Source organism: Aricia agestis, chromosome 2, assembly GCF_905147365.1.
Source record: "Aricia agestis chromosome 2, ilAriAges1.1, whole genome shotgun sequence".
NCBI lineage: Eukaryota > Metazoa > Arthropoda > Insecta > Lepidoptera > Lycaenidae > Aricia > Aricia agestis.
In genome coordinates this window covers 11,937,888-12,082,066 of record NC_056407.1, presented here as the reverse complement: position 1 = coordinate 12,082,066, position 144,179 = coordinate 11,937,888, and the positions used below count along the sequence as shown (strand labels likewise).

General features: G+C 35.1%; 2 protein-coding genes across 2 annotated transcripts; one reads left to right on the top strand and one right to left on the bottom strand.

Annotated features, from left to right (window-relative positions):
* Nucleotides 1–26,103: 26,103 nt before the first annotated feature.
* Nucleotides 26,104–90,088, bottom strand: LOC121739876 (zinc finger protein 177-like). Its single transcript, XM_042132469.1, has 7 exons — nt 89,633–90,088; nt 55,513–55,623; nt 54,615–54,786; nt 43,967–44,233; nt 43,502–43,671; nt 26,740–26,905; nt 26,104–26,496 (listed from the first exon to the last, which is right to left on the bottom strand). The coding sequence occupies exons 1-7, from the start codon at nt 89,819–89,821 to the stop codon at nt 26,459–26,461; spliced, it is 1,113 nt and encodes a 370-aa protein (XP_041988403.1). The 5' UTR covers nt 89,822–90,088; the 3' UTR covers nt 26,104–26,458.
* Nucleotides 90,089–105,018: 14,930 nt separating this feature from the next.
* On the top strand, nt 105,019–137,275 carry LOC121736862 (O-acyltransferase like protein-like). The gene is made up of 13 exons (XM_042128328.1): nt 105,019–105,136; nt 110,545–110,812; nt 111,141–111,329; nt 112,660–112,739; nt 115,319–115,512; nt 117,142–117,256; nt 117,499–117,713; nt 121,126–121,322; nt 123,586–123,721; nt 125,933–126,119; nt 127,108–127,250; nt 136,106–136,215; nt 136,995–137,275. The coding sequence occupies exons 1-13, from the start codon at nt 105,019–105,021 to the stop codon at nt 137,230–137,232; spliced, it is 2,190 nt and encodes a 729-aa protein (XP_041984262.1). The 3' UTR covers nt 137,233–137,275.
* Nucleotides 137,276–144,179: the final 6,904 nt, after the last annotated feature.

The following is a 144,179-nucleotide window of genomic DNA, read 5'->3' as shown; positions in this document are numbered from 1 at the left end:
AGGTATTCGATAAAACACGAATAAAATTACATTTTCTAAAAATGTTTCCTAGCTAGATCGATTTATCGCCCCCGTAATACTAATTTTCATGAAAATCGTTGGAACCGATTCCGAGATTACAATTATATATTATGTATATACCGTACAAGAATTGCTCGTTTAAGATATAAGATAAGATTACTAGCTTAATTATGAAATTCAAATAAAAAATAAACAACAACTTTTTTAAAGGCGGTAACAAAGAAACACGAAACAAAGTATTTAGGAGAATCAACTGAAATTGCGCATTTTTAGTAGTGCGACTTTGTTTTTGGAAATTCCGTTGCAATGAATAACGGAATTGACATTAACGATGATGACAATAATAATTAAGGTATTTCGATGATGTCCCTGACTTTAAGTGACATCTAAATAGTGGTTAATAGTTAATAATAATTAATGACACATCCTCTTTATTAATAATAACTAGAGATCGCCCAATGGTCGAAATTCGACCATAGTTTCTACGACTTTAGGACTACTACCTATATTTTGTAAAAAATATTGACTTTATCATATTTTTTTCAACTCTTGTCTCTGGGACTCAGCTGATCTCAGACTGGCCGTGTAAGCATTGTCTAATAGTATCTTAGATTCGACAAAAAAAAAGTATAATCCATTTTCAATTTGTCAACTTGTTGTCAACAGACTTCAACCATAAATAAAAGAGTATAATTCGTACGTACGTATAGGCTTGTCACTCAAAAATCACTCGCTCATGTGTGTGTGTCACTTCTCATGTGTGTGTGTTGTAGTGTGTGTAAAATATTATTTGTTAAAAAATGTATGATTAAAGCATAATTTCAAAATAATATTAGTTCGATGCACTCCTTCACCATATAAACTATAACTGTGTAAAATTTCATGCACCTACGTTTCCCCATTTTTCGTAAAAAGGGTTACAAAGTTTTTCGTTCGCGTATTAATATTATGATGATGATGATGGGTGTTTTAACAAAAGTCAAAATTTTATTTTAAGTAAAAACTTTAAATAAAATAAAATGAATGATGCAAATAGGCGAAATATGTCCATCACATAAATTTTAATTGTCCTGGGTCATGGCTTTTCTATTCCTAAACTCAATTATTTCCTAAAAAATACGCCAAGAAGAAAAATATTAATTAGATATTTTCCTCTTAAGCATGTTATATTCAATAAATATGGCAATTAGTAGCCCTGTATTTAAATAGGGGCCACATAATTTACTAATCTGATAATTCTCAGAGACTCAGTATCATTCTTCAAACCTGTCATCCGCAGAGCTTTTAAAGTATATCACTACGAGTATAATCCCGCACTACACACGCATCACTGCACAAGATACCGCAGTGTGCCTTATTCTATTCTCATTCCAATCTCGATCATGGTTAACAATCATTTTTTTCAGCCTATAACCGGCCTAATATACTACACTTCGATGAGCACGATCGCATTTCATATCGCTCACGGATACATTACGCGTTTGGGACGATTCGATGCAACTGCTGGAATAAAAAGCCAGCAATGTATATCGTAGTACGAGATGTATCCTCAAAGTATCTGGTTACATAATAAGAAATGGAAACCTGCACCCTAATGGTCACGGTGTCGCGTGGTCTGATTCACCGCGGTATGACGCACCTTGCGATGGTTTTTTTACAACCAGATTTATTCTGATGTGGGTACTGGGTTCTGTACTTTTCTAGCCTGCATATCAATTACTTTGTAATTACACGTATAAATGTATACCATAGTGGGCATAGTATTCACCACATTAGGTACTAGTATATTTTGTGATATTATTGTGTGTAGTCTCTACATTTTTATTGCTTAATTGGGATATTGGAAGTAGATATTATGGAGGCATATTATAAATAGAATTTGAGGCTAAGTAAAAGGTAAGTTGCAATTTGAAAAGTTCTTCTCTACAAATAAATGCCAATCGCCAATAAAGTATGAACAGTTCACTTATCTCAGTATAGGATCCATTATTCTATCAATATTATCGGATCTATTACGTCGGGCGATCTAAGAAATACTTTCAGCTTGACGATATATATCGTAGTAAAAATATTCAAGGCAATTAAAATTGCATCCGGATACTGGAGAATACTAATGCCATGTCTTAGAGAAAATTTTAGACGTGGGAGAGCCATGCTTCGGCACGAATGGGCTGGCTCGACCGGAGAAATACCACGTTCTCACAGAAAACCGGTGTGAAACAGCGCTTGGGCTGTGTTTCGCCGAGTGAGTGAGTTTACCAAAGGCCTAATCCCCTACCCTATTCCCTTCAATACCCTCCCCTATTCCCTTCCCTTACCATCCCTACCCTCCCCTATTACCCTATTCCCTCTTAAAAGGCCGGCAATGCACCTGCACAGCAGCTCTTCTGATGCTGCGAGTGTCCATGGGCGACGGAAGTTGCTTTCCATCAGGTGACCCGTTTGCTCGTTTGCCCCCTTATTTCATTAAAAAAAAAAAGAATCCTTTGCGACTTATTCTCTTTGTTCTAGAACTTATACTATGCATTTTCTCGATGAACCCAAAGTCATCAGCGGTGACGAAAGGAAATTTCGTGGTAGTAGCACGAGCGGCGTAATTGTGGCGGACAAAAACGCCCATCGCTCCAATACTGATCGTGGTCTCGCCTTAATTTGATTTTCTTTACATTCACAATCAACTGTGACGATACCATAAAGGTGCATTACGAAATCATGTGGGGATATTTGTTATTTTGTTAGCACCATAGAATAATAACTGTATTTTAAAAAGATAAAACCGACTTCAAAATTGTACGTATTCAGAATTAAAACTACCTATCTCCAAAACTACTGAACCGATTTCGATGAAACTTGAACTATTCCCTATGTTGAACAATACCTAGGATAACAGAAAAAGAATTACTGAAATCGGAATCGTGATTCCAGAGATATCCGAACACAAACATAAAAACATACATACGTACACTTTTGAAATCCCTGTTTATCTGGGAACTATTCTAACCTATAAAGGCAAGGTCAGAAATTATTAAATTATATGAATAGTTTAAAGATGCATAATGTTAGCGACGACTGGACTCAGTTAACATCTTACTGGGCTTGAGATTACGCGATCAAATTACGAACCTGCTTTTTATTTAAAAAAAAAAAACTGATAGTTCATGCCGGTAAATATAGTCGGACTATAAAGTCCTTGCTTTTGTATTTATATCAGACTTATCGGTTGTATTAACGGTTTCCGTTACAACTTCCTTACCTAACCTGCAATTTGGGTATTACTTGCCCCTTGCCTTGACATAATTATTTTTGAATCATCATTTTCTACGAAATAGGTATTCGTTGCGCAAATTTACCCTTTTCGCACATAACATGAGTACCTAACATAATAATTATAACACTATAAGATTAGCTATTCGTAAGTCTCACAAATCAATTTTTGTACCTACAAACCATGTGTTATCTAAAGCCTTAACAGTTTAAGCAGACAAACTTTTGCATAAAGAATCCATATAGATGAATTTTAGATACATAAATACTAGGTACTGTAATTATTATTTTTAACAAAAAATTAAAACCGACTTCCAAGGTAAAAACAATAATAATATGAACTAAAAAGTATTAAATAACTCTTACTCTATAATAGTGCCTTTTTCAGAATTCGTCTAAATCTCAACTATTTCTGTACATACTACAGTCTTCATTATTTGAAGTCGGTACCAGCTAATTTTATCGTGAGTTAATTCAATGTCAGAATATCTGAAGCTTTTGGGACTGGTACCGACTTCAAAGTAACTAAAAAGGCACTATTATAGAGTAAGAGTTATTTAATACTTTTTAGTTCATATTATTATTGTTTTTACCTTGGAAGTCGGTTTTAATTTTTTGTTAAAAATAATAATTTCACTCCTTTTAGTTATCTACAAGATTAGGCTTTATGCGTAAATAACCACTACAAATGTTAACTATTCACATTATGTTACTGTAAGCGAAATTCTGGTAAATGCTTGCAGTTATCTAAGCGATGCTGCAATTTAAAAACTTTTATCTTTAAAGGTTCAGGAGTTCTGTTCAGTGCCTTCGGACCAAGAGACACCTTCGTATGAACTTTCTCTTAGTCGTAACATAATATGTTTAAGTTACTAGAAACAACATTTTAACCACTATGAGTCTTTTGATAAATTTCAAGGATTTCCCTCGATTGCTGATAGATCCCATCATTAGCTTACCACTTTCGTAATTATTATACAAAATTAAGATTATATCCTATACAACAACAAAAGAAGTTTGAAAATCGGTCCACAAACAGCGAAATAATCATCAAAAATATCTGCTTCGATGCAAAATATCACGAAAAGCATCAATAATTGGGTCATAATGTGATGACCCATGGCATAATTATGATTTTGATGATGATGATCAAATAAATTGATGTGTTGGCTTATGATTTCAGTTGTTTAAACAACGCCGAAATCCCCGAACCTATAAGAATTCAAAAGTTATGTTGGGTACCTTCGGATCCAGGGTATAACCTGGTGCGAAATCTTATTTTTTGGTAGCATTTACCTCGAATGCTTCAGAAAAAATTAAAATCACTTTATGTTTCCATACAAATTTTAAGAAGTCCTTTCGATTCCTCCAGGATCCCATCATCAGATCACCACTTTTGTGAACATGGTACCAAACTTGAGTTAAACCCTATAGGGTTTTAAAAATCGGATCACAAACGGCTGAGCTGTCGTTGAACATACAAAAAAAAAAGATACATACAGATGAACGTATAACCTCCTCCTTTTTGGAAGTCGGTAAAAAGTATAAAAGCACAAACTACGTTGTCTATGAAAGGTGGAAGGTTTTTTATGTTAGTTGATAAAAAATAGCACAAAGGACCATTAGGGAAAGGTGTCCGGATAATTTTATTGCACCGTTTGTGGCTAAACACCCTCATTAGATTTTAGAAAAAAATGTCGTACGATCTATCGTATTTCAAAAATTTTAAATGATATACTGTTTCAAGATAATATGAAATGAAAGTTTATCTTTTACTTTAAGTATTTAATTTCTGTTTAATTATGTAATAAGAAAATTATTATAATATTATCTTTAGGTATCCCGATTCTGTTTAAATAAAACGTTAACTGACCTTCGTTTTTTCTGAGATCCAGTTTTATTTATTATGAAAAAATACACATTTTTTACCGTACGATTTAAATATCGGATGATTTAAAGTCGGCACGACATTTGGTTCCCTGGATAAAAAAGTTAAAAACGTATGGCTCTCAGAAGCAGGTGAAGCTGTCCCCTTGTCACTAATACAAAATCAATTTCTTATAGATAATATAATCTAATATCTTAGATTATATCGATCGTTTAGTATTGAATAACGATAAAGATATTTTAAAGGGTAAAATTTGATATCTCGGCTTTGAATTGCTATTTTCGCATCAAATATATTTTTTTTAAATTATAAAATAACGCTCAATACTTTATTTGTACTATCGTAGAAGAACTTATTTCGATCTACAATTTTCAGTAAAAAAAATGACACGTTATTTTTTTTACTTTAAAATTACTGAATACATAATTTAACCTTTGTGCCACTTAGTTTGTTCTTAAAATAATAACAGTGTGAGTAGAAACAAAATAATTCCACAATGATTTATAATGAAGCTTAAATGACTATTTAATACTACACACAGTTCTTTGTACACTTTGTATGAAACAGACTTAGACTGGTATAGATCCTCCATAATAATAGAGTTTGCTAAAGGGTTTTAGGAAACAAAATAATCCCACCAAAAACATTTCTTGTAAAATGTTGCCGAGACGACCCTGTGAAAAAGATATGAGATCTCAATATGTAGAGCCAAACTTCTTAATCGGCCTAACTCTACTGACCCTAACTTAAACAAATTCTACATACCAGCAAATATGTATGGCTCAGCTGTTTCGTTACTAACTTCAGATCAGAAACTTTATTCATTTAAATAATGTAATCCCGAACTATACTTACTTTAACTGATTTACAATAAAAAACAAGTGCAAAAAACAAACAAAATAATACTAAACAGTGCTAAGTTGAAAACGGATGAAGTTCCACCTGCCATATCTAAAATTCATAAGTCCTAGTCACTGTCTTTGATGACTACTTAATAATTTTTCTAAGACATTAACAACTGTTCTACATTCATATTGGCCAGACAAAAAACACGAGGCGTGCAGTTAAGTAGATAAAACAACAGCAGCCGTCAAATTTCCTCCGGACATTAATCACACTAGTATGTTCGGTAAGGTGTGAGGTGACCATGAGTTCAAACATACAATACCTGACTTGGTAACTTGACAAGTGTGGATGCCGAAGATTTTGAATAATATTTAAGTTACAACATAATATGTTATGAGTTATGACAATAACTGCTGAAATAATAATATTACCAATAAATAAATCCATTGATTTTCTATTTAACTGTATTCTTTGTCCCAAAAAAAAATCATGAACACCAAATTCATACCATATCAATCAGATCAAGCAGAATGTAATATTAATTAAATATTAATTCAGTAATTACTTTTCTTTCATTAACTTTAAAATAAAAATACTAAGTAGCTCATAACATCAGCCCCCTTAGACAAAGTATCTTTCGTTAAAAACGATGACGAAATTCGTTATCAAAATGAATGCGGTTTGACATAAGTCATCGCTAAATGACATTTCGCTTGCGAAGACTAATGTCAAATCCCATACATTTTGATAACGAATTTCGTCATCGTTTTTAACGAAAGGGACTTTCGCTACAGCCTCCATTATTTTTTTCTGTTACATAGTCAACTGTCCCAAAAGCTGCGCAACTGATGGACACTGCAGTCGCGTGCTTGCGCGGTCGCGCACTTTCTACCGCTAACGGTCGGCGCGTGCGCACCGCACCTGTCCGGGCGCGCGACCTCGTGTGGTTACCATTGTTGAATTGCACTAGCTTCATTATCTTCGTGGAAATTTATTGGCCCCGCCGATTAAAATTAATCGACTTTTAGTGTTCGGGGAGATTCATTAATTGGTATTCGAGATTAATAGATTTTCACTAACCACTTTCTTATATCCTCCTCCTCAACCTCTCAAGTCTTTACTTTGTAGTTACTTTGTTTGGTAGATACAATATTTTATACAATTTACCCTGCCCTACATTCTTACGTCTTTGAATATGAAAATCTTGTACAAAATTTATTTACTTTCTAACATACAAATACAATCGGTTACTCGGCAACAGCTAATTATTGCAATCTATTAACTTTTATTCTTTATTTGTTTTCTTGAACTTCATCATTTCAGATACTTCATATTTTTATAATGTACTATTAGAGACACGATCTCCACAATATAATTTTGACTATCGTGGGGAATAAAGCTCAAAAAAAGTCACATACGTGTATTAGAAAAGACATTTGAAGTATCCAAACATATAATGACGCTAATTGCTTTAATTCTCCCCTTTTCAATCAGAGCCACCCTCGTCACTAACGGTCGGGCAACAGGTGAAGTAGCACCTGCCAACGGTTTCCTACTGACAACGGACGATCCAAACGGTCATTCCTGCTAATAAATTCTACCATTCTACGTAAGTGTACTAGCTAGTAGAATGATATTGGGTGTTGTAAAGCAATACGCTTTACAACTAAAAATACTACCAATTTTAATGATGATTATCGTTTAAAATTTTTCTCGAAGCTGGATATATTTAATAATGATTTTCGTTTAAAATTTTCTCAAAGTTACATTCAATAATATTCGAAATAATTGAGACGTTACTGACGAGAAAAATAGCGTTCTATTAGACGAGATGTGCTTATGGTCGTGAAATTCAGAATGCTTAGCACAGGAGACAATAATAACAATATTTTTGTGTACAGAAATCATGTAATATTAAGTCGCCATACTAACTATAACTTTTACACTGAGTATATTATTATATCTGCTCATAACTCACAGTCATGTCAAGCTATTATGTCTAGACGCGCGCTTCGCGCTTATCTTACAAAAGCCTTCCTGCAAGGGCTCTTCTACAACTGACAAAATATTATAATGGGTGTTGCCCACTGACCTCCATTAAACAAGTACGCTGGACTTATGATACCCAATTACTTTTTTTTGTGCCTATTTGAAGCGGTATCAGCGCCTCCAATGTGGAGGAAGAGAACTAAATCTGAAGCAACTTGCAAATGGCCGCTTAATCGCTATTGGTCTTAGAAACTAGTATTAGTTCCAAGTACTCCCACTACTGCTATCAGCGCCAATATGGCGACTATCAAACGTCATTTTTACGTCAGATTTAGTTCTCTTCCCCCGCATTGCGGGCGCTGATTCCGCTTCAAATAAGCACCAAAAATAGCTGTCATTTCAAAGTGTATCATAAGTCCAGCGTACTTGTATAATGGAGGTCAGTGGCGTTGTCACACACGTGCGGACTGGTCTGCATGCGGGTGACGATCTGCTCTTCTATAATAGGAATAATAGAAAACTCACCATCGAATAGAAAAAAGAACATGCATATGGCATATGCACCATCTTTAAAAGTCCGGGTGCCATCGCAATTCTAATATGTACGAGAATATTTACCATATTTTGATTATACCAAAAAAATATGAACCATTACCATTTAGTATGTAAATATTGTAATCGTTCATATTTTTGGTATGTAAATATTTTGCAGTGAATCTTTGTACAGGAACCTAGGTAATAACTATCTTAAGCTGAATAATAACTCAACTATTATGGTGAATATTATCTTGATATTATGTTTGTATGAGAATTTTGATGGCACCCGGGTCTCAGGCTCCTTAACACGTCTGCTACTTGTTTTTCTGAAAAATGTATAGCAGTAAGCTTATGTTTTACTTGACCTTATGGGAAATAGGTAAGAGTGTACATTGTCAGTAATGATGTGTAGCTACCATCACTTAAACTGATGATAATGATTGATGATGAAAGAAAATTGCTAGGTATACCTACAATTCCCTTAACAGTGATTGACTTATAATAAAGTATCACTTTCTCCTGTGATTACTTTCATCGCATGGCACCTCTTCTTGAATTTTGAGCAACGCATATGCTGACGTTTGTTTTATAGAAAAAATAGAAACTTTCTTTTTAATGAAGTAAGAGGGCAAACGAGCAAACGGGTCACCTGTTGGAAAGTAACTTCCGTCGCCCATGGACACTCGCAGCATTAGAAAAGCTGCCGGTGCGTTGCCGGCCTTTTAAGAGGGAATAGGGTAATAGTTGAGGGTAGGGAAGGGAAGGAAATAGGGGATGGTAGGGAAGGGAATAGGGTAGAGGATTGGGCCTCCGGTAAATTCAATAACTCGGCGAAACACAGCGCAAGCGCTGTTTCACGTCGGTTTTCAGTGAGAACGTGATATTTCTCCGGTCGAGCCGGCCCATTCGTGCCGAAGCATGGCTCTCCCACGTTTTATAGTGATCGTACGCAATAACTTAAACTATAGTGATTAACATTTTATTAGTATCACAATACTTAATATAGTAGGTATTTAAGGCTAATGCCTAATACTGTTTGCTGATATGCCAGCGCCTATTAACCCAAGGTGTGGAGGTAACCTATTGTGTCAATTTTATGTATTTGTGTCTGAAATATAAGCACTATACCCGATATAAAACTAGCAACGTGCAGGAGTCGAAAATTTTAACAGGATAAAAATTATCCTATATTTTAAAGTAATAATAAAATGACATTTGGTATGCAGATGACTATATTTCATTAATTATGTTTAGAGGTTTTATTCGCTGTATAAGCGTAAAGAGGGATCGTACAAACAGATAGACACTTTTGTATTTATAGTATTAGTATGAAAACTTTACATTATAATATGTGCCGAGTGATGACCCTAGCAACAAGCACTTTCACGAGTCGACAGCCCTGCGCGAAGCGTGGCAATTTCAATCAGTACGGTTTTTGCGCACGCGTAACGTAATGGTACGGATATTTGTTTGTGGTTCCAATTTAACAGGTATCTAGATTATGAGCCATCATAGATCCGGAACAATCATTTCGTCGGTTTGTATGTTATTTACTTTTATGGAGCATCATTTGCATTGGTTTGCAGTACGGTATCTAAGGAACCACAAATGCTGTTATATTGTTCTACCTCTTTGCAAGACTTTCATGACGCAGCTCGGCCACATTTGAAATGTAAATATCTAGTTATATTATACGACCTACATAAAAAAACTTATCACAAACTAACACAAACAATTCTGTACTTTCCTGCTAATGTTGTTTTCCTGGTGTAAGCCATGCAAGGGTTTGATAAAAATCGAAGAAACATTAGAAAAAATGTAGTTAGGTATTGAATTTGCTATACGTTAGGCACTATATAATACAGCAGCTGTGCAATCGTCTGCTACTTTTTTTTATGAAATAAGGGGGCAAACGAGCAAACGGGTCACCTGATGGAAAGCAACTTCCGTCGCCCATGGACATTCGCAGCATCAGAAAAGCTGCAGGTGCGTTGCCGGCTTTTTAAGAGGGAATATAGTAATAGGAGAGGATATAGGGAAGGGAATAGGGGAAGGTAGGGAAGGAAATAGGGGAGGGTAGGGAAGGGAAAAGGGTAGGGGATTGGGCCTCCGGTAAACTCACTCAAGCGGCGAAACACAGCGCAAGGGCTGTTTCACGCCGGTTTTCTGTGAGCCCGTGGTATTTCTCCGGTCGAGTCGGCCCATTGGTGCCGAAGCATGGCTCTCCCACGTCAAGATATTTTGGTACTTACTGCTGAAAATTTTTACCCTTTCATTTGATGCGAATCTATGTGAATTTGAACTCTTCAATCCTATCTTTTTATACCGAAAACCCAATAAACCTCGCTTCTAAATGAGTTATAAAATTATTACCGCACTACCGGCCTACCGCCATAAACACAGATTGGCCGAAGTTATGTACAGCGAGCACGCCATGGGTATTATACCTCGACGATAAATTAGTCCTTCGCACCCCGGTCTCGCCTGCGAATCGAACACCGATGATTTATGTACAATTATCGATTAATTCAAGCAGCGGTATTGAATCGATTTTGGTGCCGATTTAAGGTTTTATGCGATTGCTTAATTTGTAACAAAAGATCGTTACTTGCAAAAACGCAGTGCATAAGAGCTTGCGAAGTTTTACAAATCTAAGGACATACCAGAGATAAGTTATAACAAAAAATGTGTCTTCTTTTATCATGATAAAAGCTTTCGGTGTTCCAATTATGTATCGAACTATTGCATTCATCTCCGAACACAACAAAAAGCTCGATTAAACCAACAATTTAGAACGCGAGCGCACAATACCATTTCTCACTACAGGAGCCGACGCAACAACTACTTACATTCCGAGAACAAAACCTGCTAGGGCTGCCAATTTTACAACTGAGAAAATTTAAAATTCGATATAAGCAGGGCATTTTTAAAATCTAATTTTTTATGCTCGACAACCCTGAAAATTCATCTTTCATCGGCCTCGGAGACCATCCTTCACTGGTCAATCGTTGGGTAGATAAAAACTCTAATAAAGCAAGAGCAAAATAGATGAGTTGTTTGGATCAATATGGAGTGTGGTAGTGTTGTGACGCAAACTGCATTGTCATTGGGAGTAATCGAGGTGGGTCGGTGGCGCCTTTGTGAGCGGCCATCGGCGGCTTTTTATATCGATATCTGATGAATATTGCTCCCATTTTGACAACAAAAAATCGATATCACGTTTGTGCTAGCACAATCATATACCTCGTTTATTGTGGACGTAGATCGATTATTTTGTAAAAGGGTTAAAATATATCAAAGTACTGTAGAGATTAATATTTTTTAACAAGGGGATTATTATCTATACATATTATTATTGATACGCGAGCGAAAAATTTTTTATCCCTTTCGACGAAAAATGCGGAAACGTAGGTGAATGAAATTTTGCACAGTTATAGTTTAATTATGGTAAAGGAGTGTTCATGTGCATGTAATGTGTGAATATGTTTTATTTGTTAAAAAAATGTATGATGAAAGCATTATTTTTATTTTAAATTGTGCTTTTATCATACACTTTTTTTTTAATAAAACATTATATTCACACATTACATGCACATGAACATGATCAACATGATGACATGAGCATGAGCAGGGTCATTAGAATTAGCATGAGCATAAGCATGAGTGTGAACAATATGAGCATGAGTGTGAACATTAGCATGATAATGAGCATGAGCATGAGCATGAGCATGAGCATGAGCATGAGCATGAGCATGAGCATGAGCATGAGCATGAGCATGAGCATGAGCATGAGCATGAGCATGAGCATGAGCATGAGCATGAGCATGAGCATGAGCATGAGCATGAGCATGAGCATGAGCATGAGCATGAGCATGAGCATGAGCATGAGCATGAGCATGAGCATGAGCATGAGCATGAGCATGAGCATGAGCATGAGCATGAGCATGAGCATGAGCATGAGCATGAGCATGAGCATGAGCATGAGCATGAGCATGAGCATGAGCATGAGCATGAGCATGAGCATGAGCATGAGCATGAGCATGAGCATGAGCATGAGCATGAGCATGAGCATGAGCATGAGCATGAGCATGAGCATGAGCATGAGCATGAGCATGAGCATGAGCATGAGCATGAGCATGAGCATGAGCATGAGCATGAGCATGAGCATGAGCATGAGCATGAGCATGAGCATGAGCATGAGCATGAGCATGATCATAAACATGAGCATGAGCATGAGCATGAGCATGAGCATGAGCATGAGCATGAGCATGAGCATGAGCATGAGCATGAGCATGAGCAAGAGCATGAGCATGAGCATGAGCATGAGCATGAACATGTGTGTGAACAATATGAGCATGAGTGTGAACATTAGCATGATAATGAGCATGAGCATGAGCATGAGCATGAGCATGAGCATGAGCATGAGCATGAGCATGAGCATGAGCATGAGCATGAGCATGAGCATGAGCATGAGCATGAGCATGAGCATGAGCATGAGCATGAGCATGAGCATGAGAATCAGCATGAGCATGAGCATGAGCACGAGCATGAGCATGAGCATGAGGAGCTATTCAGGTTAGAAAAAAAAATTAAAACCTGAGTATAATTTTGAAGACCAATCCATAGATACCCTAAAAAATATTATTTATTTATTTATTTATTTCTTTATTAGACTCGCTTTTAGACTTAAAACTTAAACTAAAACATGCACTTATGTGTAAGCCAATTATAGGCGTGTACGGCATTCATTAAGAACAGTAGATATATTATTTCTTAAATGTAGTAATGATTACTTGATATGAGTTTTAATTTTCGAAAGCAGAAGTTTGAGTATTATAATTGGTTAATTTGGTTTTTAAACTCTTACAGGAATCATTAAAAATATCTAAGTCTCTTACAGTATATATTGTTTCAGTTGTACCTTTTTTAATAATTTTTCCATTTTTGTATCAAAATCTTAATGCGGTTAACAGACTAAATCTACGTACCAAGTTTCAATAGTATAGCTCTTACAGTTTCGGAGAAAAGTGGCTGTGACATACGGACGGACAGACAGACATGAGTCATGACGAATCTATAAGGGTTCCGTTTTTTTCCATTTGGCTACGGAACCCTAAAAAAGAACTAGGTTCTTTATATTAGGGTTCCGTAATCATTAACTCGAAATTGGTCCACCCGTTTGGATGCTGCGATGTCAGTTGTCACAGACACAACATCTTTGTGACCTCTGTTTTCGTTGGGACTTTTAACACTAACGACCGGAGCGGTCAAATGACCGCATTTTCGTTTTTAATTTTCGATATTTTTGTTACCGTTGCATGAAATTCGTTTTCCTTTCGTGACATTTAATAATTTTTGATTGTTTAAATTGTGGCAAAATGTTTTAATGATAGCTCAATAATTATAAGTTTTATATTATAACCTACCTAGAAAGACCGCAGCGGTCAATTGACCGCTTGAATACAATTTCTAAAGAAAATTGGTTTTTCTTTCTTGTTTTATTTTTCTTTCATGTTTTATTATTATTTATGCTTTGTTTGTGTATTATATTTGAAATTGATTTAAAATTTATAAAAAACTCAACTGAAATAGACTTTTGAATGACTCATAGAACAAAAACTGGTATAAATACTTTTATTTATGTAAATGGTCTAAAATTTCCTATTTTGATATGTAAACATATTGGGAATATATTTGCAAATGTAATAAAATATTTTGCCTTGCCTAATTTGACATTGTAGCGTATTTCAAGTTTTTGCCTAGTGAAACCCTGTTTATTGAAAAGCATCAACGTTACTACAAATATCAGCGTAGATTTTCATAGTATTGTTGCCTGACATGGCCTAACACAGCCAGGGTTTATTAGTAGTTCGAATTGAAACAAAATATTTTTTGGTTTACCTACACAAACAAAACAAATAACAAACAAAAGGTTACGAATTGTAGTTCTATGAAAAAAAAAATATTATTTTTATGCTAATTTTAAATATATTTTATTTCTAGAGCATATTTTTATACTTTTTTATCTTTAGTGATAATAGATTTTTACGATGTGACCAAAAATATGATGCTAAAAAATAATATTTTTGACCTCCAATAGAGTATAATATACACCAATATGCTCATGGCTTTTTGGCATGATTTACTTTACATTCAAGTAATTTTACCGTTGTATGCCAAAATGAGAAAATATAAAATGTATAAAAACTGTGTTTTATGCTCAAAAACAGGAACAAAACCAATAAGTCTTGTGGAGTTATTATAATGTCAATTATATCAGTAGTAGATCTATAAAATGGTTTTTTAAATTATTTTCTTAAATATTTGTTATAAAATTTATTTAAGTTACATTTATAAATAATTACATGATCAATAAAATGCAAAAGTAAAATAATAAGACACACAAAAAACGTTAAAACATACGACGGGTCATTTGACCGCTCTTGGTCTTTCTAGGAAGTTCAGAATTTCGGTCTTTCTAGTGTTAAAAGCCATCGGATATGGCAAACAAATCTGACTAGAGATCGCCCAAAGGTCGAAATTCGACCTTAGTTTCAACGACATTAGGACTATAACTACCTATATTTTGAAAAAAATTGACTTTATCATATTTTTTTCAACTCTTGTCTCTTGGACTCATCACTCAGCTGATCTCAGACTGGCCGTATAATAATTGTCTAATAGTATCTAAGATTCAATAAAAAAACCATAATCAATTTTCAATTTATCACCTTGTCAACAGACTTCAACCATAAATAAAAGAGTATAATTCGTATGTATAGGCTTGTCACTCAAAAATCTGTCATTTTTCCTAGTGTATGTGTAAATGTATGATAAAAGCATAATTTCAAAATAATATTAGCTCGATGCACTCCTTCACCATCCTACTAATATCCTACTATTATTATAAAGGCGAAAGTTTGTTTGGATGTATAGATGTATGGATGTGTGGATATATGGATGTTTGTGACTCTTTCACGCAAAAACTACTGAACGGATTTTAATGAAACTTTACAATAATATAGCTTATACATTAGAATAACACAAAGGCTACAATTTTAACCGATTTTCAAAATGGGGGAGGTGTTATGTTCGTTTTCTTATGTTCAACGATTACTCCGCCGTTTGTTAACCGATTTTCAAAATTTTTCTTTTGGTATATTGGGTATCATCCCAATTTGGTATTATATTTACAAAAGTGGTGATCTGATGAAGGATCCATAAGTAATCGAGGGAACTCCTCAAAATTTATGGGGAAACATGTGGTGACTTCATATGCTACAAACAAGTAAGATTTTGCACCGAGGTATACCTGGTATACCGTGGTTCGGAAGGTGCTGAGAGAACTCCTGATTCTTTATAGATACAAGTTTGGGTGTTTCGGCGTTGTTTTAAGAACGGAAAGCATATGCTACTATGCAAATTACATTCATCATCATCTTCATCATCACTACCATATTATACCGTGCATCGTCCCATGGTTATGACTTATGAGCCTATAATGACCCTGTTATTGGTACTTTTCATAGTCTTTTAGATCGAGACTCGAGTTTGTCAAGCGATAATTAAAAAAAATCTATACCTACCTAATATTATAAACCTGAAGAGTATGTTTGCTTGAACGCGTTAATCTCAGGAACTACAGGTCCGATTTAAAAACTTATTTCAGTGTTAGATAGCTCATTTATCGAGTAAGACTATAGGCTAAATATTATCACGCTAAGACTAATACGACCGAAGAAACTCAGGAAAATGTGGGAAAAACGGAGGAAATATAAGAAATTACCAACTACTGGAGCAATTTTTATGGCAATATTAAGCACAGATATAGAGTAGACCAAGTGAAGGGAGTAGGGACATAAGCTATTTTTTATGGGACAATGTACGGTTTCTGTAAAACTCCTAATTTACGCGGGCGAAGCCGCGCGGGACATCTAGTATAAACTATAACTGTGTAAAATTTCATTCATCTACGTTTCCCCATTTTTCATCAAAAGGGATACAAAGTTTTTGGCTCACGTATTAATATTATATAGATTTCATATAAAAATCATAAACCCTTTGCCGGGCTTAGCCAAAGACTTAAATATACTAACATACCTGCGGCATGTATCTTAAGCAAACTAACGTTTAGATAATGGTTATTGTTAACATGATCAATTGGGTGTGTTATCGCAAGACAATCGTTTAGGTGGTCTACCGGACCACCAACACAGTAATTACCTAACGATTTATAATGTTCTAGATTGATGTCGGCGGTGAAGGCGGTTTCCCTAAATTATTGATTCATTATACAGGCTGATGTTAAAGTAAGCGAAGAAAGTTTTTTAGATTCACCAAATTAGTAGATCTCTTAAATTATTCAACATAATGTTATGTTTTCAGCTCAGATAAAAATAAGTATTAAGATAGTATTTATTATATGCAACGAAACTGTACATAAGTATCATACACAAATACACAAAACATTTGATTAAAATATGATTTCTACAGACTACAATGTTTTGTGATTCTTTGTGTAATGTAAAAGAACCGTAAAATTTTCTAAGCAAACATTTTGAACTACGAAAAAATATTTATTTCGATTGTTACCTAAGTTAATCGGTTTAGTGGCTTAAGCCTCAGAACAGACAAACTAACAAAATATATACCTACACTTTCGTATACATAATATTATTTGTAAGGATCAATTAATCTGGAACATCCTCTATACAAGACGTGATGCAAGTCGCTAAGTAAATTGCATTAATCATAACATCATGCTCGATATAATTATTGTATTGAGATGTTTAACTTACTTTTCGTTATGTACAATGTAAAATATATACAGCCTACGAATAATAAAAACTAAGGAAAAGCAACTCCGTCAAAAAACATGTTCTACAATAATGTTATTGTCAAAAATTTACCTTTTTTTTTTTTTAAGGTACACATTTCAATACATTTGCAATATTTAAGTCGCCTTGAGCGGTATCGGGCTGACGTTACATGACAGTTCGAAAGGAACTAAAAGAACCGTAAAATAGTATAGGAGTTACGTTTTCTTAATTTTTATAAATCGTATATCTTTATAATATAATATTGTTTACCCAGTGCGTATAATATTTTGCTTTCATTTAATTTGCTCAGTCTCTATTAAATATAAGCAAATGTGTTATGATTTGTCATTTTAGGTCCTAAGCAGGACTCCTTTCAGTTTTACCAGCGGTTTTTCAGGTTTTGTATATCAAACTACAGTTGTTTATTGTAAACATACAATAAACGCCTGTACAATGTAGTATCAGAGAAGTTAATTCCTAGTCAGATGGGGGACCTACGTAGTTTGGTCCCGTTACGTCAAACCCAGCCGACAGATCAGATTAACGTGAAATTGACATGATCCGACCAAATTACTTTGGTCGGATCATGTCAATTTCCGATCTCGGGCAAGTGCTCCCGCCAAAACTCAGACTGGCCCAGAGCCCCGAAGATCATATAATAAATGCCTTCCTCGAGTTCCAGGCGATAATAAGAGCAAATAAGACCATAAAGCTCTTGACCTGCAATAAGATCATGCAGGCCTATCAGCGGAAAAATCAAAAGCTGTTAGAAGTGAGACTCGAGGATGCAAAAGCTGCCATATACGACAATGTCACCTCCACAATAATTGCCGGGGCGATGACAGGGCAGTATATGGCGGCGTTAAGTGCCGACTGCGGATTCGTGGTTCTGGACGAGGATGAGACAAAACGCACGGGGACTCTCAAATTTATCACAAAATCTGAGGATCCAATAGTGGTAATAGCGGAATGTACCAGAATAATGCTGGAAGACAGGATACTAGAAATGGCAGAAGTCCTATCTGGGGACCCCGAATCCAGCATGGACTGGGATATATTCGCGAAACCTATCAACTACTCGTGGGTCAATGGGGTTCCTGGATGTGGGAAGACAACTTGGATCATTAATAACTTCAATGAGGAAACAGACGTTATAATAACAACGACAATCGAAGCAGCCGAGGATCTAAAGCAAAGGCTATCGCTACGAACTGGCAACAAAGTTAAAGATAAAGTTCGTACCATGGCCTCTTTGCTGGTAAATGGGACAAAGGAAACCTACAAAAGGTTGATAGTTGACGAGGCCCTCATGAACCATTTCGGCTCAATCGTCATGGCGAATCAGTTAACAGGCGCCAACGATGTTATCCTCATTGGAGATATTAACCAACTCCCGTTTATAGAGCGTGAAAACCTCTTTAAACTTAATTACACTCGTCCAAACCTGGTAACCAGCATCACCCAGGAGTTGTCTTGCACACACAGGAGCCCTATGGATGTGGCATACGCCTTAAGCATGGTCTATAATAACATCTATTCATCGAAGGAAATAGTGCGGTCCCTAAAGCTAATGAAGTATTCAGGAGCGAGAATACCTAAAACCAATCTAAATACCCTGTATCTTGTCCACACACAAGAGGAGAAAGCAGCCCTCACTAATACAGGCTATGGATCGGGAACGGACTCTCGCGTCCTCACAATCCATGAAGCTCAGGGATTAACGAGTCCCTCGGTGATCATCATACAGACCAAGTCCCGAAAGCTGGCAATCCATGACAGCGTTCCTCATGCAGTTGTAGCCATATCCCGGCACACTAACACCTGTGTCTATTACACTGACACTGATGGAGACGCTGTGGCAAGCTTCATAAAAAGAGCCACGGAGGTGTCAACCGAACACATAAGAGATTATAATATAAAAATGGCTATAAAAGACAGGAACGATAAAGTCCTAAGCCACATGGCGGGTAGATTCGACACAGAACGATGTCTTTTTAACAACCTAGAAACTCCACCCAGCTTGAGTGACCCCTCTCCACCAAGCCAATGTCACAACATCTAAAGGCAAAGGGTGGAGCAGCATAAAATCTAAGGAAATCGGAAAATGTCGGATCTACTGGCCGCCACACCGACTGGGACCTCACCGTTCAAAACATTAATATTATTATTATGCAATTTATAAAACAATAAATGTATATATTTATTTATTATATGTATAACATATTATACTCTATTCTATTAAATATACATATACACACATATATACTATATATAAAAAAAAAAAAAAAAGAAAAAAAAAAGTGTCCATGGCGTGATGGACCACAATTAATTAAAATTCATAATATTATTTCAATTATCCTTGGTGCGAAAAATCTAAATAATAAAATAACAAAAAAAGGATATGGACGAACAGTCTATAGACGGCCCCAATTTTATAATAATAAAAAAAAAAAAAAAAAAATTACTTTGGTCTGTCAACTGCCTAGGAATCAATTTCCGTATATAATAGCAGTAGTACGTATTTCTGACGCAGGTCACTGTGGCACGAAGCGCTAAATAAGATGCAAAATATAAAAATTTTGAGGCCGTTCAAAATATTTTTACTTCTAAAATAACCTTTATGCTAACGAATTATATAGTCAATTGTCATCACAGTCATGTTTTAATGTAGGAAAACTATAAAAAGAAAAAGAAATATAATGTGACTGTTTTGTTTGTTATCAGTTAGCTTATACACTAGTATCTATCGAATCAATATTAAGATACAAATCGGTAAGAGGACGTCCATTAATTGCGTGAGGCATTTTTCAGAAGTTTTTGACCCACTCCCCTCTTGGTGAGATTTCGTAAGAGTTCCCCCTCTCTTAATCTCACGTGAGATTTAGATATACATTATGTTTTGGCTTTAAACGTGTTGATAGTTGAAAAATACTTTTTTTTTATTCTATTTTATTTATATGACCTTTATAAAAAACACATGTCGGTCCTGTAAAAAAAAGACTTCAGTTGTTCTATGACTTTCATTTGGGACAATTTTATCAAGACTTTTAATGATTGATAATTTTTTACATAATTTTACACTACATAACATACTTTTTTGCTGAAAAAAAATTACGTGAGCGCCCCTAATTGAGACTTGAAATGATTTTCATCCCCTCCCCTCTAGGATACCTCACGTTTGCCTCCTAATTACATAAAACGCTAATCGGAACTATAATTACTGATAAAATATAATAATATTATAATTATCAATGTAAAAAAATATGATTTAAACACTTGTAGACAAGATCAATCGATAGCGAATAGTTACGTGACGTGTTATATTTTTCCCAGAAACATGATAAAACTAATCAGAATTACGTGCTTGTTTTCATAGATTTCAGTGAAACTATTTTGTCCTACTTACTACTAATATTATAAAGGCGAAAGTTTGTTTGGATGTATGGATGTATGGATGTGTGGATGTATGGATGTTTGTTATTCTTTCACGCAAAAACTACTGAACGGATTTTAATGAAACTTTACAATAATATAGCTTATAAATCAGAATAACACATAGGCTACAATTTTAACCGACTTTCAAAATGGGGGAGGTGTTATGTTTGTTTTCTTATATTCAACGATTACTCCGCCGTTTGTTAACCGATTTTTAAAAATTTTCTTTTGGTATATAGGGTATCATCCCAATTTGGTATTATATTCACAAAAGTGGTGATCTGATGAAGGATCCATAAGTAATCGAGGGAACTCCTCAAAACTTATAGGGAAACTTGTGGTGACTTCGGTTTCGTGAGAAGTATTCTAAGCATATGCTACCAACAAGTAAGATTTTGCACCGAGATATACCTGGTATACCGTGGTTCGGAAGGTGCTGAGAGAACTCCTGATTCTTTATAGATACAACTTACAAGTTTGGGAGTTTCGGCGTTGTTTTAAGAACAGAAAGCATATATGCTATTAGCAAATTACATTCATCATCATCATCATCATCACTACCATATTATACCATTTCATAGTCTTTTAGACCTAGACTCGAGTTTGTCAAGCGATAATTTAAAAAAAATCTATAACTACCTAATATTTTAAACCTGAAGAGTATGTTTGCTTGAATGCGTCAATCTCAGGAACTACAGATCCGATTTTAAAACTTATCTCAGTGTTAGATAGATCATTTATCGAGTAAGACTATTGGCTATATTATATTATCACGCTAAGACTAATACGACCGAAGAAACTCAGGAAAATGTGGGAAAAACGGGGGAAATATTTTTTATGGGGAATTGTACGGTTTCTGTAAAATTCCTAATTTACGCGGGCGAAGCCGCGCGGGACATCTAGTATCTTATAACGTCGCCTGTGACTTCGTTCTTGCATAATTTATTCTTCAGCAAAAAGTAGCCAATGTTCTTCCCTCTATACTTATCTGTACCCATCAGAACCGACAGTAGTTTCAAAACTGTTTAATATTTTCATTCAAACAAATCTTCCGTTTATTAGTAGGTAATAATATAATTGTTACGAAGAATTGAAAGCACTATTCATATAAATCAAGTAGATAAATTATATTGAGGATGTTAAAAGGGTGTTAGAACAACAGGGATTCTCAATCTAAGTCTATAGACTGACAGACGGCAACAAATCCCACGGTGTCAATTAGGTACCGTCCACTAAGACGGTTGTGTGTTTCCGTAAATATTAAGTTGAGTACAGGACGACGCTTAAGAGCTAGGCCATAATATTATAACTCAGTAGCATCGCGTCAACCCGCCGAAATAACGCACCGTATACGGTGCGTTATTTCGGCGATTATTTTTAAAGGGCTAAACCACAGTATGTCGCAGGCTGCGGAGGCACGTCGTAAATCTGAAGGCTAGACAGAACGATATTTGACCTTGATTTAACCTCGACACTTTTTATTAGTACCTGCATGTTAAGCAGAGGGCGTTGATAGTAAGTATTCCTATGCGTCAACTAGATGGCGTTTTTTTTAAATATTTTTTTGAGTGTATAATATATATTTTGTATACAGGTTTTTGAACATAAGAAATAACTTCGTTCCATTCGGGTGTCCCTTGACACCTCTCATTTTTTTTTCCTTTAAAACACCACAACACGATGTTGTCGCTAAACCCATATGTTATAACACACGAGGCCTAAGGTTTTCGACGAGAAATAATAATTAATCTGGAACCAACAATAGGAATTACGTCTCTGACTACAACAGCACCCTTTGGTTAATCTGGACACTTTATATCATGAGCTTTACTGAATCTTTAATGCCCGTCAATGCGTTACATTTTAAAACATACCATACGACGACGCAACGTATAAATATGGCACAATCCTACTAATATTATAAAGGCAAATGTTTGGAGGTATGTATGGATGTTTGTTACTCTTTCACGCAAAGACTGCTGAACGGATTTTAATGAATCTTTACAATAATATAGCCTATACATCAGAATAACACATAGGCTACAATTTTAACTGACTTTCAAAGTGGAGGAGGTGTTATATTCGTTTTATGTTCCAACATTACACCGCCGTTTGTGAACCGATTTTCAAAATTTTTCTTTTGGTGTATAAGTTATCATCCGAATTTGGTACCATATTCATAAAAGTGGTGACCCGATGAAGGGATCCATAAGTAATCGAGGGAACTCTTCGAAATTTATATAGAAACATGTGGTGACTTCGGTTTCGTGACCAGTATTCTAAGCATTTGCTACTAACAAGTAAGATTTTGCACCAATGTATACCATGATTCGGAAGGTGCTGAGAGAACTCCTGACTCTTCATAGATACAAGTTTGGGAGTGTCGACGTTGTTTTAAGAACGGAAAGCATAATATGCTACTATGCAAATTACATTCATCATCATCATCACTACCATAAACCATTTTGACCCTATTATTGGTACTTTTCATAGCCTTTTATTATATTTAATGTCACTTAAACCGCGGGCAATACCGCGGGGCACAGCTAGTATAAGATAAAAGTAAAACGCAGCGTTAACGCAACGCAACGCAACGCAATGGCTTCGCTCCAACTAGTAGTCCCCTGCGGTTCGCCTCGCGTGTTTCCAACAAATTAACTCCCGCTGTTCACCAGCAATATGTCCATTCTGCAGATATTCGATTACATAAATTAATGGTCAATTCATTAAAATTATAACGACATAAAAATATTGTAGCATAAATCGTGTTTAGATAAATCTCTTATCGCTACCTTATCCAGATCTTATCTTCGTAAATCTCTATAAATTAAAATGTATGTTTGTTTGTATTTTATGTGCTGTGAAACGGTTTACGGTTCAAAAGAACACTGACGATGAAAGTTTTAATATTTATTATGAACACTGCCTCGGAGGTTTTGTTAATTACTTACAAACTTGCACTTCATGCTGATCTGAAATAATATTATGTTTATAAGTCGCGACATTAAAAGGGTCCTGCATGTTAGGTCAATATTGATAACCATTATTATTGTCGCCATGATTGCAAAACTGTTAGCATACACAATCGATACCGATGGTCAATTATTACTGTCAATAATAGGCAAATAATATTAGGTATACTCTAAAAGTATACACGTTTGTAATTATACAAGGTATAACAAAAATAAGTGATAATACTTTAGGGTGTGTATGTGTTCCTTATAGAGAGTTCACTGTGAAAGTAGCAGCGCTGAAAGAGAATTTTTTTTTTCACTTTTGTATGAGGAAACTCGTGACGTTCGGACGCTTGCCCATACAAAAGTGAAAAAATGTTTGGTCTTGTATTATCACTTGTTTTTGTTACACCCTGTATAGTTTGGTTTGCAGTTTCGTTTGCTATCTTAGTTTTTGTTTCTCCTTTTAGACTAAATCAGACATTGTTACTCCTGCAGCTAAAATCGTTACTATCATAACTTTTGCCAGATAATAGTTCTTAATGAATCATTACTAAGCGTTCCCTAATTAATTGAGACTTAATGAATTTTAATTCAATTGCCATTTGAATCTTTAGCGTCAGCACACATAATAGATTCTTTAAAAATTCAACTGTAATTATTCTGTTTACTCGACTTATAATTTAAAATTACGATACAATTTAGGTGGAGACATTATCAGTCACTAGGCAACTCTCTTGCTTCTTTTTCATAGAAAACAAATTATAAATTATGTAAGATTATCATTTGAGATCTGTTAATACTATGAGCAATATCTATGGCCAATGGAATGAGAATATTTTTTTCAACAAAAAGGTATTTATGACTCACAACTTTTTATACTCTTCTTCTCCAAATATTTTTATTTATTTATTCTCCACTTTATTTAGATTTGTGCAATAATTTCAGATTTTATTTAGTATAATATAAGAAATATTAAATTAATATTAAGAATTAACTATTACAAAAAAAAATTTTTTTATGAAATAAGGGGGCAAACGAGCAAACGAGCCACCTGATGGAAAGCAACTTCCGTCGCCCATGGACACTCGCAGCATCAGAAGAGCTGCAGGTGCGTTGCCGGCCTTTTAAGAGGGAATAGGGTAATAGAGGAGGGAAGGGAATAGGGTAGGGGATTGGGCCTCCGGTAAACTCACTCACTCGACGAAACACAGCGCTAGCACTGTTTCACGCCGGTTTTCTGTGAGAACGTGGTATTTATCCGGTCGAGCCGGCCCATTCGTGCCGAAGCATGGCTCTCCCACGTATAAAATAAAGTGGAAGGGGTGTAAAAAAGATGCTTGTTATTAAAACAAACATTGCGACCAAGAACCAACAACCAATATTGTACTCAATTAATTATTCCTGCCAATAGTGTGCGTAGCGCCAAACAATCGTTTACTTATTCACACACCTTACAAGGATAAAATGTAGCAGTTATCTGAGCGTGTACGTCCCACAGTACTGCGCATGCGCCACGCCAGGACAATTAAGTCTTAATACTCCCAGTGAAGTTGTTTTATGCTAATGTATTGGACGCTCGCGTGTTGGGACGCCTACTTGCGAATGTCCCCATAAATATGGTGATGGGGTCTTTTTAGTTTCTAGGATAGGGTAAGCCTGAATAAAGAAGGCACTTTAGGGTTATTAGCGATCTCTACATGCTTACGTTTAGCGAGCTTAATGTTTTTAATAATGCCGATTTTTACGCAAGTTTAAGGCAGCCGTAGCATGCATTTATTAGGAGTTTCCTTTCTGATGAAGAACAAAGGGTCGATCAATTATAACTTCATTACATTGTTTGTAAGTCAATAATTTAGTATCTTGCTCTCAAATTAAAATAATGAACCCAGATGTTAATGGACTACAACATTTTTTCTTGGATTTTTATTTTCAGGACCCTGAAAAAGGTGTTGTTTGTACAGTTTTTATAGGTAGGGAAATAAAACCGCTGAATGTAATAATGAATTTTTATTAAAAGTTTCACGTCTTATAAAATAATATAAATATTTTTTATAAATTAATAATTCGATTTGAATTTTGGACGGAGAACAATCACTAGGAATGTACATCGTACAATATACATACGTAATGTAGGTATATTAAATTTTATTCTACATAAAACTATGTAGCGATGCCGTTGGTTTCTATGATACATTAATTTTGGTTAAACGTTTAAGAATATTTACAATCTTAAAACTAGATTTAAATAAATTTAATTAAATAATGCACTTACACTTCTAATTTTATACCAAATCGTAAGTATTTTTCTTTTCTATTTAGATAACTTCTTTTCTTAATTTGAGCACAAAATCAAGCATTCTACATGCTTGAGAAAAAAAAATCAGATCTTATAAAATCCTTACTCTATTTTTTTTCCGTAAGCGACAAGAGCTGTAATTGTTAAGATGTTTTGAAAAAAAGTATATAAAAATGATAAATCTATATTATCTTTCTATTTCTTTCTACTCTCTTACAGTTGTGGACGGAGTAATTTCTAATGGACGGAATAGATATACCAATTTTCGTACCTTTTTACCGCTATATACAATTTAAATACTACTTCGAATATATTACATGATTATAATTTTTATGATTAAATATTACTTTAAGTTTTTAATAACTAATATCACACTTTTGTTTTATCTGTACCTTTAGATGTTCTTTCACGTTGCATCCCTAGCGCTGTTCCTCTGGTGTTTAGCTGCAACAAAAAAAAAACATTGTAAAAAACATTCCCACTTGAAACTTACTATGAGGTTTATCTTACAACCTTAACTTGTTTGTTTTTACACTTTGGGTACAAAACAGTATTTTCTAGTGCGGTAAAAAATTTTTTAACACAAGGATCAAAAAAGATTAACTTATCATAATTTTTAACCAAATTTTTTTCGGTCATCATCTAATTAGGAATGTTTGTTTTCGAAGTTTCCGTAGTAAATCTTACCAGTATGTAGGAACAGGTGATTCTTCAGGTTGGTGTGTTTTGAGAACCCTCTCGAGCAAATGTGACACTTGTAGGGCCAGGAACCGCTGTGCACGTACATGTGGGACTTGAGGTCACCTGGCGTCGGGAACGACTTGGAGCAGAGGCTGCACTTGTGAGGTTTCTCCTGAAAAGAGAGATAGAGTTAGTCAGGTGCTCGCAACCGTTGCTAAAAAGAGAGTTGGAGGTGATTTGGCATTTAGAGAGACAGAACTAGGCCATTTCAGAAAGTATGCTTTGATCGGCTTGAGTTAAGTTGGTGATCGCCGCATTTCAGATTTTTTCGTAGCTAAACACCAAAAGTGATAGAACTCAAGTCGATCGCAATAATATAAATAATAATTTCACACACGATTGATACACAAAGGCAAATTATCTTTATCGATCTAGCCATTCTTGATAACATAGCATAAAAATCAATGTTGGAAGACAATAAAACGGCTAATAATTATCATCTCCAATGTAATCAAAGTCATGACTATGCACATCGGGTGAGGAACGTGCAAATGAATTTATAATGAAAGCTTCGGACGAACCTGCCCGCTTCGCAAGTCACTCGATATAGGGTTGTCGCCTATAAAATTTTTCTTCTACAACATAACACGTCTGTAACTAATGTAATGTTATGAAAGCTAAGGATGTCTCTAGTAAAAAGAGTTATTTTTTTTTTGCCAATAAAGTAAATGTTTTTTTTTATGAAATAAGGGGGCAAAACGAGCAAACGGGTCACCTGATGGAAAGCAACCACCGTCGCCCATGGACACTCGCAGCATCAGAAGAGCTGCAGGTGCGTTGCCGGCCTTTTAAGAGGGAATAGGATAATAGGGGAGGGTAGGGATGGGAAGGGAAGAGAATAGGGGAGGGTAAGGAAGGGAATAGGTTAGGGGATTGGGCCTCCGGTAAATTCACTCACTCGGCGAAACACAGCGCAAGCGCTGTTCACGCCGGTTTTCTGTGAGAACGTGGTATTTCTCCGGTCGAGCCGGCCCATTCGTGCCGAAGCATGGCTCTCCCATGTATAAATGCTATGTCCCACGTATAAATGTTGCTACATTTTCGAAATAATCTTGTTCATTTCTATCATAAAGACACTAACGTTGGTATACATTTCTTAAAATTCGTATTTTGCTAAAGTATGTAATATTCTTATCAGTTATCAGATTAAAATATAAGCTATAAGCAGGGATTAAAATTATTGATAACTTATATAAACGGGAATCGGTCCTTATCGGAAGTGAAATCTCCCGCCACTTTGAAGCAGCTGAAATAATTAATTATTTTCATCATTGTGGTAAATAATCTTAAGGCGGGGATTAATCTCAATCCAAAACGATAACCTTGCACACAACCAAAGATCAAGCGTATACGCATCGCAATAAGATTCATTTTAGCTTAGCATAAAACTGTAACTACTCGGGCGGATCTTCTCTATTTTTCATGTTTTTTTTTAAATATCTTTGGAAATAAATATTAAGAAACAAAATTGTTCGGTTAAAGAGATTTTAATATAGATTTACTAACAATTTATTCAAATAAAATGTATAATTATCCTAGTTAATACTTATATTTCGATGAAATAGATTTTTTCGGAGGTGAGTTTGTAAATTAATTACAGCCAAAGTATTACGTTTTATTAAAATGTTTATGGTTTAAGGTATTTTAAATATTGTGCTTTATATCTCATATTTTTTAACACTTCGTTATTATATTGGAACTAGGTAAACCGGGAGTCACGGAATAACAAATTGGGGTTTATCCTCGCCTTAAGCGCCTGTTTAATTTAAATGTTGATAAGCAGATTTTTTATGAATATCCATTATCCACTACTTAAAGTTAGAAAAAAAAACTCTTTAAATATCTGCCGCATGATACAACAACTCCTCTATTTCGATTGAAAATATATAGAAATCGAATCACATATCTCACACATAAAGTAAATATACCTAGCGGAATAGAGAACAATTGAACATGAAATCTATGAGATTAAATTGTCAACGTGCGGCACGTGCCGACTGGATGTCAAAAAAAGAGTGATGCTGTCATGTATCACACGTCTCTTTTTACCACGCAGTGTTACTGATACTGACATCTCGCTTGCTCAGGCCTTTGTTTCTCTATTCCGCTAGGTATATTAACTTTATGATCTCACACTACAGTAGCTATGCGTCTAATAAAAACTATAACTCAAAACATACATTACATTAATGACATTTGTAATCGAGTTATTTTGACTATCTAGGCGTGGTGCCTCCCATCCAATTTTTACTATCCCGCCCACCGTACGGCGTACGCGCCCAGATAACACGTCTAAATTAAAAAGGTGGTTATACCGTTGTTAATGATCACACGTATTCCGCGGCCCGAGCGGAGTAAAAAAGGTATAATTTTGACCTCACCCGCTACCGAATATTGCAATATATCAATAAACAAAGAGCCATTAGTTGTCTGACAATTTCCGTTGGATAAATCACGGGGAAAAAACCGGTCTCGAGTCTAATGAAGAGGCGGGCACTCGCTGCGTAACTTATTTTTAAGGATTTATTAATAAAAAAGTTTTTCATTTATTTTTTTAAATTTATAATGGACACGTGTAGATTGAGTCTGGGATAAAGTTAATTTGTGCGAGAGTTAGGTTTTTGATGATTTAGTTTGGAATTAGCTGCAGCTACTGGAGAGTCAAGTAAAAAATCCTAACAACACCACCTTAAGTACAATATTTTGTTTTGTAAGTAGGTATAATGTGACATATTATACTTCTGAAGTTTTTTAAATATACCAAAAAACTTTGAAAAAAAAATAAGAAACTGTATAGAGTTTCTTAAGATATAATCAACTAAAGCCTGAACTCTACAATTTTTATAACTGGTACTTCTCCAGAATATTTTACCATCCGCCATGTTTCAGTACTCATCAATTCCCCCGAGTTTGCAGTTCGATCACGATCCCATCTGCGGCCGTATCTCGAACAGTGACGTATGGCTCTGATACGTTGGCTTATGGAAATCGTATGCAAATACCGCTTAACTAAATACACGTGCGTGCGGAACGTAATAGAGCCTTAAAACATGCGATGTTGATAGACTTTTTTCTAATTAAGGCACAACACACGGTAGTAAAACTGCCAATGTTCTAAATACTACCCACATCTACCTACACATGAAGTTATAAAAAGGAAACGTTTTTATATCATTATTTTGGCGCGGATTTTATATGGTAAACGTTATATTGTCTTTAATTAGGTGTAATTAATAAAGTAATTAATCATTATAGCTTTCTTTACACTCATATTACTTACAGCATTTTATAATTTTTAGTAACATTTTTAAGAGTAGACAAACCTTAACTAGATGTAGAGAAGTAATTCTTTTATCAAACCGAACTGTCAACCGGCGCCACAGTCGTGTTAATTAAAATCAAAGTCTAATTCATAACAAAAACTAATTCGTAATCTATCCAACCAAATAAATTGTAATTAATAACCGTACACCAATTATCCGGAGTGTTCGATTCATCAATTTCGTAGCGTCGGCTAAAACTGAAGCCATGCATATTAATTGGTCATCATAATATATCTTTTGATAGCGCTTTGATTACTAGGCCTTAAGGAGTTGATGTATGGGTTTTCTAAATATGAACACAATGTCCAGTTAAATCTATATATATATATATATAAAACTCAAAGGTGACTGACTGACATGGTGATCTATCAACGCACAGCCCAAACCACTGGACCGATCAGGCTGAAATTTGGCATGCAGGTAGATGATATGACGTAAGCATCCGCTAAGAAAGGATTTTAATCAATTCTACCTCCAAGGGGTTAAAATAGGGGATGAAATTTTGTATGTAATAATACTGCTTAACGCGAGCGAAGCCGCGAGCAAAAGCTCGTTTAAAAATAATTGATATCCATTGCCCATTTCACAAACGAGTACATCATTCGTTTTTATAGTTTATATGAACACAATGTCCAGTTAAATCTATAATCTATATATATATAAAACTCAAAGGTGACTGACTGACATGGTGATCTATCAACGCACAGCCCAAACCACTGGACCGATCGGGCTGAAATTTGGCATGCAGGTAGATGATAATATGACGTAAGCATCCGCTAAGAAAGGATTTTAATCAATTCTACCTCCAAGGGGTTAAAATAGGGGATGAAATTTTGTATGTAATAATACTGCTTAACGCGAGCGAAGCCGCGAGCAAAAGCTCGTTTAAAAATAATTGATATCCATTGCCCATTTCACAAACGAGTACATCATTCGTTTTTATAGATAAGAGCAAAGCCAATTTTTTTGACGGTAGCTTTTTAAACAGCCTGTAAAACACCTATTTTAGTAAGATTAAATTGTCTTTTTTTAATCGTGGGGTTTTTTTCTTTAAAGAAAATTAACACCTTATAAATAAATGCGAAGTGTTAAATTTGAGATAAAAATATTCGTGCGTCGGAGCCAATCAGCACGTGATTGCGGGTACACAAGAAAACGATAAGAGACATTTAAATTGTACGGCACCGTACCGAGATAATACTGTTATGGTCGGACTTAAGTGAATCGTTAGCATATTGGAATTAACGGGTTTGCTAATGAAAAATAATGCCGCAAGAAGGAGCTTAAACATATCGCTGCTTACAATCGTAAAATATATTTTTAGTATTCTTCATAATGTTCCTGATTCATCTATCTAAATTATTACAGACGATTCATTGCGAATTGACTTAAAAGAAAAAAAATGAAAATAGATTCTTACACTAATGTTAAATAAACAATACACATCGACGCTAGTGTAAACACGGCTTAACGTTGTTTCATTAAGTCACATCACTCAAATAATTTAATCAGTATAGGATGCAGCAAAAAGACGATAAAATATGATTGATAGTGGTGCGCGAAGATGCGATCGCCCGTCGCGTCTGCGCTTTGTGCGACATTCTCATTGACGGCCGATCGTGTAACGACGTTTTTACATGCACAGGGTGTTGTTTTTGAGAAGAGTTCGTATAAATAAAAAACGATGTTTTAAAATTACGCGTGAGCATCTTTAGTTCATAGTATCAGCTATATAATAAAGCGGAAGAGTTTGTTTGTTTGTTTGTATGTTTGTTTGAACGCGCTAATCTCAGGAACTACTGGTCCGATTTAAAAATTCTTTCAGTGTTGAATAGCCCATTTATCGAGGAAGGCTATATGTTATATTTTATCACGCTAAGACTAATAGGAGCGAAGAAATAGGGGAAAATGTGGAAAAAACGGGGGAAATATTTGAAATTGCTTATTAACTTAAGAACTACGGTACTGGAGAAATTTTTATGTTATTTGGTACACATGAAAAATATAATATACCTAAGTATTCCGCGGCCTGTCCTATACTTAGATATTAAAAAGTAATCAACTGACTTTGATGCGGTTTTTTGAATACATAGAGTGTTTAAGGAGGAAGATTTGTGTGTAGAGAAATAGAAATAATTTCGGGGCGAGTCGCTAGACTATTATAAACGAGGTTGTTAAAGGTCGATTAATAAAACAAAAGATTTTAGAATAGGCAGTTTTATTGAGAAATTTTCAGGTTTTGCCTATTAATAATGATAATTTACTTGTTCTGCCAGTGGCGCTACCAATAAAAATAGTTTTGCAACTTTGTTATGCTCGATGCTATTAATATTATTATCGCTTTAACATCGTAAATAATCTTTTATTGGATAGAGGAAATTTTAATGGTCTTTTCCGTTTTGATGTCTCAGTTCCCACATCATGCTTTTTCTCACGATGAAGTGATTTCATTAAAATAAAAAAGAAATGAGAGGTGTCAAGGGACACCCGAATGGAACGAAGTTACTTCTTTTGTTACGTTGTTGCGTTATATAATATTATTTTTAAATGTTGCTATGATTTTTTTATGGAAATGGTACTTATGCATTGTGCTAGGAAGCAATTGTATGGAAGAGTATTATCTGCACGCGCTACTAAAGCTTAGAGCACACTAATGGCACCTCTTAAACTATTAGTAAATTGTGGCCTATTATCTTAGTTTAAAATGTTTTAGCTTACAAGTTAGTTTTCCAGAAGTTTCAGAGTTTATATCGGTTTCCAGGCTTCAAGTTTTGGACTATTTTTAGGGTGTTTAACTGTTTATAGTATAAAAAATATATATTGTGTTTTGTCTTGATTTTATTAATTTTGATATTAGTATAAATAAGAATATTTAACAGGCTCATAATTTATTTATAACAACATACATACATTTTTTTTCGTTATTATATATATTATTTTATTTTTAACCGACTTCCAAGAAACGAGGAGGTTATATATTCGGCTGTGGATATATTTTTTATTTTTTTTTATTTTTGTATGTTCGACCACTACTCCGCCGTTTGTGAACCGATTTTCAAAATTTTTGTTTTGTTATATTAGGTTTCACTCCAATTTGTTCCCATTTTCACAAAAGTGGTGATCTGATGATGAGATCCATGAGTAATCGAGGGAACTCTTCAAAATTTATATGGAAACATATGGTGATTTTGGTTTTATGAGAAGCATCCTAAGCATATGCTACCAAAACGCAAAATTTTGCACCAAGGTATACTATGGTTCCGAAGATACTAAGAGAACTCCGGATTCCTTATAGGTACAAGTTTGGGGGTTTAGGCGTTGTTTTAAGAACTAAAAGCATATGCTACTAAGCAAATTACATTCATCATCATCATCATCATCACTACTATGTCAGGGTCACCAATGTCACAACTCACATGGTTGTATATGGTTATGGATGAAATATACACACAACACCATAAAATATCATCAGTCATCTCGTTATGTCCTTATTTATTTGGTACATTTCAAAGCGATTTTAATACAAAAAAATATACTTAATGTTGTTTCAAAATAAATAATATTTCAAGTACCACAAACTTGAACTTATTAAGTAACAAATTCAACCTTTACTCCAGAGCGTAAGGCACACATTTGGGTTGGACTGAAGGAAACGGGGCACTATGGAAAAAATACTTATAAAAATTATATATATATATATATATATTATCTCCTTATAACCACCCGTTTTGAATATACTAATCGATAGGGGGCGCCAAGGGGAAAAAAGTTCAGTTAAACTTATCTCAAAAATCAACCCCTGTCGAAAGACAGGCCGAAATGTGACCCTCGTTAGCACGGAGAAAATACTTAAAAAAATTTGGACGAAAAAATTCAACCTCTTATAACCACCCCTTTTGAATACACCAATCGATAGGCGGCGCCAAGGGGAGTAAGAAAGCTCAAATAAACTTTTCTCAAAAATCAACCCCCGGCCAGATACAGGCCGATATACGAACCTCGTTAGTATGGCTAAAATACTTAAAAAATTTTGACGACAAAAATACAACCCCCTATGACCACCTCTTTTTATTATACCAATCGATAGGGGGCGCCAAGGGAAGCAAAAAAGCTCAGACAAACTTTTCTCAAAAATCAACCCCTGTCGAATGACAGGCCGAAATGTGACCCTTGTTAGTATGGCGAAAATACTTAGAAAAATTTGGCTAAGGTTTAGGAACCTACGTCAGTTAAATGTTGGTGACATGGGTTAAGAGGATTCCACACCGCCATTTTTTCCATACAAACGTTGTCCCCTGTTTCCTCCCTGGATAATGCTAGTAGAGTTATAATTTTTTTCCTGAATTTCTACGGCCACTAATACAATGTCCCTATGTTTTCTTTTTTTTCATAATTTAATTATTAAATAAGATATGAACGTTCAAAAACCCAAAAAAATGGCCAGATTTTCCACTGTGTTCAAACGTCCAGAAAACAGATTTGGATAGATTATACAAAAAAAGCAAAACATAGGAACACAGCTCAAGCCTTTTTTTAATCTTTAATGAAAAAAGTACTTAAATCGGTTAAGTTTTGGAGAAGGAATCAGGGGACAACGAATCGTTGATTTTCTGGATTTTCTGCAGTTGTCTCTATCGCGTTCTGCGGTATAGGCTTGAGGTAAGGGAGACAGCTATAGATATTACACGTACTTTTTTTTCATTTCTCTAGCCGCTGTGGTATCCTCTTAAGGAGGATTGTTTTGGGTGAGAAAAACTCCTACTTACCGTTTCCACCGCCAGTAAACTCTTCGTTTACAAGAAATTCGCATTTGAGATTTTCGTAATCTTCAGATAAGATCATCTGTTTTCTGATGTTTACGAAGTATTTTTAAGGCATCTCAAGGCTGTGATGAGTGGGTCTTACTTAATTACTCAGCTACGGATACCGAAGGGGGGGGGGGGGGGGGGGTTCGCAGCCCCCCGCCAAAACAAAAACAAACACAATCTAGAAAGTCCAAAAGTAGGTTAGGTTAGGTTGGAACTTAGACCACAACACCCAGATATAGGAGCCCCGCGTAGCGGGGCTCCGTCGACTTTCTTTTGTAGTAGTTTGTCAAATAAATTGGGGTAGGTTTGTAAACATTTACCAAGATTAAGGTAATATTAAGGGGTTGAAGTATTTTCTTACGCGATGGGCAGTAGGTAACTAAAAAGAGTGAAATTATTATTTGTAACAAAAAATTAAAACCGACTTCCAAGGTAAAAACAATAATAACATCCTTATAATATGAACTAAAAAGTATTAAATATTATTTCCTATCTAATAGTGCCTTTTTCTGAACTCGGCTAAACCTCAACTATTTCTGTACTCAATCTTCATAATTTTGAAGTCGGTGCCAGTTCCAAAAATTTCAAATATTCTGTCAGACAACTAAAGATTCAGCTATCTTGTACCGACTTCAAAATGATGAAGATTGAGTACAGAAATAGTTGAGGTTCAGCCGAATTCGGAAAAAGGCACTATTAGATAAGAAAAATTATTTAATACTTTTTAGTTCATATTATAAGGATGTTATTATTGTTTTCACCTTGGAAGTCGGTTTTAATTTTTTGTTAATAAAATTGTAATTTTCCATTTTTTTAGTAAAAAGTAATGGCCCCGTGCGAGTTTCTTACGCCGGTTCTTCTCGGCGGGGTAGTTCCCGAACCGGTGCGTGGTAGGCGACGCGTAGTTTCTTCGTTCTTCCTACGACTTTGAAAAAGTTTATCATGATAGGATTTTGAATAAAAAGATATTTTATTTATTTATTTATTTTTATCCTTCTTCTTTTTATTTTATATAATTGTCACTATGTTTAGAAATATTATTTTCAAATCGACAAATCTGATTTAATCTTTATGGGGATTTATGTAAAGGCACAAAAATATTATTGCGTTTCATAATCTTACTGTGTGTTCACAACGTTACATACTACAGTCTGTTTTAATCGGAGTGATGTTCGTTAGCGATACATCATTGGTCATTATTTGTAAATTAGTGCATTGTTGGGTTTATTACAAGGTGTGGTGGCACGCGATGGCATTGTGTAACTAAATTGGTAGCAAAAACACTATCAAAGGTTCATACAATACCTTTATTATAAGAAGTTCACACGTACAAATCAATCAAAGTTATTGTAGGTATCTTTAGCGGGCATTCAGTAAATTTCTCGAAATTTAAACAAAAGGATAGATCAGGGGTCACCAAATGGCGGACCGCGGTCCGCTTCCGGACCGCCGCGCCGACCCATTGTATGCGGACCGAGCATGTTCAGAGATGATCTTCGTTCATCTTAGGACTTCAACATCTCTAGCAATCTATAGCTTGCACCAATATTTCACTCCAAACTTCAGAAAGATAATTAGCAACAAAAAATGGTTACCTTTCTCATTGATACCTAAAAAATACCTTTGTAATTTCCGTAATTACCATTGCTTAGTAATTTTTTTTATATAAAATGCGTAGGTTATTTCATGTCTTAAAACGGACCCCGAACGAAACTTATTGGTGACCCCTGCGATAGATGAATTAATATGAAATAGGTATACAAATGATACGTTCATCATATAAAATATGACGTATTTGATGTACCATCGAGGTATCCGAGAAATTGATCCATAGGCAGAAGGCGGACCTACGTAATTTGATCGGGCTGTTTAAAATTAGTTTCTATAATGTGTCAGCTAGAATTGACATAGACCGAGCAAAATATCATGTAGATTCCGGTCTAAGAATCAATTTATCTGATGGTATAAATCCTAAAAATTTCAGAACTTCAGAAAAACAATTGTATTTTTTGAAATTCAGCATCGCATTCTTTACGACTTATTTATAGAAAGCAGTTTCTGATCGAATCGAAATAACTGATTCTTCTTTCATTCAGAGAATACTGTGACTCAAAACTGAATTGCTTAAAGTATGTTTAATGTATGAGTACAAGTTATGAATGATTCCGATCTGGTTCTGTGATTTATAGAAAAATATACTTTTAAATCACAGTAAAATTTATTATGGCAGCTTTTCGATAAACAATTTGGAAAACACAGATTGATGAAGATATTTTTAAGACATAAACACTTGGAACATAAATAATCTTCAGTAAAGGTTGTTAGGGACCTTTAACAAGTACTACGACAGTAGAGAGCTGGTAAAATTGAAAATATTTATCTTCAATAGTCTTGCAGACTATTTGAGTTAAAATTGAACAATAAAATTTTATAGTACGCCATAAAGCGAATCCACATTAAATGTCCAAGACTAAATACATACAGTGATATTCAATAATTCGTAGGAAATTAATCTTAATGTTACCATTGAAGCTTCCAATAAAATGTTTATTGGGAACTATAAATAAGGTCCTTTATTACCTAATCAGTAGTCTTTTACGATCTGAATGAAAATAGTTTCTAATCACATTGCTCGGGAGAATCGGTGCTTAAATGCTTTATTTACTAGGTACTACTACTGTTCCATTGAGTTACATCAAGTACAGTTAGTGCAGAATGCGGTATCTGACTTTGCTGGTATAATCCAACATTGATTTCGATTCAGTCCGGATCTTAAAGAAAAGCAAAATATTTTAAAGACTTATTTTTGTCCTTGTGGCCAATCAGAACGAGTTTGACGTTGGTTTGGAATTTTGAGAGTATATTCTAACATTTTGTAGATATTATGAGTATTTTTAGGTATTTACAGAGATGCCATAAACACTTTTTTTTTTACAAAATTCCTTTAACAAACAAACAAACGTGCAACGCTGTAGGCATACCTACCGCGTGGAAGTTTTAAAAATGTTTAATAAAAACCTCATTTCCTCTTCTTTATTATTATTTAATTTAAAGTAAAATTGACTTGTGACGTTGTTTTATGCCAGAATTTCGTACTTAAGGGCAATTAAATGTATCTTCCACGTAGCCGCGGCCGATTTAAAACCCTTATGGGGCAGGTGCAAGAGACGAGTGCCGTCGACTTAACAACACAAAACAATATGGCGCCGATGGTTAATTTTTTTTTATTCGACAATGATAAGTCACTCAAAGGTGGTTTTTAAGGCAAAGTATCGACCGATTCTAGTTTTTTCATAATACTGATCCCACGAAAATTATAATTTAGTATTTCAATGGCACATAATAATATTTTATCGATATGTTATTTAATACAAGACAACACTAACACGGCATAGGTTCTCAACATTTCGCAGTCGCATTTCTGCCTCGTTAACATTTACATGTATGTGGAAAATGTACGGAATCTCTTACCAATTGTAAGGACAATGGTTCTTATCTGTGATGGACATTGACGACCAACATACAGGGCTAACGAGAGAAGGGTGTCAAGTGATCACGACATGCAAACGTGTGATAAATTGCATTACATAAAGGGATATTTTTCCTCAATAGATAACGTATAAGGATGTTGAAAAAGTTTAAAATCCAAAAAACTGACACTACTGTTATACTATATTATATTATGTATTCGTTAAGAAAAGCGGTGTAGGGTTAACTTAAACAATAAATCAGTTGAATAAGTATAAGTTCTTTACTGATATAATATTATATTAAATATAATATATTTAATAGCTGACACAAAGCGTTTTAAATAATATAGTCCTTAATTTTGTGGTGTGAAAATATTTGAATGCTCTGTTTAGGCTCCTATGAAAGATGGAGTTTTATTCTGAATATATTATTTTTATATTAGTTGGAAACCACAATAAATATATCACACCCATTCATTCATCAAACGAAACAGTAGAAATGAACAAAAGGTAAATATATAATAGCCACAGCATTGTGCATCAGTCAGAACCGGGCTATTGTATGCAATGGTTTATTATTGTACTTGTCAATATGGAACTATCTTGATACTGTCCCCTGACAACCTCAACTCTCAAGATACAGCGTCCGGATCACTCAAATACATCACATAATTGACATGAATATACATTTACAAGAAATATAATGTCAACTATCAATGTGGTTTGGTTTTACTAGACAGTCAACTGCACCTCCTTGAGAATATTATTTAAAAATATTTTGTTTGATTAAGTCTTAAAAACGTTTATTTGAACCAATTTTTTATTTAATAATCGTATAATAATTAATATTATACCTACTAGGTGCTATTGATGAACAAGAACCTAAGAATTATAATTTTTATATCCTTATTTTGAATTTAGTTTATGACGCATGTATATTCTGATTCTTATTAATAATAAGCACACAAGAATACTTAAATATAAACCTCTATACAATACACTTTTCTTAGTATATACCAGTAATTAAAATGATTTGCGTATCTCTTTGTTTCCTATATAATATGACAATAATATTCACATTATTTCTTATATTTTATGAATAATCAAAACATGTTATGAATATAAAATTATATTTTGAATAACCATGAGAAAATCTTGTACATATTGTTTTGTTTCTTGTTAACCTAAAACGAGTTTATTGGAATACTAAATTATCTTTATATACCTTATAATTAACACGAAAAACAAAATGGTGTCTAAGAAAAAAATGTTTTGTTTAAAATTACGTTTTGCTGAACTAGTCGTTAACTAAAGTTGTTAATTATTGTTATGTAAAGGCGTAAACTGAAGATACAAAAGTTCTAACAGCCGCACTATTTATTACTTGAGTACCGTACTATATACATAGCACTAATTAATATAAAGGACTTTGACAGGAAATGTATGAGTTGAAGCACATACATTTCCTGTCAAAGTCCTTTTTAACTTACATCCCAGAATAATATTATTATTGTCAATAATAATATAATTAAACATCCCAGAATTAAATTCTCAATGCTGCTGTTAAAAATTAAGTCTAGTAACTAGCAACATTTCTTTCATTTATGAATTTAGATTAGAACTTTAAAACACGACAGCAAAAAATATATTTAAGAGTACAATTTGAAAACAGTTGAACATCCCTAACTAGACGCGTTTTATGGATACCGGCACTAGAATTTTCCAGATAGGTATCAAATTTCGATAAAAACCCATACAATACGCCATTAAATATGTATGTATGTATGTATGAATTTGTGACTTAGTGGTCATCTTGTTCGTTCTCATACGAGCGTGTGAAACTACGGTTCGCTGAGCGCGACGTCTTCAGTATCGTCTCAAGACACGGTTCCTTGACTACATGGGAACTCAGAATTTGGACTTATTTAATATTTGAAGACGTGAGGGGAAGAACACGATAACTAACATTTTGTAATATACGGACATTGACGCATTCTTTCACTTATAATTTGAACAAACCCTGTAACTTATTTACTTCATTACCTGGCTTATATATCTGGCTACACATAAAATGCGCAGTTTTATATTTAAAATCATTTTTCCGGCCCTAAAGCCTCCTAAAGAAACAGAAGTTCTTTACTGTTAGTTATTGTGTTCTTCCACTCACGTCTTCATTTATCATGTATCTAAAATAAAATGTTATGGAATAGCACGAGTAATGTAGGAATCAAAATAAATGTTCATACAAAACTTCAGCTCAATCGGTTAATTATATTATGAGTTCTAAAATTTCACCGTAACATACATACATACATACATACATACAGAGCAAGTTAAATAAAAGCTTTTAAAAATAAAATGGAATGATGAGGAGGTTGATATAGCGTGTAGCTTTTAATTTAAAAAATTAATCAAACTAGATAAATGTTTCCTCAAACAAAATTTCTGATTTTCATGTTTGTTTTTGGTGTGTATTTGAATTTCCAATAATAACATTATAATATAAGTACTTTCATACAATAATAAAGTCATAATAGACGATCCTTGCTCCTGTGCTTCTACACAACTACAAAAGTCTAGCAAAGGTAGCAGCTCTATACACAATATAGGTACAGTCATGTAAGTTTTATACGTGGGAGAGCCATGCTTCAGCACGAATGGGCCGGCTCGATCGGAGAAATACCACGTTCTCACAGAAAACCGGCGTGAAACAGCGCTAGCGCTGTGTTTCGTCGAGTGAGTGAGTTTACCGGAGGCCCAATCCCCTACCCTATTCACTTCCCTACCCTCCCCTATTCCCTTCCCAACCCTATTCTCCCCTATTACCCTATTCCCTCTTAAAAGGCCGGCAACCTGCAGCTCTTCTGATGTTGCGGGTGTCCATGGGCGACGGAAGTTGCTTTCCATCAGGTGACCCGTTTGCTCGTTTGCCCCCTTATTTCATTTTAAAAAAAAAGTCCATTGTTTTCAATAAGCTCCTTCACCCATAGCATCACTTCCCACATGCGCAATAAATCCAATAAGTTCAACGGTTTTTTTCCAACGTTTCCCACGATGACCTAACCTGGTAATTTATTAGCCCCTTAGCTTTTCTGGCCTGTGACCGCACCTGCGTCTTACAAATTAGGGCTGTCTTCTTCATATTTTTGAAGAATATTAGTCTGTATAATATTGCTAAGGAGTTAATTTTTAATTGGTTTATAGAAATATCTTGGTTTCAATGTTTTCAATGTTATTGAAACTATTTTTTTTATCAATTCTGTCATTAAATTGCAGTGATTAAATAACGAAGACACATATATAAACTAAAAATAAACTAAAAATATGAAATACAGATCGTTTAAAATATAAAATACTCATTATTTATTGCAAAAATTAACAAAATCAATCAAATATTTTTAAATAGCAACGAAAATACTAAACATAATTTTCGAATGTAGCAGCCCTACCGTGCGCACGGAGTGTGATTTTCTTAAGTCGCGGACATATGAGGTCATAGTTAAGTAAAAAGTTAAGGGGGCGTTATGGGAAACGAGCACGGTAACACTACCATGTAATGTTCCGACGTAATATGGCACTTTGAATAATTAAACATATGAAAAAGTTAATTGCGCACTAACTATACTCGGATTTTTAAATTTTACATCCATGGGAAAATTATAATGATGCAAAATTTTTAATTAAAATAATAGGAAGACGCTGTTTATGATTTGACTTTGAAAATTTTTGCAGCGATAGATTAAAAAAAATGTAAATAAAAAATAATATTCCTATCCGAAAAGTAGGTTATACATAGAACTACTACAATTTAATTATGGTACCTGCAATAAAATTTATTGTTCCTCTCGGATTTAGTAAAAAGCAAGGGTAGTGAAGAATGCAGCGGCATAAAAGCTCTGGTTGAAAAGATCTCAACGCGCGCGCGATCTATTCATATTGCACAGAGTTATCATTAATAGGCAAACAAAATGTTTCAATATAGTATGTCAATATTAAATTTAAAAAATGCAATTAACTTAATTTAAGTTTACTGTTGTAATATTCAAAATTTATGGACGTCATAATAAAATTAAAATCAAAACTCCATTCCATAAAATACCTTCTGAATTCACGATAACAATACAAGTACCTATAAAAAGGTAATTAAAAGTGGAATCATAGAAGGATATAGCCGCAAGTAATATGTGAATTATCAATAGAAAAACTTTAATAATCGTCCATTGTCTTGACAAGGATAACGAGTTTTTATGGAACAGCAGATCAATTGTTTTACCTTGTTTCCGTGATTGAGAAAAAATTGAAGTACGATTCGTCGCCATTTCTTTACCTGGATCACCGGCTTATGTCACGTATAATGTGGTGTGGTACTACGTAATGTAATCCTTCCTATTTCCAGCTAACTGTCGTAACATTGTATTTTGTATCTGTTGTATTACGAAAAAAAAAACATTCCATTTTTAAAACATTGTTGATCAGTATTGTTATGAATTCAACCTTATTATTTAATAAGGTTGAATTGATAACAATACTGATATTTAGTAGAACTGTATAAATTAAATAATATACAGAAATATTTAAATATTATATGAAGTGTAGTATATTTTCAGTATAATATACCTCGTTATTTCAGCATACAATGCGCGTTCCCACAGCGGTCAAAGGACCGTCTCGCACCGCTGAGCAACAATAAACAGGAGTTACAAAGAACAATTTAATGTAAATATATGAGATTTCTTTGTTCCCTCCCTAATGTTATATGTTTCGATACCTAAAGTTTGTTATTGTTCGTTTTGGTTGTATGTTATTGCTTTAAATCCTTTTTAATACGCTTCGAATTAAAGTTAATTTAATACTTTTAAAGTGGGTCATATTTTGATTATAAATGTTATGTACCTAAACAATGTAAGAAATCTTTGTTAAAATAAAGAACTTACGTGAAGATGGAAAACGAAGAAAACTTTACAGCCGTTTGCTTTTATTGATAGCAAATGAAAACTCTATAGATGATCATTGTGATGATGATGATGGTAGTAACGCTCACAACGATTACGACAATATAGAGGACGACAACAACGACAACGATGATGATAATAGAGTTTAAACGTACCTTTATATGCGTCATCCGATGGTAGTAAAGGTTGGAGCTGGCTGTGAACCTCTTCCCGCAGTGCTGACACTGGTGCGGCTTCTCTCCGGAGTGGATGCGCCTATGTGTGTTGAGGCTGCTGGATGTGCTGAACCCTTTGTTACACACCATACACACGTGGGGCTTTTCACCTATGAAAACAATTACATAAAATGCTAAGAATCTGAAGAAAGCGAGGGTCCCCACCCTCGGCTAATTGGGATCAGGCTAATTCGTAATCTAAAAATAGTAAATATAAAGTTATTACGAGTAGATTCGTATTTGTTGCAATATAATATACCTAGTTATGTTAATTAATAAAAAAAAACTGAGAAGCATGGAGATTTGCAGCCATTGTACATCAAATAGAGTTAATGTAATATTATGAATATTTTGAAAATTAAAAAGCAATTAAAAGTTTGAAACCTAATCATTGAATAGCATTACCTGTATGTGTTCTCATATGGCGCTTCAGCAAGGACGGCCTATCGAAAGCTTTCCCACAAACTTCACAAGGTAATAATGCTCTTTCTGACTTCGCTGGTCTTCTTTGGATTTTAGGGGTCATGTCTAATAGTTCGTTTGATGATCCCACTGAAGATGAAGTGAGGGAGTCTCCCGATACCGACTTGTGTTCATCTTCATTCCCAGATGGTGGTGAAATCGGAAGGAGAACTCTTGACAGAAGTGACGTAGAGAGATCTAAAGGTGAATCTGTAAAGAAAGAGATGATCTAAAATTCGTTAGACTTTAGTGGAGGTACGCTGGGTAAAAGTAATATAATAAGATATTATTTGCTACTCGGCGAATGTTTCTAAAGCCTGCGTAAAACATAGTAATTAAAATATAAACCGACGTACAAAGTGAAACTGATAAATAATAAATAATATTATTTTAGAAAATGTCATAAAAGTCCTCTTCTAATAGCTACATAAAAACCAATTTCAGAGTAATTAAAAGCAAACAATACAAAACACAAAGTGAATTAAAGAATTAAATGAACATTAAGAGTCAGTTTTGTATCATAAAAAAGCGTGGTAAAAAGAGACGTAATTTTTACTTGAAGTCTCAATTAGAGTTAATTACAATTCCGATACAATTTTAACCTCCGTAATTGGAATCTTTAACGCTTTTAAGATACATTAATTAGCACCGAGTTTTTTATCGAGATACTTCACTGCGGCTTAAACAGAAGTTATTTTGCGATTTCCTATATAACATTTTGAAACAATATATCGTAAATCAGGATTAACTAGTGTAAGAAATGTGATGATTGTTATTTGATTAAATTTTGTACTATATTATTCGTCAACAAGTAAATTTACTAATGTCATTTTGATTGTCATAAGATAATATTAGGCTCATAAAATTTTAGGTAATCTTAAAACACTGCATTTTTTACTTTTAGGTACAGCCTGCAAGGTAAGAAAGTTCAGTTCTCTCTCATATCAATAAACGTACAGTTCGCAAAATGCAGTAATTATCTATGATTTAGTCTATTTCTACATTGCTCCTGATTGTAGCTACGGAACATATCTGATGCTTGAGCAAACAGATAACATTTATTACACTGACAGACGGATCGGTAGATGAAACGAATTAATTATTTCTCTTTCGTTATCAGTAGTACATTCTTGTGGCGATTAGTGCCAAACGCTGTATATGGATCGACGAATGTCAGCACGATACCATCACGACTCAGGACTCAGGAGTTATGGTAAAACTTATTAATGTTTGTTGTTCTAAATCAGTTCCATCTGCAGTAATTTTGCTAAGCCGTATTCACATCGGTTTCTTCTCTTTTCAGTAAATGTAATTTAATTTTTAAAGGAGAATAAATTAAAGTTGTATTAATCAATCTACTGGTTTATCTAATGAAATCACACAATATTATACAGAATAGACATTAAAATAATATTATGTTGTCTGTGTAGATTTAAGAGCTTGCAGGACGTGACGATCAAAATATTATAGACTATTAATTATGAGCTATACTTATTTTAGCACACTTTCTATCACATAACATCAATAAGGTACATACGTGTAAAGCCACTTTAGCATTTACCATTAGTGATATTTTTATTCGCTTCCGTCGACAGCTGCGTATCGCGACGATCGGATCTACCTTTGCCGAGCCAAACGTGCCGCTATCGATAACTTACTGGTTAGTTAAGGCTGTACAGTTTACATTGAGGGATCATTTTCGCAAATCTATAAGTCCTTTATATCACCGCTTTTATGTATCAAGAAAAAAAGACTTGCATTCGTCTCTTTAATCTCATAATTACTGTATAGGTGAATTTGTGATTGCGACAAGAGTGAAAATTTATCGTATCAACGTTTATTGCCTTTTAGGCTTTTACAGCGGCAGCTTTTATGCTTTATCAGCAGTTTTACCTAATCTCAATATTAATTCAAAATGCCTCAAAATTAATTCAAAATGACCTGACCTTTTAATGTTTCAACACTAGACGTAAATCTACCGACAGCCGACATCACTAACGACTACCATTTACAGATGTCACATTGATCACCACTGCGAGATAAAAAAGTAATCACAAACACTCGACTACCGAACCGCTCTTTGAAATGCCGCGGTTCCGGACAGAAGAAGCCGCGTTGATATGAATGATATATTTTCGTTACGTTTACTTGGAGCGGTTGCTGGTTTATTGGACCTTTGTAATACGCAGATACTTAATTGTTTATCCGACATCGCCAATATACACATTAGGTTAGGTTTTATGAGCGTGTACTGTGTATTTTAGAATTTAGAAACTTTAGAGCCTAAGCGTTTCATATCTTTATAAATTAATCTAAGTATTTAACTTAGTATTAATGTAAATTAAAATAATAATAAAAAATATTAATTTATTTATTTAGGATCAAAATAATCAGTTACACTGTTAGTATTAATTAAATTAATTGGTTTTCATACTCATTTACCACAATAATTATTACCGATATTAGGATGTTTATTTTAAGGCTAGGTATATTCCGGTGAGAACTGTGTGACAAAATCCGGGATGTATTTGTGAATCGGATAGCATCATAATAAAACACTTTCCCATCGTTTGCCCGTTAGCGTCAATAAAATCATTAATACGCGTGTCATGTGTGAGTAAATACATTATTAATTACTTTCACTGGACTATTTAACTAACAAGTTGATGGTTATAATTTCCTTTATGTTTACTCAGATTATCTTATCTATTAAAATTCGGAAATATCCGTTTCAAAAAAGTTATCTTTATAAATTGTGCTATTGTTATTATCGTTCACACTCAGTACTTGAAATACTGAATGCTAGCATATTCTGCAGAATTTTTTTTTGGATTCTTAAAATTATGACATTTCCATTTTTATACATCGTATATTATATACTTAGCGCATTTTGCGCTAATTACGAATTCGGCAGCCTGGGCTTCCAAAAAAAACCAAAAATTATTTAAGAAATTTATTAAAACTAACTTATATTTAATTTACAATAATTGTTCCGCGATCGATCCTAGACCGGAATGGAATGACAATTTTTTGATATAATCTGAATAACTACGAAAACGCGGTTATGCTGAAACTGCTGATGTGTTTCCTCGAAGACGATGGCGTTGACCGGGCACGTGTGGCTGCATCAGCATTCCCCTTTAGGGGTCCGTGCGTAATTCCTCCACCCCCAGAGCAGCAACTATTTGAGGACTTTGAGCGAGAAAGTTGCTGGCAGAGATTCTTGATTCTTTACAGGAACTGCGTAGACTGGTTGATCAGCTTGGCTGGTTGGAGTGACACCCTCGTTTAGACCACTGTCCTTTTGTCGACGCAAGTGGCGACGTCGGATGATAAGAATAAGGGAAATTGTAACTATACCAATTACTAACGTGTATAAGGGCAACGTTGTATGGTACAGTGAAGAAGATACTTGATTTAGATGGACAGGGCTCTGTAGAATTACTTGGTCTTCCAGGTTATGTAGATTCTTCAGGTCGAAAGAATTGAGGGTCATATGGGGAATATCTTTGTCTGCGACTGCAAGGTTGTCTCGAACTTCGGCGATCTTCAGGGGTTGTCCTTTGATCTCGTCGTTATTGTTAATGATGTTGAACGAATTTGTCCGCAGGGAACATCCACGGGGTATCGTAGCCAGGAAGCTGCCGGATATCGTTTTATACTCCTTTCGTTCGCATTGTAGTTGAATCTTAGTCGGCCTTGGGAAAATTATGGTATAATGTTGATCATCAAGCTGCTCCATAGCTTCTCTCGTTAAGGTGACTTTCGTGGGGCTGCATGACTTGTCCAGAGACTGATTGATGATGATGTTCTGTATACAGTCAGGGCTCTCTCGGGGTTGATAGTTTACCATTTCTTCACAGAGAAGGTAATCATTTATCTTCGGACATTCTGCCTCTATGTACATGAAAAATTTCCCATCGGTTGCTATGTAAGGATGTGGAGGGATAAATGTTTGTTGGAGTTTATTCGGGACAATGGACAGACGGAAGAAATCATAGTCATTGAGAGCTACTACAGGAAATTTAAAAACTATAACTATTCGCTTATCCAGAAAATAACTACCAGGTTTAATAATATCATAATAGTCTCTTAAATCAGATTCTAAGATTTCATTATTGCTATAAATTTTCTTAAGTCTACCTATCATACTTTCTAAATTATCTATACTTAACATGCTATGATGAGTGCTCGATGCACGGATAAAACCTAAAATATTCTCTAATCTAATTAATTCTAAATATATGTCGTCGGTATTCTCAGTAATAATTGCTAGCAACTGTGCAAATTTTGCAAACTTTACTTCTGAACTGTATTTATCTAAAATCAACTCTAAAGTTTGATTAATTTTCTTCTGATTATCTACTAGGTTATCTATTATCATATCATACTGATTCATCCAGGCTTTATTGATACTAATTTGGTTATTATATTCTGAAACTAAGTTATTTTCGTTTTTCTCTAATAAATCTATTACGTTATTATACCTTTCGGCATCTGAATGATCCAAATTACCAGTTATACTTTTTATTATTGATCCTAAACCATTAATTATTCCTCTACGTACTCTATTAGGTTCGAAAGTTTTTAATTGCGAATTTACCTTTGTTAACTTAGAATATAAATAATCAATTTGAATTTCAAATATAGGTAAGGATATGTTATCTAGCTTAGTCTTAAAATAATCTAATTGACTATATACAGAGTCAATACGTTCTTCTAACTCAGTAAGTTCTACATATTGAATGAATGAATGATAATGGCTGATGAACTTTGCTCTACCGAGCCTGAATGGTAAGAGTCCAGGTCCGCTGTCAAGTTGTTCAAGTCTTATGTCTGCTGCCATGGTCAGGTGTAGTATCATCAACAGTCGAATCCTGTAACAAATTCTTAGTCTTAGGAGCACGCTTAAGGCGAGCTTTCGCAACAGGTCCTTTTTTCTTAGATGTGTAAATGTGAATGGGTAAGTCAGCTAAAACATTGTCATGTGTATATCGGGGTGCTAGTTTTTGTCGGTTGGCCATGGGGTTTTTGATGAAAACCTGCTGGTCTGGGACATATTCTATTTCTGGTTCACGATTTTTATTTCTGTTATTCATTAAATTAGTACGGTCACGGGTAGTAAAGTCATTAATCATTTCGTAAACTGTCTTCATTTGGTCTCGATGAGTCAAAACGTATTGCTGCATTAGATGTTCGGTCAGATTGATGTCTAGTGGATCCCTAGGATCAAAATGTCCTCTAATAATGTCATGGGGTCTACATTTTGTGAAACTATGAACAGAACTATTATATGCTAATATTGCGTAGGGCATCTGGTTAACGGTCGGTTCGTCTTTCTGCTTCAATTTTAATATTCGAAGATGTTCTAAAAGTGTGGAGTGGAAACGTTCTATGATGCCATTGTCATTGGGTGAGTGGGGTAGGGTTCTATGGTGAATAATTTTATGCAATCTTACAAATTCGGAAAATAATTGATTGGTGAATTCGGTCCCATTGTCAGTCACAATTGTCAAGGGAAGTCCATGGTGTGTACAGTATGTAAGTAGTCCCTGTAGTATACTGACTGCCGTTCCGTCACGTAAATGGTAAGCTTGTCCGTATTTAGAGAAAGAGTCAACAAACGTTAAGTATTTTTCATTCTGTGCTGTGAATAGGTCTAAGTGTACTATTTCAAATGGTTTCGTGGCTGGTGGTACGATGTTGAGCTGGGGTTTAACAGGATTTCTATCATATTTGCATTGTCCACAGATAGTACATTCGTTGATATACTTCGTTATTTCTTCGCGCATCTTTGGCCATTAGTATTTGCGAGATAAAGCCAAATAGCACTCATTTATACCTCTATGATTGGTCTTTCCTTCGTGATAGTGTCTTATGATATCCTGTTGTCGCAAATACTCTTTTACGTCTTCCAGCTCCGTTTTTGCTAAAACAAGATGCATGGAGGATGACTTAAACTTACTTTGTAGTATCGGTATGATAGAGTACATACCTAGGGGAGGTGTAATTTTAAGGGCTGTCTTAATCTTGGGGTTAACATACTCTTTTATAGCGTCTACTACATCCTGCTCTAAATTTGACTCGGATACTTGAATATGTGTACGTGTGTGTGTGTCGAATGGCTTAGTAACAGTCGGTCGTCGCTTTATGTCACCTACTATCGTGAGACAGACCTGCCTATGAAATTTATTAAGTGGTTCGTCAGTAATTGGGATCTCGAGTATAGGGTTTTCAGCTGATGTATGTGCTGTAACGGTGGTTGAACCTTCAGAGGGTTCAGGTCTTATAGAAAGGTCAATTCCGCATTCTGTGAGAAGGGACTCTATTTCCTCGTTATTAATTTGAACTCTAGATAGGGCGTCGGCATTGGTGTTACACTTGCCTTTCTTATATACTATAGTGTAGTCATATTCGCTGAGTTTGAGTCGCCATCTAGTTAGTCTCGAGTTGGGTTCTTTAATGTTCATGATCCATTGAAGGGGCTTATGGTCAGTAACTATTTTAAACTTTCGTCCGAATAGATAGGGTCTAAAGTACTTTGTAGCCCACACAATAGCTAAAAGCTCCTTCTCAATGGTACTATAGTTTGTCTCGCTAGTGCTTAAAGTTCTAGATGCAAAGCTGACGGGTTTGTCGGCTCCGATCGGGCCCTGAGAAAGTACGGCACCTATAGCAACGTTCGATGCGTCAGTGGTAAGTATAAAGTCTTTTGTAAAGTCAGGGTACTGTAGTATTGGGTCATTAGTCAATAAGGTCTTACATTTTTCGAAACATTCAACATATTCTGAATTTAAAACTATCTTATTTGTCTTTTTTAAGCATTTTGTCATGGGTTTAGTTACTCGTGCAAAGTCAGGTATAAATTTTCTATAATATCCTATTAGGCCTAAAAATTGTTTTATTTCCTTAGTCGTTTTTGGCAATGGATAATTTTCGATTGCTTTGATTTTATCGGGGTTAGGTTTTATTCCCTCGTTAGTAATTATATGACCTAAGTATGCAGTTTCTAATTTTAAAAATTCGGACTTGTCCATCTGTATTTTAAAATTTGAGTCGCGTAATCTACGAAAAACTTTTTCCAGGTTCACCATGTGCTCCTGAAGTGACGTACTAAACACTATTATGTCATCTAAGTAGACTAGGCAAATTACGTTTTGCAGACCTCTCAAAATATTATCCATGACACGTTGAAAAGTTGATGGGGAATTTTTTAATCCCATTGGCATACGCAGGAACTCATAGTGTCCATGCTCCACATTAAATGCTGTTTTAGCTATATCGTCAGGGTTCATTTCAACTTGATAAAACCCAGACGCCAAGTCCAAGGTGGTGAAATATTGGCATCTACCTAATTTATCCAAAACGTCAGTGATGTTGGGGATAGGGTATTTATCATCGATGGTCTTGTCGTTAAGTTTCCTAAAATCAACTACTAGTCTCCATTTTTTTCTACCTGAGGCATCGGCCTTTTTTGGAACTACCCAAATAGGTGAACTCCAGGCAGAGTCGGATGGTCGTATTATACCTTGTTCTAACATTTTCGCTATTTGATCCCTAACTTCTTGTCGATGTATAAATGGATAGCGATAGCTTTTAGTATATACTGGTATTTCGTCATGGGTCTTTATAGAATGTTTAATTTTATTAGTAAATGTCAAAGGTTCTCCTTCTATGTAAAATATGTCAGCGTAATTTTTACACAAAGTCTCTAAATTAGTTTTTTCTTCAGGGTTCAAATGGTCGGTTCTAAGTCGGTCTAAAACATTCTTAACTCGAGTCGGGTCCTGAACAGGTTCAGTACATTCAATATTACATACGTCAATTTGCGTCGGTGAATCAAACGAAATTACGGAGTCAGTGTCTGTCAAATTTTTTATCTCAACTATTGCTGTTTTGTCAGTAACTGTCGTGATACATTCGTGAATAATAAAATTACATAAAAATTGTTCTGGTATATAGACTTCACCGTCGTCGTGGTCAATTGGGATATTAACAAGTTTTGATGAATTTGCAGGGATATTTTCTTGTCTTATATTATCCCTCCTACATTGATATCTCAAAAGTGGTAATTTAGCGCTGTCCGTTATTAAAATATTATCTTTTAAATCAATTTTGCAATTTTCTAATAAATCTAATCCAATTAATCCATCAAAGTAATTATGAAATTTATATATAAAAAGTTTTAAATTTTTATCCTGATTAAATTCTGGAAAAGAAGGAATTTTAATAGAGTGTTCGTGTATGCTGGTAACGCGAGAATTTGTAACTTCAAAAGGATCGAATATTTTTGGCAAATGTGGGAAAAATTTATGAACAGCTTCGGGGCTTATAAATGATTGGTTAGCCCCGGTATCTATAAGAAATTTAAGAGGAGGATTGTGAATCTGTATATACGGCAATTCTTTTTTTGAATGTAAATTTAATTCTATTCGGGTGCGGTGCGACCCTTGTGTTTCTGAAAATCCTGTTTTTTGCTAGACTGGGCTGAATTATCTACGTGCTGAGTCGGGCTAGAATTTGTAGGTATGTTATGGTCTATATACGATATTGGTGAATTTTCAGAATACTGATAACTATATTGTTCAAGTGCAAGTTGTTCGTCATAGTCATTACAGTCATTATAGTCATTATAGTCATAGTCATATTCCTGTTGGTCATAGTAATTATAGTCAGGGTAGTAGTCAGAAAATTCATTGTAATTCATTTCCCTACTCTTAAAGTAGTTAGATGGTGGTGGATTCCCAAATTTTTGCCAATCATGGCCAGGGATTCTAGGTGGCATGGGCTTAGTGACAAAATGACTCACTCCACTCATAGGTTTAGGCCCAGAGTTATTATTAGGTGAAAAATTATTTTTATGAGGTATTCTAAATCCATGATTATAATTCGGTAAGGGAGCTCTAAACATTTGCTGCGTTCTACTCGGTTGGAACGGATGTCGCTGCGGCATATTATGATGATGCTGAAAAGCCGGTGTGAATGCAGGTTTCTGCCAACTAGGTCCTGGTAACGCTCGCGGTACATTATTAATATTAACTGGAGGTAATTTAATCTGTGCTTGTGAAGGTGGTAATGATGATGATGATGGACGAGGATTATTTCTTTGCTGCAAGTACATTACATTTAATTCGTCCTGGACAAATTCCAACGCCTTTTCTATCGTCTCGGGTCTCATACATCTTATGCGAGAGCCGAGAGGATCTTTCAACCCCCGGACGTACGCTTGTAATGTTAATTTTCTATATAATGTTCGCTTAGCCTCCACGGTGGTGGCTAAGGTTTCATGTAAGGACACGTACGTCATTATGGTACTGAAAAGGGTTTGGCACCTGTCGTAAAATTCCTGCGGGCTTTCGTTACCCTGTGTAGCAAGAGCCAAGTCGTTATAGAGGGCGGTTTCATCCCTCTGGTCGGCAAAATTATTAATTAAGGTGTTCCTTATGCCTAACCAATTTTCTGGTATCCCGTTTGAATTAATTGTCCGAGCCGCAGGGCCGGTAATCTTATTTAAAATACCGTTGATAACGCACAAATTAGATAACTCGTATTCTGGACCATCTTTTACACACTGAATAACTATCTGATCACAAATCCTGATGAATCTAGTAAGTATGTTCGGATTCCCGTCGAATTCGGGAACCGGGCGAAGAGCCTTATAAATCGTATCCGGATCCATTGTAATACCGTAGCCTAAAATGCTACTATTTAAATCTAAATTACTACTACTTGAATTTATTAATATTAAATCTTGATCAAAATTTTCTTGAAAGCGATTTGAGCTCTCGGAATAAAAAAATAAATCTAATTTTAAACTATCGTCGTCACTATAATCTAGTAGAGAGCGATTCGAGCTTTCTCCTAAATTACGATTTAAATCTAATATGCTATCCCTACGTACCTGCCTTGAGGAGGCGGTCCTATCACTATTTTTAGTGGGACGGAAAATTTTGGACGTGGAAAGCAACACTTATGAGAAAAAGATCAGTGTACTCACATACTCGTCGACTTCTCTGGCTTTTTCTGAAGCTGCACTGTAGTTTGAGTGCGCCCCGGCTGCTTACTCCTGAGGTTCGATGCTTCGGTGAATGCTGGACAGCAAGAGCTAGAACGACCGCGCGCGGTGTCGAATCTAGACCCCGGAAATCTTCTTAAATGCGATCGCGATAGCCCCGAAAGTATCCGTAGACTGCGCCAATTACGAATTCGGCAGCCTGGGCTTCCAAAAAAAACCAAAAATTATTTAAGAAATTTATTAAAACTAACTTATATTTAATTTACAATAATTGTTCCGCGATCGATCCTAGACCGGAATGGAATGACAATTTTTTGATATAATCTGAAAAACTACGAAAACGCGGTTATGCTGAAACTGCTGATGTGTTTCCTCGAAGACGATGGCGTTGACCGGGCACGTGTGGCTGCATCAGCATTCCCCTTTAGGGGTCCGTGCGTAATTCGCTTGCTTGAATTTCTTGTATACAAAGTAGAGCAAATACAGAAGCATACTTTTATTTCTTCAAATTATGGCACTGTGCGTTTTGGAAACTACAAAATATATTATGATGTTCAGATAGGCTAAAAAACTTACCCTCTAAAATCGAGTCCATAGTTTGTCTATAAAGGTTGTTCCTCATCCTCACGAAGAACAGTTCCTCTGGTCGTTCCGGAAGGTAATACACGACCAGCTCCGTATGTGGTGACACCGGCTTCACAGTTTCGTACACTGGCTCCCCTTTTACTTTCGTACAGACTAGGTTTACCTGGGAACAACAAGATGCTGTTTACAACAGAAATTAGTGACGTACTATAACGCATGTAATGATTGAAGTAAAAGGAAAGAATGACAACGTTTCAAAATTAAACCCTGTTTACTGGCCAGTGCTTAAGACCTCATATTGAAATCGACGCCATATTTTATTGGACGGCCGCAGACAAGTGTGACGTATTATAATGGCATGCCAACAAAGTCATGCACTGGCGTATATTTCGGAACGTTAGACGTCATAAGAACTGGTTAGTACACTAGGTTATATTTCGGAACGTACATTAAAATATTGTTTTTTTTAAATTATCTTATGGAATCGCAAATGAAGCATTTGATTCCACAGACTCAATTTTCATTCATGGTGAATCTTATGCTAAATTATACGGTTTTGCTCGATCGAGCAATCACGTAGAGTAAAAATCCGTTTAGCGGTTCTGGAGATACAAGGTAATAAAAAATATTACAAATGCGCCAAACACATAACCTGAAATCCTGGCAGTCGGGTAAAAACCGCGGGTCGGGCTTTCGTCCACACATTCAGCATTACTCGATAGTTTTACTCCAAATCGATATATTTAATTCCATCGAGCCGGCTCGATGCGAGCCTTCGAGCTGTGAGTGTTGCGGTCCACACAGTAATTATTATTACTCGATTTGGAGTACTTGGCATTAAAGTTTGTGTGATTCTTTAGGTTAAAGTGGTGTTATACTGAATACTGACTTGTGGTCCATAATTTTCCGACACCCGCAGAAACCGCACCCAGTTGCAATGTCGCACCTGCACTCCGCCGGACGTGCATACCTCGTCGAAAAGACCGAACCTGTGACGTATCTGTAACAATGACAGAATATTATACTTCCTACTAATATTATAAAGGCGAAAGTTTGTTTGGATGTATGGATGTATATGCATATGCTACTATGGCAATTACATTCATCATCATCATCATCACTACCATAATATTATACCATGCATCATCCCATGATTATCAGCCTTTTCATAGTCTTTTAGATCGAGGCTCGAGTTTGTCAAGCGATATTTTAAAAAAATCTATACCTAATATTATAAACCTGAAGAGTATGTTTGCTTGAATGCGCTAATCTCAGGAACTACAGGTTCGATTTTAAAACCTATTTCAGTATTAGATATCTCATTTACCGAGTAAGGCTATAGGCTATATTATATTATATTATCACGCTAAGACTACGACTGAAGAAACTGAGGAAAATGTGGTAAAAACGGGGAAAGTATTAGAAAGGGTTTATCTCACGAACTACTGGAGCAATTTTTATAGCAATATTTGGCACTTATATAGAGTAGCCCACGTGAAAGGAGTATTTATACCTTATTTTTTTCGAAAATGTACGGTTTCTGTGAAATTAATAATTTACGCGGGCGAAGCCGCGCGGGACATCTAGTATTATAATAAACCTTAAGAGTTTGTTTGAACGCGTTTATATCACGAATCACGGAACCGTTTTTAGGGTTCCGTAGTCAACAAGGAACGCTTATAGTTTCGGTGTGTCCATCCGTCTGTCTGTCCGTCTATCTGTCTGTCTGTCCACGGTTTTGCTCTGAGACTATAGGACCTACAAAGCTGTAATAATCCCACCAAAAAACCCTCTGAAAAAGATAAGAGATCTCATGTAGAGCCAAGCTTCTGAATCTACACGGCCTAACCCTACTGACCCTAATTTGAACAAATTCTTCATATCAGTAAAATATGTATGTATTGGCCGTTTCGCTACCGTTGTGGAGGTGATGCGAATATTTAGTTTCAGACCTTAAGTTAGTAATGAAACAGCAGAGCCATACATAATATTTACTGATATGAAGAATTTGTTCAAGTTAGTGTCAGTAGAGTTAGGCCGTGTAGATTCGGTGCTTGGCTCTACATGAGATCTCATATCTTTTCCAAAGGTTAAACCAACCTTATGTGGTCGTCTCGGCTACATTTTACAAGACATGTTTTTAGTGGGATTTCAGTTCTTTTTGTAAGTTGGTTCTGTACTTACTAGTACTTACTAGAATTTTAGTTACTGTCTACAGACCCTTGTAAACTATTATGTCCTAATTCATAAAATTGGTGAAAGTCTCATATAAATCTCCCCTCCTCCTCCCCCCCTCTTCCCCATTTTAGGAGATAGGGGGCGAGAGTTTTAAGTTTATGATTTTTTTGTTGGTTGTATACTAAACTTAGATTACATACCCAGCTTTCTAGCACTTCAGGAAGTAGCCAAACATTTTGATGATTATCAGTGTGGCAGTGACGAAATTGGTGTATTTTAGATATCAATAAAATCTAGTACAGGAGCTATTCAATTGAGACTTTGTATGTTTAATTAGTCTACTATTGACAACATATTATCCTGATTATATGAACTATCTGGTACATCGGAAACCAACTCTAAAGGGTTCAAAAAACGACGAAACCCTTGCGCTTCACTTGGCTCGTCTCGGCGGGTGCGCTACCGTGCACCCAGATAATACGTTTAGTAATTTCTGAATAGGTTAACAAATCATACACCAACGATTGCTATTTATAAACATATTATTAAAAACTGTTCGCCCATAATGAAACTATAAATTTAACTAGCACCGGTTAATCTGAATATAATTAAAGTTGAACTCGAACAGGAAGCTTAATATGAATTTCCATAAGACCGTAAATTAATAACTATCTAGAGCTTTATTGTGCATATTCAGATTCAATTAAATATAATAGCCGATGCGAAGTCTCCATGTAAATATCTAAAGTGCAATATGCATAACTGCCCTATCAAAGATGAAAATTGCTTGCATTTCTCTAATGGGTCCGCTCAAAGTTTATTTTCAACCGCTTAAAAGGCCTTAACGAGAGTTCACTATGACGCGTGATTGAAAAGCTTGATGTATCTGATTCTTGTTGACTCTTGATTTGATTCACGATAAAATGATTGATATGATGCAGATTCAGAATATACAAAGACTGCAGCTTTGTATATTCTGAACATTTTACGGTGATAAAAATGGATACTGTTTTTTTTTCTGTAATAATAATAATAGCTCCCACGCCGGTTTCGGTGACGGTGGCCGGTTTCATTGAAACCATGCTAGCTACGCAGGAGTAATTTTATAGTGCTCAAGTGTGTGCGCAGTACACAAGAGCACTCTCTATTCCTGTACTCTCATAACCCAGTGGGACGGAAAACTAACACGATCTCTCCTTTTCTATAAAAAAGGATAGGCACAGTTGTGCCTATCCTTTTATACAGGGTGTAACAAAAATAAGTGATAATACTTTAGGGTGTGTACGTGTTCCCTGTAGAGATTTCACTGTGAAAGTAGCAGCGCTGAAAGACCAACATTTTTTTTCACTTTTGTATGGGCAAGGGCCCGAGCGTCACGAGTTTCCCCATACAAAAGTGAAAAAATTTTTTGGTCTTTCAGCGCTGCTACTTTGACAGAGAACTCTCTACAGGGAACACATACACACCCTAAATTATTATCACTTGTTTTTGTTACACCCTGTATAAATGACAAAAACCTCTATTTGAAGTTTTGATCCATATTTTTTAAAATATTGTATAACTAATTCCAAGACTAGTTTTAGCAGTAAGAATATTCTTACATAATCAATTAAATGTGATATTAGAAAGCATCTGTTAAAGAGATTACTCTATGGCCCGTCTTTCAAGTGACCGCCAGATCTCGCTATGCATAATGACGTGAAAATTACAACAAATATGAGCGAACTGAACTCAAGCGGGCCGCAAAATTCAATTTGCGATGCCAATTAATGGATAAAATACGATATTCGTACCGTTAAGAGGAATTAAGTTGCATTAGTTAAGTGATATTAACATAATATTAATATTATATACTTTTAATTCAGGTTCTAGGGTTGCTTAGGTTGCTTAGTATACACAAAAATCATAATGAGTAAGAATATTTAACTTGGTACTTTGGTTTTTAAGTCAGTAGTAAAGATACACTATAAAAGTTGCTGTAAAGGTAGAAATATGTAAATAGATTTCACACGCACGGTATTATTATTGAACCCTAAGCTTATCCACGAGTTAAAGTTTATAAACACAAATAAAACCCAATCTAGCTATTACAGCTTCTTAGAATAAGTCATGCATGAGAAACTACATATTTAATAGTTTTCTAGAAATTCATTACAAGCGCAATCAGTGCCTATTATTGATGAATATTCAAAGAAACAGCCAAAGATGCTCAAGTTCTGGCAATCACAGCTTAATAATGCAGGAGCTAGCCAGAGGCGTCCAACCGTCGGAGTTCCGTGAAAAGACGGTAATAATCGGATGGGTACAACAGAAATCATTTAGTGATCATTACATGAGCATTACCAAGGTTTTATCGACTGCTAAGCAATTTGTGACTAGCGTGGACTGAGTTGTATGCTTACTTGATTTTGTATATTATTTCATCTAATAAGTATGTATAGGATGATAATGAAAGTGGCTAAATTATTTAAAGTCATCAGAACAAGAATATAAAGTTCCTAAATTTTTCTACAATGTTGATAGTTGAGTAGTTCTTCGAAGAAATCTCCGAACCCAAATCAATACTTTGGTGGTCTCTACAATTTTGTGCCATTACAATATTTATTAGCATAATATTAGTACTTTGATTACGATATAGTTTACAGACTGTAATACAATTTTATGGTCGCTTTCATAAACAGAAGCCAAAATTGACGTCCGCGCCTCGGGCCGCTATTACTGAGCACAACCTGTGTTGGTAAAACATAATAATTTCCATTGTTGCTAGGTTAGAAAAAAAGTTTGCGTTTTTTTAATAGTGCTAAATTTACTTATTAAAAAGAAAATTTCGTGGAGGCAGCGTAAAATGTTTGAGAATACTGAGATGTAGAGATTCGTTTCTTTTTGTGGCTGTTGACATAATATTTGTCGTCCTATTGCAATTCTACCGGATATTAAAACTGAAACAATTAAAAAAGGAGAATCTAGGTAATGTATTTTCATTACACTAAGCTATTAGAAAATATTCTCTAGAAGAGATCAAGTAGTTTTAAGTAGATTAAGAATAGGGCACACTAATGTAACATCCATCTCATCACCAGGGAAGTGAAGAAAAGATGCGCAAGGTGGGATAGTGAAGATTCCATTAAGCATAATATTTTCATAATAATTTATTGTCCAATGTACAATAGTGAACGTCTAAGAGTTAATCTCCCTTTATATTTTAATAAGTGTTTTGAAAGTACCGAAAATATTGTGACATTTCTAAAGTTAATTAACTAATACATTGTGAGCCTAAAGTGGTCGTTAATACCTTGTGGTTTGAGCGACCTAAAATAAATTAATCTATATATTAATACGTGAGCCAAAAACTTTGTATCCCTTTTGACGAAAAATAGGGAAACGTATGTGAATGAAATTTTGCACAGTTAAAGTTTATATAGTGAAGGAGTGCATCGAGCTAATACTATTTTGAAATTATGCTTTTATCATACATTTTTTAACAAATAAAACATTACACACATTACGAGTTACGAGAACACACACACTAGGAAAAATGTCAGATTGTTGAGTGACAAGCCTATACATACGAGTTATAGGTACTCTTTTATTTATGGTTAAATTCTGTTGACAACAAGGTGATAAATTGAAAATGGATTATAGTTTTTTTTATTGAATCTTAGATACTATTACGGCCGTTCCCAATATTTGATCTATCTCTGGTTTTGCCCTACTAGAGATAGGAATAGCTCACATTAGACATAAAATATTTTATGTCAATTGTGAGCTATTCCTATCTCCAGTAGGGCAAAACCAGAGATAGATCAAATATTGGGAACGGCCGTCAGACAATGCTTACACAGCCAGTCTGAGATCAGCCAAGTCCCAGAGACAGTAGTTGAAAAAAATATGATAAAGTCAATATTTTTTTACAAAATATTAGTAGTCCTAATATCGTTGAAACTAAGGCCGAATTTCGACCATTGGGCGATCTCTAGTAATAAAAAATATTTATCGATTATATTATTAATAAAATAGTTAATGACATACGCAACCATATGCCAAGTGTATGCCAGGTTGCGTGCCGGTGGCAACCCGGTGATTGCGGGCCGGCGGCGGTTATTTGCCGCACTTCCACCAAATTGCGCCCGCTTTGTGCGCACGCGCTGTTATTTTAAAAGAATGTTCATACGTCTCGTTAATTTTACGACTTAGAATTTGAATAATGATTTTTAGATTATTCAAGTGGTGAAGATTTCAATTTTGGAAAATTTCACGTGCTTTCGAGTAAATTGAGCTTAAAATTTAACATTTATATTAGGTAGTTTTGAAAGAAAACTATTGAATTTTGTAAGAATAAGAATAGAGGTACGATATTTTAAGCACTTTAGTATAATAGCAGTGATGCATTTTGATCTTTAAAACGTTTTTTTAACCACATACTGTAAAAATAATAATATCTAGTGGTTATTGTGAAACTATTACGAAACCTTTTCTGTAATCCAGCACGTGTCCGGCATCAAATGTGGAGAGAAATCCAAGTCGTGAAGGCCGGGGGTAAACAGTAATAATAGAACATTACTGCAACTGGACACATCGTCTGTAGTTTACTTGTGGTATAAGACATGAGATTTAATAATTGCTTCATTTTTCTTTGAATATACTTCTTACAACTTTTATAAACAAAGTTTTGTATAATGTGTATTGTGACTCTTTAAGTACCTAGTTCTTACATTTACTGTTCGGATTAATAGTTTAATTATATTGAACCACACCTGACTGAGAAGGCTAAATCCATACTAATTACTAATATTATAAATTCGAAAGTGTGTCTGTCTGTCTGTCTGTTACCTCTTCACTCCCAAACCGCAGAACCGATTTTGCTGCAATTTTGTATGGAGATACTTTGAGTCCCGGGAAAGGATATAGGATACTTTTTGTCCCGGAAAAATGTACGGTTCCTGCGCGATAAACGATTTTTGGCGCAACGGAGTTGCAGGCGTCATCTAGTCGACTATAAGGGCGGCTTCTTAAGGAACTAGTATAAACTGGTTTACTATATTCATTTTTAAAAACAAACAGTTACATCGCAACTTGCGACCCGCCTAAAAATCTAACCAATCCAATCGTATTGTTTCAAAAAACATACCAACAAAATACCTTTCTACAGTGATAATATTATTCGGCAACGTACTATTGTAGACTGTAATCACTTTGGTTTCTTGATCGCTAAAGCTTATGCCTCACCCCATCATGTCTGCAGGGCGTCCAAGTGGCGCAGTCATGCCTCAAATTGCAGCTCATTTCGCGAATCTACCGGTTGCAATGATTGTGTACCAATTGACAAGCGCTGCGGTCAAATGATAGTGTGTAAACATCGGCGGACGTGTTACATGTAGGACGACAGCGGGACGCCGACTGTTCCAATAATATGATTATAGGGGACTACTACATTATAAGTATTGTTACTATAAGGTATTATGATAATACAATTCGTTTTTGTATGAGTTGTCTTAGGCAATGTCACACATATTGGCCTAAGACATACAAAAACTTTTGGGTGTTTATGGGTTAAATTTTTTGAGTATTTTTTTTTATTGTGAGAGAAAAAACAATTGATACCCAATTTGTCGATAAAAAACATTGTATAGTGAGTTACACTTCCATGTAAATCACAATACAATGTTCCCGGGTCGCGGCGCCAGTTTAACTAGCTTTAATCAGTCGCTGAGTAACCATTCCTGGTTACTCAGCGACTGATTAAAGATTTGAGCTAATAGGAAGCACATTCAAAAATGTTTAATTAAAATACGGTTCATACGCGATTACTACGAGCTTTAGCAGATTTTCTCAAACATCATAAATTGCTGTGTCCTACTAAATTTTATTATAGTTGATGTTCACACCTGTAAGGGCGTTTGTGCACTACACGGAATTTTACCATCCGGCGCGGCGCGGCATCTCGATTTCGTACCTTATTTATATGGCAAACGTGAAAGTTATGAACGCCGGACGGTAAAATTCCATGTAGTGCACAAATGCCCTAAAAGGGGTGTTTTGTGTTAATAACACGATTTCGATGATAATGTGATTATCTGCTCTGGCGCGCACCCCACGGTATAGCACAGTGAGAGCACGTGGTATACCGGAGCGTGTCGAATGTAGTGAGGTGCCTACAAGTTATCGATACTAAAAAATAAAATATTGTATTACAAATTTAATTGTTACAAACCAAAAACAATTACATTAAAAAAATATATTATAATGTAGCTTTTTAAATTGCATGTTATTTGTATCACATTGCAAAAAACATAATGCTTTTTAATCTAATATATAAAATTCTCGTGTCACAGTTTTCGTTGCCATACTCCTCCGAAACGGCTTGACCGATTCTCATGAAATTTTGTGAACATGTTGAGTAGGTCTGAGAATTGGCCATCTATTTTTCATACAAAAAAAAATATATGGAAAAACAACGTTTGCCGGGACAGCTAGTATTATATTAAATTGTATTTTAGTCGTATTTGATGGGCAATATTTTCTTGAAAGTCTTTAATTTTAACTTTCCTAAGGCATCCCCAATAATTATAACCAAAGAGTAGCCTTGGACGAGTGTTTAAGGGTAGGAAATGGTAGATGAGTGAGACACAACTAGAAGTTGATATCTGATTTATTGTAACTAATTCTTACAATATATACTTCTTCACTTTTACGCACACAAATATTTACAAGTCTCCTAAACACAACACATATATGTTATTTTGCTATTCATCACTTTATTTAGAGTAGGTTGAGTTCAGTAGTTTAAGAATGTGATGAGTGTGCGACAACGCGAACTAGTTCACATGTTCAATGCTGAACAGGTATCTTAAATAAAAGTCTGTATTTATTTAACATGATATTTATGAGTAATAATATCTTAATGAAGAAAATTGTTCTATTTGACATTTTATCGATAAGTCATCCGTACTAACAAGAACTGCACACCCCTAGTCTGTAGTACAACAGTAACCGTCACGGTCGGTATTGCACGCAATTGCCGTATAAACGCGATAATGCCATGTTTTGTGTAAACGGCAATAAAAGTTTATTAGTCGAATTAGCATTGACACTGTTATTTATCATAATATATTAAGCGTAATTTTCCTTATTTTTATTTACCTGTGCCAGATTATATTGTTATCGATTTTTTTATGAAAATCATTGCAAAATAGTATGTTAATATTGACTGTCTTACTAAGAAAAGGTTTTATTAAGTGTATATATTTATAATCTAATATAATGCATTTATAATAATCATTTTAATTATCAAGTAGATATATTTAATTGGTATTTGATGTCTTTATCTGATGCAAAAAAATACTTGAGTCATTGGTGATTATCAATGCAAAGGAAATCCTCTTCGTAAATATTAAGTTTTAATTAGGTGCTCATAATAATGATACATCCTAAGTGTACACCAAATACCTAAATGCATACGCCCCAATGTTGTGTTAAGTTCATGTTTAAAACCTGTTTTTCATCAAACGTCATGTGCGTTACCCTTTTATAAAGGGTTACCTAACCTCATTACACCTGAGCTTTTATGTAGTGTAGACAAGTGCAGAATTTACAGGTGTAATAATCGAATTTCACGCCTCGACGCCCACCCTTCCACGTGGTATACTGGGCCGTAGAAACCTCCCACCGTGACCAGTAAAGCACACGCAAGGGTAGCATTAATAAAATGATTTCATTCATTAAACCGTACGGCGTTCTAAAGAGACAGTTGTAAAAAGTCGATAAAAAGTATCGATATTGAAAAAAATCACGGCACAACATTATTTATTCGAAATTCTAAATTTTTAATATTTTTTAGGTATGTACTACGTGTACGACTTAGACTCTAGAGGTAGGTCTAAAATATTATTATACTCGTAGCAAATGATTTTATCTAATATATAAAAATAAGTCGGGTTTTCTTTCTTGACGTTATAACTCCAGAAAGCACGAACCGATTTCCACGGTTTTGCAATCGTTGGAAAGGTCTCGGGCTCCGTGAGGTTTATAGAAAAAAAAAAGAAAAACTTCAAGAGAAATGCAGGAAAACAGAGAAAATCTTTTTACGGCAAAACAATGTTTGCCGGGACAGCTAGTCGCTTATAACAAACTGCTTAAGCTACGCACTATTGTGGTCTCTAATGAGTTTCTGTATTTAATTGCGTATCGAAAAATAATTTAATCCTCAGCATTTCCATATGGCTGATTAAAGAATGATTACTGATATTGGTATCTTGTACATTCGAATACAAAATGTATTTGTCTAATATACTGATTTTGATAACATCAAACTATAGTATTTTTTTTCGTTGAAAAGTCAATAATATAAAATTATTATCCTAATTATAATTAAAAATAAATAAAACTACAGAAAGTTTTAAACAATATGCTTTTATCTAACCCGTAAAAGACATGGAATGGTTTTAAAAGAGTTTTCTTATAGGCTTTTGTTTTTCACTGTACATTTCACATACATTATTAAGATTAATTCGACGTTTTCATATACACGTAGCTCAGTTTATGGCCTAATTGTCATTTCCTGTCTTATCACCTGCGTTCTGTCTTTTGATAAAGTAATAATGTCACCTGAATTGTTATGTTATTGATAATTTTGGCAACATATCAATTATCAAAGGAACGTATATAATATATTTTGACGACCTCTGTGGCTCAGTGGTGAGCGCGTTGGTAGCTCAAACCGGGGGTCGCGGGTTCGAATCCCCACGGAACAAAAAGTTTTCAATGTTCCCGGGTCTGGATGTGTATTAAATATTATGTGTATGATATAATAAAAATCTTAAATATATGTATCTAAGTATAAAAGTATTAAATATATTTCCGTTGTCTGGTACCTGTAACACAAGTCCCTTAGGTACTTAGCACGTTAGCACAGGGCCAGACTGACGTAGTGTGAAGCGTCCATAGACATTATTATTATTATAAAAACACACGTCTCTACGATTACGTTTTAAAACGGGCTCCGGGTGACATACACCAGGATCGAAAGAGGTATGCAACTACGAAACCCCTTTGATACGATCTTAGGGAGCCCGAGGGACACGCAACGAAATTAATCAATTTCTAAAATTAGGTTCTTAACGTTACCGTTTCTATGGTAAGCGTAGGAAGCTAAATATTAGCCTCAAGAACATTATATTTTACTCACAATTTACGTGACATCCATGACAAAACTTGATTATGACCCATCACTAATGGTGGTAGCAGTGGTGGTGGTGGTAGTTGCTCCTACCGACCACTAACGGCTTTGGGCGTTAAATTCATTGTTTTGTCCCCAAATTCCGTTCCGCTCGTGACTCGTGATCTACTCATGAGTTACTTTGGTAGATGTGTAATTTAATAATGCCTACACCGGTTTTGATGGCGGTAGTTTTAAAACTGAGCCAGCTGGTAATCTCTCTTCTAAATTCTCATATCTCAGTGGTACATCTGAGTCAAGAACTACGTTCTAGACTGAACTCTGGACACCTCCCCGTCACCACGAAGGCGTTAACATGACTGTTGTGCATTTGAACTATTTGAAGGGTTTGCATATAACTCTCTCTAAAATTCTAATAATGCACAATTAAATAATTATACACTTTCATTGCGCTTATTCCACTATATTTTAATAGATATAATATAATATATTACGCTGAAAATAATATATTATATTACACACACAAACACACACACACACACTCACACACCACACCACACACACACACACACACACTCACACACACACACGTCTCACAACCTGTGACTTACCTGATGTTAATCATGATAACTTTATGTATTACCTTCTGAGGGGGGGCTTGGTGACCCCTTAACACAGGGTAACCTAGTAAGGGCACCAGTCTCCTGCTATAATATTTTGTAACTTGATACATCAAAATAATTGTACATCTTGCTTTGTATTGTGGGAGAAATCAATAAAGATTTTTGATTTTTTTTGATTGATTTCAAAATTATTATATACTATACTATCAACGCCCTCTGTAGAAGCAGAGGACGTTGATCGTATTCCTGTAGGTATAATAAAAAGGTGTCGTTACAACTTTTTCGGTCTAGCCCCTGCAAGTCGCAACGCGCGATAAGGAACTACGTTCCAATAATTTTGTAATAAATATATTAAAATAAAGAGGAATAAGGGCAAGAAAAGTGTATATATTATTTAATTGAACATGAATCTCCACCAATAAGTGACAGTTGAAGTAAGAACTGACTCATAAAGTTTAAATCATAGCTGACAGTTTCACAGCGACATTTTTATTGGGATAATTACCCACAAAGTTTGAGAGCCTTTGGCACTCACAATTGGAACTCTGCGAAGGATATTTCACAATCAACGCGTCACAATTTTAATCAAGGGCTCGGGTCTATCGCTTTTTGATTCCAGATTCCTTCGCGACGTAATAATTGCGCCAAATAACAGGGCGGGGTCGGCCAGTTGCATTTCGGGAGGCAGTTTTATAAAAGCTTTCGAATAAACGGTTTAACCGACAACATGTAGAGTATTTTGTATTACTATTATTAAATCGTATTGCTTCTTAAGTTTTTAGGTGATTGCTTTAATATGAGTATAATATTTAAATTTATAGTGAAAGTAGAAATATTATTATACTTTACTATAACGTTGGTAATTTGTTTTGGAGGATTAAGAAAAAAAGGTAATATAATATGACCCCTATTATTTTGCACTAGTATTTTACAAATAATAAGAAATAACTATAATGAAAAATAACAGTTTAATAGACTAAGTAACAAAAATTGAACTACTGTTTGTAACAAAACTTCTGTATTTTAAAACCTCCTTTCACTTAGTATTCCATTATAGAAATAAATAAAACAGAATCGCTAGCAATTAAAAAGAAATTTGTAGTAACCATAGGGGCCCAGAACCATAAGCTTTGTAATTATTTCATAATTGGTAGTTGGGATGCGGTAGCCGATACATCACGCGGACCTGAGCCCTCGTTCGCACGCACGCTATTATGTATTATAAAACATACCACAATAAATAAAGAAAGTAATAACAATAAAGCAAGCATTTTAAATATCTATAGCTATATTTACGACATGAGATGGCTCAGGTAAATAAAGTTTAAGGCTGCCTTTCCACCAGAGCTGAGCGGAGCTGTTTTGCGAGGAATGTCTTTTTGAAAACCAATAGAATCGCTTCGTTGACATGACATTGCCATGACATCGCTCAGCGCGGCGATGCTATTGGTTCTCAAAAATTCATTCCTCGCAACACAGCTCCACTCAGCTCTGGTGGAAACGCAGCCTTAATCGGTTAATTTAATATTGTCTATTGAGCCTGCTTATGCTTTTTATTTTATAGAGTCTCATTACAGTAAGGGTCTTATCACACTGGCGATTAGCGAGCGATTTGAAAGCAACGCGACTGCGCTGCGCACACGACGCGATGACGCCACAATTGCGCGGCGTGCACGCAGCTTGCCTTCGGCGTTTTGGACATTCAGCAGCAAAATGGATTCTGACATCACTCCCGAGACGAGTCTACTATATATAATAATAATCTGTGTAGACGAGTGTACAAAATGGCGTCCACACCACGCTGCGACATCGCGGCGTGTGCGCTGCGCAGTCGCGTCGCTTTCAAATCGCTCGTTAATCACCAGTGTGATAAGGCACTTACTGCTATAGGGTAACTGCTGAACAAAGTAGGAAAATTATAAATTGCTGAGGAAAATACCGACGTTTATGCTTCAATACCAGGAAACACAGGAGCGTTATCCTTAATCCAAAGGTAAACCTTACAAGCTTCATAACGATTGGCAATGGAAATAAAAGCGATTAACTCTACAAACCCAACATTACAAAATAGAGTAAAGTTTACTCTATATTTTTTCTTTTTCTCTTGCAAAGAAAGTAATCAGATGAACGAAAAAATATTTTTATTAATTTATTAAAAAACTAAAAAAAGACATATGAACGAAAATTGAGCAGCTCTGATCTAGAAAACCAGAGTGAAATGGCTCAAGGAATTCAATTAAGAGTTTTATAGTGCAGTGTTAATGCCTACGCGAAGTGCGCATGTTGAGACAGATTATAAAAACGAGTAATTTACTCGCCACGTCTGATCAATTAAATGTCACGAGAGAATCAGCCACTTTGATATGCATTACAGGTTTTCAAGCGATGTCGCTAAAGAAATGGCTATCGAGGAGGCAGTGGATCGTGAACGCATCGATCTTACCGTTACAGCGATCGAAATATTCGCTGTCATATAAATCAATATCGAACGAGCCGTAGGTTAATTTACACATCGTGAGTCATCGTCATTAGCTAAATATCGTGATTGGTCACTTGTCAGTGAGTCTTAAATGTGCAATAAATAGCTTGGATTAATTACGCATTCTAAAAAAGTCTATATTTGTGTTTTATGAAATGAATCGCCCATAATTCTAATCTCTCGCAGCAGGTATATTTGTTTGTTGTATTTATTTCTCTATACCTGTGCCTGGGCCTGTAGACAAGTGGCAAAGCGCTAACGCTAACCAGTAAGTCAGTTTCCATTTGCTTATTGATCAATAATGATTAACGAAATTAATCAATAACTTAAACCCTGATAAGACCATTAAAGCAAGTATTGTTGTTTAACAGAAACAAATTTTGTTTTGTAACGTAAACGTTTTTGCAAGCGCTACAAAATGTATGCGATTTGACATAAGTCATCGCTTCGCTAGCGAATACTAATGTCAAATCCATACATTTTGTAGCGCTAGCGTTAGCGTTAGCGTTTTGCCCATAGACTTAATATATAATACTGTTTTGCCACTTGTCTACGGGGCTGATCACACTACTGGCGATAGTCGGACAACTACATTAACTTTAGCATCCGTGTACCGACTGCTTATTGAGTACTTACAATGTTTCTAATCTTCATTCAATGTAAAGTAACGCAATATCCATATATTACATTTTGACGTCTATATTAATCACTCGTAATGAATTTCAATTCAAATCAAACCAGTTATAATTAAGAGTACATAAAGATTATCTATCGAATTATAACTTGCGCCAGTTACTTGTGTTTTAAGATAAATAGGTATAAGTACAGACAGTATTAGCATTCCGGATTTCACCGTTAGACGATACAGATTCGTTGTCGAGCTTATTAATAAGCAAATCTACTAAACTTGTTCATACACCTTCGTACATTAAATTAATAAGTACGCCCGTTTATCTCGCCATTAGTGTTTATTATGTCTTTCACACTGCCAGTGGTAGCGGGAAGATCAAACTTGGCCTAAAATTCAATTTAACTCTGAATATCCATACTAATATTATAAATGTGAAAGTGTGTCTGTCTGTCTGTCCCTCTGTCTGTCTATCTGTCTGTTACCTCTTCATGGTCAAACCGCTGAACCAATTTTGCTGAAAGGGATGGAGATACTTTGAGTCCCGGGAAAGGACATAGGATACATTTTATCACGAAAAAGTACGGTTTCCGCGCGATAAACGAACATTGTCGCAACGGAGTTGCGGGCGTCATCTAGTAGATAATAATGTATGACGTTGTATAGCTTTGGTTAAACTGAGAGTCTGAGACTTAATCCTATTTTTCTTTCTGCTTTTGATTGAATTTGGTCAAGAAAGTGTTTTATGAATCACTTGATCTGCCATTATTTTATTCGAACTTTTTAATAGTCATAAAAGATGGCAAAACCTGGTAGGTAAATCGTTTTATTCGGCAGCACACAAACTGTGGCGTTTCTCACTAAAAGGGCCTCCTTACAAATGGCCTGATCGAGATGAAGCTATAAATTGTGGGAAGCGGCACGTTTTGGTCTCAGCATAACAAATTAACAGGTGATTAAGCTACTGATTTGGTCAAATACTTTAAATGTTACTTAAATGCAACATTAATGGGAACCAACAAATAATAATGATATGAAATCAATGAGATAACTCGACGGAAACCTAGTGATAACCTAAATAGTTATTTCCATTTACTTATTGATGAATAATTATTAATGAAATTAATCAATAACTTAAACCCCGATAAGACCGTTAAAGCAAGTATTGTTGCTGAACAGAAACGAATTTTGTTTTGTAAGGAAAATAAAGTAAACGTTTTTGATGCAATTTTCACACTAATTAGTAAGGACAAGTTAATTTAGGCCGGTATAAATAGTCTTAAGATGCGTCTCGGTCTCAAGACACGGTTAAGGCTCTATGATTGGTTGGCTGTCAAAATTTGGACCAACCATAGAGCCGAACCGCGTCTTGAGACAGGGTCGCATCTTAAGTACTGACTATTTATACCGGCCTAAGTCATTCGTATTTTGAGTCATAGATTCAAGTTTGATAAATCAAAGTACAATTTCAAGTCAGGTATATAATTTGAACTGATAGGTACCTTACTACCAGGTATTTCGATACAAAATTGGTATTATAAGGATCTTATATTGTAATCAATTAAGAATTATATTGTATTCAAAACATTGAAGTACAAAAATGCATTAAGCATGTTTTGTATAATTTATTATAATATCATACTTTATTGAAGTGATTAAATAAGTATGTCACCATGGCAACGTCCATCGCTATCCCGTCGCACAAACAATGGTCGCCGTCAGTCTTGAGTTGTAATAATTTACTATTATTTATTCAACAAATGCACTTATCAATATAAAAAGTACCCAGTAGCCGATTCTCAGACCCACTGAATATGCATATAAAATTTGGTTAAAGCCGTTTCGGAGGAGTACGCGGCCTGACATTGTGACACGAGAATTTTATATATAAGATAATGAAAAAGCAGATTCGTTTGATGACAATAGCTTATTATGATGATAATGCCGCTAGTTTAGTTTATGAAACTTGTAGTAAATCACGCTTTGCAACCGGCGAGTACCTTTTAAGTAACATAGCTTTCACACGCTCAAGAAAGAAGGTTCCATGTTAAAGCCTTAAATGGAAATACATTTCAATACAACACCGATGTCCTTTGGTAAGTATGGTTTGAATTAGTTTATGTCTATTTATCGAGAATTCACTATTCGTTTCTATAGGGGTTGGTTGTTAAAATGCTGTATAGAAACAAATAAGTAAGGATGTTTCCTGTAATGAATACTTACAAAAACTACGGACTTTAAAGAGAAATGATTTCGATTAATTTAAAACTATGACACAAAATGCAAACTGTTAGTTTGCATTTTGTGATTAGCTTTGACTACATTTAACGACGAAAATATTATCAAATAAAAATTGTGTAAAGTATGCATGATAATACAAAAAAAAAAATCGTTAAAGATTTTATGCAGGTGCAGCTAAACTTTACAGGTTTATCGTTTCCGTGTATAGCTCAACTTAGCTTTAATTAGTCGTGTGTAAAGCTATCGCGTAAACACCAAAATAAATGAAATAGCCATTCCTGCGCTTCAATTTATCTTAATAGTTATCATAAATTCAATGGAAGTTTTATCATGACTGTAAGTGAATTACTCCCGGTAGTTAGTGCGCGGGTTGGGTTACAGCGTCACGAACTGCAATTTATATAGAGCACCTTGTCTTTGGCACTTGCTATCGCTTTTTATACAAGTATATATGAAGATAAACTTGTAGTTTTTTAAATTGCGTAGAAGATACCTATATCGCCTTCTGCTTTTTGAGATTTTTTTAAGATTAAGAAGATGCAGACATTCTTAAGAAATCATCATAAAGGCGGAATGTTACGGACCCCCCCACACACTCCTAAAACTACAACATTACAAAATTCTCCCACTTATGACGAATGGGCCGGCTCGACCGGATAAATACCACGTTCTCAAAGAAAACCGCTTGCGCTGTGTTTCGCCGAGTGAGTGAGTTTACCGGGGGCCCAATCCCCTAACCCCTACCCTATTCCCTTCCCTACCCTCAACTATTCCCTTCCCTTCCCTACCCTCCCCTATTACCCTATTCCCTCTTAAAAGGCCGGCAACGCACTTGCAGCTCTTCTGATGCTGCGAGTGTCCATGGGCGACGGAAGTTGCTTTCCATCAGGTGACCCGTTTGCTCGTTTGCCCCCTTATTTCATAAAAAAAAAAATTGTAGTTGTAGGAATTGCCAAGATCTTGCCACTAACTAAATTAGAATACCCATATAATATACACCTGCCAGGATCGAGCTGATCGAAAGTTATTAAGTAATTTATTAAGTCCAAAATTTTAAAATACAACTAGACATCCTATTTTCATAATACCTCGTAAATTTCATTACAATTGAGTAAATGCGACCTAGACCATGGAAACATCCTTAGCCACGGTCGCGCGACCTCCACCACTTTACCGCAAACATTTCTCATATTTCACTCTTGTATTGTTTCATTATTGTATACATTTCAAGGCAAATTATGAAATAATGCTGCAAATTCTTTACCAATAGATACAAGTTTTAGTCTAAAGTCCTCATGCCTAAACCATAAATTATACTTTTTATTATACGATTGATCCCAAGCTTCTGATTATACACAATATAGCAAACGTATAATAAAAAGTTCCCAAGACTTAACAAGTCGTTAGGCCAGTTAAATTATTTTTGATTTGTAAAAGTGTATGGGCCCGCTAGGTGGCTAATGCATTTGACCCCACATGACCAGGTGTGACCATTTGAACCGTGCTCTTAATTCTAACAACAAATCACCATTCCGGCCTTTACTACTACTATCGAGCAGAAGTCACGACAATATTTATTAGATTTACCACTCATCCATCAATTGACGTGTGTTTAATGTGTTACCTTTCCATCGCTGCTGCTACATGGAATGATATGTGTAAATGATAAACATAAACAGCATTGGATTCGAAATATCACGATTACGTTGCAATTGTGATTGATCGAGTATGAAATTATAATGTTTGATGTATTGACTGCCGTCAAGTATCAGATGGTGATTACTTTAAACTCTCATTTCATAATTCTTAAATTCAAAATAGAACCTTAGATTCGATAATAATAAATTATTGTAACTATACATTAATAGATGAAGCAGAACGAACTAGTTTTAAGACTCATAAATATTTAAATTTTGAATTTATGGCAAAGATAAACAAATGTGAATACAATCACTTTCAAGTTCATAATTTCCCGTGTGAAATGATCCACTTTATTATATGTTAATATCTTTGACATTGTCCATATTAAAATTAAAAACTTATAGTATACGTATCTAGTTCAAGTCTGAATTAGCAACTGAAGTAACATAGAACCTGAGAAAAACATCAATTTGATTTACATTAAAAGATATAAATAGTCATTACGATCGTTTTAATATCATCTTTAAGAAAATCATTAATTTTATTTTGGGCAATCGATTTTTCTTCCTGTTTTACGAGCATCCTCTCCGTGTCTAAGACGTGAGATCGGTTGTGTTTTTTATTCTCATGTTTGGGAATCATTTCACTAGACATGCGAGCGGACATCCTCTGTATTTGCATAATGGTTGTAACTTCTGGACAGGTTTCGTGCGGCCAATATGAGCAATACGTTTGAATTAATGTGTGAACTATGTTAAGCCTTTGGCGGCGGACTTCCTCTTTCTCATGTGGTCGGGTAATTTTTTTCTCACGCGAATCGTGACGTTGCTCCTAAAGGTTGATGTTTTTTCCTGTACCCAATTAAATTCCCAATTTTGAAGAGAAATGTTTTGATGTATTATTCTCAGATTTAATTGCATGCTGTTTTGATAAGTTTTGAAAATTTTATCCTCCTTTTCCTAGAAACGTTTTATAATTAATTGCGGTAATAATACATTTAGTTCGCTGTATGGCGGATGCTCTTCCCAGTTCAGAGTAAGCGGATGTCAAAGTTTCCGTAAAAAGCATTTACAAATTTATGATAAACATTGTTTTTGAAGTTCCCACAGCAATAAGAATTAGAAATTTGAGATTTTTCGAAAATAATGGTCATGTCTCTCGCACTATGTAGACTCGCACTATGTGGTCTTGATGCAAGTGGTTCCGTGGTTACCTGGTAATAAGGCTGCCATTGTGACACCTAAATATTTTGTCTATTTTTGTATCTTTTTGTTGTGTGCACAAAAAATCATTCATATCATTTCATTCATGCAAACTACTGGTATTATAACACCTACCAAAATGGACATAATGAATAAATGTAAGGTACCATCAGAGATATTAGGTAGATAGAGGTCCTACTTATTTTAGTCGAGTTATATCAAACCCAGCCGACAAATCACGACTTACATTGAATTGACATAATCCGACCAAATGACGTATGTCCCTCAACTGCCCATAAACCAATTTCTTCGACGGTACATTGAAATATAGAGCCTTCATAAAATCGAAGTAGGTATGTGATGGGATACTCTTATAAAAGTAGATATTTGTCATCCGATATTCTCGAGATGGTAACTTAACTCTTCACGCTCAAGCGCCCTACGGCTTTCCATTCCCATGATATTAATTTATAGTTCTATGGATCATTATTCATATTATGGAGATTTTTTGCGTATCATGTTTAATACGTCCATACGGTGACGAGCTTAGTGTTATACTTGGAACAAAGTAGCTTATCAAAAAAGTTTCTACTTGTGCTTCCAGTGTGAGTATCATCACCTTAGCTTACGTATATCTAAGAGACCTATTGCAACAATAAACAATCCATCTGCTTTAATATATCCATACCAATCCATACTATACTAATATACTAATTTACTTTAACTAATAATATTATAATATATCTAAATATATAAAACTCAAAGGTGACTGACTGACATGGTGATCTATCAACGCACAGCCCAAACCACTGGACGGATCGGGCTGAAATTTGGCGTGCAGGTAGCTGTTATGACGTAGGCATCTGCTGAGAAAGGATTTTGATCAATTCTACTCCCAACGGGTTAAATAGGGGATGAAAGTTTGTATATAATAATACTTCTTAACGCGAGCGAAGCCGCGGGCAAAAGCTCGTAATATTATAAATACGAAAGTGTGTCTATCTGTATGTCCGTCTGTCTGTCCGTATGTCTGTCTGTTACCTCTTCATGCCCAAACCGCTGAACCGATTTTGCTAAAATTTGGCATGGAGATACTTTGAGTCCCGGGAAAGGACATAGGATACTTTTTATCCCAAAAAAAATGTAAGGTTCCAGCACGATAAACAATATTGAGCGCAACGGAGTTGCAGGCGTCATTAAGTAAAGAAAAGTACAGAAAATGGATTTACAATATTATATTTTCTATATATTTCAGCGATTGATGCGATGACTTCATTGATGATTTCATTAAAATTATTTTTTAATGTCTTATCGTTTCAGTATTGTACTTTGCACTTTGTCTAAGAACTCGCAGTTTTATTACGGCAGAGAGATAAAAAATGAACAACGGACCTACCTGCCCAAAAAAATACCCATTCACACGTCCTTAAATTATATCGAATTAGCGAATCTTCCCCTATAAACCACATGTCAATTCATAGTTTTTATTCGTCCTTTTTAATTTTCTCCCCGATTTTTTGTTTATCTAATATTATCTTTTTCGAATTTGAACCGGTTTGATGGTTGTTTTTATGGTTTAATGCAATTTCGCTAATGATGTAACGTATTAGTTTGACCTTTTTTGGTTTCCTGTTTAACCGCCTTTTGTAAGAATTATAGTTTGTTTGTTTTAGCAGTTTTGTATTGTAATGTCAAATATATATTTTTTTTCATAATATGTAACTTAAGATATTATGTATATTTGAAATTCTATAAAATGAACCAATAATATTATTGTGTTTTTTGCATTAAATAACCTCCGAAACTATATACGGCCAATAGGCCCAACTATTAACAATAGGCCAAATATATAATGAAAAGTAAATGTCTTTAAAATTATTGTGAATAATGTCGTAGTTTTTATAATTTTACCTTCTAGCCTGTTTAAAAAAGCAGACCTATATAATATTATTGGTTCATTTTATATATAATATCGCTTTTTAAAATGGGGTGGAAAGTAAAATTATAATACGACATTATTCACAATAATTTAAAAGACATATTTACTTTTCATTTCATATATAATTAAGTTTCATATTAAGAGCTTTTTTGATAAGCTACTTAGTACAAGATTGAAGATCCAAGAGTCAAACACTTTATTAGCATCCAAGTAATTCCAAGTACTAGAGATTGCCCAATGGTCGAAATTCGACCTTAGTTTCAACGACATTAGGACTACTACGTTTAATTTGTAAAAACATATTGACTTTATTATATTTTTTTTAACTCTCGTCTCTGGGACTCAGCTGATCTCAGACTGGCCGTGTTTATGTCACCGTAAGATTGTAAAAACCGCGAGATTGTAATATGACTAAGTGATGGATTGTAAACAACCAGTTTTCCGGTGGCTTTAAATTAATTATTTCTTATTTAAAATAACTTCAATGCCCAATGGTATGAGATGTATAACAAAAAATAAAATTTAGATATATTTAAAGAGCTGTTTGAATGTTCGGTTAGTAAAATTAACTTATTTATAATTCAAACTGCACTTTAAATATATCTAAATTTTATTCAATGTTATACATCAAATTTACAGGCAATTGAAGTTATTTTAAATACGAAATAATTAATTTAAAACCACCGGAAAACTGGTTGTTTACAATCCATCACTTAGTCATATTACAATCTCGCGGTTTTTACTATCTTACGGTGACATATACATTGTTTAATAGTATCTAAGATTCAATAAAAAAAGACTTTAATCAATTTTCAATTTGTCAACTTGTTGTCAACAGACTTCAACCATAAATAAAAGAGTATAATTCGTATGTATAGGCTTGTCACTCAAAAATCTGTCATCTTCTTGAGTGTGCATATTGTAGTGTGTGTAATGTTTTATTTGTTAAAAAAATGTATGATAAAAGCATAATTTCAAAATAATATTAGCTCGATGCACTCCTTCACCATATAAACTATTACTGTGAAAAATTTCTTTCACCTACGTTTCCGCATTTTTCGTCAAAAGGGATACCAAGCTTTTAGCTCACGTAGATACATTGCAAAATGTCTTGAAATAGAAATCTAGAAATCGTTGCAAAACTATAACAAATCACAGCACACAAAACGGATTGGTTTCCTGTAAATAATTATATTTTATTGCGCCCTTACCGCTTGTTTCGATAAGGCTTCGAACATAATTCCGAGTAACTAACTAGTCCGACCACAGATCCACAGCTGTATGATACATCTGTCTTTGTTTGTTCATAAATTTCAAATTGAAACTTTATCGCGATCTCGCGTATATGGGGTGTTGCGAATTGTTACTTAAAGATATTTTGTTCACAATGTACTCGACTTCACAATGTACTCAAGTTTTACGAACTAGGTATGTAAATTACAATAATATATATATAAACATATATATATATATATATATATATATATATATATATATATATATATATATATATATATATATATATATATATATATATATACATATACATATACATATAAAATTCAAAGGTAACTGACTGTAATGGTGATCTATCAACGCACAGCCCAAACCACTGGACCGATCGTGCTGAAATTTGGCATGCAGGTAGATGATATGACGTAGGCATCCGCTAAGAAAGGATTTTGATCAATTCTACCTCCAAGGGGTTAAAACAGGGGACGAAAGTTTGTATATAATAATTCTTCTTAACGCGAGCGAAGCCGCGGGCAAAAGCTCGTTTGAGGATAAAAATAATCAAAATCATATAAGTTTTGGCAAAGTTTTGTAAAAAAGCAAATGTAGACGGAAAGAAATTATTTTTACATCTTTTTAAGATATAAATACGTTTCAATAATCTTTAAATTACAACAATATTATGTAAGTGAAGTTGTAAATACGAATGTATGAAACTTATATAGGTCGTTTATAGTAGTGCAAAAATAACTGCGCATAAAATCTAGGCTCGGTATCGGTAAATACTCTTATAAATATTATAATTTTATAGTCATAGATAAGAATACATGTACCTATACTTAGGGAACAGTTTGAATTTTTTATTAAACTTTGAATATCATAATATCTAAACAGTAGCATAAACACATCAAATATTTTTGAATATTTTTATGACAAGGATTAGGGGATTTAAATGTATCTTATCTATAGTATTAAGTAGTATCTATAGACCTTGCTGGAAACACTACAAAGTCCAGAAGATAACTCTGTATCATGTCATAGGCTAGGAGCTATCGAAAAAATGTGCAAAACGCTTTGGTGTTCACCGACCACAATTAATTGCCCATTTTTGTAGCATTATGAACAATAGGTGATTATGTTACCTTTATAGAACCACGGCCCGGCGGGGAGGACATTGTGTTTGGTCCAGCAATTATCGATTATCGATGTATCGCATTATCGATATCAATTAAACATCGATTCAACTAACAAGGGGCCATCTGTTCTCGATTAATTGAATTTCTTTCGGAAATTATTCCTTTGTTAAGCCATTAACGTAATCCTATAACCGTTTTATGTACCCAAGTTCTAAGTCACAAGATGTTATTCATATCTAAAGCGATAGTACATAATATTATTGTATGTGATGGATTTTGATTTTCTCTTAAATTGCAGGTTTTATATATAAATGTCCCCCATCAAAACATTAAGACGAAAGTAAACAAACAAAATAAATCAAATATTCATAATATCTTGCGTGTACTAAATATTCATGATTATTATCTACGGCATAATGTCATCCATGAATAGTAAAAAGCGGACACTTGCATCGCTCCTGGGTGTTTCGCATAACACCATCCAGTTCGAAAGCTTGATCTATAAACTTTACGCTGAGTGAGTCCCGGTTTCGCTTCGGGATTACGAAGGCGAAGAAATATGAATAAGTTTTTGATTTTTGTGACAAATGTAAATTGAAAAGTAATTTCAGCTAGTAGATATTAATCTTTCAGCATATTTTTTTGTACAAAAAATAATTGCATGACTTTTACCATGAGCAGCGTTATTTGAGTGCAGTTTCAGAATTTGGTCGTGTCCTTGCAAATTTTTTGAGTCTCTAACGGAAGCTACACACTGATAGCATGACTATGATGTTATATTCATAATAATAATAATACTAATAATGTAAACAAAACACCAGCTGAGTAGCACGAATCACGCGTATTCTAATCAATGCACAATCCATGTGAGCTTCCGACACATCACAATATGGCGACAAAAACCGTCTCCATTGGGTTCAGTGTCCACAAAACTGTGGAAAAACTGACTGTGACGCAACAGGTGAAACTAATTATCTCAACGACTGAATGAACTTTCGCTTTTGTGAACAATGCACGTTATCGCACTTTTTACTAGGCATTGTTTAGCGTTTGCACTTGTTTGGTCATTTTGTGCATGTCATAACATTATGTCATGGGTGCATAATATATCGCTGATGATAATATTTTATGTGGAATTTGGCTGTTACAGAGCGGTACATAATAGGAATCATGAATTCCCTTAGGCTGTGCTGAAGAAACGTTTTTGCTTCACATATTTAGTTCAACATTTTGAAATTAGATTAAGAACGAGAAACGAACTTTTAATAGATTCATTTATAATATTACTAGCTGTCCCGGCGAACGTTTATTTGCCATATAAAGTATTTCGCCCGTATTATTTTTTTGAAGTGATTAAATAAGTATGTCACCATGGCAACGTCCATCGCTATCCCGTCGCACAAACAATGGTCGCCGTTAGTCTCGAGTTGTAATAATTTACTATTATTTATTCAACAAATGCACTTATCAATATAAAAAGTACCCAGTAGCCGATTCTCAGACCCACCGAATATACATATAAAATTTGGTTAAAATCAGTAAAGCCGTTTCGGAGGAGTACGCGGTCTAACATTGTGACACGAGAATTTTATATATATAAGATGTTCCTATATGGTACAACTTCCCCTTAGCCCCATCACAGAGGTCATGTCACGCATGTAAACATTATGATATTACTTCCTACGACGGACAGTAATTACTCAACTTTTTAATTGATTGATCAGGAGTTCATAACTGATTCCATCGATCTCCGATACGTTCGAATGAGACTAAATAGAAAGCCTCTAGCCAAGGGACATTGGACCTTATGTTTACTGAATCAATGACCATTTTGGACCACCTGTTAAATATGTTAAGATAAAGTGAGAAGTTCTAAATCGGCGTGAAGATCATTGAGGTTAACTGACAGTGTTTTAAGCATATAGCATCGGACGATCGATCAATGAAAAGTTTTTTTGTTGCGTTTGCATATTAAAGAGCTTGTCAATTAATGTGTCCGAATTAAAACTCGTTACAATATTATGCCCATAGAAATTTCCATGGGCTTCGATCATGCACACTGTGTATACAATTTCTTTTTAATTGCTAGATAAATTAAATAATAAACATGCTCGGATATTATGCCTATGCTCATTTAGAATTCGAAATAAAAAAATGACCGGAATTTCTATTAAGCCGGCGCGGCCCCTAGACGAGCAATTTTTTTGTCAATAATACGTATCGCGTAATATTATTGACCGTCTAGGGTTGATATTGAACTTCGCGCGCCTTCAATCTAAGTGTCAAATAAACTGTTCAGTAAAATTGAAGTGTGATATTAACAATACAATTATTATTGCTCGTCTAGGGGCGCCGGCTAAGGCAGCGCAGAGAGCAAGTCTTCATTTAAATTTTTCATTGCTACTTGAGTAACTATGTCATTGTTTATTAAGATTGTATCATTGCTCGCTAGTCGCTGTAAATGTCTTGATTATGAATCATTACACACCTCAATGTGTCCGAATCATAATAATAACATAATATGCTGGAATTCACACGTTTTCATAACTTTGTCTCCGTTGTAACAAAGCGTAATAATTTCTTAGAAATTTGGATTATTTAATTTTTAATAATGACATTTTTACTACAACACCTTTCTCTCGTACAATTTAAATTGTTAGCTCAAAAGATGTAACATTAGCTAATGATGTACTGTTTTCAAACAATTACGTATTTTTATAACAAGGTGGAAAGTATTTACTGTGTTATAAAATAATATTATACAAGTGTTTATGTATTATTTTTGTCATATTATTCAAGCAGTTATAAAAGTCTGAATCAATGAATGTACGTCTACACGACAATTCAGGTATTATTTGGTATTAAATATACATTGAATTTTGGGAAAGGAAGAATTGTTTATTATTCCCGCGACAAACAAATGTCATTATGAATGAAGTCGCTAGCTCTGTCGAATATCATACACGTTCTATTCAAATTATTAGATACTAGCGACCCGCCCCGGTGTCGCACGGGTATAAAATATATAGCCACTGAAAAAATTATTAAAATCGATAGCCTATGATCCTTCACGTGGCCTACTTCTTATCTGTGCCAAATAACATAAAAATTGTTTCAGTAGTTCGCGAGATAAGGCCCTATTAATCTTAGCGTGATAAAAAATAAGCCTATAGCCTTCCGCAATAAATGGGCTATCTAATACTGAAATAATTTTTCAAATCGGACCTGTAGTTCCTAAAATTAGCGTGTTCAAGTTAGCCCTTTTAAATAATTTTCCCTGTTTTTTCCACATTTTCCTCTATTTCTTCGCCCCTATTAGTCTTAGCGTGATAAAATATAGCCTATAGCCTTCCACGATAAATGGGCTATCTAACACTGAGAGAATCATCCGTTGCGTTATGCGTAGTTTTAAAGATTAAAGGGAACAAAGGTCCCTTGAAGGGGATGAGGGGAAAAAAAGCGACTTTATTTTATAATATTATATTGTATAGATTGGATGGTGCTTGCTTAAAGTCTTTTAGCAGAAGTAAAATCTACAGGTACCTACTACAATCAGGTGCATACAGGTGCAGTAAAAAGCGCCTTAAAAGCCAATAAATCATTCACGGATTCATGGCACCGATGATTCGAAGTGATGGTGTTTGTAAAGAAGTTTTATTATAATAAATGGCTGTTGTCGAAATATTTCGGACAATCGTAATTAGGGTCTTATACGAACAATGCGGCGGCGGTAAGAAGCAAGGCGCGTGCGATGAAAGCCACAAAAAGCTACTAGATCGTGTGGCGCAAGGGACAGGAGGAGCGATCCTAGCTTTTATTTTGTTTACGTTATTACAATTTTCGAAAAAGAATTTCACGTTATTTTAAGTTATTAGTTAATGTAAGAAATTAATGAGGGAGCGCATATTTTAGCACATTTGTAAGTAGAAAGTACAAGATTTTCTGTCTGAAACTTAACACGTAATTTCTTAAAACTAATCGTTCAGCTTTATGGACTAAACATAAGTTTGTTTTAATAGTATTTTTTGTTCAATTTTGAGTTGTTCTTGTGAGAATTTCAAATATAAAACTGGGCCTAGGAATATATTCAAAGTCGCTTTCGCTTACATTTTAAAGCAAACTTATAGGAATAACTCAATGAAAGGTCAACTAAGTAAAATTAATAGCATATTCAAGTAGTACATAATAATATTGTCTAACTTTTATGAGCCAGCTTAGGATGCTTTATCCATATTTTATGTGCGAAAGTATGTCTATCTGTCTGTCTAAACCTTTAAATCTCTATACCGATTTTGAGGTGTATGCAGATACTTTGTGTCCCGAGAAAAGACATGAGATAGTTTTTTGGTGCGAAAAATGTAAGGACCGAAAACGAATTTTGGCGCAACGAAGATGCGAGCGTCATTTAATACAAAATAATAGTATCTTTTCAATTAATAATAATTATAGGTCTACCAGGATCTGATATCAAATTTGGATGGCAAATTAAAAAAAAAAATTAAAGAATAAGAAAAGTTTATTTTGCACATCACACAACACAATATTTACAAAGGACGAGAGAACCAGGACACAGTACAATACTTAATTTACATTATATTGTGTGATCTCACAAAAATGGACCCCAGCTCAGCATAAGCAGCAAGTTGCTGCACTGATTTTCTGCTGGGACCAATGAGTGACCTCACAATAAAAATATCCTTGATCATTGGATAAATTGTTATATTTGCATATTTCACACACAAAATTAGCCGCTTTAAGGAAAAAAGGATCAAAATGTTTTATTCCAATCACCCCGGTATTGCTAGAGTCAATTTCGTTTCTCACTTTTTGCCATCAGATCCTGGTAGAGCTATAATTACTTTGGTTTCTGTATTAATCAATATTATAGTACGACACATACTCAAGTAATATAAATTATCAGGTATACGTAACTACGTTTGCAGTCGGTTTAGTAATTTCCTTTGTATTTGAATATTTTGAGGCTTTCTAGCAATATTTTGATTTGCCTAGAACTATTTTAAGGCATAATTGATATTTTGTGGTGCAAAAGCAATTTTTTAAAGCTGATCAAGTAGAAATTTTGATACTGCACCTACAGAAGGCCAGCTTGTATGTTAGCGTTACGGTGAAAGCTAACATTTCATTACATTTTTAACTGAACTAATTTGTGCCTCGCTTCCGGTCGGTCGGTGCTTGAGGCTATTTTCGTCAATGATTATTTAAAATATGGTTCAAATTATAGATAAGAAAAATTTGATTACTGTTTAAATTTTTGGAGTAGAAAAAATACGAAATCACTCCCCCATAAGTAGAGATAGATGAGTAAAGTGTAGTACCGAGTACATAAAATTCTCATTTCTCTAAAACTATTTTACATACCTTTCAAAAATATCTTATAATAATATGGCGAACACGTTTGGCAGAGCGATCAGTTCATAATAATATAATTAAAACTTTAATACAAAATGCTATGTTCTTGCCATGTTGAAGATTATCAGCACAAAAATGACATTACTCTTAGATATTTGTCAGCCTGTTCACGCTATAAATGATGCACACAGCCTTGGTGCACCCGATCCCCAAAAAAGGTGACCGCTCAAATCCTTCCAACTACAGACCAATCGCTATAACCTCTCTCTTCTCGAAGACAATGGAATCCATTATCAATAGCCAGCTTCTTCGATACTTGGACGGTCAGGGATTGCTAAGTGACAAACAGTACAGGTTCTGTAAGGGTCGCTCAGCTGGTGATCTCTTGGTGTACCTTACTCATCTTTAGGCTCAGGTGATTGAAACGAAGGGAGGGGCTTTAGCTGTTAGTTTGGATATTGCGAAGGCCTTTTATCGGGTTTGGCACAAAGCGCTGCTACCAAAGCTTCCATCATAATTGACGACCTCTGTGGCTCAGTGGTGAGTGCGTTGGTAGCTCAAGCCGGGGGTCGCGGGTTCGAATCCCGCCGACGGAACAAAAAGTTTTCAATGTTCCCGGGTCTGGATGTGTATTAAATGTGTATGATATAATAAAAATCTTAAATATATGTATAGTATAAAAGTATTAAATATATTTCCGTTGTCTGGTACCTGTAACATAAGCCCTTTAGGTACTTAGCACGGGGCCAGACTGACGTGGTGTGAAGCGTCCATAGAAAAAAATAATAATATGAGTTCTCCGAGATATTATGCAAATGGGTCACAAGTTTCTTAGCAAACAGAACAGAAGGTCGTAGTTGACGGTGAATGCTCTGAAACTCAGTATTTTAATGCTGGTGTCCCTCAAAGCTGTGTGCTATCACCTACTCTATTCATACTGCACATCAATGACATGTTACAGACCAACGGCATTCATTGCTATGCAGATGATAGTACAGGTGAATATGTTCTATATACCGGCTCCCCCCCCGTATTTCTCGGCTAAATGTCGACTGTCACCAGCTGCAGTAATTCCGCACCTATACAACCTGCAAACCTTCAAGAAGACCTTCCCATCAGGTGACCCGTTTGCTCGTTTGCCCTCTTATTTTATACAGGGTGTAACAAAAATAAGTGATAATACTTAAGGGTGTGTACGTGTTCCTTGTACAGAGTTCACTGTGAAAGTAGCAGCGCTGAAAGACCAAATTTTTTTTTTCACTTTTGTATGAGAAAACTCGTGACGCTCTTGCCCGTACAAAAGTGAAAAAATGTTTGGTCTTTCAGCGCTGCTACTTTCACAGCGAACTCTCTACAAGGAACACGTACACACCCTAAAGTATTATCACTTATTTTTGTTACACACTGTAGAATCAGTTTTAATGAAATTAAACGCATGGTAACGTTTCAGGTCACGTCTAGTTTACAAGAAAATAAAGAAGCGATTGGGTGAAAACTTATTCAACGGTATACACTTAAATGGAAAACCAAACATAATCATGTGGTTACACATCGATAGGTCTGTAACCAAAACGTTACGTGAGAGAGCCGTAACTGCACTGATTGTGGTTCCAGATGATTATTTGTTTATGAACAACGAGAGAAAATAAGAGATAAAGTACGTGCTTCTTGTTTAGTACTGTAAAGTTTTGTTTTTATTTTACTGAATGCTTTTGGTCTTTTTAATCAATATGGATTCAGAGTTTTCAAAAATTCAAAGACGTTTTGTAGACCAACATTGAGAGTTATATCTTATATCTTTAAACGAGTAATTCTTATATATATATATATATATATATACATACGTGGGAGAGCCATGCTTCGGCACGAATGGGCCGGCTCGACCGGATAAATACCACGTTCTCACAGAAAACCGGCGTGAAACAGCGCTTGCGCTGTGTTTCGCCGAGTGAGTGAGTTTACCGGAGGCCCAATCCCCTAACCCCTACCCTATTCCCTTCCCTACCCTCAACTATTCCCTTCCCTTCCCTACCCTCCCCTATTACCCTATTCCCCCTTAAAAGGTCGGCAACGCACTTGCAGCTCTTCTGATGCTGCGAGTGTCCATGGGCGACGGAAGTTGCTTTCCATCAGGTCACCCGTTTGCTCGTTTGCCCCCTTATTTCATAAAAAAAAAAAAAAAAATATATATAATTGGAATCTCGGAATCGGTTCCAACGATTTTCATGAAATTTTGTATATAGGGGGTTTCGGGGGCGATAAATCGATATAGCTAGGAATATCATTTTTAGAAAATGTCATTTTATTTGTGTTTTATCGAATACCGAGCAAAGCTCGGTCAAATAGCTAGTAATGTTTAAAGTCCGTTAACGTCACGAAAAATAAAATAACTTATTATAATGTAGATGTAAATGTATAATGTAAATTATCTATTTATTAATACGCGAGCGTAAAACTTTGGACCCCTTTTTTCGTAGGAGCATGAAATTGTGCACAGTTGTAGTTTATATGTTGAAGGAATGCATCCAGACAAAATTATTTTATTTTAAAACTATGCTTTTATCATACATAATTTTAATAAATTAAATATTACACACACTACAATACTGTGCACACTACGATATTTTGAATGATAAACCTAGGCACACGAATTATATAATCTTTTATTTATGGTTGAAGTATGTTGTCAAATTAAAAATGAATTGTTGTTTTTATTAATAAATCTGAAACAGTCAACACTTTAAACGCGGAGCCAAAAGAAGAAGAAGAAAGTGAATATTTTGGTAATAGCATTGATAATTTAATTTAGGGTCGAATTTCAACCATTCAGCGATCTCTAGCAACTTTCAAATATGCCTGAAAATACAAACAAATACCTGACAGAGACCAAGCCTATTAGACAAAGTGTATTCCTATGTTTTACTTTGTATAGGAAGCAAGTTGCTTATGTATCCGGTCAGGGCACTTATGTAGAGTTAACCTTACCTGTTTACTACCTACATTACTAATTTAAGACGTAAAATAAAATAAATTAATAATTAGTATAATAGAATATTATTTTCTTTATATTATTGTTAAGAATGTAAGCTAGTTTTATACAAGTTTATAATATAATTATTACAGAAGTATTGTAATTATTTTTATGAACTGAACTACATCCGCAAAAAGTGCAAAATGGCTCACATTTATAGGTTTGCTCTTTGTTTTATTTTTTATCAATACTATAACTTTAACTTTAACTATAAAAACAAAATGTCAAATGAAATAAAATATAATTAATTTATTATTCATGTTATCTTTAACAATATTTTTTGGCATAAGTCATCCTCGGAAGGCTTTGCGGGTAGTAAAACATTTATATATTTAATATTAATAACAAGATGGCTACCGTTACTACGTGGCTCCAAACTTCGTTAATCGCGCGTCCTTTCCTGGGACTCAAAATATCTCCATACTAACTTTCAGCAAAATCGGTTCAGCTATATTTTATGCGTGAATAAGTAACATAAATATATAGATAAACACATTTTATATAAATTAGTATGGAGGGCAATATTATGGAATAATAATATGTCTACCTATCCCTATCTTATGGGGATATGGATATATATTTATGAACCGTTACGTGGCATTTAGGTGGAAAAAATGACATTTGCAGTAACCTTTACCTCTTGCTAGTGTATGCGCACATGGCACGCATTGTCTTATAATTATCTAACTGTATGCGACCTGACATTCAGCAAGGCTATTTTATGTCAATTTTTCATCGACTTTATGAAAATTTTCTTTAAACAAATAGGTGAAACCGTAGAAGCCTATATTGTCCATTGTTTTATTAATTAAAAAATGGATTTTGGATCCGGATACGGAACTTATAATAAATCTATTTTTTTTTTCGCTATTTTTATAAATGTCATGTTTCAGGATTGCCTATTGACTATATTATCTAGGACGATGTAGCAAATACCACATTATTTTCTAAAGTTTTTAAAAATATTATAAATCATTTTGAGAGCTTTATCTTATCTTATATATAAAAATGGATTTTCAAATGTGTTAGTCGCGCTAAAACACGAAAACGGCTGAACGGATTGGGCTGATTTTAATCTTAAAATATTCGGAGAAGTCCAGGGAAGGTTTTAAAGTGACACGAAGTTCACCGGGACAGCTAGTACATGTATAATTATACATGTATAATGCTCTCAAAATGATTTATTTCTTTAGGCTAAGCTTCTCACCTACATCAAGTGTCTATAATAATATGATAATTATTCATAATTAGTTAACCTACTAATTGACATCTAAACAAACATTATATCAAATAAAAAAAAACAATGCAAAATGTCATAATGCCACAACTTAGTCACATCCTGGGCAGCAAAATCCTGGCAATTAAAGTCGTTAGTTTCCTTCGATTTTGTACAAAAATCCGATTGATATTTAAATATTTACATATGCTTATAATAAATCTGACTAAATCGTCCATAAAAGCTATGAGGCATCATCAGCTATTTAATATTCATTAATACGTAATATTATGTCACATGAATAAATTAATTATTTTTGCATATTTTTCTGCTTATAAAGAAAGTAATTTAAATATATTGTTATACTTTATTTTTATGAATAAGACTTTAATTCAATAAATTAAGGATAAATACAGATATTAAATTTGAGCCTTCGGAGACCTAAGGTCTCAAAATGTCTATCAATATGTGCTTTAATATTTATTTCATTACTATTAGAAATATTCGTAAAAACCTGTTACGATTTTTAATACTCATGGCAATTTCAATTAAGTACATTGTGTTAATAATAATTTATTATACAGACTATTTTTTAAGTCCGAAACTTTTACTGTATACTTACTTATTTTAATGTCATCTTATCATTAATTTGACATTATCTGAATTAACCTATAAATAACATATAAAATAATGAATTAAATAAAACCTTGAATTAAAAAATATTTTGAGATTTGAGAGCTTTTCAAGTAAACTTACTTAACAAATAAACTTTTGCAAACTTTTTGGCTTACATCTATACCTAGATTAGTAAAGGTTCTAAGAAAGTTTAGGCATGTGTCAAAAGAGAAAGAACAATATTAAAATTATATTTTTATAAAAAATATATATGACTACAATGTCATGAAGAAAATACTCACGTCATGGTCTGGAACATAGGAATAAACGTGAAGCTTGTCAATCCGTATTGTCCCTTGGAACGGGTAGAGCAGGGTTCCCCTCTGAATTTCGGCGGAGCTCCACACGCTGATCGAGGCCTCTCTTCCCCTGGCACCCCCCGGTCGTAGCGCCAAGCACAGGTCTTGGGGGATCAGAACTAATGTCTCCATTTTAATGTTCCTCACCAGCACATCAAATCAAAATAAATATGAAAATTAGATTCCTAGGCAGGTAATTAATTTTTATGATAAGTCTCTTCCATCACTGAAAAGCTGAAGTTTATGAATTTCGGTAATCGATCGAAGCCACAATTTACCACGGTTAAATAGTTCACGTAAAACACTATAAGTACCGAGTTCGTTCAACCCGGCCTAATATTGTTCTGCGACAATATCAGCGCAGTACCACTCGGGGTGCTATACGCAGGATGCGCTCGCGTTCTTCTCTAAACGAGCACTGAAGGAAGCGCTAACATTGACCTTAGCCACGGCCGTGATCGCGTTTACAGTTCATTTTTTGTTCGATAAAAAGGAGAGGAGTAAGCCCTAAAGCTTAGGCGAGACGTGGTTATTGGAAATTCGTCTCTGCGTGCAAGGGATAGGAGCTAGTGGATGCGCACGAGCATGTTTGTAAGACGTCGAGTAAGGTGCTCCCCTCCAAAGGCGGCACCTGCTCGCTCGCGCGCCGCCCGTCGGAGCTCTATAGAGCCTCCGCGCCGCACCTGATTCAAACGTATCGTCAGTTGTACCTGTTATTTTTTATTTTGACATCTGCTACTAACTTTTTTCACCTGACGTTTTAATTGGTATGCTACGAGGTGTATTTGTTAACAATAGTTTTTTGTTGGGTTCAAAGTGGAATAGGGATTAGGTAAAAAATGTGGCTCTACATTCTGAAAATTCTGGTTTTTGACAATTGCTACATTTTTTCTGATTCAAAAATTTATTTCATAAGTGATTTTTCAACAAAAATAGTTTATTATGAAACTCTATATGTGTATTCAATAATTTATAAATTGCTATAGTACGGGAGCCCTAGAATATTTTTTTTATTACTATCAAGTTAATTTTTTGTGAGTAGCTTCATTTTGATAAGACGAACAACATTTTTATTTGCAAAAAATCTTGAAAGTGGTAGCTAACAGAGATAGAAAGGATTTCATACTTTGACTTGATGAATGGTTGTCCTAAAATATTGATTATTCTATTTGTAGAACAATGGTAATATTAAATTATATAACTACTAGCTGTCCGGGCAAACGTTGCTTTGGCATAATATGAATCAAGTATTTCACCCATATTATTTTATTGAAGTGACTAAATAAGTATGTTACCATGACAACGTCCATCGCTATCCCGTCACACAAACAATGGTCGCCGTCAGTTGTAACAGTACAGAGTTGTAATCATTTACTATTATTTATTTAAAAAAATGCACTTATCAATATAAAAAGTACCCAGTAGCCAGTTCTCCGACCCACTGAATTTGCATATAAAATTTGGTTAAAATCAGTAAAGCCGTTTAGGAGAAGTACGCGGCCTAACATTGTGGCACGAGAATTTTATATATAAGATTAACCTATCAAAATACAAAAAATCAGCTTGTTAGGGATACATTTTAGGGTTCTGTAATCAACAAAACTTGGTTGACTACTGAACCCTAAAACGGAACCCTAACAAGCTGATTTTTTGTATATTGATATATTATATAGATTAATAGTCATATAATTTAAGAGTAGCATTGTCCTACAAATAAAACAGTCCATATTTTAGGACCATCAATTCAAAGTTTGAAATCCTTTCTATCTCTGTTAGCTAGCACTTTCGAGATTTTGCGCAAATAAAAATGTTGTTCGTCTTATCAAAATGAAGCTACTTACAAAAAATTAGCTTGATAGTAATAAAAAAAATGTTCTAGGGCTCCCGTACTATTAATTTATTTCTCTAGAAAAATGATATTAATATGTAGATTTTGTTATGTAATTAGCTACTAGATGCATCAACATCGTACTACAAATAATTAAGTGCCCATTGTTAGAAGTTATTTTGCACGCGTATAAACTTCTCTACAGACAACACTCAATTATAATTTTATGAAATTTTTATGCAAACACTTTTTAAGAATTTTGTTTATGCAATATTTTTTTGGGTTGAGTTGGTTGGAGTTTGTTTTTGGGTTGAGTTTTGGGAGTTTTCACTCTTCAAAGGTCTCAAAAGAATGTTTTATACGTATTTTACTATTTTTAGTATGTTGATTGTTGGTCCATCAATTTCTGACATTGTAACAGCCATTGTTGTTGCTGCGATAAAACATAATATTATTTTTCCAATATTTTCACGTTAGAGGGAGCACCAGCATAGTAAATAAAAAGTTCAGCGGGGCTAAAATGGCGACTCCCTAAAGTAGATCGATATCCAAATAGGTTTACCTGCCAGCTCAGGATTTATTTATCCATAAATAAAAGAGTATAATTCGTGTCAGTCAAAATATGGTAGAGTGCGCGTTGTAGTGTGTAATGTTTTATTAGATAGTATATCCCTGAACCTGTGTGCCGAGTGTGAATTTTTGTTTCACATTCGATCGTGAACGCGTTTGGCGTTTACTAATATTTTGTATGAGATTTGTACAGAGCCACCTAGCGATGCTCACGGGAGTGAGCCCAGCTCCCATACAAAATATTAGTAAACGCCAAACTCGTTCACGATAGAATGTGAAACAAAGAACTCATACTCGGGCCTCGGCACACTGAGCACTTTTGTGGTACATTTTACGGAAGAACTATAACGCCTATTGATTTGTGCTTTAACAGAGTAATTTTCATTTATATGTTATAGATGTGTTATCATTGGTCAGTCAAGATCTTTTAAATGTAGATAGGTCAGTCAAGGTTTGGGTACTATAAAAATATTTAAAAAACGCCGCTTTAAAGATTTAACTACCACGCAGCCTTCACAAAGCTCAGCTTTTAGCTAGTGTATAATCTAAGATACTCCACCCGTGTCAGTGAATTATCTAATATAATATTATATACTAGATGATCTGGTGAAATATCACTTTCATCATAATATTATAAAGCTTACCTGGACTTTTACGAATGTTTCAAGACTAAAATTATCCAAATTGATTTAATCGTCGAGACAAACAAGATTTATAAATATATTTTTTTAAATTAATATGTAAACAATATTATATATAAGACTGAATTAAAAAGTTAAATCAGAGCTCTAAATAATTTTTATATAAGTATGCGAATTCAATAAAAAAACATTGCAAGTTTCATCGGCCACAGTACGTAGCAAATACGTAGATAAGTACTCTACCAATTTTACGAAAAAGGAAAATGAAGTGAAAAAAATTAATATTGTAGTGATAGAGATAATAAAGTAAAGTTATAGGTAGCCACTCTGGTATTCCTTATCAGGTAGAAATAATAAAATGAAAATAAATTAAAAATAGTTTTATTTCTCAATTTTGAAGCAAATGTTTTCAGAATGTTGTACTACGTCATGTTCAATAGAAAGCAATCCTAATCTGATGCCTAATAATTAATTTTACAAAAACGTCTATCTATTAAGTATTTAGCTGTTACATCCTCATACAAAATCTTTGAATCTGAAGGCACGAAAAACTATACGCCTCCCACGCAATAATTATCAAATTTCCGCACGAACGAATTTGCGGGCAACACCGTGATTTTGATAAAGAAATAAAATCCTCACCAAGCCTTCTCTATCAAATTTAAAAACTGTAAATTTGGAAAAAATATTTAATTATTTTTAACAAAAAATTAAAACCGACTTCCAAGGTAAAAACAATAATAACATCCTTATAATATGAACTAAAAAGTATTAAATAATTTTTCCTATCTAATAGTGCCTTTTTCTGTATTCGGCTAAAACTCAACTAGGTATTTCTGTACTCAATCTTCATCATTTTGAAGTCGGTACCAGATATAGCTGAATCTTCAGTCTGCCAGAATATTTGAAACTTTTGTAACTGGCACCGCACCCCTTTCGGGGCGCGGGGGCTGCGCCCCCCCGTCCCCCCGCTACGGTATCCGTGGTTAAGTAGGCCTTCTGTTAAGTCGTTGCTTCGATAATACAAGACGTAACATTAATTAAATAATTAATGTTACTTGTATCTCCCAATTAAATATTTATACACTTTCCTTGCACTTATTCCACTTTATTTTAAGATGTTTATTACATAATTGTTAAATACACGACCGGTTTCAAAAAAATCATCATCAGGTGTGTATTTTTTAAAATAAAGTGGAATAAGTGCAAGGAAAGTGTATAATTATTTAATTAAAAGATACACGTAACATTAATTATTTAATTAATGTTACTTGTATTATCGAAGTAGCTTACTTCTCCGAAGTAATGTCAAATGTGTGCCTTACGCTCTGGAGTTAAGGTTGAATTTGTTATGTTCAATTTTGGTGACATTGGTGACTCTGACGTGGTAATGATGATGATGATGATGATGAATGTAATTTGCATAGTAGCATATGCTTTCAGTTCTTAAAACAGTTTTGAAACCCCCAAACTTGTATCTATAAGGAATCCGGAGTTCTCTTAGTATCTTCGGAACAGTTGTATACCTCGTTGCAAAATCTTGCGTTTTGGTAGCATATGCTTAGGATGCTTCTCATAAAACAAAAATCACCATATGTTTCCATATAAATTTCGAAGAGCTCCCTCGATTACTCATGGTTCTCATCATCAGGTCACCATTTTTGTGAAAATTGGACCAAATTGGAGTGAAACCTAATACAACAAAACAAAAATTTCGAAAATCTGTTCACAAACGGCGGAGCAATCGTTAAACATACAAAAATAAAAAAATAAAAAAATATCCACAGCCGAATATATAACCTCCTCGTTTTTTGGAAGTCAGTTAAAAAGTGTAACGAATTTCAGCCGCACTGAGACAAATTAATGAATAATTAATTTGATTAAATTTACCTTACATCTATACATATAAATAATATTGGAGTGTCTGATTGTAATATTGAAAGAACCGTTTTTTACTACATGCATATGAATACGCTACATACACCAAAACAACCGTTTTTTACAATTTTTGTCTGTATGTCTGTCTGTCTGTCTGTCTGTTTGTTCCGGCTAATCTCTGAAATGGCTGGAGCGATTTTGACGGGACTTTTTTTGGCACATAGCTGATGTAGTAAGGTATGCCTTACTACATCGGTCGCGGTCAGTCGGTTAAAAAGTAGCCTAAGTTATGACTTAGGCTACTTTTTAACCGACTTCCGAAAAGGAGGAGGATATATTTTACTTTTTTGTATTTGTTCTCGGACAACTACGCCATTTGTGGACCGATTTTCAAAATTTAACTAGTGTTCACGCGGACGAAGTCGCGGGCAACAGCTAGTATAAAATAAAGGTTAAGTAATCACTCAATTTCTGAGAGTGCGGCAGCAAGAGACCAACCATCTTCATTCACTAAGCACATCACACGCCTCAATTTTGTATGAATGGGTGAAGTAAAAAAGTCTAAAAAACCTTTTGTATGATTAAATTTTATACAATCCATACATCGATACATCACCGACGTGGGATTGCGGTTGCCACCAGGTGCGTGGCGGTCAACGACATTCTGTATCATATGCCTTCGTAAACCTGCAAGGGAATTTCAACTCTAGTGATATTGTACGTAAGTTCACTTTGCTTGTATTGTGACAATAGTGATGTCCTCTTCAACATATTGTTTCCCGTAGGTATTTATGACAAAACAGTCCAGGGAATTAAGCATGGAAATACTACAGAAGCCTGGGAGCCTTTAGACGTGGGAGAGCCAAGCTTCGGCACGAATGGGCCGGTTCGACCGGAGAAATACCACGTTCTCACAGAAAACCGGCGTGAAACAGCACTTGCCCTATGTTTCGCCGAGTGAGTGAGTTTACCGGAGGCCCAATCCCCTAACCTATTCCTTTCTCTACCTTCCCCTATACCCTCCCTTCCCATCCCTACCCTCCCCTATTACCCTATTCCCTTTTAAATGGCCGGCAACGCATCTGCAGCTCTTCTGATGCTGCGAGTGTCCATGGGCGACGGAAGTTGCTTTCCATCAAGTGACCCGTTTGCTCGCTTGCCCCCTTATTTCATAAAAAAATATTGGGATTTCTGGGATGGGGCATAGACATTTTTTTTTCGACACTTAGTTTCAGTGGTACGAGTAGTACAAGTACATAGTCAGAATAGTACCCGTTTAAAAAATCACAGGCCGTAATTATTTTTTAATAAAAAAAAAAATATTTCTAATTTTTTAAATAGTTGTTTCATCAGAATAGAATATGTCCTAAAACCTTAAAACTCAACGATTACTCTTTCATTTTCACACTTTTGAAGATGGTATCAGCGAACTTAAAATAAATACTTAAAATAAATAATTTCTATGTCAAAGATTTCAGCAATTTTTGGGGCTTAATACTATACTCGTAATCAATAAATTCTACAGATTTTTTCGAATTTTTTTTGTTTTTACTACATCGTTTTGCCGCAGCCCTCGCACCCTCTGATTATGTTGACTGACGTTTCTAGAGCGTCTGATAACTACAGAGTAATAAGAGTGAAAGAGGAGAGTCGCATGTGAAGGTAGTTTATTATGAGCATTGTTTGAGATTGTCATAAATCACGCTAGCCTGAGCTTATGGGCGGGGCGCGGGGCGTGGCCTCGCCGGAACCGCCCCGCCGTGCGTTACCGGCTGTATATTGTTTCGTTTTTACCGCTATTGGTCCATGCATTGCATTGTTTACTCAAAACCAACTAAATCTTGCTTTATTTTGAGCTGTTGAACGTTTATCTGAATTATTATCCTCGTATCTTGAGCAGGTAACGCGCAAACATTTGATTGAGGCCGGCAACGCTTGTTGTGTCATGTGTGGATAATGTTTCGTATGTCTTTTAGATAATGTATCAGTAAGCAAGTTTGAGAAATGAAATTTTGTATTTCTGATGCATTTTCTACCCTACATGAAGAAATAAATACCGGCAAATCTCTTTGAAGTGTAAGGTCAAAATGCTTAAAGTATAACTCCAAAACTTTATTGATTTCTCATACAAACCAAAAAAAACAAATACTTAATTTGACACTAATATCTAAATTAAGCAGGGTCCAGTTCCGCTCGTGCTTTACGCAGACGTGTGATCGGGCTTAGGGGGATTATCAGCGCTTACTGTCTGTTCCTTGTAGGATCACACCATATGGAACGAACCATTGCCCTCGTGTCCAAGTAAAGCGTACAAAATACAGGCTTGCCGCCAGTATTTTTAATACGCCTTGCGTTCCAAGCTATCAAAATGTCAATTTAAAGATGTTTGAGGAGCAATGTTAGGAGTTGTGTAAAATCGATTTCTTGACATAACATTAAAACATTTGATTCGAAGATTGAAATTTGATGACCAAAACGAAAACGGCATTCTTGAGGTCAAGCCATTTTGATCAAATACCTACCTCAATTTCATCCGATACTTTGATACCGACGTCATTCTCGAAAGTGAAATAGATCAAATAAAGAAATAGAAACCAGATATCAGGTATTACAAACACCTACGCACTCGCAGACCTCTGTAGCGGCTCTATTTCAAAGCTAGTAATTCCACATATATTTTCCCTGACCAATGGCTCCACTTACTCTGACAATAACTCGAGCTCCTGTGATTACGCGTCGTTTCGCGTGCGTCCGTAATTCGGTCGTCTTCCGGCCCCGCGGCGACACTGGCATTCCTACACGCATCTGAAATTATGCTCTCGACTGTACAACAGTAGCACAATGAATAAAACTTAATTATGTCTTTCGCGCTTGATGATACACCTGGAGCGGTCGAAGATTCTGTTGCTCCGAGTGTTGAATGTAAGTAAATCGGTTTAGTTGACAATTGACATGGCTTTGAAGACATTTTGTACAGGGGCAGGTTTCGTCGTTGTAAGAGTAAATTGTACATAATAATTATTATTGCACCTACAGTGTACCAAAAATACAGCCAGCTGCATTTTATTTCGTGTCAACTGTCATCTCCTCAAATGCAATTTCTTTTTCCGCAATAAAACACCGAATTACCGCAATAAAACACTAAGCGCTCTTACAACCTCGAAAGAAAATCTTACGGACGGCATGTGTCGGCGGCACGTGTCGGCGGCAGTCGACGGCAATTGGCGGCACGTGTCAGCGGCAGTCGACGGCAGTTGACGGCACGTGTCGGCGGCAGTTGACGGCAGTCGACGGCAGTCGACGGCAGCCGACGGCAGCCGTTGACAGTTTATGACGCTTGCAGTTGTGACGTAGCGCATAAAGGTAAAGGTCCACAGGTCAGTATCGTACGCAACGGACGTCTCGCATCAAACGGATATATTTTTTTACGGTACGTCCACTGTATCGGCAGCGTACGGATTACCGACTAGACAGTACCTATGTTTATCTTCAAATTAGTCCAAACAAAGTTTCTAAGTCAACTGCCGCCGACACGTGCCGCCGACTGTCGTCGACTGCCGCCAACATGTGCCGTCGAATGCCGTCGACTGCCGCCGACGCGTGCCGCCGACACGTGCCGTTCGTCTGTAAGCGCTCTAAGGTAAAATTTGTTACACTTTGAAATATTCACCCGAAAACGTCAATGCTATAAACAACAGCCTTCAGGTATCATTTAACGATCTTATAATTTGCAGTTCAATTAGATAGCTCGTCTGTTGCCTCAGGAGGGCACTTAAATGTTCTTTTGGCAGGAGCAGCCCACCGTGCTATGGTAACGTTTTGGCACCATCTAAATTGTGTTCATCTTTGAATTGGTTTGAGGAGGAGGAAAGAATTATGAAGCAATAATTTTAAATATCGTTATAATAGGTATTTTTGTGTTTTTGATTAATTAGAGGTTGGTTACTTATTAACCCATGCTTAATTTACTTGCCATAACGACTGCTTGGTGTCAAACACTCTTGCTATCTGCTTAAGTTTAAAGCATTCATGATAGATGCATAGAAGAAGAAAAGAACATTTAAAGGATAAGCTAAACAGGTTTTATTTAGAAGATCAAAAAGTAAGCCATCAATTTGCTAATCCTTTCAAAATATGAATCATTCGATTCTATCGACAGTGTAACATTAAGTTACCATTTCGAAAAGTATTTAGACGGCAACCCGAAATTATCTAAACTGAATATTGGACTAACTGTATTTGGACTCGCGTGATACTAAACGGCGTTCGTAATTTGAAACAGATCGCCTCCGGAAACGGAATGGTTGCTTTGGCTCCTGATGACTACTGTTGGGGCGAAATTCAAATTGGCAATCAAAGTTTTGTTAAAAGAATGATTCCAGACGGATAAACGTTCGTTTTGGATATGGCGGTACAAATTGATACCTTCGAACTGGAATGGCATGTCTGCTCTGTTTTGAATGCTATGCTATAATACTACCTTTAGTAAGGCTTCGCCCGTGAATATCAACTGGAAAATAATTCAAATTTTAACGGAATTATAAAGTTGCGATATTGCATAGTCTAGCATGAAATTATGTGCTTATTATAAATATTTTAATACATAAGTATAATACAAAAAATTTAATTCAAAGTTTTTAGGGATGTGAAATGACATAAACATGCACAGTTTACAAATAATTAATAAAATGTAAAATTTCAGACTTCATATTATAAGTAAGGACTAATTTCCTACCTATATTATATTATATGAGGTATTAATATACTATGAGGCATGCCCCCATGACTTTCAATCTGTAAACTGGATAGAGTTTCGTTACTTAAATTGTAATGACTTCCTTCACAAATTTTATAACATATTATGGGATAAAATTGAATTATACACCCCTAAGAGTAAGCCCAAAAAACAATGCTACCCATGTTGGTTCTCACTTTCACTTATAAAAATTTCAAAAGAAAAACACAAGTATATAATTAGATTTAAAAAGTACAATAATCCCCGTGACTACGACACATTTGTTTCCTTAAGAACTAAAGCAAAGAATGCTGTGGATATCTGTTTTAGACAGTACGTACACAGGATAGAAAAATTTGAATTCTAATATTAAATCTTTCTGGCGATATACGAAATCAATACAGGCTCGTATTAACGTCCCAAATCAAGTTTGTTACGGTGACCGTGTGGGAGTAGCGGGTAAGGATGTTGTTGATCTATTCGCTAAATATTTTGCGTCTGTTTATCATGACCCTCAAAAACAAAATTCATATTCTTGCTCGATAAAATCTAACTACTCTATTACTCACATAGAAATTACTGAGGACGAAATTCGGAAAAGTATAAAGAAATTAGAATTAAAAAAGGGCGCAGGACCGGATGGAATACCACTCATCTTCATTCGACTCTGTGTAGATGCTCTCGTAAAGCCACTTCACATTATAATATATAATTAGTTAATTAAAGAGGGATTATTCCCAGGTTTATGGAAAATTGCACATATTGTCCCGATTCACAAGGCTGGTTGTTTGAATGATATCACAAACTATAGACCAATATCCATTTTGTCACAATTTGCAAAGATATTTGAAGGACACGTTTATAATGTTGTTTACTCCCATTTGCGTCATATTATTAATCCCAATCAACATGGCTTTGTATCTAACCGATCAACCGGGACAAACTTATTACTTTACACAAATTTTATATCAATCTACACAGATTTTGCCAAAGCTTTTGATCGTGTCGATCATTCAATTCTATTTACATTATTATTTTTTAACAAAAAATTAAAACCGACTTCCAAGGTGTACAAAAGTAATATTCTTAAACATAATCTAAAAATAATCAAATAATTCTTATTCCTTATTATAGTGCCGTCTTCAGACTTCGCCTAAACCTCAACTATTTCTGTACTCAATCTTCATGCTTTTGAAGTCGCTACCAGCCCGGAAAAGTTCTGAGATCCTTGACATAGAACTTACGCTAAGGTAAGCTGGTACCGACTTCAAAAGCATGAAGATTGAGTACAGAAATAGTTGAGGTTTAGGCCTATGTTCAGCAGAAATAATGTAGAATCCATAAGCTTTTGCTTGGAGTAGTTTAAATAAAGCCAAAATCCTCGAACTTGTATCTATAAGGATTCAAAAGTTCTGTTGGGTACCTTTGGAACCAAGGTACATCCTGGTGCAAAATCTTACTTTTTGGTAGTATATGCCTGAAACACTTCAGAAAAAATCGAAATCACTATACATTTGCATATAAATTTTGAGGAGTTCCCTCGATTACTCATGGATCCCATCATCAGGTCACCATTTTTATGAACATGGTACCAAATTCGAGTCAAACCCTATACAACACAAAAATAATTTTGTAAATCGGATCACAAACGGCTGAGTAATCGTTGAACATACATAAAAAAAAATACATACAGCCGAACGTATTACCTCCTCCTTTTTGGAAGTCGGTCAAAAATTGGAGCATGCCGGTATTCATGGCAGTCTTTTACGTTGGTTTGAAAACTATTTACCCAATCGATCACAGTTGGTTACACTCGCGGGATATGAGTCGATACCAATTTTTCCACTTTATGGTGTATTTAATACTCTAAAACAAAATAAAATAATTCTATAGGTATCCATCAAAATCAGAACTTACGGATCCAAAAGAACTTTCCTATATTATATTAGTATAGATTACGGCTATCAATACAATGATACATATTCCGTAGAGCAATAAGCCGCTCTATCTCCTTACCTTTTATAACAGGGATATTCCTGAGATATTTCCCTAGCAAACATTATCGAGTGCTAATTGCAGCTAACTAAGGCGATAAGGCATTCTACACACTGTGCGGAAAGGCCGGTGTGATATGTGATTTTGTTTTTTTTTGTGTGCAACTTGTAGGGTTGGAATTGTAAAAATAAGTCGTCGGAAAAAATGAGTCGTCGTGAATTGTGACTCTCTGAAAGAAATTAATTATCTGTATCATAATGACAATATGTAGATTAACATACGCCTAACCAGGTGTAGGTTAATCTACATATTCTTTTATTACATATTCTTTATCTACAGCCCAGCCGATTAAAAAATAATCATGACATAGGACGTGTGCGTCAGAAAACTTTGTATTTAAAAAGCCAACATGAAATATTTACAGTGACGATATAACCATTTACACCATTTAATACGTCGGAAGGTTATATTTATTAAGTACTAGATGTCCCATGCTTTCCGCCCGCGTTTATTAGGAATTTTACGGAAACCGCAAAAAATAGCTTATGTCCCCCTTCACGTGGTCTACTTTATACCTGTGCTAAATAACATAAAAATTGCACTAGTAATTTGCGAGATAAACATTTTCTTATAGTTTACCCCGTTTTTTCCACATTTTCTGTTTCTTCGGTTCTATTAGTCTTAGCATGATATTATAATATAGCCTTCCTCGATAAATGAGCTATCTAACACTGAAATAATTTTTAAATAGGACCAGTAATTCCTGAGATTAGCGTGTTCAAGCAAACAAACAAACATTTCTTCGATTATATTTAAATCGCTTGACAAACTTGAGGAGGTCCCTACATACCTCATTTGGATTTCTTTTGGATTTTCACAACAAACGACAGAATAATGATCAAAGGTCTCTATCTCTATCTAAAATACTATAAAAGTACTAATAATATAGGTTGTAGGTAGGTAATACTGTGATGATGCATGGTGTATGCAGTATGAGTAAGGTTGATGATGACGAATAAAATAATTTATTTAGTAGCATATGCTTTCCGTTTCTAAAACAACGCCAAAACTCCCAAACTCGTATCTATAAAGAATCAGGATTTCTTTCTGCACCTTTCGAACCATGGTATACCTCGGTGCAAAATCTTACTTATTGGTACCACACGTTTCCATATAAATTTTGAGGAGTTCCCTCGATTACTTATGGATCCCTTCATCAGGTCACCACTTTTGTGAATATAGTACCGAATTGGGATGCGACGCCGCAACGCACTGTTGTGGCCTGGTCCTGGTAAGGATATTTCTTTGAAAGCTCCAAAGGCCTAAGCGACTTGAAGAATTTGAGCTTGAGAGGCGAGAGCTCGTCACTTGTTTAAAGAGGTATACTCTATGTCTATTGTGGTAAGAGTACAGTCTGAGATTTTCATTTCTATGTTGCGATTGTCCATAAATGTCCGGAAATACTGCTGGTGACAGTTCGTTCCAGAGTTTTATAGTGTGTGGCAGAAAGTTGCGCACGATGGAAGACTGACACTCATCAAGGTGATGAGGATAATATATTTTTCGCGTTTTTTTTTTTTCTTTTTATGAAATAAGGGGGCAAACGAGCAAACGGGTCACCTGATGGAAAGCGAATTCCGTCGCTCATGGACACTCGCAGCATCAGAAGAGCTGCAAGTGCGTTGCCGGCCTTTTAAGAGGGAATAGGGTAATAGGGGAGGGTAGGGAAGGGAAGGGAATAGTTGAGGGTAGGGAAGGGAATAGGGTAGGGGTTAGGGGATTGGGCCTCCGGTAAACTCACTCACTCGGCGAAACACAGCGCAAGCGCTGTTTCACGCCGGTTTTCTGTGAGAACGTGGTATTTATCCGGTCGAGCCGGCCCATTCGTGCCGAAGCATGGCTCTCCCACGTATGAAGCGTCACTTTTCGCCATCGCTCCACGCCACGCGTGGAGCGATGGCGAAAAGTTGCAAGAGGTATGATTCCGAACAATTCTTCAGAGCACTGCCCGTGACACAACCGATAGAGGATGCATAGCTTTCCATCAGGTGGCCCGTTTGCTCGTTTAATTTCATTAAAATTTTAAAAGGTTGGGTTGTTATATACAGCAAAATCATCACAAGTCGCACGCTGAACAACCAGCCTAACCATACCGGCGTCCGGAGGCTCTGTAAGATAAGGCGGACAGGAGCAAAGAGATCCGCCCGCGATATGCCCTAACAATTAACAATGAGACATTATACTTACCATACTGATAATTACCGAGTTAACTTATATCCCTGTTTGTTTTAATTGGTATATATGGGATATAACGACCTTATTCATAATATGGTTGATACAAAAAGTCGAGGCTGTAAAATCAGTTGCGCCCAATCTTTCATATTATTGTCTAGACGACACCCGCAACCATAGATTAAGTATTATAGTATAGATGTAGTCTTAGCCCGTCATCGTGTGGCCATTTTGTGCTTATTTTCATACAAGTAGTGTGCGTTTATTTTTTTGAATATTTCTATTTGTAGATTATTTCGAAGCACATTATGATACAGGAAAGAAAGTCAATTAGTTCATGATATCGATTAACTATAGTTCAAGTGATGAGAATCCGTAAACACACGTAAAAAGCTATGCAATTTTTATAGCAAAATTATTAATTGATGTGACATTTTTAGCACTAATGACTTATATAGCACGAATAAGGGATTAATAAACTTATAAATTATCTTTTTAGCTTACAAAAATACCGATTAAAAAGCCCAAAAAACGTTATTCAAAACTTACGTATTTAATGTTAAATCCACGTGTTTGAGGCATTCTTTGGCCATTTTTATGGTTTATTATTTAGCGGAACCACAAAACTCAACAATATCTAGCAATAAATGTTTACTAAAAACCTTTCTTAACACTTTTATTCCATGAAATATGCCGACCAACTCCTTTGTTATGTCCTAGTAAGTAGGACATAACATTACACGCTTTTGACGCTTATACACCGATATAAGGCTCTCTCCAGTCTATAGTACCTCAATGCCCGCAACTCTGTTGCGCCAAAATTTGTTTATCGAGATCAATTTTTCCCGGATAAAAAGTACAAGTCCTTTCCTAGGACTTAAAGTCATAGGTATCTCCTTAACAAACAGCAAAATCGCTTCAGTGGTTTGGGACTGAAGAGGTAACTGACATACAGACACATTTTTACATTTAGTAGGAATTAAAAAAAAAATCTTTAAAAAAGGGTCTTAATTTTTGATCTATTAATAATAAATACAAGGCCTTACCTAATTAAAATAATAAGTAATAATAGTAAAAGATCACACTGCAAAACATTTATTTTCCCCCAATTATGATCGGTATTATCAAAAGATAATGAACTCATATTGTATAGAAAACCAGAAACCTACGGAAGCATATTTCAACGCAAAGATAAAATATGCGGAATTTATTTACAAAATTAAAATAATTTATCAACAAAATTGTTTTGATAAGATACAAGCCGATTACTGTAATAAGTGTTATTGTATTATTAGGATATCGTTCTGGCGAAAATCATTTTTCAGTAAGTTCGTCACTGAAACGGATTTGTAATATGCAATTAATTTAATAAATTAAAAAAATGGAGCCGCGATCAATTTTGGTTTTGTTAAGTGTTTTGAGTTTCGGAAATGTTTACGCTCGGCTTACTATGGAAGGGAGACCACGGACTGCGTTTGACTATGAACTTTACGAAAGTGTTTTGGATAGCAGCCAGTGTCAAATGGAGATGAGGGTTTTGGCCTCGAATCCTGTAGTTTTCGCAAGATGTAAGTTCCGAAAATCAATTACTTTTACTTTTAAAGAACGCGGTGTACAAGTACGTACAAGTAGTAAGTAACATGGTAATTAAATATTTAGGACAGTTATTTGAAAGAGATCAGAGAATAAAATAATAAAAGACGAATCTGAAATTTTGAAGTTTTATGTCAAACATATTATGAGACGTGAATCTAATATAGCCTTCCTCGATAAATGCGCTATCTAACACTGAAAGTTTTTTTTTTAATCGGACCAGTAGTTTCTGAGATTAGCGCGTTCAAACAAACAAACAAGCTAACAAACTCTTCCGCTTTATAATATTAAAAGTATAGATTTGAGCTTATATTATTATGATGAAGACGTTCGCTTTAATAGGATTTTTGGTAAATTCAACCCCTATGGAGATAGAATATGGGATGACGGAGAACCTAATTGTATTATGTTGAACCTATTGGAACGAATAAATTAAGACGAATTCGCCCTCGGACCGTTCTTGCGAGGGCTGCGACCCTAAATCCCCCTTCCCCCCTTTCTGGAAATGCTTACGCGTCGTTACGGTTGACTTTTACTTCTCCTTTTTAACCGACTTCATTTAGGAACAAATTAAGTTATGAAACAAAAGTAAATTTATTGTAACCTATAAAACTAAACATACAGTTTTCGAGTGTCATTTGATAATATGCGGGGGGCGTCCCAGCCCTCTATTTGGGTAGGCTGCGTCTCCCAAATCCCCGCCCCCCTCCTGGAAATGTTGCTTATAACAAACTGGTGTCGTGTCGTTAGTGTTGACTTTTAATTCTCCTTTTTAGGAACAAAGTTATTAATCAAAAGTGAATTTATTATAACATGAACTAAACATACAGTTTTCGAGTGTCACTTGATTACTATGCGGGCTCCTTCGAGCCTCCTTCAAATATTAACTTTATTTTGTTTCTACTATTTAGTATAATATACGAGTATATAGCCTAAAGCGGCAACAGAAATACATAATCTGTGAAAATGTCAACTGTCAAGCGCGGCTCTTGAGGTACACCCTGGATGTGGACAGACGGACAGGCTGATATTTTATCTTTGTGATCGGGTCCCGTTTTTACCCTTTGAGTAAGGGACATTAAAAAGTAGAAAATTATCCATCTCCGTAATTATTATACTATTCTAACGCAGACGAAGTCGCGGGCAACAGCTAGTTATATATATACACAGATAAACACGTATAGCGATGCCGGTTTAAGTTTTGACATGTGTGTTGACTTGATATTATGTTTTTAACCGACTTCAAAAAAGGAGGTTATCAATTCGACGCGTATAATGTATGTCATATCTCTAGAACTGCCCAGTTTTTGTATATTATGTTAGTCTAGATCAGTGTCTGAACAAATGTGCCAAATTTCAGAAGTGTATGTATGTTGTATGTATGTATGTATGTCTGTATGTATGTATGTATGTACGTATGTATGTATGTATGTATGTATGTATACATGTATGTATGTCATGTATGTATGTATGTATGTATGTATGACGTATGTATGTATGTATGTATGTATGTATGTATGTTCGGCGGCACAAACAGCGAAGTGATCGTTGAACATACAAAAAAATAATCCATACTAATATTATAAATGCGAAAGTATCTCTGTCTGTCTGTCTGTCTGTCTGTCTTGCTTTCACGCCAAAACTACTGAACTGATTGCAATGAAATTTTGTACACAGTTATTCTAGAGTCTGAGAAAGGACATAGGCTACATTTTGATGTGGGAAAATATCTTATTTCCATGAAAATATCGATGAAAATGAATTCGCATTGCGCGTGGCCAGCGCTCATCCCGGGGGTCCTGGGTTCGAGTCCCGCAGGCGGAACAAAAAGTTTTCAATGTTCCTGGGTCTTGGATGTGTATTAAAATAAAATTTCAAAAATCTTAAACATAATATTTTATGTATAATATTATAAAAAATCCAGAAATATATCGACGCAATGAACATTTTAGTTCTAATACGATTCAACAGATGGCGTTTTATTTTTTACTTTGTTGTAACATAGAACTAATCATACATAATAGTTAGTATGTTTTTGTTTATAGTTTTTAATACGTTAGAATATTATGTTTAATAATATAATCACTTGGTATAATAATAATCAATCTATCTTATCTTATAGAACTCCTACTGCATTTCTAATCCATACTATCCATATCCATACTAATATTATAAATGCGAAAGTATCTCTGTCTGTCTGTCTGTCTGTCTGTCTTGCTTTCACGCCAAAACTACTGAACCGATTGCAATGAAATTTTGTACACAGTTATTCTAGAGTCTGAGAAAGGACATAGGCTACATTTTGATGTGGGAAAATATCTTATTTCCATGAAAATATCGATGAAAATGAATTCGCATTGCGCGTGGCCAGCGCTCATCCCGGGGGTCCTGGGTTCGAGTCCCGCAGGCGGAACAAAAAGTTTTCAATGTTCCTGGGTCTTGGATGTGTATTAAAATAAAATTTCAAAAATCTTAAACATATTTTATGTATAATATTATAAAAAATCCAGAAATATATCGACGCAATGAACATTTTAGTTCTAATACGATTCAACAGATGGCGTTTTATTTTTTACTTTATTGTAACATAGAACTAATCATACATAATAGTTAGTATGTTTTTGTTTATAGTTTTTAATACGTTAGAATATTATGTTTAATAATATAATCACTTGGTATAATAATAATCAATCTATCTTATCTTATAGAACTCCTACTGCATTTCTAATCCATACTATCCATATCCATACTAATATTATAAATGCGAAAGTATCTCTGTCTGTCTGTCTGTCTGTCTGTCTTGCTTTCACGCCAAAACTGCTGAACCGATTGCAATGAAATTTTGTACACAGTTATTCTAGAGTCTGAGAAAGGACATATGCTACATTTTGATGTGGGAAAATATCTTATTTCCATGAAAATATCGATGAAAATGAATTCGCATTGCGCGTGGCCAGCGCTCATCCCGGGGGTCCTGGGTTCGAGTCCCGCAGGCGGAACAAAAAGTTTTCAATGTTCCTGGGTCTTGGATGTGTATTAAAATAAAATTTCAAAAATCTAAAACATATTTTATGTATAATATTATAAAAAATCCAGAAATATATCGACGCAATGAACATTTTAGTTCTAATACGATTCAACAGATGGCGTTTTATTTTTTACTTTATTGTAACATAGAACTAATCATACATAATAGTTAGTATGTTTTTGTTTATAGTTTTTAATACGTTAGAATATTATGTTTAATAATATAATCACTTGGTATAATAATAATCAATCTATCTTATCTTATAGAACTCCTACTGCATTTCTAATCCATACTATCCATACTATAATATTATAAATGCGAAAGTATCTCTGTCTGTCTGTCTGTCTTGCTTTCACGCCAAAACTACTGAACCGATTGCAATGAAATTTTGTACACAGTTATTCTAGAGTCTGAGAAAGGACATAGGCTACATTTTGATGTGGGAAAATATCTTATTTCCATGAAAATATCGATGAAAATGAATTCGCATTGCGCGTGGCCAGCGCTCATCCCGGGGGTCCTGGGTTCGAGTCCCGCAGGCGGAACAAAAAGTTTTCAATGTTCCTGGGTCTTGGATGTGTATTAAAATAAAATTTCAAAAATCTTAAACATAATATTTTATGTATAATATTATAAAAAATCCAGAAATATATCGACGCAATGAACATTTTAGTTCTAATACGATTCAACAGATGGCGTTTTATTTTTTACTTTATTGTAACATAGAACTAATCATACATAATAGTTAGTATGTTTTTGTTTATAGTTTTTAATACGTTAGAATATTATGTTTAATAATATAATCACTTGGTATAATAATAATCAATCTATCTTATCTTATAGAACTCCTACTGCATTTCTAATATATGTGACAAGTTGACAACAGAAGGCGCTCTAAAATAAAGGAGTTCGAGTGTACCGTGTTGGCCTTTATTCCATCCAGAAAATATATCAATGCAATCAACATTTTAATTCTAATATATGAAAACAGATGGCGTTTTATTTTTTTACTTTATTATTGTAACAGAACTAATCATACCTACTTTACTATATAATATTGTTTTTATTCATAACTAGCTTTTGCCCGCGACTTCGTCTGCGTGGACTTTAGTTTATAGCGCGCGGTGTCAACAAAATTTGTGTCAAATTTAAAAACTTTTTAAAACCCTGGTAAGTGGTACCCCTCTTAGGGCCGCGCTACACCGGAATGGCAGCGCTGAAAGTGCTCGCCTCGCCGCTGCCATTCCGGTGTAGCGCGGCCCTTAATTAATCAAAATACCCAAAAACAGCAGTGCAGTGTGCACATAATCTATACTAATATTATAAATGCGAAAGTATCTCTGTCTGTCTGTCTGTCTGTCAGTCTCGCTTTCACGCCAAACGCCAAAAGTCTGTCTGTCTGTCTGTCAGTCTCACTTTCACGCCAAACGCCAAAACTTCCGAACCGATTGTAATGAAATTTTGTATACAGATAGTCTAAAGCCTGAGAAAGGACATAGGCTACTTTTTTACTGGAAAAAAGGGTTGTAAGGGGGTGAAAATGCGTAAATAAGTTCAAATTAAGTTAGTTCCAACAATTTATAATAGATGGCGCCGTGCGTCTTCTACATCGCGCTGACGCTTGCTCAAAAGTCTTTCTATAAGACGTGGTATCATCTTATATTTAAGTTTCGATTTTTTTCGATTGTTATATCTGTTCTACGGTATTAAATAACTCAGTACTTTATCTGTGCAGTGACGTAACCTTAAATCTATCAATGATAAATAGTTTATGGGTAAAGTTGTGTAATTGGAGGGCTAAATAAGCTTTAAAATTTGGCATAAAATATAAAGTTTAATATAAAAAAATGAAATACTTATTGTGTGCACACTGCACAGCTGTATTGATTTAAGGGGTACCAGGGTTTTTTTATAAAAGCTTTTGACACCAATTTTGTTGACATCGCGCGCTATAAACTGAAGTCCACGCGGACGAAGTCGCGGGCAACAGCTAGTTATATATAAACAGACGAATATAATATAACCTCCTACTTTTAGGAAGTCGGTTTAAAAGTAGCTAAAAACCTATTTTCAGGCCGAACGAACGTACATACAAAATTTCATTAAAATTAGTTGAGCCGTTTTGGAGGAGTTCGCGCACAAACACTGTGACACGAGAATTTTACATATTACTAGCTGTCCCGGTGAACTTCGTGTCACTTTAAAACCTTCCCTGGACTTCTACGAATATTTTAAGACTAAAATCAGCCCAACCCGTTCAGCCGTTTTCGAGTTTTAGCGCGACTAACACATTTGAAATTCCATTTTTATATATAAGATTAGATATTTATAACAATAATTTCATTTTATTTGTAGTTTTGGACGCGGGTCTTCGTATTCCACGGGACATATTCAGTGGATCGACAACTGACTATGGGAACTACTGGAACTGTCTCGCAATTAATGAATTAGTTGAAGAAACTCCGATTGAGGGGAAATACTGTTTTGTAAGAATACCTGTTGAACAAGAACTGTATTTACCGTTTAATTTGTCTTCGAGCGACGTAGTGAGATATACGCCTTCTTCGTTTGACAGTTTTGTATCTGGACCACAATCTTTCGCAGTCAATCGAGGTGCTGCCAGGTAAGATGCATTGATACTTTACTTAGAAAATGATAACTTTGTTTAGCCTGATTTGCGCCAGGGAACTGATGAATGTATATCTCTCAGTTAACGTATAAGCCTGTGTATTCTACTGATTTTGATAATAAGACCCGTGCATGAGGTACTTTGGATTGTTTTTACCCCGGAAAAATACGATTTATGCACAATTATTGTTTTCACACAGTTGACTTTGTCTTACTTGTGAAAATAACACATTATTTACTGCTAAAGTTTTTGTTTCATATCTATTACAGCCTTATTACAGCATTAGTATTTGTACGTGTATTTAAACATTTCGTGTTTTTAGGTCTGGTTCAAATAGTCCAATTGCATCTTTGGAGTATCGTTTCGGTGTGTGTATACCAAAGCCCTGTACAACGCACGATTGGATTAGCAACATTCTTTTCAACGTTAGCATATTTGGATTTGAATTCCAAGAAGAGTTTTGTCGACTGCCAAACGACAAGCCGTTTGTTGCTGCCGATTATGTGGCTATGTATGTTCTGTTCTATATAATAATATTGATAAATATACAAGTAAATTTTACACATTTCACCGTTATATGACAATGCTTTAGGGTTTTTGAGATACCAAGTTTATTGACTGCGTATGTATTTGCATAATAACTAATAATAACTAGCTATTTGACCGAGCTTTGCTCGGTATTCGATAAAACACGGATAAAATGACATTTTCTAAAAATGATTCCTAGCTAGATCGATTTATCGCTCCCGAAACCCTCTTTATACCTACTCATGAAAATCGTTAGAGCCAATTCCGAGATTCCAATTATATATAATACAATAATTGCTCGTTTAAAGATTTAAGATAAGATATTGTTTTTTTTAACAAAAGACAATTATTATTCTGGGAAAGGGGAAATTTTCCCAATATTCAAAATTAATCCATACTAATATTAAAAATGCAAAATTGTGTCTGTCTGTTACCTCTTCACGCCCAAACCGTTGAACCGATTTTGCTGAAATTTGGTATGGAGATACTGAGTGACTTAGGATACTTTTAATATCGAAAGATTAAACGGTTCCCGCGCGATAAACAATATTATGGTTCAACGGAGTTGCAAAAATCCACAAGATAATCCGATAAGACAATTATCTACTCCGGAAAGCCGGCTTTTTTTACATCCAATATCCTAAGTGAAATTGTGTTACTTTATCACAAATTTTTGGGGTTCCGTACTCAAAGGGTAAAAACGGGACTCTATTCTGTCTATCTGTCTCCAGGCTGTATCTCAAGAACAGCTATAGCTAGACTTCTGAAATTTTCACAGTTTGAGTACTTATGTCTGTTGCCGCTATAACAACATATACTAAAAACAAAATTAATTAGATATTTAAGGGGGGCTGGCATACAACAAACGTGATTTTAATGCTATTTTATGCTCTATATCAACAGATAGGCTCTTGAAATGTTCACAAAATACTCAGTTATACTATAATAATTGATAGTAAACTTAAAATAAACCAAATAATTAAGTGGGGCTCCCATACAAATAACACAATTTTTTGGCTATTTTTGTTCTAATATAATGGCACATAACTCTTCGTTTTTAAATTATTTATCACTATTTAAGAAGATATTTAAATAGTTTTCGATAACCAATATTTTTAACACTGTACTCTTTTGCTGTTGTGTTCATTACATTAACGTTATAAAAAAGTTACAATTGATATTAATTTCTATGTAGTTTGTTATAGACCTTTTCTATTATTACAAACTACATAGAAATAAATATTAATAAAATGTGTGTGAACGACTTATGAAAGAAGGAAGTCTTAACTTAAAATGTTTTTTTTCTGTTTCAGCACTATATTTTCCTTCATTGGCCTCATCACAATACTCAGCACTGGCTACGACCTACATCATACACATATTCTCAAAAGAGGTATTTATCATACAGGAGCTATATGAATAAAAATAATATTAGAGTTAAGTAAATAATATTTTTTACTGTAATAAAAGTGTTAGGTCTGTTATCCTCATGATTGGTAGCCTGCGAAGTAGACTACTTTAAGAGCTCTCTCTACTGACTCTAAAAATCAAACATCGTCCTTCTCTCTTCACACTCACGCCCGTCTTTCATATGCCAGGTGAAAAAGGACGGCGCGGAATCATCGCCGAGTGAGTTTTACTTGAATAAAAGACGAACTATAATGATTATGAAAAAAGTGTTTTGAGCAAATTTAGGTTTTATCAATACCTTTTTAGATATTAAAAAATGTTAAAGAAAAGACAGCAAACTTCGAAGATCCAAGCAAAAATGTGTCTAAAACAAAGTTTTTTGTAAAAAAGAAACTATCGAGCATTTTTTGAGTAAACGTGTTTTCGTCTTGAGCATTTAATATTTATGAACTGAAGTTACTTGTATCAAAAAATCAGTTTTCTAGACCTTACTGATTTTGAGATCTAGGTTAAAGTATGTAGTCAAGTTAGGGTCATATGCGCTCTTAATCTCACAATAATTATAAAAATTGAAATTATTGTAGAGTTGATACAGAGAAAAGTCTCTATAATCACTCAAGGATAGTAATGTATATTATGAATATTATATTGTGAGTATATTATGGTCGTAAAGCAACAAAAGATAACGATTTTATTATGTTATTATTTATAACACAGGTAGTAATATTTTGATAGACTGTATCAAATGTAGATAGGGGCTAATCCATTTATAATTATTATAATAAAAGCAAATACTTACCTCCTGGTTATAATGTAAATGAAATTTATTGTAATGTGGTCAAAATTGCTTCTTGTATAAAAAGACAACTCTTTCCGAAAATATTAATCCCATCAAAAACATCCTGTAAAAAAACCAGTCTCGCAACTCAGTTTTTACACCGTAAAAATTTATGAGATCCATGCAATACCAAGTCGGTTAATTTATTCAGTCCCTACCTAGGGGACCTTCTGTCTCAAGTTATTACGTAAGTTATTATCATATCAATATTAAAAATCTTTTACGTTTTAAATAAATAGATCGACTTGGACATCTTTTCCTTGATTAAGACACTAAACACTAATTATGTTCTAAATTTGAAGGTTCTATGTCTTCGGTCAGTCAGTCAGTCAGTGGCAAAATTAAGAAACTTTAACAAATTACAGTTCTTAAACTACTAGTTCAAATTGAATGAAATTTTAAATAAGTATACCGTGTTTATGCAATGCTTGCTTAGCAACTGAAAATTCAGGCTTGTTGGTTTATCCACAATGAAGTTATAGGGGGTCAAAAAGAGCCTGAATTGGTTCGAGAAAAGGATGGTACGGCCGTGCCGCTTTTTTGCTCGACTTGACGGGGGCACTCCCGTGCCCCCAGATAAAAATATTAGCTGGTTAGAGTTCCATTTTAGGGTTCCGTAGTCGTTTTGTTGATTACAGAACCCTAAAACGGATCCCTAACAAGCTGATTTTTGTATATTCATAAGTTTATAGGTATATTATAATTTAAGAGTAATATTGTCCTACAAATAGGACAATCCATTTGTAGGATAATATCACTCTTAAATTATATAACTATAAACCAATTTTAGGACCATCAAATCAAAATATTAATTCCTTTCTATCTCTGTTAACTGCTCTACCACTTTTAAAAATTTAGGCGCAGAGGGAAAATGTTGTTCGTCTTATCAAAATGAAGCTACTCAAGAAAAATATATAATAACCTGTGGGGCTAAAATGGTCACATTTAGCAATTCCTCTCAATCAATTCAGAAAATGAATTGTCAAAACTGTCAAACTGACAAATGTCAAATCAATACAAAAATACAGAAATGAATTGCAAGCAGAGTTGCATTTTGCGATTTTAGAAAAATGAATCATATTATGATTCATATCACGATTCTTCAAAGCGACCATTTTAGCCCCGCAGGACTAGTACGCCTAACGTTATGTTCAAAGATGTTTATCATAATATTTGGTGCACAGGTATTAAATGGATTTGCACGTTCAATACCAGAATTAAATTTGTTGATAAAATATTATGTTGTTAATGTAATAATTATATGTAAATATATGTATTATGTACATATAAATATATGTTATTCATAATCAAAGAAGTTGATTTTATGCAGATGGGGGACCTACGTAATTTGGACAAGATCACAATAATTAACATTGAATTGACACGATCCGACTAAATGACGTTGGTCTGTCAACTGCCTAGGAATTGATTTCCTCGATGGTACATACCTTACTACATATATACGTAGATGATTTAGAACAAGACTGTATTCAAAATTTAACAACAAAAAAAAATGTGGGTTAGGACACTAATGCTTAACAGCGACCATATTTAACCTTATTTTCTTTAATCCTTGGAATGAAGTCAAAATTTTTTACAGCTGTCTATTATATATAGAAAGGTAAGTTTATTTAAATACAACTATTGGTACAAGGTCCCAAACCAATTGTTTTTTTTTTATTTTTCATTTTTAGTATAATAATTACTCTCAACGTTATTTACAGATCCACGTCAAGCGAACATATTTCTGCGAATGTTCTCCGTGTACACAAACTCCCGTCGTCTCCTCACCTTCTCGAAGAATCCCAATGCACTGGACTGTATGGACGGCATCAGGACAATATCCATGATGTGGGTCGTCATCGGCCACACATATTCAGCTTTCAACTTCCAACAAAACCTCATCGAGTCTTTAAGGGTGTGTATTGCGACGATATAATATTATTAAGGTAGTTTACCTATAGGATAATGTTAGCCAAGTTAAAAAGACCTAGCTAAAACATTCACAGTGATGTCCTATATTAGTTAAAAATTAGTACTTACCTATAAAATGTTAAAATTCAATACAGTTGTAGCTAGTTAGTTTATTCTACTTGGATCAGTTGGACTCCTATCGCAAAAGCTAGCGAAACTTTGAAAGCTTAAATATTTTAATACCACGTACAGCCGGTAAGCAGGTTAACGCAGATATTATATAGCTTATTAGACTTTTTTTTATGAAATAAGGGGGCAAACGAGCAAACGGGTCACCTGATGGAAAGCAACTTCCGTCGCCCATGGACATTCGCAGCATCAAAAGAGCTGCAGGTGCGTTGCCGGCCTTTTAAGAGGGAATAGGGTAATAGGGGAGGGTAGGGATGGGAAGGGAAGGGAAGGGAATAGGAGGGTAGGGGATTGGGCCTCCGGTAAACTCACTCACTCGGCGAAACACAGCGCAAGCGCTGTTTCACGCCGGTTTTCTGTGAGAACGTGGTATTTCTCCGGTCGAGCTAGCTCCATTCATGCCAAAGCATGGCTCTCCCACGTTAATACTTTAAAACAATTACAATAAGCACATCACAAATCACAGACAACCAGTCCTAATTCCTAGGTATACCTACTTAAACTTAAGCCTGATCATGTCCTACAAATAATATTATGTTGTAATACAAGCTAAACCTTGCGAAACATTAGTTTTGCTTCAAAGGTTGAAACCTTAAGTACCACAAGTAAGTAGTATTTTTCCAACAAGATTATTGTAATCTGTGATAATGTTAGATTGTTATTCATTCATGTTTATTCTCATAATCTAACAGATTAGCACGACGTCCGCTCTGTGTTTGGACTTCTGCAAAAACAAATGCGTAAAGCCATGCTTGATTTACAACCTGGTTGAAGTCTAATACCCCATGTATTACTCGTAAGATATCAAATTGAGCAGTTAAACATGCTTAAAGCCACCCCCTGAGCAAACGACCTTGACCATACATTTGCCGCGTTGCTGAGATCGCGTCAAAATCCAATTAAAATAAATCGCCATTACTTGGAAGCTGATAATATCATGAGTATAAAAAACAAACATAGGAAATTAATAGCTATGAAAGGAACGTTCATATACTTACTGAAGATTATTGCTGTATTTTTATTATAATTTTGTAGCTTTCAAATTATGATATAATAAGGCTCTAAGAACGGTAAATTACGGCATCTCCAAAGGTGGGAAATAATTATAAGTTTAAAAAATAACTGTGGCACTCGGGGACAGCCGCGGTAAAGCTATTGCATAGCATTTTTTTATCAACTCTCTACGTCTGGCAACTCAACAAATTGCGAAGTCTGGCAACACCGCACCAACCGGCACAGCGGTGCAGTGTTGCCAATCGAAGTGTGGTGTGTTAGATTTTTTCGTTACGGAATTTCTCGATGCAGTCGCCACGCTCAAGGCGCGCGGTGAAAGCTATGCAATAGTTTTGCGAGGCAAAAAAATTTGGTTTTCCTATAAAAGAAACGTAATCAAACTAGTGTATTTCGTTTGTTCATTGCATAATTCGTACTATGAACATTTCAGTGGCTCACGTCTGCAAAGGCGATATGGATTTCGACTGGTCTCTTCACAGTCGACTCCTTCTTCATGATGGCTGGTCTTCTGCTAGTCTATACTTCGATTGGAAAAATGACAGGAAGTACGTACCTACTTATAGATTATTTTTTTAAATGTAAATGATTATTTTTGTTACTTTACATACCTCGCATTTTTGATTGAAAATGTACGACTTCATTATATTTCATACATTTCAATCGTTAAGTTTGGCACTTGAAGGTAGATAATCGAACTCCGAGGAAAGTTGGATCACCCAAACCAGAACATAAAATATATTATTTCATATAAGAATACGGATTTGATTTAAGGACAACCTTTTTGCAGTGATTCTACTAAGGAAACTACCATCATTTTACATCAATCGTCTGCTTCGAATGTTCCCATTGCTAGCAGCGCTAGTGTTGTTGGAGGCGTCGGTTTTTCACCGCGTCGGCGATGGACCTTACTGGATGACCGTAGCCAGCAATACCGACAAATGCAGAACATTCTGGTGGTCTACCCTACTCCATATACAGAACTACCTCAATCCTAATGATAATGTAAGTAATATATTGCTCGATAAGGCTTTAAATAAACGTGGCGAAAAAAAAACTAACGCGGCGATCATACAAAAACGTCACTTTTGACAGTTCTACTTTACCAGCAGCGCCGCCGCCCACGTTCATTTAGAGCCTTGTTACACTTTAAAGGTATGTGACTATATTAGTGACTAGCGGCCCGGCCCGGCTTCGCACGGGTGGACATTGGTTTTTAAATTATTTTTTTTAAATAAAGGTAGTCAATCTTTAAGTTAAGCAGAACATAAAAATAGTTTACATTTTTTAGCCTGCAACTACTATATTATAATTATTATGTACATATAACACATTTTTATTGTATTTTTTTTTATATTTTTATATTTTAAGTGTTATGTTTGATTATTTTATCCTTACCTGCAGAAGATACTATTATTTATAATATTTTGCAATTTCTTCATGTTTTTTTTTTGTTTAAAATATTTTATGTTTTTTTTTGTAGTTTTATGCTTTATTATTTTATGCTTACCTACATCTACTATTATATACATTTTGAAATTTTCTATTTGTTTTTGTATAAAGTATTTTTGTTGTACTTTTGCGCTTTATGTTTTTTTACACCATACTTCTTTTTGCGTAAAAGATTCCATTAAAATTGGGTTAAAGCTTCCCTGTAAACGATATTTGATGTTGTTTTATTTTGTGGCAGCAAAATAAATTGATTATCAGCAGCTCCAACTCGGGATAGGCCAACGTATAGTTGACCATGAGTAAAACATTCTTTTCGTAGGTCGATGCCTACTAATTTGAAAGTTTGACCTTGGGACTTGTTAATAGTCAATGCGAAAGATATTTTTAACGGAAATTGAAGCCGTTTAAATGGGATTGGCAGATCAGTTGGAATCATCGGTATCCTCGGTATATGAGCTAGTTGACCAGCTGCTGGGCCGGTGATAATGGTAGCTACAATTAAATTGTCCTTTAATTCTTTAATAAGCAGCCTTGTCCCATTGCACATATTTGGTGGGCATAAATTTCTCAAAAGCATGATTGGAATTCCGATTTTAACGTCAGTTCGTGTGGTGGAAGTCCAGAAGGATTCAGCGAATTTAAAAACTCCTCTGGTAAGTACTAATACCTGCTGATAAGTAGTTTGGCATGGTTTGCACCAGCGCAACGTTACTATTGCATATTTTTAGATTAAAAAGTAGTTATTGTAAGATAATAATAATTGTAGTAGTCAGACATACGATATCGCGGACTTTTACGTTGATATTAATGTCCTCTATAAGACTATAGTACATCACTTTGCGATAAGTAAGTATAGTCTATAATTTATAAAGCATAAGCAAGAAGGAATATTTTGGTAGATTTTTCACACAATTATTAACACTTAATACGGTTCCCTTTTTTCTCTCATTAAATATAGCCTATATTCAGCAGAAATAGTGTGGATTAAAAAATATGCATTAATACTTCCATCGTGCATCGGCATCGTGGGTATCGCAGACACAATAGATCTTCAATTGTTATGCTGGCAGCCGGCTGCCGCTATTGGAGATTTATAGTTAAAGAAATTAATTAATTATAATAGCAATCAAAAATAATAGTCATTCAAAACTTATTTTAAAAAGTTCTTAAAATATTACTTTCGTAGTCATAACTTTTAAAGCTTTTTTGAAATTAGGATTATAATAATGAAGCACGATAGTCTATATCAAATCAATAAAGCAGCACCCGGCTGTCGCATAACTATTGAAAATCTATTGTGTCTGCGATTCCCACGATCGAGGTAATATTTACGTGGACTCTCCGGGCGAGTCTGTGGCACTGATAATAATTAAATCTCTCCCCTACCGCACGCACACCCGCGCATCGCGCCTTGACGCCCAATTCGCAACGTGCAGCAGAAATCGTAATATTTTAATTTCGCCATAACATTAAAACCAAACGTCCAATTTTAATCATTCAAAGACCAAATATTATCTACATTAACTGTACTTAGTGATGAAATAATTTATTTTGATAAGGGTCAATAGCATGATTTAAATAAACGCATTTAAATATAGTCCAAAAAAAAATCTAGATTTTTTAATAAAAAAATGGTTATTGTGCCTCACTCAACATAGATAGGTATAGTGTGTCGCGGACTTTTTTGTAGATATTTAAAAGATCTATAATTACTTAGAACATTTTATGCCTCTATCTTTTATAGTTTAGGCAGCGTACGCAAAATAAGTAACTTTTCTGGTTGATTTTTTAAACCTTGCGTCCGAAAATCCCAAATATCTTACGGAACCTTATATTTTTCCAAAATAAAAATTAGCCTATGTTCAGCAGAAATAATGCAGGATTCCAATGGTAAAAGAATTTTTCAAATCGGTCCAGTAGTTTCGGAGCCTATTCGACTCAAACAAACAAACAAACAAACAAACAAACAAAAAATCAAATCTTTCCTCTTTATAATAGTAGTGTAGACGAATATATCATATTTGCTAATTTCCTCAGAAGCTGAAGCTAACTTCGTTAGTTTTCGTATGATAATATTATATTACTAGCTGTTGCCCGCGACTTCGTCCGCGTCAACATAGTATAATAACAAAGATGGATAGTCCGCTAACAAATATGAAAAAAGTAAAATATAACCTCCTCCTTTTTGGAAGTCAGTTAAAAAGTAGGCTAAGTTACACCTTACTACATCAGCTATCTACCAAAAAAAGTCTCGCAAAAATGGCTCCAGCCGTTTCAGAGATTAGCTGGAACAAACAGACATACAGACAAAAATTGTAAAAAAAGTTGTTTTGGTGTATGTAGCGTATGTAGATTCATATGCATGTAGTAAAAAACGGTTCTTTCAATATTACAAACAGACACTCCAATTTTATTTATATGTATAGAGTAGGTATAGATGTATAGATGTATAGATGTATAGATGTATAGATGTATATATGTATAGATGTATAGATGTATAGATGTATAGATGTATAGATGTATAGATGTATAGATGTATAGATGTATAGATGTATAGATGTTTCGTTTAATTAATGTTCGTAAATATCTCAAGAGTGCACAATGTTACGACTTTATAAGTACATGATCGGACAAAATATTTCATAAAATTCAACCTATTTTAATTTATCGGGCAAAGAATTTGTCTATTGCCTAGGCTTAATTCCTACTTTGTATTTTATTCGGGTTATGTCAAGTATTTTGACCGTCGTTTGTGCTGTCGATAAATTCTGATGATTCTGAACAATGATATTCTATGTTACTAGTATTTTAGAAACTCATTGATTCTGAATATGAATTATTGATTTATCTGATAATACGTCCTTTGTCTTAGTACAAAGAGTTATTTTATTCTCAAACAGGTAACATCGTGTTTTTTTTTCCTAATAATTATACAATACGAAACTAAAATCTTTTTTGTTTTCAGTGCATCCAACACTCGTGGTACATAGCGATAGACATCCAGTTGCACATAATATCGCCGCTGGTTTTGTTCTGGGTCTTAGACAAGGACAACAAACGATCAGCATGGACAGCGCTGACTATTGGGATACTGGTAGTTCTAGCTGGTTCTACTGTCGTCAATTTCTTGCTGAATATGCCCTCTACCAACATGACTCTCTCGTAAGTCTGATTCCCTATAATAATAGCTCCGACACCGATTTCGATGATGGTGGCCGGTTTCATTGAGACCGGGCCAGCTACGCAGGAGTAATTTTATAGTGGCCCTAGTGTGTGCGCAGTACACAAGAGGACTCTCTATTCCTTTACTCTCGTAACCCAGTGGGACGGACGACCGACACGACTGGCGAGAGATCAGGCGCAGGACCGACATTTTACATGCCCATCCGACGCATAGATCATCTTACTTGTCAGACAATCAGGTGATCAGCCTGTAGTGTCCTAACCAAACTTGGAAATAACATGATTCCAACGCGGGAATCGAACCCACGACTTCCGAGTGAAGAGCCGCGCTCTATACCACTATACCACGGAGGCGTTAATTCCCTATGATAAAGTAGAGAACTACAAAATTTTTTGCTAATATATTATGAAAATAGTATTTTGTCCTAATAATCATTTCATTTGCAGTAAAAACATGTCTACCGCATGTTACAGCTACCTATTTTTATGCTGGTTACTCATAGTGGAAATTATTTTAACTAGAGATCGCCCAATGGTCGAAATTCGACCTAAGTTTTAACGATATTAGGACTACTACCTGTATTTTGTAAAAGAAATTGACTTTATCATATTTTTTTCATCTCTTGTCTCTGGGACTCAGCTGATCTCAGACTTGCCGTGTAAGCATTGTCTAATAGTATCTAAGATTTAAAAAAAGCTATAATCCATTTTCAATTTGTCAACAGACTTCAACCATAAATTAAAGAGTATTTAATTCGTATGTATAGGCTTGTCACTCAAAAATCTGTCATCTTTCCTAGTGTGTGTGTTGTCGTGTGTGTAATATTTTATATTTTGTTACAAAAATTTTATGATAAAAGCATAATTTCAGAACAATATTAGCTCGATGCACTCCTTCACCATATTATAAACTATAACTGTGCAAAATTTCATTCACCTACGTTTCCCCATTTTTCGTTAAAAGGGATACAAAGTTTTTGGCTCATGTATTAATATGTGGCGGTACCCACAATTCGCCTAACATTCCTGCATCGCGCTATCGAAGTTTCGGAGAACGGCAAGATATATACAACGTCTGAAATGACGTCAGCGGGCTTCGGCCTGACCGAGCATAACACCTCGCTCGGTCGGAAGGTCTTCCTTTGGCCACCACACACATTATCCCACATTGGTGACCCTCGACAGAACACGCCTCCTTCATCATCATCACTCCCCGCCCCTCCGCACCGCGCCAGCCAGCATCGCCTCATCGGGTACATCGTCCACTAGCCGCAATGTACCGCGGCCTGGGCGACTCCGCATCGGCATCATCGGGCTTTCTCACTACACCGACCGGTCAGCAAGCAGAGCACATCTCTCCTGGTCAGCACGTAGCATCGGCCCCGCACGGCAGCTATCCGACTCACTGGATCCCGTGCAGCAGCTTACAGTTCCGACTCACTGGGACTCACTGCAACAGTTCCGACTCACTGGAACTCACTGGCATTGGCGACTCAAGCGACAAGACTTCAAGATTCGACCTCCGGTCTTCGGGGGGGAGTGATGTGGCGGTACCCACAATTCGCCTAACATTTCTGCATCGCGCTATCGAAGTTTTCTGAGCGCGTCAGTATATATACGACAGCTGAAATGCATCACGTGGGCTTCGGCCTGACCGAGCATGCTATCTCGCTCGGTCGGAAGATCTTCCTTTTCGGCCGCCACGAACAACGTTAAATTGGTGACCACCGACTAGAACACGCATCTTTCTGGACATCAATCATCATCAACACTCCCCGCCCCTCCGCACCACGTCAGCAGACATCAAGCATAACCGGGTCGCCTCGACCATAAGCCGCGTTGGAGGTCCGCGCCGGTCGAACCCGCGTCTGGCTTGAACGGGGCAGCCATAGGCTACAACGACCGGTCAGCAAGCAGAGCACGGGGTCCCTCTCCTGGTCATTGCACGCGTAGCTTCGGCCCACACCTGACAGCACAAGCGCATCGAAGAATACCACATGTCTTCGGGGGGGAGTGATGTGGCGGTACCCACAATTCGCCTAACATTCCTGCATCGCGCTATCGAAGTTTCGGAGAACGGCAAGATATATACAACGTCTGAAATGACGTCAGCGGGCTTCGGCCTGACCGAGCATAACACCTCGCTCGGTCGGAAGGTCTTCCTTTGGCCACCACACACATTATCCCACAAATATATAGATGATAAAATTATCACTTCTTAAAGTTTTCTGTAAATTTTCAGGCGTTTGGATGAGCAGGCCAGTTATATGAGCAACTTCTATATGAACACATTGACGCGTGCCTCGCCGTTCTTCATAGGGATGTTTTACGGCTACATCCTAGCTTTGTGGAAGGGAAAGGAAGTCAGGATAAACAAGGTAAGTTCTTTATTTACAATAGAATAATAATCCCCTTATTCGCCTCCGTGGTCCAGTGGTTAAGAGCGTGGTTCTTGACTCGGAGGTCGTGGGTTCGATTCCCGCGTTGGAAACATATTGTTATTTCCAAGTTTGGTTAGGACAATGCAGGCTGATCACCTGATTGTCTGATAAGTAAGATGATCCATGCGTCGGATGGGCATGTAAAAAGTCGGTCCTGCGCCTGATGTCTCGCCAGTCGTGTCGGTCTTCCGTCCCACTGGGTTATGAGAGTAAAAGGAAGAGAGAGCGCTCTTGTGTACTGCACACACCCTTGGGCACTATAAAATTACTCCTGCATAACTGGCCTGGTTTCAATGAAACCGGCCACCGTCACCGAAATCGGTGTCGGAGCTATTATTATAGGGAATCAGACTTACGAGAGAGTCATGTTGGTAGAGGACATATTCAGCAAGAAATTGACGACAGTAGAACCAGCTAGAACTACCAGTATCCCAGTAGTCAGCGCTGTCCATGCTGATCGTTTGTTGTCCTTGTCTAAGACCCAGAACAAAACCAGCGGCGATATTATGTGCAACTGAATGTCTATCGCTATGTAGGTACCACGAGTGTTGGATGCACTGAAAACAAAAAAGATTTTAGTTTCGTATTGTATAATTATTACGTCTCCGAAACCGGTGTGGGAGTTATTATTGTAATCCTCATAACTACGAATAATAAAAACTAAGGAATCGTAACTCCCATACTATTACCGTTTTAAATTTGGTTCCTTTTAATCTGTCATGTTACGTCAGCCTAGTACCGCTCAAGGTCACCTAAATATTGCAAATGTATTGAAATGTGTACTCAAGGAACACTTTTTTGACAAGTATTGTGGAGCATGTTTTTTGACGGAGTTACTTTTCCTATTATTCGTAGCCTCATAATCATATTTTAGGTGGTTGCTAAATTATTATGTCAATCAATACTTAGGACTGTTGATGCAGTTAAATATGATAGCTTCGTCTAAATTCACACTTTCAAACAAATTCCAAACTATTAAAATAGTTGAGAAGGTGCCTAAAATTTTATTATACCTATTGTTCGCACAACACGCGACGTGTTTATTTGTGTCTATAATAGAAAATAAGAATAACATAGGTTGGAAAATCCCAATATCATAATTATCAATTGATATCTAAATCTCTACACGGCATAATATAAAGGTATTGAGCTCATTGTAAAAACAGGAAACTGCAAAATCTGTAAAATAGTTTCATAGCGAGAGTGTAAAATAGTGAAAGATAAACAAAATAATAGTTTGTTATTACCTATGTAGTGTGTGTAATGTTTTATTTGTTAATTTTTATTAAATGCCTGTTTCCCCATTTTTCGTAAAAAGGGTTAAGTACAAAGTTTTTCGCTCGCGTATACCTGAGATAAATTCTAAAGTAGGTACAGTAGGTCAGTGGAGCTACAGTCTTAATCTTATTCTTCTTCTTAGGTCTCTACCACTTTTTATTGACTTAACAGGCTCTCCCAGTTCTTGTGCGCCAAACTATTGGAACGAAGTTCCTCATGGCGCGTTCGGCATTGCGAAAGGAGGCTAGACAGAACGATATTTTACCTCGACACTTTTATATTAATACTTGCATAGTAGGGGCAGGGGGCGTTGATAGTATTCCTGTGCGTCAACTAGATGGCGTTTTTGAGAATAAACATCAGCGACGCGTTGTTAGTATTCCTGGGCGTCAATATAATATGGCGTTTTTCATATATTTTTTTGAGTGTACAATAATATTATTATGTAAGTATAATGTTACTGTAAAAGCTCGAACTTCGGTAAATCTTAAGATTTAAATGTAATTCTTAGGATTTACCGACACGTGTTGGTAAAAGTAAGTATTTCTAATAAAATGACGACTTTTTCGAACATTTACCACTAAAATTCGGTACTTATATGCTAGTTTTTACTACAGCTGTGAACAGGTAAATGTTATATACAGGTCTTTTGAACATAAGAAATAACCATGAAGCTAATACAGATCTGTATTAGCTTCATGGAAATAACTTCGTTCCATTCGAGTGTCCCTTGACATCTCTCAAGTTTTTATATTAATGATTTAATATTATTTATAACACCGAAAAGTTACCTAAAATCACTTCGCAGCTTCATACTCTCTGACAAAAGTCGTTGAACGTTGACCAAAAATAATAAAATCTTATTTTCAGTTCGTCGTCGCCCTCGGGTGGTTGCTGGCGCTTACCCTTATAGGGTTGTGCTTCTACATGTCATTCGTGATCATGGAGCTGACCTGGGACAACCAGATCGGCGACAACCTGTTTAACTCCTACATGAGAGCTGCGTGGGCGATGGGCGTGGGATGGATCATTCTAGCGTGTGTTAAAGGATATGGAGGTATGTACAGGCATCTACAGTAACATTGTAAAGTACAATGTAGGTACATTCTACAGGTAACGCCTCCGTGGTCTAGTGGTTAGAACGCGGCTCTCGACTCCGGAGGTCGTGGGTTCGTATCCCGCGTTGGAAAGATGTTATTTCCAAGTTTGGTTAGGACAATGCAGGCTGATCACCTGATTGTCTGACAAGTAAGATGATCCATGCGTCGGATGGGCATGTAAAAAGTCAGTCCTGCGCCTGATCTTTCGCCAGCCGTGTCGGTCTTCCGTCCCAATGGGTTATGAAAGTGAAAGGAAGAGAGAGTACTCTTGTGTACTGCGCACACACTTGGGCACTATAAAACTACTCCTGCGTAACAGGCCTGGTTTCAATGAAACTGGCCAACATCACCGAAAACCGGTGTGGGGAGTATTATTATTATTATTGTACAGGTGAAATATCACGCATGCTATAAAATAAATTGATTCATAGGCAGATGATGGATCTATGTTGGACTATATTTAGCACTTAGCAGCAGTTTTAAGATACAACGGGAATACGTTAATTCTGTAAAACAAAAATTGAAGACGTGTAACTGACCTTTTTCGCCATCTAACTAATACAGGGTGCAATTAAACCTTCCTACCAAATTTTGAAATATTGATGAAAATGATGAATAATATGATTGTTATTGAAAAATAATAACACTCAATTTTTTTGTTAAATGGAAACTTTGGCAGGAAGGTTTAATGTTCGGAATTATTGTTAATTACTTACCGCTATGGGCTGTGATAGTCTGTAATAAACGTATTTTTTTTTTAATTGGACCCTGTATATTATAATATCTAGCTTTAGGTAGAATCTAAATTTTTTGATTTCATACCATTTTCGCGGTCCTAAATTCTTCAATTTATGCAAAGAAACGACAGTTTTCAAATTTTTTATTACCTACTTAATTCAAAGTGGAGCGAAGGTGTTGTTTTTATAGCATATTCCAAACTTTCAGGTCCTATTAATTGGTTCCTTTCTCTGGACATGTGGAAGTTGCCAGCCAGGATATCCTTCGCCATGTACCTTTGTCACTACCCCATTCAGTTCGTGGTCACAGGCATGGAGCTCACGCCAACATACTTCAGAGTTGACGCCAAGGTAAGCTTTCACTGACGTGACCACTTTTCATTCTAAATTCAATTCAATTCAAATCATTTGTTTCAGACAAAAAGTATAATAGTCCATATTATAAATTGAAAACTACATAATTACCAATTTCCAAAAAGGAGGAGGTTATATTATGTTCGGCTGTGGATTTTTTTATGTATGTTCATTGTTTAACGATAACTCCGCCGTTTATGGACCAATTTTCAAAATTTTTGTTTTGTTCTATAGGGTTTACTCTTTTTAGTTATTCTTAAGGTATTCTACACAGTTTTGGCGTTTTTATCAAAATCATTATCACTACATAGGAACCTTATCAACCCCGTGATCAAATTTCCACCTTGGTAGAAATAACATCAAATTCGAATAATATTATTATACTTTAAAATCAATAGACAAACTACACAATAATCATCAAAAATATCAGTCTCGGTGTCTCGATCTACATAATATTATAGAACTATGAAAAGTAATAATAATAGGGTTATAATGTGATGATGCGTGGTATAGTTATGATGATGATTAATGTAATCAGCATAGTAGTCCTTTAAACAACACCGAAACTCCCAAACATATAAGGAATCAGGAGTTCTGTTCAGCACCTTCGGAACTGTGTTATACCATGGTGCAAAATATTATTTTTTGGTAGCATATGATCAAAATACGTCACATAAAACCAAAATAACCATAATAATATTATGTTCCTGTTTGATTTTCGAGGAGTCCCCTCGATTCCTCATCAGACCACCACTTTTGTGAATATGGTACAAACTCGGAACAATACCCTACAGGTTCTACACTAGAAAGACCGGAGCGGTCAAATGACCGCATTTTCGTTTTCAATTTGCGATATTTTTGTTACCGTTGCGTGAAATTCGTTTTCCTCTCGTGACATTTAATAATTTTCGATTGTATAAATTGTGATGACGTGTTTTTAATGATTGCTCAATAATTATAAGTTTTAAATAACAACCTACCTAGAAAGACCGCAGCGGTCAATTGACCGCTTGAATAAAATTTCTAAGGAAAGTGGGTTTTTCTTGCAAATTTTATTTTTCTTTCAAAATTTTTATTATTATTGTGTTTTGTTTGTGTATTGTATTTGAAATTTGATTAAAAAATTATAAAAAACTCGACTGAAATAGACTTGTCAATGACTCATAGGACAAAAGTGGGATGAATACTTTTATTTACATAAATGGTCTAATATTACACATTTTTATAGGTAAAAACAATGGTAATATATTTACAAATATAGTATGTGCACAAATAAAACCTTTTGCCTTGCCTGTTTTGATATTGTAACGTATTTCAAGTTTTTTGCCTAATGAAACCCTGTTTTTTGAAAATTATCAACGTTACTACAAAAATCTGTGTCAATTTTCATAGTATTGTTGCCTGAGTTGACCTAACACAGCCAGGTTTTATTAGTTGTTCAAATTTCAATGAAATATTTATGCTGTGTTAATTTTATTTTTTGTTTTACTTACACAAACGAAGCAAATAACAAACTAAAGGTTGCAAATTGTAGTTCTATGAAAATATGATAAAAATTGTTATATTTATGCTAATTTTAAGTATATTTCATTTCTAAAGCATATTTTTTGTACTTTTTTAGCTTTAGTGATAAAAGATATCTATATATAGATAAGTATATATATTGTGACCAAAAATACGAAACGAAAAAATAATAGTTTTGTCCTCCAATAGGGTATTTTCGTCAAGATGTTCATAGCTTCGAGACGTAAATTACTGTATATAAGAGTAACTTTACCATTCTATTGCTAAAATGAGAAAATATAAAATCTGAAAACACTGTGTTTTATGCTCAAATACAGGAACAAAACCAATAAATCTTGCGGAGTCATTATAAAGTCGTTATATTAGTATTGCTTTTTTAAATAATTTTCTTGAGTATGTGTTCTATAATTTAATTTAGTTACATTTATAAATAATACCATGATCAATAAAATGCAAAAGCAAAATAGTTAGACAAACAAAAGAATGTAAAAACATACGATGGGTCATTTGACCGCTCTTGGTCTTTCTAGGAAGTTCAGAATTCCGGTCTTTGTAGTGTTAAGTTTGGTACTTACCATGTTCATCAACATTTTTCTTTTGTTGTATACAACAAAAAAAAATTGAAAATCGGTTCACAAACGGCGGCAATAATATTGTGTATTATTATTTATTGCTAGTATGTGCAATAATTGTTGAACATTCATAAAAAAATCCACAGCCGAACGTATAACCTCATCCTTTTTGAAAGTCGGTTAAAAATATACGGAATTGCACCCAAAAAAAAACGCCTCTAATACGTAGGCTATACCTTAGTAGGTTAGTACTTCGCTTAATTGTACAGTTTGTCTAATAGGAAACAGTGATGTAAATTGGGATAACGTGGGGATAACAGAGCCTAACCGATTTCGCAGAGCGGCTTCGACAGTATCACGGTGTCGTAAACGTAGTTACAACGTCCACAATACTGTTGCAACTTGCACCAAAATTCGTATATCGTGCGAGAGCTGTATATTTGTCCGGGATAAAAAGTATCTTAAGTCCTTTCCCGAGATTCTCGAGACTTTCGCGTTTAAAATTAGTGAGGATTAATATTATAATTTGTCTATTACGACAAGCTAGAGCTACTTAAAGCGACGCTTTGATAATTTGGCTGTAGCGCTATCGATTTTTCTCAGCAATGACTAAAGCTAAGAATTTAAAAGTTCATTGTCAATATTCATTATGTCATTGTCTTTGAATTACCCATAGCTATAACACGATTGGTCAACTTTTATAACACAGAATAATCAATCAAGAAGACCTCTGTTAAAAAGAGATTCCTATTTTGCCAACAGAGGAGAGTGATTTAAGCTTCCATTATACATAGATTTGTTCAAGCATACATTTTTATTTGCCCATAGCTTATATGAAATGTATTTAAGGTTTTTAAATTACGTGACAAAAACCATTTTGTCGCTACGCCCTTACCATTTCTTGCTGTTCCATTGCGTGTTCATAGAAAACAAGCAATCTAAAACATATCCAACACGGTTTTTTACTTTCATGCGGTGTCACCTTAAAGACTAGCGGGGCACAGTAGATCAAACATCCAGAAAGAGTAGTGTCCAGCCGAAAGCAGGCTGTACGTTAGTGACCTATTGTCTATATCGTGCTAATGAATCACTGCAATACACTCAGACAGCATAGTAAAATAACAAAATATATTAATTATACTGTGCTGATAGCCTGTAGTAATTTCTTGCTAATCTGCATTTCGATAAGATGCATTATAATCTCGATTGGTTGATTGTTATAAATTTGATAATTAACACCTGCCGTGTGACGAAACAAACAAATAATGACGTATCCTTCATGTGTCCGGGTATTTCCTGTTATGAATCATTACAATATATTTATAAATTACTAGCTGTTTCCCGCGACTTCGTCCGCGTGGACTTCAGTTTATAGCGCGCGATGTCAACAAAATTGGTGTCAAAAGCTTTTATAAAAAAACCCTGGTACCCCTTAAATCAATACAGCTGTGTAGTGTGCACACAATAACTTTATTTTTTATATTAAACTTTATATTTTATGCCAAATTTCAAAGCATATTTAGCCCCCCAATTACACAACTTTACCCATAAACTATTTATCATTGATAGGTTTAGCCCCAATTTCACCAACGTCTGTTAGTGTTAACAGCTTGTTAAAATGTCCTGTCTTCTCTTTCATTCATATGAAAAACGAAACAGCTAACGTGATACTAATTCGATCATTAACTTTAACAGTCGTTGGTGAAATTTGGTCTTAAGGTTACGTCACTGCCTGCACAGATAAAGTATTGAGTTATTTAATACCGTAGAATAGATATAACAATCGAAAAAAATCGAGACTTAAATGTAAGATGATACCACCTCTTATAGAAAGACTTTTGAGCAAGCGTCAGCGCGATGTAGAAGACGCACGGCGCCATCTATTATGAATTTTTTGAACAAATTTACGACCCTTACAACCCTTTTTTCCAGTAAAAAAGTAGCCTATGCCCTTTCTCAGGCTTTAGACTATCTGTATACAAAATTTCATTACAATCGGTTCGGTAGTTTTGGCGTTTGGCGTGAAAGCGAGACTGACAGACAGACAGAGATACTTTCGCATTTATAATATTAGTATAGATTATGTGCACACTGCACAGCTGTTTTTGGGTATTTTGATTAATTAAGGGCCGCGCTACACCGGAATGGCAGCGGCGAGGCGAGCACTTTCAGCGCTTCCATTCCGGTGTAGCGCGGCCCTAAGAGGGGTACCACTTACCAGGGTTTTAAAAAGTTTTTAAATTTGACACAAATTTTGTTGACACCGCGCGCTATAAACTAAAGTCCACGCGGACGAAGTCGCGGGCAACAGCTAGTATATATATAATATTATTATAATATTATTAAACATCATATTCTAACGTATTAAAAACTATAAACAAAAACATACTAACTAATAAGTATGATTAGTTCTATGTTACAATAAAGTAAAAATTAAAACGCCATCTGTTGAATCGTATTAGAACTAAAATGTTCATTCCATCGATTTATTTCTGGATTTTTTATAATATTATACATAAAATATGTTTAAGATTTTTGAAATTTTATTTTAATACACATCCAAGACCCAGGAAAATTGAAAACTTTTTGTTCCGCCTGCGGGACTCGAACCCAGGACCCCCGGGATGAGCGCTGGCCACGCGCAATGCGAATTCATTTTCATCGAAATTTTCATGGAAATAAGATATTTTCCCACATCAAAATGTAGCCTATGTCCTTTCTCAGACTCTAGAATAACTGTATACAAAATTTCATTGCAATCGGTTCAGTAGTTTTGGCGTGAAAGCAAGACAGACAGACAGACAGAGATACTTTCGCATTTATAATATTAGTATAGTATGGATTATAATATTATTAAACATCATATTCTAACGTATTAAAAACTATAAACAAAAACATACTAACTAATAAGTATGATTAGTTCTATGTTACAATAAAGTAAAAAATAAAACGCCATCTGTTGAATCGTATTAGAACTAAAATGTTCATTCCATTGATATATTTCTGGATTTTTTATAATATTATACATAAAATATGTTTAAGATTTTTGAAATTTTATTTTAATACACATCCAAGACCCAGGAAAATTGAAAACTTTTTGTTCCGCCTGCGGGACTCGAACCCAGGACCCCCGGGATGAGCGCTGGCCACGCGCAATGCGAATTCATTTTCATCGAAATTTTCATGGAAATAAGATATTTTCCCACATCAAAATGTAGCCTATGTCCTTTCTCAGACTCTAGAATAACTGTATACAAAATTTCATTGCAATCGGTTCAGTAGTTTTGGCGTGAAAGCAAGACAGACAGACAGACAGACAGACAGACAGAGATACTTTCGCATTTATAATATTAGTATGGATTATTAGCTAAAAGGCGAACTTTGTGAGGGCTCGCATCGTCACACCTTTTCTGACTGATGATAATAATAATAATAATAATAATAATAATAAAAGCCTTTATTAACAATCATAAACATATTTACATGGTTAAAAAACAATGTTTTTTTTTTTTTTTTTTTTTTTTTTTTTTTTTTTTTTTATTATTAGACACCGGTTTCTTGACTGTCTTGCTCTTTGGCATAGGCCTCCCCAAGTGTTCTCCAAAGCTCTCTATCCCTTGCTATCCTCATCCAGCATGGTCCTGCTACCTCCTTGATATCATCCTCCCATCTTCGATGTTGTCTGCCTTTACTTCTCTTTTTGTATCTAGGGCACCATTCCGTTACTTCGTTGGTCCACTTTTCAATCTTACTTCTAGTTAGGTGTCCTGCCCATTTCCATTTTAGTTGTTTAATTTTGTATTTTATATCTGTAATTTTAGTTTCTTTTCTTATTGTTCTTAAACTGATTTTGTCCTTTAATTTGATGTTGAGTATGCTTCTTTCCATTCGGTGTTGGCAGGTTTCTAGTGATTTGATATTTTTCTTTGTACAACTCCATGTCTGACATCCGTAGGTCATGCTTGGTAATATACATGTATTATATATTTTCTTCTTTCCTTCTATTGGTATGTCCGAGTTTTTCATTATGTCTTTTAGAGCCCAGTATCTCCTCCATCCTAGATTTATTCTATTTTGAATTTCTTTTGTCGTAATATCTGTTGGAGATATTATCTGACCTAAGTAAATATATTCGTTTACATATCCCAGTTCATCAGCATTTTCAGGTTTGATGGGAGTTTTAATATAATTTGTCATTAACTTTGTTTTGCTGGTATTTATTGATAGTCCTACCTTCTCGCTTACATGTATCAGTTGTTCGATCATAACTTTCAGAGTGTTTGGATCTCCACTTATTAACACGAGATCGTCTGCGAATCTCAAATGGTTTAGTAGCACTCCATTTATATTTATACCATATTCCTCCCATTTTAGTTTTCGAAATATATTTTCTAGGGTTGCTAAGAATAGTTTGGGTGATAAGGGATCTCCCTGTCTAACTCCTTTCTTAATAGGGAAACATTCTCCTACCTTTTCTGTGCGTATTTTAGCCGTCATATTTTTGTATATGTTCTTTATTATGTTAATGTATTTAATGTGGACTCGTTGTGTAGCAAGTGCTTTCCATATTTCCTCATGTTTCAGCGAATCAAATGCTTTATTGTAGTCTATAAATGCTAAGTAGTAGTTTATTTTGTATTCGTTGCATTTCTGGATCATTTGTTTGACGGTATGAATGTGGTCAATGGTTGAGAAACCACTTCGAAACCCTGCCTGTTCTTTTGGCTGATTTTCGTCTATAGTCTTTGTTATACGGTCCAGTATTATCTTGGAGAAAATTTTATAAATGTTAGACATTAGCGAAATTGGTCTGTAGTTTGATATGTCATCGGTTCTCCCTTTCTTGTGAAGCAAAACTATTGTTGATTTAGTCCATTGTATGGGTATATATTCGGTTCTTATAATTTCGTCAAAAAGTTGTGTTAGCGTGTCCAAGATAGTCTCTGATACTCCTTTTAGAAGTTCATTGGAGATATTGTCTTCACCCGGTGCTTTTCCACTTTTCTGTGATTTGATAGCTTTGATAACTTCATCTTTCAAAATATTAGGAACTGTTTCTACTTCGTTGTTCATTGCTATTTCGTTGTATGTTGTTAATATTGCTAATTTGCTTGGTTCGTCGTAATAAAGATCCCGATAAAAATCGGTTGCTGTATTTAGTATTTCACTTCTTTTATAGTTTTGTTTTTGAGATTTGTGGTATATTACGTTAGTTATCCAGTTTGTGTGGTCTTGCAGTTCTTTCCAAGCTCTTTTGACTCCACCAAATTTTGTTATGTTCAGTTGTATAAACTTAGTTTTTTGTGTATGTCTGTATTGTTTTATTGCGGTATTTATTTCTTTGCTTATTTTGGTTATGCTTTGTTTATTATTTTTCTTATCTTGAAATAAAAGTGCTCTTTGTTCTAATCTTCTTGCTTCTGTCCCTATTCTATCTTTAAATGGTTTGTCTTTCTCTAGTATTTTATTAACATCTTTTATTTCTTTTTCTAACATGTCATATTTCTCTTGGACTGTTCTTAGTTCATTTATTGGTATTAATTTCGTTTTTAGATATTCTAAAACCTCTTCTGGTAATGGTAATGCGATGGGTTGTTTAGTATTTTTTATATGTTTCCTAGAATTTTTTGGTTCCTTTAGGTATAATTGACCTCGAAGTAATCTGTGGTCGGTAAAATAATTAAAATTATTGAGAACTTCCACATTTAAGAAGAGTTTTGGTTTATTTGTAGTTATGAAATCTATCTCATTTCTAATTTTGCCGTTGGGAGATTCCCACGTCCATTTCCTTCCCTGTTTCTTTTTATAAAAAGTATTCATAATATGTAAGTTATTTTCTAACGCGTAGTTTACAAATCTTTGTCCGTTATCGTTTCGATTGCCCGTTGTATAGAGTCCAATTATTTTGTCTTCGTTCTTTCCTTTTTGGCCAATTTGACTATTAAAATCTCCCATCACAATAACGGTGTTATACAGAGTCTCCATTGTCTCATTTAGTTTTTCGTAAAAGCCATTTTTAACTTCCTTTTTTGCTACTTCAGTAGCAAAAAAGGAAGTTAAAAATGACTGATGATAACACATCTACAAATAAATAAAAATTACTATGTTAAAGCACAAATCAATCGGCGTGACAGTTTTTTCGTAAAGTGTACCACAAAATGTTCATATTATTGTGTTGTTGTGGCATAATTATATTAGGGCTCGCTTCGCTCGCCACGATTAACAATAACTAAATATAATATTATAAATATCTGCAGTCTATAATTATACTCCGCACGTGGTCGCGGCGGAATTCAAAAGCTTGAAAAATTGGAAGGTTGCTTTATTTGTACCTCGCAACAATCAATTTCGTACAGAAAATATCTAATTGATAGTACATATTTTTGTCTATTCTAAAATTGATGAATTCTGTCTGTAGCGGTCATTGACCCTTTGTCAAAAAACTTGTCATATTTCATCGTTTCTATACAAATCGCGATTGACTATATAGTGGCAGATGTTTCTAGTCTAAGGGCGATATCGTATTTTGCATACCCAATGAGAACTGAGTATGAAGTATGTCACGTTCCTATCTACTGGAAAGTTTGGAAGCAGCTGTAACCTTTTCCTCAGGTCTTTGTGGCCTAATATTATATCGTAGATAATCTTAATTGCATCTTTAAAATTATGATCGGACGTTTTCAAAACAAGCAGCAAGCAATCTTTAAAATTATTTTTATCGATATTCATGTAATAGTTTTATTTGCTCTTTTTCAGTTCTTCGAGTTCCTAGCCGTGATAACGCTCACATTTATAGTGGCGTACGTCATGACTGTGACCATTGATGCCCCGTTCTCCGTGCTCACCAAGATCCTTATGGGAGGAGGTAAGAAATAATTGGATGTACTTTAATTTAAATTTTCAAACGGCACTATGTCATACTGTGGTATTAATAATCTTATATATAAAATTCTCGTGTCACAATGTTAGGCCGCTTACTCCTCCGAAACGGCTTTTCTGATTTTAATATTTTATATGCATACTAGCTGTCCCGGTGGACTTCGTGTCACTTTAAAACCTTCCCTGGACTTCTACGAATATTTTAAGACTAAAATCAGCCCAATCCGCTTACCCGTTTTCGAGTTTTAGCGCGACTAACACATTTGAAAATTCATTTTTATATATAAGAAAGAAGATTCAGTGGGTATGAATCGGCTACTGGGTACTTTTTATATTGATAAGTGCATTTGTTGAATAAATAATAGTAAATTATTACAACTCGAGACTGACGGCGACCATTGTTTGTGCGACGGGATAGCGATGGACGTTGCCATGGTGACATAGGTACTTATTTAGTAACTTCAATAAAATAATATGGGTGAAATACTTTATATGGCAAAAAAACGTTTGCCGGGACAGCTAGTATGATACAAAGGGGTAATGACAATAACCCCGGACTTGATTTAAAGTCCATTAGTGTTATTATAATTATCTGTAACCTCTTCAGTTCTTGAAACAGTCTTTATATTATTATTCTGTAGGTGCAGAACAGAGAAGTCTGATAATGTCATCGCAATAACTATGAATACTATTTGAACTTTAATAATAGCTCTATAGATCTGTTCTTCATCTATAAAAGTGAATTTTTATGACTAATATTTCTTACAGTTCCCAAAAGGCCAAGACCGAAGCCCCAGGCTGAAGTGATAGAAAATGGCAAAGAAGAACATATCAACGGGGGAACACCGATTAATGGTGTTGGCGTCACCGCCAACACAGTTCTTCCCAAAAGGCCAAAATCGAAGCCCCAGGCTGAAGTGATAGAAAATGGCAAAGAAGAACATATCAACGGGGGAACACCGATTAATGGTGTTGGCGGTGAATCGGCAAAGACAAAATTCTGATCGAATTTATTATAATAAAAAGATATCCAATATCCATAGATATATTAAGAGCTTAAAAGTAAATAAAGAAATATTTATTTACTTTTCAGCTCTGAAACGATTATAACAGAGGGTAAAAAGCTTACAAAGGGTTCACTGGCATGCAGCCCTAAAAGAGCATTTTTGTATGGGCATTGAGCAAGCGCCACAGCGTCATGAACTTTCCGATACAAAAGTTAAAGAAAATTTACTCTCTCAGCATTGCTACTTTTGTAATGAACTATAATATAGGGGAGTCATACACATCCTTAACTATTATCACCTTGTTTTGTTACACTCTGTATAACCGATTGATACCGAGAGACCACTGGGAAAGACAATATGAATATAGCATAGTCTTAGGTTTCTGAGTTATAAGTGAAATCATAATTACTAATTAGTAATAGTTCAACCTGCTGACCGCCGAAGTTTGATATTACGAACATGTTACTAGATGATGATGATTGGTGAACAATAGTAATGTAAATAGTTAAACATTGTATTATAATTAAGAATCATAGCTATTTATAGTTAATTTAAGCATCATTAATTGTAAATATTAGGTAGGTAATCTCAAGAGACAATACTATTTTTTGTAAATAGGTGTAAAATGTGTTAAGTATAAAATACTAACTTGTAAAGTAATAAAATTTTAAGGTAATTAAAGGTTATTTTATTAACAGTCCCATAAGCTACAATATTTTAAATAACCCCCGACAAAAAAGAGGGGTGTTATAAGTTTGACGTGTCTGTCTGTCTGTCTGTTTGTCTGTGTGTGTATCTGTCCGTGGCATCGTAGCATCCAAACGGGTAAACCGATTTTGATCTAGTTTTTTTTTTGTTTGGAAGCTGACATGATCGAGAGTGTTCTTAGCTATAATTCATCATCATCAGCCTGCTCAGTGCTGGACAATCAGGGTTTATCTGGTTCATGAAAGGCCGTTAGCAACTTGTAGTCGTTTGATGGGTTTTATGTTTCATTCTAGTTCGTGACATTTGTGAAAATACAATATACGTATACACATATTAATGGAAAGTTGACCTGGTGCTGCAGTATCACCTGGTAATCAATAGGATATCCAACTCCTCGCCCACTTAGAGCAGAGGTTTCTTGTTTGGGCTCATTTTAATTGCGACAACCAGTAGGGAGTAGATTGAAAGTAAATATTTACTTGCTGCTGCTGCAGCATCACCTGGATTCTATAGGAACCGAGCTTCGTATGAACCCAAAAGCTCATATTAACGGCCCCATTGAAAAGGACATTAATAGATGGTAATCATGAGAATATTTATCTGTTGATAGGCATTATTTTGCACTAAGTACCAACACAAGTTTAAAAAGTATGAAATAAAATAAAATTAAGAAATTTTAAAAAACCCCCACCAAAAAACTTTAAAAAGTAATGAAATAATATTTACTGCCTTTAAGTTCAAATAATTCCTAACTTGTGTAAAGTAATATTATAGTCCGTAATTGTTGTCACGGTGTGTCGGGGGACCGCCAAGTAAACTACAACCTACAACCGCCAAGTCACTGATTGTTTCGATTCGGTTCGCTGTGAGTTGTGACAGATCCCTAAACTATAATGATAAGTGAAAACAAACATCTACATTAGCGGTCCCCCGACACACCTTGACAACAATTATGGACTAAAATATTACTTTACACAAGTTGGGAAATATTTGAACTTAAAGGCAGTAAATATTATTTCATTACTTTTTAAAGTTGTTTGGCGGGGGTTTTTTTATATTTTTTAATTATATTTATGTCTAATGCCAAGCTTCTAAGATAAAATCGAAATCTCCAAAAAAAAAAAAACTTAAAAATATTTTGAGTATTCCGTGAACCGCGGAACCAATTTTTTTTTAATGAAATAAGGGGGCAAACGAGCAAACGGCTCACCTGATGGAAAGCAACTTCCGTCGCCCATGGACACTCGCAGCATCAGAAGAGCTGCAAGTGCGTTGCCGGCCTTTTATGAAGGAATAGGGTAATAGTGGGGGGTAGGGAAGGGAAGGGAATATGGGAGGGATGGAAGGGAAGGGAATAGGGGAGGGTAGGGAAGGGAATAGGGTAGGGGATTGGGCCTCCGGTAAACTCACTCACTCGGCGAAACACAGCGCAAGCGCTGTTTCACGCCCGTTTTCTGTGAGAACGTGGTATTTCTCCGGTCGAGCGAGCCGAAGCATGGCTCTCCCACGTAATTTTGTTACATCCTGTAGATACGTGGCAGGACATGATATTAAGTAAATATAAAGTACAATTCTGGGTTTAGGACTGGCAACACCAGTTTGAAGCATCGTCGTAGCACACGTTCGCTTTAATAAAATTTATTATTATCTCGACTGTCGACATAAAAAAAATACAGTTGCACCAACTTACTTTAGCTATAACTGTAACTTTAATTATAACTACAATGCAATATGTCAAACTAGACAATGCCCACAACTCTGTTGCGCTAAAATTCGTTTATCGCGCGGGAACCGTACATTTTTCCGGGATAAAAACTATCCTATGTCCTTTCTCTGGACTCAGAGTATCTCCATGCCAAATTTTAGCAAAATCGGTTCAGCGGTTTGAGCGTGAAGAGGTACTTAACAGACAGACAGACAGACAGACACACTTTCGCATTTATAATATTGGTACGGATCTTTGGTTAAAGTAAAAAATGGACGTCATTTTTAACCATAGCCTTGAGCTTGACAAGGCTTTGAATGAACGTGGCGAAAGAAAGGAACTAACGCTGTCATCATACAAAAAAGCCATTTTTGACAGTTCTCCTTTACCAGCAGCGCCCGCGCCCGCGTTTATTTCAAGCCTTGTCGGACCAGCTGTCATCTGTCAAAGTTTTCTATTTAGAGAAAAAAATAAATAGTTTCTTAAACTGATTTTAACATTAATAGGTATTCAGAATTAAAACAATGTTAATAGGTAGTATTGTGTACTTGTAGCGCCATCTATTAGCTAATAGGAGAAGCCTCTCATATGATCAGGAAAGTAGTAAGTTAATGGTTGCATTTGAAGCTACAAAGATGGCATTATAATATTATGATTATACGTTTTTGTCCGCCTACGCCAAAAAGAGGAAATATTTTTAGGGGTCCGTACCCAAAGGGTAAAAACAGGACCCTATTGAGGAGAGTAACCAAATATGGAATAGTATCCCTAAAATGGAATACCGCCATCTCTCGGAAACGAATACTCCTAGTTGCAAAAGACAGTGATCTTCTGTCTCTTTCCATCATTATACTCGCGTACAGGTTTTGACTTGTCAGTCGGGCGAACGTTGTGGCTGCGGTGAGAGTGTTTTGTTTTGGTGCTGTGAGAAAAGTTTTTAAGGTACGTAAAAACTAAGTATTTCTTTCAAAACGTGATTGAAAATAATATTGTATATTATGACTATGCATTGATTACATGTTTATTTGATTGTTTTAGAGGTTTTTTCTTGTCTGATTGTGTTTAGTAAAAAAAATCTGATATATGTTTTGATTAGTTTGAAATTTCCGAATATGGACAGTCCGTGGGATCTAAATATGGACTATGGACTCGGCCTGATGCCGTTATAGGACTGGAAGTTCCTGACTCAGAAGATGCAGAGTGTATGTTCTGTAACAGCCTGTTTTCTCAAGATACTCAAGGAGAGACATGGATCAAATGCCTCATGTGCAGGCTCTGGGCACATGGTGATTGCGCAGGTGCAGAGTTCGATACATGGATATGTGATTTCTGCAAGTAACTTAATAAGTATCTTCTTAAAATTGACCAAAGTTCCTGTAGATCTCATAAAAATAAAGGTTTATTATTCATAGTTTTATAGTAGTCCATATTTGGGTACCTATTCCATAATTAGGTGCCTTTATGTTGATTTTGTTTTTGAGAAAATTTTATATTTTAAATTAATATATGTAAAACAAAACTGTCAATAAGTTAAGCGCAACTGTATGACTGATAATAAATAAGAATAAAAGTTTTTAATTTACAATATCTTTTTTTTTTATAACACAAAAACAAAATGGTATTCCATATTTGGTTACTCTCCTCTACTGATACTTCGATATCTGTCCGTCTGTCTCCAGGCTGTAACTCAAGAACCGCTATACAAGTGTACAATATGGTAAGTAATTTAAGAAAACTAGCTATTTGACCGAGCTTTGCTCTTATAGTCTAGGAGCTATAAAAAAATGATAGCACTGTATTCTGTTAACCGAAGAAAAAAAATTAACTCCTATAAAGACATTCATCATTCATCATAAAACGTCTTGGTAACTCTTAGTATGATAATCTCAAACTAAGTTTATAATATTTTTATGAGTTCGAAGTTAGAAGTGATTAGTGAATAATTGATGGATCGCAGTTAGAAAAAAAACCCGCCATTATAGAGGGATGGTAGAATTTTAAATTTCTTGCCAGTTGACGTGATCGCCACATCAACGCCCTCTGTGCCGGTCAAAAAGTGTCGTTACAACTTTTTCCGTCTAGCCCCCTTTCGCAACTCGCGATAAGTAACTTCGTGCCAAAAATATTTCAGTTTTAATGTGAGTGGGGTAAAAATTTACCCCACAAAGTTAGCGAAGAGTTAATAAAAAAGTACAAACAACTAATAACATTCTAGAACACAAAATATTTTTATTCTCTATCACAATAATTCTAATAACTAAACTATCATAACATTGATTAATTAAAATTCATTAATGTTTGTTATCTTTAATAATGTCGCGGAATCGTTCGACTTGTTTAAGGATTACGAACTATTGATATTACACATTTATGCGATTTTTATGATATTGTCAAGTACTGCAGCTGTTAAGCTTCTATTGGCCTTATTATAATCTTCGCACACGCTACGCAAGCAAGGTGAGAGTTGATGAAGCAAAGAAAATAACAATAAAATTAACTATTATATTTAGGCATGTATTTAACGCGGCGACAAATTCTTAAAAAAACTGAAAATGGGTAGTAAATAAACTACTTTGGCGACTAATTTGAGGTAGCATTTTAACTAGAAAGCGGCGGCTTTTTAATTAGTTTTGAGGTTTTATTTAAATTTTATCTGGCAGTGATTTTCTTTTGTGGCAATTGAATTTCTTCTAAGGCGTCAAATTTTATTGGTGGATAAGAAAGTTAAAATAGGCTTTCTTAAATTTTAAAATGGGGTTGTCTATAAACTTGACCAAGGTCTGAAATACAAACAAGATCTCATAAAAAATTATTTTGGCTACATTTTTAGGCATCTAAATAAACCAAATTGTGACATGTAAAAAAAATATTCTTGGTTTATTTAATTTTTTCTTGACTATCTTAGGTGTAACAAAAGGGAGTGAAAAAATTATGTATCGAACGGAAAACTAATCTAAGTCAATCAAAATCGATTAATTTAATTAGTTTTGATTTAATCATAGGCGCCGGCAGGCAGGGTGGTGCACTTGCACCCCTTGGGAATCTCAGGATTAAATTAACCTACTTACTTTGAGTAACTTACTTTTTAACGCCTTTAACCCAACCTACAACGTGTTTTGGTGACGGTCGCCGGCTGCTGCCGCAGCACAGTCACAGTTCTAACCTTACCAACTTTTGGACTTTCTGGATTGTGTTTGTTTTTGTTTTGGCGGGGGACTGCGCCCCCCGAGCCTCCCTTTTCTTTCATAACGGTCGCCGGCTGCTGTCGCAGCACGCTCGCTGCGCTCGCTCGGCTCCCTCTGTGTTGTGGTCTAAGTTCTAACCTAACCTAACCTACTTTTGGACTTTCTGGATTGTTTTTTCTTTTTGTTTTGGCGGGGGGCTGCGCCCCCCGAGCCCCCCTTCCCCCCACATCCGTATCCGTGGTTAAGTAGGCCTTCTGTTAAGTATTTTCATTAATAATGAATGCTCCGCAGCCCTCGCACTGCTCAGACACACGAGCGCATATGCCGTCTTTTTCAAGAATTTACGAATCTGCAAACAATAATCTAATATCCAAATACATTTATTATAATACCAATTTTCAGTTTTAAAGCTACCTAACAATCGCTGCCAAATGTGTATTTTTATAATGAAAGCCAATAGTTGCCAGTGAAGAATGTTTGATATCCCCTCGGAAAAATTAGTCGCCCCATTAGGTTTTACACACTGATCCCGCTTGATATATTTGATACCCAGTAGCAGCCGTTTTTTAGTTTTTTTGATCCTAGCCTTTTGTTGCTTGTATAGTTTAATAGTTGCTAAGATATTTAATCACTGCATAGTTAGTTTTTTTGTGACTTAATAGAAAGTCCCCTTAAAAAGATATCAGTTGCCGTGTTATTTAATTGCCTTATATTTATATATTTAAGTAGCGTGGGGCTCTTATGTAGATAACTTTATTTATGACGTCTACTTTTTACAAAATATAATAATTGATGAATCTTCGGGTAGTTTAACAACTTCAGCAGGTTGGACGTCTTTCAAGTGTCTCATCCGTCACTATACAGTTCGGCCAAGTGCGAGTCGGACTCGCGTACAAAGGTTTCCGTACCGATATAGAGCGAAAGTAGTCAAAAAATAATTGTGTTTTTTGTTTGGGAGTCCACCTTAAATATATTATATTAATTTATTTTATTATAAATTTTTAAAGGACACATATTATATTAAGTAAGAGTAGTATAATTGTGAGTATTTCAAGTGGCTACCTGTTGTTATTATTGATTACGAGAATCGGCCAAGTGCGAGTTGTACTCGCGCACGAATGGTTCCGTACCATTATAGAGCAAAAATAGGGAAAAAAATGTGTTTTTTCTTATGGAAGATTGTGTATATCTGTTGCCACTATAACAACAAATACTAAAAACAAAATAAGTTAAATATTTAAGGAGGGCTCCCTTTTTTGGCTTTTTTGCTCTATATCAATAATGGCAACAGGAAGGAACTTGATTTTTTTTCTCAAAGTCCTAAGTTATATGTGTTATTTAATATT

Excerpts from the sequence above, each read along its gene's own strand:
- LOC121739876 (XM_042132469.1), bottom strand. The coding sequence starts at position 89,821 with ATGGAGACATTAGTTCTGATCCCCCAAGACCTGTGCTTGGCGCTACGA. Across the intron at positions 55,624-89,632 it reads CCTATGTTCCAGACCATGAC|ATACGTCACAGGTTCGGTCT; the intron begins GTGAGTATTTTC and ends TCATTGTTACAG. Across the intron at positions 26,906-43,501 it reads ATCGGATGACGCATATAAAG|GAGAAACCTCACAAGTGCAG; the intron begins GTACGTTTAAAC and ends CTCTCTTTTCAG.
- LOC121736862 (XM_042128328.1), top strand. The coding sequence starts at position 105,019 with ATGGAAGGGAGACCACGGACTGCGTTTGACTATGAACTTTACGAAAGT. Across the intron at positions 105,137-110,544 it reads TCCTGTAGTTTTCGCAAGAT|TTTTGGACGCGGGTCTTCGT; the intron begins GTAAGTTCCGAA and ends TTTTATTTGTAG. Across the intron at positions 123,722-125,932 it reads AGGAAGTCAGGATAAACAAG|TTCGTCGTCGCCCTCGGGTG; the intron begins GTAAGTTCTTTA and ends TCTTATTTTCAG.